Source organism: Zootoca vivipara, chromosome 4 (assembly GCF_963506605.1).
Source record: "Zootoca vivipara chromosome 4, rZooViv1.1, whole genome shotgun sequence".
Classification (NCBI taxonomy): Eukaryota; Metazoa; Chordata; class Lepidosauria; order Squamata; family Lacertidae; genus Zootoca; species Zootoca vivipara.
The window spans coordinates 65,756,036-65,900,214 of NC_083279.1; the positions used below are offsets into that span (position 1 = coordinate 65,756,036).

Sequence of the window (144,179 nt, forward strand, 5' to 3'; positions counted from 1 at the left end):
AACTGGTCTAACTTGCCAGTTCTTGTTTTATATGCAGATCAGAATGCAGCTGCCATTAAGATTACGCCTGTCTCCAAATTCTGCAATGCACTTTTGGTTCAAAAAATGTATAGATATAGTTTTTTAAAAATGTGTACCAAAAATTGTTGTTTTAGAAGAAAACGCACTGGAAAATGTACAAAAATGTGGAAGTTAAGGGAACAATGTGTCCATAAGTGAGCAATTTAAGTACAGTGCACTGTGTGTGTGTGTGTGTGCGCGCACACACACACGCACACACACAACCTGCAAAAATGAGAAAATGGACCCATGATTCAGGACATGTATATCTTACATCTCTCAGAAATACCGGTAGAGAGATCCATACATTCATTCATACATTGGCCTTGTGGGCATCAGAAACACACACAAAAATGAAGAACTAAATGTTTAGAACCAGGAAGTGCAGTAACTAGACTGCTAGATTTTGGAAATTCATGTTCAAAACCTTGTTGAGGTATGAAATTTTCTGTGAAGTCTTGGGCGAAGTCTTGGATGTCTCAGCCTAACCTGCTTTTCCTTCCTAGCGAGAGAGTTTAGGCTTGCAGCTTAAACCATTTCTCTGTCACTAAAGCAGAATAGTCCTATTTCTTTCTCTCTTCTGTTCCTGGTTCTGTGTTCCTGAAGACAAATCCTCACATATAAATTAGTAAGCATCATACGGACTTACTTATTGAATCCAGCTGGCTAGGAAAGCCAGGCAAAAGAAGAACACGGGGTGTCTGGTTTCGCATCGTATGGAAGCCACCTTCACAGGCTCATGGTTTCATTTCTCCAGGACAGAGATGACTTGGACATGACAAACACATTCCTCTTTGCATCTTCATTCTCAGATTTCATCTAGACTATCAGTGCAACCTATGTGTGTTTATTCAGAAGCATATCCCATGCTGCTGCTGCTGCTGCTACGAACTTATTCCCTAAGAAATCTGTTTAGCGGAAGGTTGCCTCAAAACTCTTATCCAGGATAAGCTCCATTGGACAGGGTCAATACAGAGTGATCATAAAGCAGTGGGGGAAATCCATAGTGAAGAAACCTAAGCACTTCTGACTTGTGGAAGGTGGGAGGAAGCAACTTTTCCTTGCCATTGTCTGGTTTTAAAATCTCTCTCCCCCCCCCCATTGCCTGCATTGCTCCAGGGCTGGTGTGGTTTTATGGCCAGTTTGGGTGTGTATGTTGGGCAAATGAGGCGGCCCATGACACGCTGCCAGAGAACTATGTTTCTGGCCTTCAATACAGGTGGTGTTGCAGGACATTGAGAGAGCTTGCCACCACACCAAGGCATCTCCAGGATGCATGATAAATCTCCTCCACAAACAAATCTCCCTCTCTGCCCCTGGAGAGGGAGATCCACAGGCCCCAACAACCACTCAACCCTCTCTCTGAGTTCCCTTCAATTCTTTATTGTCACAGTGGTCGGATGGGACTACTTCAGAGTAACGACTCTCCACCGCTCTGCATTTTATCTTTTTATTGGTGCTGCGTATTTACAGTGCTAAAGGTAGAGCTATTTACAGAGACACATCTTTTCAGCTTTCATCAGAACCTCCGAATGGCTTTTGGCGCGTCTTGCGCCAGCATAACAACTTGGGGAGCCCCATCCTCTTCCCCCGACGCTTTCTGCGAAGTTCCGGAGTTGGGGGGATGGGTCTGCCCCCCCTCTTTCCTCCTTCCTGTCCCACCTGGGATGCTGGCTCTTCTACCTTGCCAGAGCCCTGGATCCCACTTCCTGTTTCCCCACTGGAGCTGGAGCTCTCCCTGCTCTCAGTCGTGCTCTGGGCTGGGCTGGAACTCAGGAGGGGAGGGGCTTCTCGATACCCCTTGCCCCTCACATTTATCATGTGCTGATACTCCCGATTCCTCATTTTGCTTAACAGATTGTCTTTTTGGCATTGCTGAAAACACCTCCTCTTGCCTTCCACAATTATTTACAATCTGTCGGTTGAGGTTTTGTTTACTTCAGCTCGTATTTGCATAATTGTGCATTCTGAGATAAAATAATGCAATAGAGTAAAAAAGAAAAACCTGGCAAAAGTTCATATCAGAAGTGTAACTTTCTGGGCTTTTTTGTTTTATTTTAGCTGCAACCATTTTAAGGAGAGATTGAAAAAGCAGCTTGACAAATCTCATCTCCAATCTACGTAATTCTTGCTGGTATAAAACAGTGATCTTGCTTACCCAGTTGCACGCAGTATTAATGTTGTTGCCACATGTCTTAGGATATGCTGGAGAAATTTTCTCAGCTCTGCCAGTGGACTGATTCATTTGTTATTAATGCAAGCCATATTTAGCAATGTATCTACAGCATAAGAAGAATCCCCTTTCATCCCGGAGAGACTCCACCTCCATTGAGCTGAATCCCCAAAGCCCTCTGGATTCTATTTTGCATGACCAAATGAGGTAAAACAAAAAAATAAATAAATTGTAAACCTGTGCTAAAATCCCCCCCAGAGCCTCTGAGTAGCTATTTTTAGCTTCGAAAGGGCTTTTGTTATATGTCTGAGGTTGCTGCCTGATTGTATCCTTGTGTCTGCTTTCCCAGTTTTAAACAAACACGAGGTTACTAGTAGGCAGAAGAATGGTGATAAATAATGCTAATAAAATCCTCATAGAACCATCTAATGGAGTTTCAAAACAGATGCCTGCTGTTCATTCTAACTATGTCAGGAATGTTCAGATGTTCAAGGATCATTCAAGAGTGGTACATGCTCTAGTTAGGGGAGTTTTTTAAATGTTTGATATTTTATTACGTTTTTTTATCTGTTGGAAGCCACCCAGAGTGGCTGGGGAAAGCCAGTCAGATAGGAAGCATATAAATTAATTGCTGTTGTCGTTGTTGGGTTTAAGAGAACCAAACTTTAAATACTTCATGCATCATTGTATAACCATCAGACAGTATGGAAACCATGTTTACATGGTGTTCCAACTGTGAGCTTATATCAACACCAGAAAAAAAAGTCTTGTGTGAAACAGTCCTAACAAGAGAACCTTGGGTATTAGGTAGGATCCAGGAAAGACTTTGCTCAAGTTTGGGCCAGAATTCTTCTTGCAGTTTGAAATTCATGTAAGCCTGAACACCATACAAAGCACATCCCAAATGTTAATGCCCTTCCTTCTAGAGGCACAATATTCTAGATGCTATTTTTAAATTGGAACAGTTTGGGTGCAGTAAATCATGCCTGTAAGGCACCACAATTCAATAAACAACCTGTTTCCTTGTTAATCCAGTCCAGAATTCAGAGAACCTGTTTAGTGATGACATAAGCCTACATTTAGATGAAAAGATAAAAGCTTAGAGCCATTGTGTATATTGTCTGTGTGCCATATGGTTTTCTGTTGCATCAAGACTTTAACATATATTATGAATGTATCAAGAAATAGGAGTGGGTGAAAAGTTTTCCGCTGCTGGGCAACCTCCAATTCCTTCTCAACTTTAGAAACAAACTGGCACAGGTAGGGCTCAACTCTTCCCCATCCACTTCAAGTTGATTTGTGTTTCCAAGTGCCTTGCAATAACACGGGGGTGTTACAAGGTCCTGGATTGTGGTGGGGTTTCCAGGCACAATTCAAAGTGTTGGTGCTGACCTTTAAAGCCCTAAAGCCTGGTATAACTGAAGAAGCGTCTCCACCCACATCGTTCTGCCCAGATACTGAGGTCCAGCACCAAGGGCCTTCTGTTGGTTCCCTCACTGTGAGAAGTGAGGTTACAGGGAAACAGGCATAGGGCCTTCTTGGTAGTGGCACCTGCCTTGTGGAACACCCTCCCATCAGATGTCAAGGAAATAAACAACTATCTGACTTTTAGAAGACATCTGAAGGCAGCCCTGTTTAGGGACGTTTTTAATGTGTGATGTTTTATCGTGTTTTTAATATTCTGTTGGGAGCTGTCCAGAGTGGCTGGGGAAACCCAGCCAGATGGGCGGGGTATTATTATTATTATTATTATTATTATTATTATTATTATTATTATTAAGGCCCATTTAACCAGGGACTGGTGTGACAGCGCATTGACAATATCAGAGCTGTGCTTCCTGGTGGAAACAAGGGAAATCAATGGAAAGAGAAGAGAAAAAGGCATCAACTGTGGTCATGCCCAGAGCATTGTAGAGCTGCTGTTCATTAATTATCCTGCAGCAATGCTTTATCAAATTCAGTTTCTTAAGGGTGGTCAAGAAAGGGCACAGAAGGTCCCATGTTCGATCCCTTTTCCAGAGTCCTGCATAGAACCCAGAAAAACTGCTGCCAATCAGTGTAGACAGCACTAAGCAATATCAGCCAATATTCTGGTGTACTCTTAGGGCAGCCCCTTCTGTATGTTTAGAATGCTTTGTTATGGCAATATATTCTTTGTTGTAAGTCGTTTAACAGGCCTTTCCCACCTTACATCTCCTGGAGGCGAATAATTGTGAAGAACAACAAAAGAAGGAAAAATACAGATATTATTTGGAGTTGTATAAAATAGCATGCTATATTTTAAAACTTTTGGTTTATGGGCCAACTCATGTTTGAGCCACCAAGCACATGGCACCTTGTGAGAGGCCATGTTGAACTATCTGCAACAGACATGTAAGCCGCACTGGGAGAATTTGATTCCCATTGCGCTTATGGTTCAGTGATTAGACCATAGACCGCTAAAGGCAGAAGTGGTTGAGATGGACTTGAGTACCCAGTTCCAGTGCTGTTACACCTGACCTCTGTAGCAGCCATGACTAATCAAGTGCTGGGAGCAAGATGGACCAAAACGAACAATTGAGCTGATGCTGTGAGACTTGTAATTTGGAGCATATATTTCCCCCCTCCTTCCTGTCAAAACAAGCAAGAAATCTTTTCCCTCTTAGCTTTGGATCTGTGGAGAGTCCAGCAATACATAATTCTCCAAGCGGATGTTCACCCTCTTTTTGAAAATCTCCCACATGGCCCCAGCCACTTTAGCTTACTGTATCACATGTGCCTTAATCAGCAAACACACCAGCCTGAGCTAAAATGTTGCTTTGTTGTAATCTTTTAGACAAAGGCACAGTTGTTTTAAGAAGGGAGCTTTCCACATTTTGAACCACATTTTTATATTTAAAAAATTGTAACCGAGAATCTAGTTTTCCCAGAAGAGGCAAGCTAATAAGGAAAAGAATGCTGTGGTGACCATCTGACCTCAAAATATTAAGAATGGGATACCTTTTTTGAAAATAAGGAATGCGATGATATCAGACTTTGCAATAATAATGCCTTGAGAAAGTGTCAGACTACAAAACCAAGGTCTAGCCACTCTTTATTTAGTTGGAAATTGTAATATGGGGGGAGGGCATTTAAAATTCCTGTTTCTGTCAGTGGATGTTAACTTCTACTGTATTTAAATGTATACACTTGAGGGCTCACCTGGATGTGATATTAAATCTGTGTCTAACTTGTAGCTTTATAAAACCGCAAATCACACAAGCTGTGGGTGCGCACATCGTTATTGGGATCACAGCAGCTGTGGAGTGGGGATTTAACTCTTTCCTGGCACCAATGGATTGAATCTAGCCCAAGGGGTGCCAATGAAATCGGTGTGAAAAGTGAATCGTGACTTTAAGACCCAGTGATTTCAGTGGGAGCTAATTGCTGCTGGGATCCAAACCAGTCAGGAATTTCCTAGCAATGCAAATTTGAGCTTTATGGGAGGGATTTTCCCAAGGAAGGGTTCAATTGCTCCTGCTGTGATCTTAATAATTATCAGTTTCTCCAGCTGGTGCTATTTGCATCAAAACACCACCATAAAAACCACACTTGTTAAATGTAAAGACACATTTTTAACATGACATGCAGAATCAGAGCCTTAGGGCATTTCAGGTACCAAGGAGGCAATAACCCTCCTGTTCCTGGATCCTAGCAATCATGCTCAAGATCTCCTGATAGCACATGACTCATTTCAGGCCTGGCACCAGACAACTTCTTTGTATACCAACCCTGCCCACTTCCTGTCTCATTCTAGCAAAGGTGCGCCCTGAATGAGATAGCATTGGTGTGTGGCCAAGGTTAGTGTCTGACGTGAGACTTTGTCATCTACATGCTTTTATCTTGGGATTTTACCTTCTGATTCAGGGTTGAACCAGACAGTAATGTACCCTTAGGGCTTGCTCGCCAGCTCTCTGCTTTTTAAATGACTAATTTCCATTATGTAGCATCCTTACCTATAACTGAACAATACTATTTCACAATATTTCTTTCTAAAAGAAAGACAGTATGAACCAAAAGCAAGTATCTGATCTGCGCATGAAGCCTCCTTCTTCTTGGCAAGGTGCATTGGAAGGAAAGGCAGCTGGGTTAAGACTGTGTCTGTGGTGCATTGTAATTGGCTTGCAGAGGAGATGATCCTATGAGGACTGTGCCCCAACATGCTTGGAAGCAAGTTTATAAGGCCACTGTATCCAAAAGGAGCTTTTAAAGAAACACACACATATATATGTGCAATTTTATACACTAAAATGCAATGCTAAACTTTGGAATTTTAAGTAATAAAGGTAAAGGTAAAGGGACCCCTGACCATTAGGTCCAGTCGTGACCGACTCTGGGGTTGCGGCGCTCATCTCGCTTTACTGGCCAAGGGAGCCGGCGTATAGCTTCCAGGTCATGTGGCCAGCATGACAAAGCCGCTTCTGGCAAACCAGAGCAGCACATGGAAACGCCGTTTACCTTCCCGCTGTAGCGGTTCCTATTTATCTACTTGCATTTTGACGTGCTTTCGAACTGCTAGGTGGGCAGGAGCTGGGACCGAGCAACGGGAGCTCACCCCGTCACAGGGATTCGAACCGCCGACCTTCTGATCAGCAAGCCCTAGGCTCAGTGGTTTAACCACAGCGCCACCCAATTCTCATTGTAATATTTGAACATGCTAATTTTTTGGGGGGTAAAAGAGATATTTTATATAATACCCCACCTTTGAAGCAGATTACCAGTGCAGCATACAATAAAAGCCATATAGGTCTCACCTGGGCAGCCAGTAGAGCACAAGACTCTTAATCTCATGGTTGTGGGTTCAAGCATTGGGCAAAAGATTCCTGCATTGCAGGCGGTTGACTAGATGAGCCTTCGAACTCTACAATTCTACGATTCTACGAATGTGGCTTATTTCACATAGCTTCCTGTGGCTCCTTCCTATGTGGCATGCAGCAAAACAAGGGGTGCATAGGTACCCCCTAACCAGTCAAGGTGTTTGCAAATTCTGATTTAGACATTCCAATTGCTGGCTTAAGAAATACTGAACATTCTCCTAAACTGTTCCAAATAGTGCAGCCAAATATTGCTATTGCTAAGGATTAGGTAAAACCTCCTCTTATGAAACTAAAATAGCAAATAGTAGTAATAATATGGCTACTCTAGTTCAGGTATTTTAATCCACTTGTTTGCTTTACTTTTTTGAACAGTACTTTGGACTTCATCTAGTGGATTAATCTGAAACGTTGGTTTGAGAGGATGAACACCCTTTTTTCCAGCTCCAACAAAGGCAAGTACACTTCAGATTGTTGTCCCCCCCCCCAATTCCAGTTAACAGAGACCTCCTGCCTTGAGTGAATGATTGACCTTGTTTCCAACTGAATGTGGCTGGAATGCTAAATTAGTAACCAACATTTACTTAACTCTACAGGTTTCATATGCGCTGCTTACCTTAAGAATAAAGTATGTGCAACAAGACCTGCTGGCAAACACTCCACGGCCCCAGCTGGCTTTCCTTCAAAAGGCATTAAGAGAGCATTTTCCATCCCCAGCCAAGGGCTCTGTGATGAGTATTTCATAAGAGGCAAATTCTCTGCCATGTGCCACTCAGGAATGTGGCTGTCTTGAAGCAGCAACCATGAGGCTTATCACATTGCCAAAAAGCCTTTCCACAAGGTAAATTAATGAGCTGTTGCACAAACCAAAGTACTTTGGGCTGCTCTGTAATGAAGCTTAACTCTTTTTCTTAAATGCCTTTCTCTAGACAAAAATAACTGGATAACCTTTAATAATAATAATAATAATAATAATAATAATAATATGCTAGAGATATAATGCTGTGGTGGCCTCACAATTTTCCATCCCCATACTGGTCCCCTCACAATTTTTATTTTAAAAATGAGTGGGTTTCTGCTGTTGCTAGCAGGGGCGTAGCCAGGATGAAAATTAGGGGGGCAAGGGGTGGGGCCAAGGGGCGGGGGAGGGGCCACAGTGGGGCAAGGAAAGCTCCCTTCTCCCTTGCCAGCTTTCCCTCCACCCGCCCCGGCGATCGTGGAGGGGGAGGAGGGGGCGCCAGGATCATCCCGAAATCGGGCTGCTCCGACTCCCTCCTCCCCCTCCGCAATCGGCAGGGGCGAGGGGGCGCCAGGATCAGCCCGAAATCAGGCTGCTCCAATCCTCTCCTCCCCCTCTGCGATCGCCGGGGCGGGTGGAGGGAAAGCCCCAGAGCCGTGCAAAGCGGTTGCCTGGCTTTCCCTCCGCCTGCCCCACAGCCAGCCGGCTAGAAGGGATGTCTCCCTTCTCCCTTGCTGGCTGTGGGGCGGGCGGAGGGAAAGCCAGCCAAACGCTTTGCGTGGCTCTGGGGCTTTCCCTCCACCCGCCCCACAGCCAGCCAGGGAGAAGGGAGACGGCACCGGGCGGGCAGCAGGGCAGGCTGGCCAGCGGCCCTGCTTCTAGGGGGGGGGGTAACTGCCCCCTCCTGCCCCCCTGCCTACGCCCATGGTTGCTATGAGGGTTGGCCTGCTTTTTTCCCTTTGTTTTATTTATTGTGGGGTGTTTAGTCTTTTGTTGGGGGAGGGGTAATCTTTACCAGATTTTCCCATAACGGTTTCTTAGCTTCCCAAAGGTAACTGCCTATAAATGTAGGCCTATTTAGACAAAGACATGCTTCTGGGACAAAATCCAAATGAAGACTCCTTTGACCACATGACCAGAAATATTGGTCAGCAAGTCTGGAAACTGGTAAAGGAACCACCAAGCTGAAAATGCAGCCACTCTTAATTTTGCATAGGGATCTGCATAAAGTCATAAGCAGTGTGACTTTTGCACTACTTTTGACCTTTGCGAGTTTCCTACACGATCAGAGAGATAGGGCAGGGCTCTGCACATTTAATAGCTCTGCAGAAGGGTAAATTTTCAGCAGGTGTTCCTCTACAGAACTGTTGAAGGTGCTGAACCCTATGTCTCAGTGCGTTCATGCAGAATACCCGGAAAGGTCAAAAGCGGTGCAAAAGTCATGCTTTCCTTTTCACCTGGTGGCTCTCTTCAAAGGCAGGATGTGTCCATGGAGGACTGGTCCTTGTTACACTCTCTGATTATGTACTTTGCCCCTTAGCAGTTCTGCTCCGTCAAACAAACAAAACTGGAAGCAGCTTTGTTTGATTACGGCAAAGCTAACTTCAGCATTTTCCAACAGCTAACGGCAAGTCATCATGCGAGCGTGGCAGTTTTGGTTTCCACCAGACAATCTGGGGGAGAATTCAATACATAAGCACTCTGATTCTGGGCTCCTTATTGCATTATGCTACACTGGAGGGACGCAGGTGGCGCTGTGGGTTAAACCACAGAGCCTAGGGCTTGCTGATCAGAAGGTCGGCGGTTCGAATCCCTGCGACGGAGTGAGCTCCCATTGCTCGGTCCCAGCTCCTGCCAACCTAGCAGTTCGAAAGCACGTCAAAGTGCAAGTAGATAAATAGGGACCGCTACAGCGGGAAGGTAAACGGCGTTTCCGTGTGCTGCTCTGGTTCGCCAGAAGCGGCTTTGTCATGCTGGCCACATGACCTGGAAGCTGTACGCTGGCTCCCTCGGCCAATAATGCGAGATGAGCACGCAACCCCAGACTTGGTCACGACTGGACCTAATGGTCAGGGGTCCCTTTACCTTTACCTTTACACTGGAGTACTCTATGGTGGGAATTATTTGAGATGGTTGTTCTTCCATCTCAGACAATTCCCACTATAGAGTACTCCAGTGTAGCATAATGCAACAAGGAGCCCAGAATCAGAGTGCTTGCCTATTCTATTCTCCCCCAAACACCTCCATCCCTTGCTCAAAAAGCCTGACCAGTATGCTCTCTAACTTGGATGTACCTGCTTTTATTAAGGAATCTTACAAAGGATTCTTTACAGCAGGGTTTCCAAAACATGGGTCTCCAGCTGTTTTTGGACTACAATTCCCATCATCCCTGACCACTGATCCTGCTACCTAGGGATGATAGGAGTTGTAGTCCAAAAACAGCTGGAGAGCCAAGTTTCTGAAACACTGCCTTACCAAAATGAAGTTCTACTTAGAATCAAAGGTAGAGTAATTTCCCAGGCTGAAAGACAAGAAGGTGAAGTAGCACCTTTTAGATGAAAGCAACAGTAATAAACCTTGGCAATGAACTACGACATCAGGGATCACTGCTGTGGGCCACAGGCAGGCTTGTGCTCACAGAAGCCACCCCTGGATCCCACAGGGTCCTGTCCCACTGGCACCACTGCCCCCCTTCTCCCTCTGCTGAAATCACACTTGAAAGAAGCCTTCCTTAGACAACAGAAGGCATTCCCTACCAAGTCTAATAGTCGCATGAAGTGCAAGGGGTGGGGGGTGGGGAGGTTAACACTTGGGATGGAGAGTGTTATGGAATGGGTGTGGTGCCCATGACGTTTCCTCTGGCCTGCAAATGCACCCACCAGGTCAAAAAGGTCAGCTACTCCTGAATTAGATAGCACACAACTTTGCAATCTATACAACAAACTTCTTTCTAATGTGAATTCATCTGTTTATTGTTATCTGCATTTATAAGATGTTGGAAGAAAAGTTGTACATTTCCTGTAATTGCTTTGCACAACAGAAAGAAATAATCAAAATAATTTTATTACAATTGAACAATTAACAGAATAATTCCATTGTATTCAGTCATGGTGCACATACACATATAAAGTTAGAAATTTCACAATTAGAAACAAAACACCGAGTAAATTGTAGGAACAGATGTAGCCCCAAATTTTACGTACGGAAATAAAGTGAGGTATACTGGCTTTACAATACCCAGGAGTTTTGAAATAGAAAACGCAAGGTACAATGAACCAAGTCGACTTGGAACAGTCAACATTCTGGAGAGGGGAAAAAATGAAATCTATACTTTTTCAGGAAAAGAATCAAAGGCAATTAAAGAAAGACATCAGACAAAAAAAGTGTGTAGCTCACAGAAAGTCAGATATCAGGTACTTATAGGAAATAAATAGTCATAATAAATACTTGACATCCTAATAGACCTTTTCAGATATTCTTCTATTACTTTTCTTTGTAGCAAAAAGTATTAGCTGCAGATTGCTTATGGACCATAAGGATATATTTCATGGGCTACACTGTGAAAATCAAACAAAAATCTCTCATATTTTCTGTTAAATTTTAACCTGATAGAACACAAATTCTTACAGAGTCTTTCTCATATCAGCATTGCATAGTAGAAGCAAATAGACTCCAAAACCAGACAGCACATTTGCTAACCATGCATTGGGTTCTTAAAGTAGTGTTTCTCAACCTTTTTTGGGCCACAGCACACTTGTTCCGTGAAAAAAATCACGAGGCACACCACCATTAAAAAAGTTAAAAAATTTAACTCTGTGCCGCCCTATATTGACTATAATTATGACTGTAAGAAACACTTGCCAATTGCTGTGTTGGTTGCAATCTCCTGTAATAAGGCTTCACAAGCCGTCCGGTGGGTGAGTGTAGTGCATTGGCGGCCGCCAGGCACGTGACAATGCAAATCGCCCTTCTCGTTGCCGTACGTCGCGGCACACCAGCCAGCGTCTCGCGGCACACTAGTGTACCGCGGAACAGTGGTTGAGAAACGCTGTCTTAAAGAGAGAGATTCTGCACACAAATATGCTTTCCCTTTAGCTGGCTCATAGCTTTTTCCCACCTGATCTGCCTGTCTGCTTCAAAATCAAAATGTTTCTAGCTGTTTCTCTGTTCCACCCCTGCAACTTGGATGGTTGTCACATTTCCAAGACTGCAAAGGAGTTCCAGGACATTAAAGACCATTTGAGCACTTTTGTTAAGTGTCCGATCACCCATTGCTTTGGTCAGCCAAAACCATAGTGATAAGCATATTCATGCTAATTGAGACAACCAAACTCTCACCACCACCCTTGTATATTTCTGGCTGCAGGAATGCATCAAGTTGCCCCAAGTACTAGGGCTTACTGTGCTAGGCACTGGACAAAGTATAATATTTATTCTGATTCATTAAAACAACATTTTATGCAGTCCATAACAATTCACAACATAATATGGCCCATAACAATTCCAAATGCAATAATTTACAGAAGCCTACACAATAAATTAACAGAAGAATAAATAACCATTAAAAAAATCCAATCCCTTTATATCACAAGGTCTCATCTGCACAACCACTAAATTGCACAATAAAATCCCAGCCTAAAGTTGGTAAGAATTGAAATAAGATTGACATACTTGGCCTTATTTTTGTGCCTTTGATACCTTTGCTCTTAAATGTATTCTGCATGACTCTAATGGCAAATGATAAATACTACAAACCACATGAGTGGTCCTAGTTCTGCAAACTTCCTCTGAAAAGCTGTTGGCGACCCACAGTAAGATTCAGGTGGGTTTTAATCATATACCCTCCCCATCTCCACAAGAGAGCCAATTCACAAAGCTGTGTTGTGGAAATCTGCACTTGTGCCAGATTTCAGCCTTAAATGTTCTTTCTGAAAAGGAGTGGAGGACAGACTATGCTCAAGGGACACTTATTAAGCCAGAGGAATCAAATAGATTAGGTCCTTCATAAACCAGAAAACAGCCTCCTGTTTTATGTCTAGTTGCTATGCTTCTGATCACCAAGAGGACTTGTTTTATTATACACCAAGCTCAAATGAAAAGGACAGCAAATGAAATTCACAGTAACTGTTCGAGTTATATAACCCCCTTTCTCAAGAAAACAGACACAGACCAAGTACAGATTTCCATGTAGCAACTCATCTTCATGCAATGAGGCATGATATTTAGCATGCCAGGTCTAACTTTAATCCAATTAAAGCCAACTTGCTCAGGGACTGCATTTGCCCACAACATCAAACCATAGTTTAAAGTAAATGGTAGCTTTAAATGTATGCAAGGACTTTGTTCCTTCCCTGCTGCTGTCTGGGAGAGGAAACAAGGCAGAGTCTGGCTTGTTTTCCCAGGTTCACACTGACACCAGATTCTGCTTTGCTTCCTCTGCTGTGCAACACAGAAGTGGAGGAGGATCAGATTGCTCATGTATATTAAAATCAACACTGCATGTGAACCAGGACAGAGCGTACCACCTCTCACCAAACACTGAGGAAGCAACCAAATGAAATATTGATCGTGCAAAACAAGACATCACAAAAATCACCATGTGGTGACTTTATCATGTGAAAAAGTTTAATGAGGCCCCACACTGAGAGTCTTCTAGCATTAACATATGGTGTTCTGACAGAGTTCAACTGGTCATATCAAAGATATCAAAATATACCTTTCTTATATTTTCATTTGCTCTGAATTATACTTTTGCTCTGAAACTTCCATGGTAGGACTGAAAACAAACTCAAATAAATACCAAGTAAATAGAACAAACTCACCATCTTAATACAGGCAGCTATCAAACCCAACTGCATACATGTCTGTTTCAACTCCACATCAAAGTATCCACATACCTGATCAAGAACCAGAGGTCATTATCAAATCTTTTCTCAGCAACTACCTCTGTCTACACAAATAGGAAATTCCAGGCAGTTTCAGTCACACCACTGTGATTCCTTCACAGGTCACTTCATTTTTACTGAAAGGTGAGATCATATAGTTACATGTTCCAAACAAATCAGTGTTTGACTCTTCCAACCACTGATTCACTTCTTGAATGGTATAAACAAGTTCAGGTGTGGAGTTGTCTATTCAAAGGGAACCTGTGTGAACTTGTCTCTCACCCTGAGACTTGCAACAAGTATGTCCCCTCCATATGGTAATGGGATCTCATTAGGAATAGACCTCAAAATCTTAAGCACTTGTCCCTGACCATCAATTATTTTCTCTTTACTGGTGACAAAACCATCAAATACCTTCAAAGTCCTGCTGTGCAAATGCTTCAGTTTCAAAAGGAAATCCCTCATGCCAGTTTTCGTTGCTACACTGTTTGCTCAACAACCACATTTTGTTATATCAAACTATTATGTACAAATAAATATAAGCTGAGATGAAGAAAGAAAGAAAACACAACCACATGTCCACCTTAAATCACTACTATTAAGCCCAGTGATTCCAAGTAGGTTCATAAAATGAACAGAAACTCGGGCTCTGTATATACCTGTGAAAGCCCTTTAGAAAGGCAGGAAAATAATGCCTTCATTTCCTGTTCAAACTAATTCACACGGGTTGAAATGGTTCCTAGCATGAGGAATGGACATAAAAGAAAACTCAAGCCACCAGATTTGAAACCTGGATTTTTGGGGGGCATCATTTGCAATCATTGCAAGCCTGAGATCTGAAGCTGAAATTCCTTTCAGCAAATCTGCTTTTCCCTGAAGGTCCATTAAAATTATATAATAACAGCGGATAGATCTAACCCTAAAGGGAAGAACTTCCAAACAGGAAGTTATCAAAGTCAACACAAATGTTTTTACCCATCAAGTACAAAATTCAAAAAGAGACACTAATCACATATTCATATGTGAAACTTAAAATAAATTAAGCTGCTACATGTTAGATATTGGGTTACGAAAGCAGCAGATGTAGCAGCACCAGCAAACTTTTGAGTCAAATATTGGAGGGGCAACATTGACCCACCTAAGGCTCATAGAAACCCTATATATATTGCATACTGTCTTGGAGACAAACAAGAAAATAAGCAAACTTCTGCCAACATAAAAGTAGTTTTGATCTTAGTCATCCGCCACCAAACTGCACACACATTATATAGGAATGCAAAACTCATATGGATTCTGTAGGAAATGTCCATGAGTGCTCACATGTCCCGCCCCCCAACTTCTGATGACCAAACTTCACTTTAAAAATTTTAACACCAAAAGAGGGTTACTTTCAGAGAGTGTAAGAGCAAAGATTACCCATCTTCACCTTCTGATCTGGGTTCATCTTCTGACTGGAAGGAGGCCAGGGCAATGAAGCAATTCATGCAAAGATGTAACAAACTCCCCTAATGGTAGAAAAATTGCTCCAACTCTGCATAGGGGAGTATTTGAAATATTCTGCTACAGCTGGTGCAAAACTCACAGCAGAATTAACTTCCCTCAGAAGGTGGCTAATTGGGGAAGGCAAGGTCAGACTTGCTGAGAGATGCACAATTATATCTTCTTTCATCACCCACCAGATTGTGGTACACAATCTGGGAAACATTTCCTACAAAATCCACAAACTTATTACATTCCTGTTGTACTTCATACCACCATAGATATTCCAATTGCTACAAAATAAATATCATTGTATTTTAAAATACCCATCTTTCTGTTCTAATAGTTTTAATTTACCAAATTTTCTTAATATATTAAATTAAGAGTTCAAGTAAAAGAAAGAAAGAGGTTTAAAAACTTCATTTATACCTTACAATAAACTCTTAAAAACTCATACACGGTACTATATTTACATAAAGATCACTCTTAGCAATTGAGACGCTGTTTGTGCTTTGTATTTTAGTGACTGAGGTAGTTTAATATACAGTACAGCTGAAAGGAAGAAAGCAGAGCACATGCCTGACTGTTGTCGCCAAGAACAAAATCTTTTGGCTAGTCTGGTAAATGTGTACTTAAGAGTTCAATAATTATCTTTAGAGTTGGGCTCCTGGGTTTCATAACATGCAGGATGCACAAACTCAGCAAGTCTAGAGAGAGGCTCCTGCTAATGATTTACAGATGTTGGAGTGTCCAGCCGGCATCACATTCTGTAATTCAGCAGATGTAGGCAGAGCAGCCATACATGCAGCACAGGGACGAAGGAAGCCATGCTGTTGAGGACTGTGCAGTCCAATCAACACGTAGCCTTGTGCCTTGGCATTGTGTGAAACAGCAAAACTGATAGGTGGAGAGAGAGCTTGAAAGAAAGTTCTTGATATGACTGGACACCGTTCCCACATTAAAACTTCTCCTGTTGTCAGGAATCGTGGTCTTCTAGGAGAAGGTCATTCAATGCAATTACGGTAGCTGCAAAGTCAACTAGCTCCACAAAATCTGATGTAATTATGTTAACGCCCATGACGCCTGGTTTCTGCAGCTTCACCCAGTCCAGAATCGAAGGGAGATTCCTAAAGGGAAAAGAAAGGAAAATGTAACATGATCCTTCGTCATGTGCATGAGGCACATTGCATCCTGTATATAATCAACATGCTGGCACTGCGTGCTGGATTTTACAAATACAGCGTTCTCCCAAACTGCATTGTCTTGAACCCAGAGTTCTGTGAGTGGAGCTCAACTCACAGGGTGCACTCAGGACTCACCCCCCTTCCTCCTGCAGCTCACTATGCCCCCATCTGCTATGGAGTTTGGGGATGGGGGCTCCCCAGACCAGGGGTGTGAAAGGGGTTTTGGCAAAAAATGTCCTTTCTGTACTTCTATTAATGTCATAGCTGCCAAGTTTTCCCTTTTCTCGTGAGGAAGCCTATTCAGCATAAGGGAAAATCCCTTTAAAAAAGGGATAACTTGGCAGCTATGATTAATGTAAGCCTCCTTTGGATCTAAGCCCTGTTTCATGAATGGAGGAACTTTTCATGAGTGGAAGGCTTTGGATTCAAACCATTATGCCAATAAGGAACTGTCTCTTTGAGAAACAGGGGTGGCAGCAACTCACCCAACATGAGATGCAGCAGAAGCTCATAGGTGAAGTTATCAGTGGAGCAAGCCACATCTGATAATCTCTCACCTATTAAAAGCAAAATTCTGATTGGCTCAGGAACAACACAACAAGGTGTGTGAGAAGGAAATAAACAAGCAAATGTTTTGCAGCTTGTTGGAGCTATCCTTGTATCTGGTTTAGAGGCTGCAGCTAGTGCAGAATGAAACTGGCAGCGTACTTAGTTGCATGTATTATACCAGCATTGATCTGTACTGCTGCCTATTTATTACCAAGCTAAATGTCAATTACTTGAACTTAAGGCTCTAAACAACTTGGAACCAGGTACCTAGCACACCATCTACTCTTGTACGGACCAAGCCAATCTTTAAGATCTTTTGAAGAGCCCTGGGGGTCATCCATGATTAGCAGGATGTCACTTGGTGACAATACAGAAACAGATGAAATCATCTGGCATCTAAAATGCCCCCCACCTTGGGTAATTTGTGAGGCAAAGCGAGTACAGTATTGACCTTTAAGCACTTCTTAAAACCTTATGTTTACCCAACCTATCCTAGACTCTGACTATTCATTTTTATTTTGTTGTTTTGTACCCTGCTTGGCTTTGTTTGTGATGTACAATTAGGTTGTGTTTCCTTGTGTTTAAGAAATGTTACTGAAAGTTGCTGTATTTTTGTTTTTTGTTTTTATCTAAACTGCTTAGAGGTTATCTATCTATCTAATCTATATATGCAAAAGAGAGGAACAACGTTGTGCAACATTTTTAGATTCTACCTAAGATACTAGGGTGAATGTATCAGTGTCGGAGCTCAGGATTCCTTTTCAAGGTCTAAAGGAAACCTCTGTAAATCACAGTGGCCTTGTTCTGGCACTCAAAATATATGCAATGAATATTGCATGGAGGTGGCAGGCATATGTTCACACATTCTTAGGGAGCCCCCATGTGTATGCTAAGCAGTTTTTAACCCAAGCTTCCCTTAAAAATTAATATTGCTGTATGTTATGCTTTCAAAACTCTATCTGAATGAAACAAAAAACTACATTTTGGCAGTAGACAGCATGCCATGACAAATTTCTCAGGAAAGCTGCAAGTTTAAAAGTTGAGATCATCTGATACAGTTAGTAAGTCTTTATAAATGTAATGTGGAAGTTAATTTTTTTGTTTGAATTGTTTATAACATATGATGTATTGGTTTTAATAGTGGAAGGTATTGTACTGAGAGGAAATTCCCTATTAAAACTGTGTTAATAAAATCTTTATGTATTACCAGGTTTTGCAGTAATTTCATTCCCGCTCTTTTCACTAGAAGCCTCCTTCCATGCTAACAAAAGACTACCTGGGCCATAAAGTACACATTTGGCTTGCATTTATAGTCACTTTTAAAACCAGAAATTTTCAGCAATGGCTTAGTTCCATTGCTGGATTAAACCCTGTGGAGGCCCCTAGGCAGTAGAAATCTTGGCTCTCCCCCATCACATGTGCTCTAGTGGGCTAGCATTTAACTAATAAAGCTTGATTGTACTTTTCCTTCAAGATCAAATCAATATTATTTTGGTCCGTTGTCGCAGGACCCCAAAAGGGCACGGGGCCCATAGGCCTACCCTGCCTATCCGGTAATCTAGCACTGCTTAGCTGGGTGGCAATGAGGAATTACAGAAGGAAAAGCTAAGCAAAAAGTGTTAGTCACTGTGTTAGACAGGACAATGTGTTAGTCCTGTCAATGGAATGAAGCTACTTGATTTCAATGACCCATAATATTTGCTTGAACAAATACCATGCAATTTATACTGGGTATTTGTATCATTTCTGAATTGGCATGGTGGTGGTAATCCAGTCTTTTTACATTTTTGCTATTAAACATTTGAGTAAGGGGACTAAATGCACAAAAGTTCTTAATCAAATACATTTGTTCCTGAGAAGGGGGGGAAAGCACTTTAGCACCATCTAGTGTCTTATTATTGCAGAGACAACTACTTTGGGGAAGTGGCATTGACAAGTTGCAGATACTGTATGAGCTTCTACTTGTTGAGAATTCATTCTGATTTGCTTGTATGTAGCTCATGTGGAGGTTAGACTATATTCAGTCTTTATTAACCATTCATCCTGATTTGTTTGTGGGGTATTCAAACATCTTCCTGTTCATCATTCATCCCACACTTTTCAATGCTTTCTCACACTTTTCTCATCACCCTATCAACTGCAAAAGCCCACCCCCTTTTAAAGTGGATTATACTAGGGTGATAGAATGATTTAAATCATTTTAACTGCACAAACCTAAATCTCCTGTAAGTGCTTGGGTCCCTCTCACAAAATAGTGACAGTCTGAAGGCAATGTATAAGAACTGTGTCAGAGATGAAGATACATCAGTGACATCCTAACCCCATGTGTGATTTTACTGTTAAAATTATGAATTTTCCACTTGCAGCCAGTACAGTATTGCTAGTTGCTACACTAGCACACCATGCCACTGTAGCTTTAATAGATTGATAGCTGTGTTGAATTAAAAGTTCATTTCATTTCAATGAATGCAGTGCTTTCTCGTTTCATTCAGAGAGCATTCTGAAAGTAATTAAAGCATTACATGGCTATTTTAAATTTGATTGGTTAACCAAGAAATGAAATGAAAGCCATCACTACTTATTAATGTTAAATGCATGGATATGAGGATGTGATATGATAGGATATGGATATGAGGAGAAATGGGCTCAATTACTTACTGTGGTCTGTAGGTGGCAGAGTTTGCAACAGTATCGGCTACCGTTTCTAATCACATCAACAGAAATAAGTAAGCCTACTAATTTCAGTAAAATGGAATAAAGTTTTGAGCACAGAATTGGAACTCACGGCATCATCTCTCTCTCTCTCTCTCTCTCTCTCTCTCTCTCTCTCTCTCTCTCTCTCTCTCTTTGTGTGTGTGTGCATGCGTGCAATGGATTTTTGCCTTCTTAGTGAAAACATTTGATCTGATTCAAACTCCGAGCAAAATGGCTGCAGTTTAATTAAAGTTTGCCATCCTTTGAAATTTGCACTGCTCTGAATTTTGCAAAAGCATGTAACATGTGCCTGTCTGAGGAGAAATTCCACTAAAATGCTGATGAACTGTCATAAAGACTTTTTAAAAATTGCAAGCTGATGTGGAAATGCAGAAAACTGAATTTAAAACTGGGGGGGGGGAGGGATGAAAAACAGAAAAAAATGAAATTTACAGATTCACCCAAACCTTCTTCCAGGTAAGTGTGAACAGGATTGCACCCTGAGTAAATTAATAAGTGGAGTCAATTTATTCTTTCTATCATCTATCTTCTGTTGGCTGGAGGTTTGGGAGAGGACTCTTGATTATTTTTATATGCATTTCAAGTAAGAAGGACAAGGCTACCATGTCTACTCAGAAGTAAGTCTTCTTGAATTCAGTGAGGCTTACTCCTAGGTACCTGGGTTTAGGACTGCAAGCACAGGTCAACAAGTTTTCCAAAGGAAGCTAAAACAGGCACTTACTTGTGAACAAGTGTGTTTTTCAGGCCACGGATGAGATTCCGTGCAATGGTTTTGACCCTTGGCGTAAGAATAGCTTGAGAAACATGGAAAGTTCCGTGTTTTGCCCGTTCCCCACGAGTAGTGTCCAAGAACTGCAGCAGTTTATGTACATTGGTCGTATTTGCCCATGGTGCTGGGATTTTATTCCCTGGCCACAGAAAGGGATATTGTTCATAGAGACAATGATGGTAGAAAATGAGAACCTGGGAAATTGAGAAAGAACATATCAGAAGCCTTTTTCCCCACACAAGCTTTTCTTTCACTTACATTCAGCGCTAAAAAATAATTTCACACAAAATGTTGCTTTTTATACACTGGGCAAGCAGGATAACACCATTATTGGTGTCAATATTTGCCACAAATAGGGCTTACACAGAGGTTAAAAGCAGGAGCTGGGGAGTTCAAGACTCACTTCAGCCGGTAGTTCACAAGGTGACCATAAGAATGCAACTATTGCTCAGTCTGCTTTTTGGATTTCATCTTTGGGCTGTGAGGAGGTGAGGATACTTCCCTTGGGTGATTGTGGATGGTCTTACTCCTAGGTGAGAGACTGGTGTGTGTGTGTGTGTGTGTGTGTGTGTGTGTGTGTGTGTGTGTGTCTCACCTTGGCTTCTAAGTGAGAGATGAAATGCTGGCTGCATCTGTGTTAAGTGCATGAATGCAGCTAACCAATGTATATCCAGTGTGACTGCTGATTTTTCATAGTGTTTTGATTGGTATGCTATATTTACTGTAGTCTTCTTTTGTATTACTATTCCGTTCACTACTTTGGGCCAAAAAGCAGCTAATATGTATACTGTAACATAACATGCAGAAAGAAGAGGATTTGCAATGACTTCTTCTTGTTGTTGTTGCCATAATTATATGTGGCACAACACTAAGTACATTTGCTTAGAAACAAGTCCCTACAAATTCCATGCGACATACTTTATCAGGTGTGTTTTAGGACTTCACCTTTAGTGGCACTACATCCCCTGCTATACTCATAGAAGCCACCAGGAGGAGCTCCTTTAGCACTGACTGCTGTGCTGTCAGCCTGATCGGTTACCAAGAAAAAAGGGAACTGAAAATCAAGTGGAAGAGAGCAAGACAGTTTCAGGGGGTTGGTGCGCTGACCTTCTGGAAGGGGTGGTGGTAGGTACAGGTGACCATGTCTGCAGCAATCCACAGGACCAACAGAACATGATAAGTTGAGAAGGGCAAGCAGAAGCAGGGCTGTCACCACAACTAATAAATGAAAAGCCACAGTAGCTCAGGAGAAGAGAAAGCATGGAGTAACTGCACCAGGCACTTGTCCATAGGAAAGGCAGTGACCAAGGAAAGCACAAGAGCCCTGCTGTACTAGAACACATGTCCATCTAGCCCTCCCCTTCTCACAATGGTCAACCAGATGCCTATGGGAAGCCCTAACAGCATTTTCGCCACCTGTGATTTCTAGCAACTGGAATACAGGTGTGTAATGCCTGTGATAGTGGAGTATAATATAGCCATATCCAGCCTTTATGAGATGTGGATTTCAGACTGGAATCACACAGCCCACAGGAGCAGAGCAGGGTGGGGACTGGTCACTAGGATAGTGGGGTACTCAGATCATGATGGGCAGGGGGTCTGGAAGGTGATGAGATACCAGGTGCTTCAGAGCAGGAATGGGGAGTCTGTGGCCCTCCAGGTGGACACTGTGGACTCCAAATCCCAAAATTCCTGCCTAATAACTATGCTGGCTGTGGCTGAAGGGAGCTGAAGTCCAACCACCGGCTTCCAAGCCCTACTTTAAAGAACAGCATTTCAGTTGCCATACCATGAGATAGGTTTCAGTTTCATCCAGGCCCCACAGCAGTCTTTTAAAGGGGTGAGGGCCCAATAAGGAACAGAAGCTATGAAAGATCGCAGCCCAGAAGTAATCCTAACAGTACTGAACACACACAGTTAATGAGTGTTATAGAAAGGAATCAAACTGGGGCTTGCCTTACTGGCCAAGCAGAGTTCTGTTCACGAAGGGACCAGGTATTATGCTATTCTTCTGAAATGCAGGGTGAACTCAGGGGGAAATCTCTTGCTTCTCTCTCCAGCTCAGAGCAAGAAAGGTCCACTGACTTGCCCAGCACGCCATGCTTGCCTCCCCATTCCAGATTCAATTCTAAGAGTTCTTTGAATTATAGAAATTTGTTGCCAAATGAGAAACACTTTCCTACCTGCTGCTGCTTTTCCCAGAGGTTTTGTAATGTGACGTTTTCCACACACTCCTTGGGGCAGAGTCTCGATCCAAAAACCTCTTGGATCCTACTGATCAGGTATGCATGGTGGTTGTTACCCATAGCGTAGAAATGGTTGAAATCCAGGAAGATCACTTCCTTAGGGTGGTGTTCTAGGAAGGTGTTGATCTCCATCAGCCCATCCCATACTTTGATTCCAAACAAGCCATGTATGAAGTAGATTTCTTGTCCTGCTTCACCTGGTTTGGAAGATACACGGAGGTCAAAGTAGCGGATTCCACCTTCAAGCTGCTCCTTGAATGTTAGGTTTTGTGTCACTGACCATTTCTTCATTACCTTCCTCACCAAAGAGATTTTAGCCAACCGCTTGATCGCTGTGGCTTGATCTGGTCCCACAGGAGATTTCTCATCAACCCAGTAGCTGAAGGAATCATGTGACCCTACAGAGAAGAAAGACAATATAATTTTAGTCCTACAACCTGGGGGTTTGCCAAGTGCCCTTTGCTAGAGCAGATTCTGAAAAACTGGATTCCAATCTTGTGTTGCTCATTTTTAACACTGGGAAAATCACTTAGGGCCATTTGTTAACACTTCTAAATCACTATACACAGCTGTAAATGGGGTTATAAGACCAGACGGAGCTGCAGCTAGGATGAGTTTGGTTCAACAGAAATGGAATACCATGAGCCAGGCTCACCTCCGATTAGGGCTGTTGGGGGGAAACGCAGTTGCAGTCACTGACATGGCATCTCTCTCTCCACATGTTATTCAATTCAAAAGATTTATACTCTGCCTTTTTATACCAAAATGCTTAAGGCAGTTAATTAAAATCAAAACAGTAACAGCCACTAATATGCAGCATTACAAAAACATAGAAATGTTACTAACAATTCATTAAAAAAAACAAAACACCATCATAAAGGACAGCTACATGTATCCTCAGTGGAGGAATTTTACAGCCTGAATTGGCCCTTAGTTGTGGTGTTTGTTTTTGTAGTTGCATTCTGGAAGCTGGGATTTGGAGAAACAGAAGCTCCAATGTTAGATGTTTTCCACCTCTGTCTCCCCACCCAATATTTGGTGATGAGAAAATGTCATCCATGGGTCATCAAAAGAAAGCCTTTGTCAATCTGCTGTCCTCTAGTTGCTTGGGACTACAACTCTCATCAGCCTCAGCCAGGACAGCTAAGGGCACCAGGTTGGTGAAGGCTGTCTAAGGAGATAAGCAGGTGACCAGACTCCTGTGTAGAGTCTTGGAAGAACCATGCACACAAAGGAGAAAAACAGATATTTCCAGCTTCAATGTCAGGATTCACACACACCTTTACCACCAATTCAGCATTTACCAACTCAGAATTTAACAAAACCTCGAACTTCATGTTTCACTACCAAGACACTTTTCTGTAAAAGTTACTGATATCCCCAGCTGGGACCTTGTCTAATGAGAAATGGTCATACAGAAATGTTAGAAGCTGACAAGCAATAACCCCATTGTTCAAATGTCATTTTTTGTAACTACAAAAGTGTGTTCAGGAATGCAGTTAATGGGTTAATTCTCCACGAGTCAGCAGAGACTACTTATTCCCCACAATGCAACTGCAGGCATCTTGCTACTCTCTTATCTGTGTTACTTGGTAAGTAACTTTGTATATTAAGGAGCTCAGGTTACAGCATACTGTGTGGGTCCTGGTGGGAGATTGCAGGAATTGTTGATGGCTCTCTGCTGGAACTGTGGATTCGAGTGAAGACTTTTTCAAGAGACTGAGGAAGGATTTTGAAAACTGCCAGACTTTAGAAATCGAGAGAATTCCATCAGTTGCAGGACTTTGAAAGCAACTGAACTAAAGACTTGGCTGTGGACTTTAACACAGCAAGCACTTTGAAGCAGAGAGCCCTCCCTAGCAGAGAGAAGACTACTTATAACATGAGTGCCGCAACCCCATAGTCGCCTTTGACTGGACTTAACCATCTAGGGGTCCTTTACCTTTACCTTAGTGTGTGTATGTATAGTAGAAGTATAGTGGTGTATAGTATAGTGGTGTATAGTATAGTGGTGTATAGGACCCAGGTGGCGCTGTGGGTTAAACCACAGAGTGTAGGGCTTGCTGATCAGGAGGTCGGCGGTTCGAATCCCTGCAACGGGGTGAGCTCCCGTTGCTCGGTCCCAGCTCCTGCCCACCTAGCAGTTCGAAAGTACATCAAAGTGCAAGTAGATAAATAGGGACCGCTCCGGCGGGAAGGTAAACGGCATTTCTATGCGCTGCTCTGGTTCGCCAGAAGCAGCTTTGTCATGCTGGCCACATGACCCGGAAGCTGTCTGTGGACAAACGCCAGCTCCCTTGGCCTATAGAGCGAGATGAGCGCCGCAACCTGAGTCGGACACGACTGGACCTGATGGTCAGGGGCCCCTTTACCTTTGTGGTGTATCTGAAGAAGTGTGCATGCACACGAAAGTTCATACCAATAACAAACTTAGTTGGTCTCTAAGGTGCTACTGGAAGGAATTTTTTTATTTTGTTTCAACTATGGCAGACCAACATGGCTACCTACCTGTAACTAGATGTATGTATAATAGTTTGTGTTCGTGTTGACCTAGTAAAGACAACTCTGCTAAGCAGCTGTTTTCTGGGGTGAGCTTAATTGCTTGACTGAACTTCCACAGTGTATACACCCAACACACCCAATAAGGTGCTCCAGATAAAGCCATTCATTCCTATGATGATTTATCCACTGACACTGTAGCCTACCCTAGCCTAGGAAGGCGACAGCCTATGTCTGCTATGCAATTGTGTTAGGTGAGAGAAATGCTTCCTAGATGTTTTCAGATCAAAGGCTTTAACTGCACATTCCATGTGCTAATATTGGACTAGTCTTACACTGGACAGTCTTCCAGCAACAGGCACCTGCAAACAAGTCAGAGATAGGGAGTGGCAAGCAGTCAGTTTACCATTAGCTTTTCACTCTGGATTACCTAGGCTACTTCATTGAATACTGATCTTCTCCTCCTCTTCTTATTTGGCGATCACTTGTAGCCGAATAAGATTGTCTTCCATAAAAACGATTTTAAGAATGGGTCCATAAGTGACTGTGGAGGCCAATTCTGGATCCACGCGTCCTTCCACAGTGGGGACATTGGTTTCCAGGCAGGAGTTGATCACGGTGTGGATTTGCCAAGCGTGCCTTCCTCTTAGCACATTTCTCCTTTGCGTCCTGAGTTTCTTCAAAGCCCATGACACCTTTGGTAAAGGCTGTTCTCCAACTGGAGCGCTCACAGGCCAGTGTTTCCCACTGGTCAGTGTTTATACTACATTTTTAAACATTTGCCTTGAGACTTTAAACCTCTTTTGTTGACCACAGCATTACGCTTTCCATTTTTAAGTTCGGAATATAGTAGTTGCTTTGGAAGATGATCATCAGGCATCCGCACAACATGACCAGTCCAACGAAGTTGATGTTGAAGAATCATTGCTTCAACACTGGTAATCTTTGCTTCTTCCAATACACTGATATTAGTTTGCCTGTCTTCCCAAGTGATGTGCAAAATTTTTTGGAGACACCGTTGATGGAATCTTTCGAGGAATTGGGAGATGGTGTTTATAAGTGGTCCATGTTTCACAAGCATATAGTAAGGTTGGTAGTACAATAGCTTTGTAAACAAGCACTTTGGTTTCCCTGCGAATATCCTGGTCCTCAAACACTCTGCACTTCAATCGGGAGAAAGCCGCACTCGCAGAGCTCAGGCGATGCTGGAACACTGATACATAATGTATCACCACTGTCTTGTTATCTTAATAAATATCTTCTTCTTAAAGGTAGATCATATGCTAAACACTAAAGAGCACATGCTGGTATGATGACACTTCTACGCTGCTTCAGCATGTCATGGAAAGGCATAAATCATAGCTTACTGTGCATGTGCAAAACTGTACTCACTTTGCTCCTCCTGGCTCACAGAAGGATGAAAGGAAACATTATCTGTAGCCAGAGTTTGTTCTTGGAACATATTCATTGTAACTAACATATTTTATTTTTAATTTCACCAGTTGTTTCCTTTAAAAAACAAAACAAAACACCAAACAGTAAAGTTTACAAAAAGGATCCTTATTTGCAAGGAGTTATCAGACACATGCCATTTGCTGAGGGAGGAGGGGGTTGGAATCCACCTAATGTGTGCTTGCAAGCAGACTCTTCAAAAACATGTCTCCTGCCATGCCCAGTTTGAGCTGCAAATGAGATGAAGGTCTTAAATGGATTACCTTGTTAGTGGCATTGAATCCACCTGGATGCCCATACTGTGTACAAATCAAAACATCAATGTGCCACATTCTGAGAATGCCAGCAACAATCAGCATCATGAAGGATTTACGCTCCTTACTTCTTTGTTTAGGACGTTTTTAGTTTTACTTTACAAATTTGTTAAAAATTGGTTCTTTTGCTTTACACATGGCATTCTTGTTCAAAGCACTTCGCATATTTGATCTTCAGAGACCGAACAACAGAAGAAAAATAAATGTTGAAGAGGTAAGAGCTTCTTTCGCCTGAAGCCAGAGCAGATAAACAAAGAAGAATTTCTTCCTCTGTGACTGAATATAAATGACAGTGAGCTTGCACAAAAGCATGTAAAAGGAAAGATGCCAGCTAATGAGAGTTACTCATACTCTGATCATCCAGGAGGAACTAAACTACATCTCAAAAGCAGAACAAATCCAGCTCCCACACAATTCAAGGAAGTGCTCAAGAGCTTTTCAACATGCACTTATCTGGGAGCAAGTCCCATTACATAAGACCATAAGAAGAACCTGCTAGATCAGGCCAGTGGCCCACCTCGACCAGCACCCTGTTGTTACAGTGGCCAATCAGATGCCTGTGTGAAGCCTCCAAGCAGGAGCAACAGTACTTTGCCCATCTTCAAGTCCCCGTAACTGCAATTCAGAAATATTGCCTCTGACAGTGGAATATAACTATCATGGCTAGTATCCAGCCAAATACTCAGATGTGAATAAACATGCACTGGATTGCACTGGAAAGTCTAGAAAGCCGGGTGTAAGGGGGTGGGCTTACAGGGAACAGCCACCCCTCATCAAATCCAGCTCTTCAAATGGCTCTGACAACAGCAGAGGGACAGGTGACAGGAAGGAGTAAGTGAGCGGAGCGGGGCCGGGCTTAGGCAGCATCCCAGAGCACTACCTGCAGCCTGTGATACCAGCAAAGAAGGCGGGGCCAGCAGAGAGTTTTAGCGGGGAAACAACAGAGGGGCGTCCTTGCAAATTCACCCCGGAACTAAGGCGATCAGCGGTTCGTAAACGCAGGGGGCGGAGATTTGGGGTTCCCAAACTACTCTGCTGGGGGAGGAGCCAAAAAGCGTCATTGGGAGAATCTGATAGTACTGAGTAGACATGTTTTCATGAAGCTCTTACACAGTAAATAACTTTCACAATAAAAGTATTAAAGACAAGATGGTTTGGAGTGTCGTTGCTCAAGGGTAGCCAGCAACCCTCCCTGATACCACCAGTGCACATATGCCCTTGGAATGCAACATAGCAGGGGCAAACAACTTTTCCACAACCTATTTGCATGTTTCAAGCCACAAAATTAGCATATGGGCATATCATACCCATATTAAGCTTTCCTCCAGCCCTCTTATTTTTTTAATCATAGAAGGTAACTGCAGGTGCATAATTTCCTTTTTAATCTTCTTGTTTAGTAAGTACCACAACAACCATTCTAACAGTGTGGTGGTAAAAGTCCTTGTGAAAGGGTTCAATGTAAATTTAGCTTCATAGCCACCCCATGCTCTTCAAGGCTATGAATGCACACAGATATTCCCCACCCATCCACACATAGAGCTTGATAGCAATATACATGTGTTCAGATTCTTCTCAATATACAGTCATACCTTGGTTTAAGTACGCTTCGGTTTAAGTACTTCCAGGTTAAGTACTCCGTGGACCCATCTGGAATGGATTAATCCACTTTCCATTACTTTCAATGGGAAAGTTCGTTTCAGGTTAAGTACACTTCAGGTTAAGTACAGACTTCTGGAACCAATTCTGTACTTAAACCGAGGTGCCACTGTATACTGGTCTCCATGGAAAAGTTATTATTCCAATGAAAACCAATAAATGTTACTCAAAAAGAAAGAAAATTAATGTTGCCATTTCTCCCTTGCAAGAATTTCAGAATGATAATGGAATGAAGCTGTATTAGCTAGCAAACAGAGAACAGAATTAAGTACAAAGATTTGCGGGTCTGTCATGACTATAAGTACCTCCAGTGTGAAGTGAGGCTAATCCCTTATATGTATATTGGTTTTTCCATCTGTAATCTACCTAATTCGTTGCACTGGAAGAAGCTAATATTCACAATCCACAAAAGCATTTTAGAGCCAGCTGATTCCAGCAAATCATGCACACCATCAGTCAAATGGTTGTATTAAAAAATCTAAGAAAGATTTGCAAAATGCCCTCTCCCAGTTTTCTTTTTAAAAAGGACTACTGCCGTGAAGGTACAGAATGTTGAAGTCCTGTCATTTGAAAAAGTACGTATCAGAAGGGAAAATGTATGTTAAAACACACATATTGAAACTAATATTTCTCAACTTTAAAAAGAAAACTGATTTTTCTGCCATATTTTTGAGAAGAAAGTGAAAAGGTTGGGCTAGTTGGGCCAGTTGAGTCAGAGAGAGGGAGAGAGGAACAGGGGAGAGTGATTGACTTTGCTTAATTTAACCTGTCATGCCCTTTGGATAATCCCTTTAGCCTTCCTAACATTCTTGCAATTAGCCCAGCCAATTCCAAACCCATCACTTGCCCATTCTAGCACCCCTTGCTATGTGGCCACAATGTTGAATAACACCAGCAAATATATACAGAATATTTGTAAATTATTTCTACCATTATTTCTAAAGGAGTTACAGCAGCCTCATTTGAAGTTGCTGTAGAGTGTATGGGTTATTCTAAACACATCTGTCCTGGAAGCGGAAAAGGAACTACACATCAAGGAGCAGACAAGTCTATCTGTGTGGGCCCTATGTTTGGGATGGAAAACTGGTATGCCTCCATATGTTGTTGGATTCCACATACCTTCAGTCCTGGCAAGCATGGTCTATGATCAGGAGATCCATCAACATCTAGAAGGCCACAGTTCTCCATTCTTGTCCTATGCAGGAAAACAATGATTCCCAATCTTGGGTCTCCAGCTGGTTTTGGACTACAATTCCCATCATCCCTGACCACTGGTCCTGCTAGCTAGGGATTATGGGAGTTGTAGTCCAAAAACAGCTGGAGGCCAAAGTTTGGGAAACCCTGCAGTAAAAGGATAAATATTATTTTGGTCCCAGAAATCTGTGGTTACTACCCTTTGTAGTATTTCCAAACAACATCATATATTTTCAGAATAGCATGTGCTTTAAAAAAAGAGAAAAAAAAGACTACAGTATATGAAAATATGTTGCATTTTGTTCTCAAACAGTAGATAAAGGTAAAGATACACCACCATTATTCTTCATAAAATGCCCCCTCAGGTCAATTGTGGAAAAGTGCTGTTTTTTGTTTTATTTCCTGACTGCCAGTTTGGCACTGCACTAGCATGGAAGCAAAGCTGACCTAGTTGGAAATGCACCCAGTAAAACCTCACGAGGCTTGAGAATTCAGATCATTAACAAGCCGATTAGTATCTTAAAACCAGCCTTTAAAATACAAGCTAACTGAACTGCTCATTTCGCTTTGGTTGTTAGAAGGCTTAGGGCTGGAGGAAACATTGTGTTGACAAATTAAGCTAAATGACCTGTCTTGACAAGCACACCAATTCATAGAGTTCTCTTCAGTTCTGTAGCAAAGAGGCCATCAAGAGCTTACTTCTTAGGGCCAACTTAAATGTTCTGCACAGTTGGGTTGGGCTTCTTTTTTACAGCAGACTCAGTGGCTGCATTTCAGACTGGGAGAATGATGGGGCAGAGGCTGCTTAACCATTTCCCTTCTTCTTGCTATTTTTTCCACTTTAAAAATGCAGTTTCTAGGGAGATTTTTCTCTCACACTTCAAAGCATTCGAATGCTTAGGGGGTTCTGCTGAGTATTTTTAGACCATGTTCTCATAGCCACATAGGGGCATAGTAGCCGTGGGATACACACTCAGCTTCACTCCTAGCCCCTACCCAGGGCATGCTGAGTCAATAACATGCACTCACTGCCATTTCCTGAATCCTGTTTGCAGCACGCCCATCACTAACTACATTAAGAAACGTTTGCAGACATAGTTCAGCAGCAGAGATCAGCATGATGTGACAATGCACAGAAGATAGCAACATGGGATTCTGCTGAGCATTCACACATGCTCTCTTTCTAAGAGGCAATTTTTACACTGAATTGGATCTTTTGAGATAGATGCTCAGTGGTTTCAAAACACTTATTCAAATTCAGCCCAGGGTCATTTGCTGTTTGAAATCAGCAGGTCTAATGCATGCAACCATTTTTTTAAAAAAAAATTAAAACATCACCATTATCTTTCTGGGATAAAAGTGAAAATGCCATACACAGCAAAAGTAGCAAATACACAATACTAGGAAACTAACAATATTCTGGATATTGAATTTTGTTGCTTTTCCAGGGGGATAGCATCTTAAAAAGCAGAGACATCACCTTGCCGACAAAGGTCCGTATAGTTAAAGCTATGGTTTTCCCAGTAGTGATGTATGGAAGTGAGAGCTGGACCATAAAGAAGGCTGATCGCCGAAGAATTGATGCTTTTGAATTATGGTGCTGGAGGAGACTCTTGAGAGTCCCATGGACTGCTAGAAGATCAAACCTATCCATTCTTAAGGAAATCAGCCCTGAGTGCTCCCTGGAAGGACAGATCGTGAAGCTGAGGCTCCAATACTTTGGCCACCTCATGAGAAGAGAAGAATCCTTGGAAAAGACCCTGATGTTGGGAAAGATTGAGGGCACTAGGAGAAGGGGACGACAGAGGACAAGATGGTTGGACAGTGTTCTCGAAGCTACGAACATGAGTTTGACCAAACTACGGGAGGCAGTGGAAGACAGGAGTGCCTGGCGTGCTATGGTCCATGGGGTCACGAAGAGTCGGACACGACTAAACGACTAAACAACAAATTATTTCAAGATGATGATGATAATGATGATGATGATTTTTACAGTGGTTCATCCACCTCCATCTCCTTCCTCAGAGATATGTTCTCGTATCTGCTTTTAGAGGTGTGATGTAATGTTGACTTTTGTGCACTTACTTCTTTCCCATATAGAAATCGAAGCAGAAGTTGTAGGCTATTGATAAATGTTATCATACGTATGAATTTGGCATACTAGAGCTGAAGGCTAATCTGACAGCAAAGTCAGTATCCGCTCCTTTAGGGATAAATCTAGAATTCCCTGCAGCAGGCAATTATAGACTGACTTGCCCACTGCATCACACTCTTTGGAAGCCCAATTAACCAGCATCGAGCTTTTAAGTATAATGTTTGTTCTATTCAAACTGTCTTAATCATGCTGCTGTAAATTGGAGATTAAATAAAGCAGATTTTTTGTGTGTAGTGGTGTTGCCTTCTCTAGATTTGCATCCCTGCATTTTCATGCTGACATGACCTCCAAGAAAACAGATGGTTAAGCTTAGCTGCTTTGCCCTTCAATGAATCTCTTCATCAGCCTATTCCAGACTGGTCCCCATGCCATAGGAGTAGAAAGCTGTTCCCCTCTTAGCCAAGCTTTTAAAGGGAAGGATTTGTCTTTATGCTTCCTACATTTTTCCTGGGCTGTGTGTATTTTCATACTACAGAAAATGATTTTGCTGTGGGTCAGGGTCCAAGATTCAAAGTTAAACCATGAAGTATTTTACAGTCATTATCTGTTACGAACATGAGTTTGTCCAAACTGCGGGAGGCAGTGGAAGACAGGAGTGCCTGGCGTGCTCTGGTCCATGGGGTCACGAAGAGTCGGACACGACTAAACGACTAAACAACAACAACAATCTGTAATCTTCTGTGAGTTCAGTTCCACATTGTGCAAGCACATTGCAAGGTTATTACTTTCCATGAGTATATATTACTCGAGTAAATGAAATGACAATTGCAACAGCATTCTAAGCCCTGCCCCAAAAGTGACGTAGGGTGGCATGGAATCTTCAAATGATCTCACTGTATTGCAGGAACTTTATTTTGTTGAATCAAGGGAGGAAAAATGTGGAATAGAAAATGCTGATGGCAGAATTGCAGCATATGTCAGAGAAGTCAGAGGTCGCCTCTTGTGCAATGTTAAATAATGTTTCCATTTAACCAAGTTTTGTTCGAATTTAAATGCTTAACATGGAATGCCTTCTGTCTTTTACTTGATGATCATCAAGGTGCAAAGGTAGTTTCAACTATGTACATGTTAACTTGGGGAAGTGGGGAATTAGCAGTGAGCACCCACTTTAAATATTTCGTCCTTGTCTCATCAATGCACACTTGCCCATCAACACCTGTTCTCTTCAAATTTATGCTCACCACATTCTCTCTCTCAAATTGAAATCCTGGAATTGCAAACACCAGAAATATATGACAAGCAAGTCGGTAATGGAACTTCCTCATTACCACTGTCATAGGGTTTAGCCCTCTCAGGATAACAGCTTCAGCTTTTGGGTGATTTCAATAGCTATTGAAAACTGTTATCTCAGGTGACACATGCATAATCTCACTGAAGGAGATCCACATAGTAATAAGCCTACCACAGACAAGATTTTTTGATGCCAGTACTTTTCATAACAAAATGAAACCATAACATGGTTAGGGTGTGTGAAGGTTTGTAAGTGGTATGTGTGTTTGTGTGTGTATGGTGTGTGAATACATGTGCATAAGAGTGTGGACCTTACCGCATTTTGGCTATAACCACTCTGCTATGCAGCCCCCAGACATGTTGCAACTGAGTAAAGTAGCCCCTCAAGCTGAAAAGGGATAGCTATCCTTGGTTTACTGTGAAGCCTTAACACATCCCGAGTAAGACTAATATAAGCGTGGACAGCTCAGTTGGTTAGAGTGTGGCGCTGATAACGCCAAGGTTGCAGGTTCATTCCCACATGCGACAGGTGCATATCCCTGCAATGCAGTGGGTTGGACTAGATGATCCTCAGGGCCCCTTCCAACTCTACAATTTTATGATTCTATGATTGTGTGCAACAGTAATTTGTAAGAATAACCATTTACACCAAGAGCAGATCAGTGTGTATTAAACATTAAACTGGTTTTGAAATTGTCTTTGTTGGGCCGTATTGCAGCTGTTAAGATGAATGTATTGCCAAAGATGTTATTTTTGTTTCAATCATTGCCAATAATTGATAAGATGGATTGTTTTAAAGAGTAGCAAAAGGTGCTCTTGAAATTTATATGGCAGGGGAAAAAACCCAGGATTAAATACAAGATTTTAACTGATAGTAAAGATAGAGGGGTTTTTTCCCTGCCGGACCTAAAGATATATTACGAAGCAGCTACATTTTGCTGGATGAAAGAATGGTTTATGTTGGAAAATACTGATGTATTAGATTTGGAAGGCTATGACAATGCATTTGGTTGGCATGCATATCTGTGGTATGACAAGGGAAGTAATAGTGGTATGGCTAGGGAAGTAATAGTACCACTGTATTCTGCTCTGGTCAGACCTCACCTGGAGTACTGTGTCCAGTTCTGGGCACCACAATTCAAGAAGGATACTGACAAGCTGGAACGTGTCCAGAAGAGGGCAACCAAAATGGTCAAAGGCCTGGAAACGATGCCTTATGAGGAACGACTTAGGGAGCTGGGTATGTTTAGCCTGGAGAAGAGAAGGTTAAGGGGTGATATGATAGCCATGTTCAAATATATGAAAGGATGTCATATGGAGGAGGGAGAAAGATTGTTTTCTGCTGCTCCAGAGAAGCGGACACGGAGCAATGGATTCAAACTTCAAGAAAGAAGATTCCACCTAAACATTAGGAAGAACTTCCTTACAGTAAGAGCTGTTCGGCAATGGAATTCCCTGCCAAGGAGTGTGGTGGAGTCTCCTTCTTTGGAGGTCTTTAAGCAGAGGCTTGACAGGCATATGTCAAGAATGCTTTGATGGTGTTTCCTGCTTGGCAGGGGGTTGGACTGGATGGCTCTGGTGGTCTCTTCCAACTGTATGATTCTATGATTCTATGACAAGGTGAAGGTTCACAAAGGCTTTAAGAACTATATAATCAGAAAATCATTGTATAATGTTTGGATTAGATATAAAGATCTGTTAGAAAGAAAAACACCTAAATGGATTTCACCTTTGGAGGCTAAAGCACATAAAAGATTGAATATGGAAACCAGTTGGTTAAAATATAGGGACATTTCGATAGAAGAAGGAGACCAATTTAAGTTAAAAACATATGAACAGTTGAAGATAAGCTTGATGATTGGCTCCAATATTATCAGATCAATGAAGTATTTAAATTGGATAGGAAAATTGGCTTTCAATCAGAGAAGTCAAAGTTGGAAACAGAATTGTTAGAACCAAAAACAAAAATACTTTCCAGAATGTTATTGCTTGAGTGGCATACGAAAGAAGAACAAACAAAGAATGTTATGATATTGTGGGCAAAGGATGTGGGACATAATATTTTGATGGAAGATTGGGAAAAATTATGGAAACAGAATTTGAAATTTACTGTGTGTAATCTTTTAAGAGAAAATATAATGAAAATGATGTATAGATGGTATCTTACACCAGTAAAATTAGCTAAGATCTATCATAATCATGATAATAAATGTTGGAAATGTAAGAAAGAGGAAGGATCTTTTTATCATATGTGGTGGACTTGCCCACTAGTAAGGGATTTCTGGGAGAAGATTTATAATGAACTAAAGGGAGTGTTGAAAAACACATTTATTAAGAAACCAGAATCCTTTCTATTGGGTATAGTTGGAAAAGAGATTCCCAAGAAAACGTTAATTTTTTATGTATGCTACAACGGCGGCAAGAGTATTATTAGCCAAGAACTGGAAGACCCAAGAATTACCAACAGTGGACAATTGGCAAATGAAAATGATGGAGTACATGGAACTGGCTGAGATGACCGGGAGAATACGCGACCGGGGAGAAGAAGCGACAGAAGAAGAGTGGCAAGACTTTAAAGTTTATTTTAAAAAATATGGTAAAATTGTATATTGAGATTAGATTTAGAAGTTTATAGAAACTGAGGGTTTGAGAATTATGTTTAGTAAATTGATGTATGAAAGATTTGAAATTGCAAGGAGTCTTAAACAATGAATTGGAAATTGATGAATGAGAAATGAACCGCAAATAGAGGGAACTTGAGGAAGTTCCCTCTTACAATGTTAAAGGAAAATGATTATGGTATTTTGATTTTTGTGTTTTTATTGTTATTTGTGTAATGTTATTTTTTCTTGTTATTTTTGTTTGTATCGGTTGTGTTTAAAGTGTTGTGTTTCTCTGTAAAACTAATAAAAATTATTTTTTAAAAAAAACACACACGTTAAATTGGTTTTTAAACTAAAAGAAAACAACCACCCAGAAATGGTTAAAAGCATTTGACAGACTTTTAGCTTTTTATGCAGCAAATTATTCAAAGTAGGGAAATAAACACTTGCAGTCATTATATTCTTTCCCCAAGACATAGCACCACAGGCTGTAAGAAACATGATTTTGCTAAGTGCTGAGGGAGGGACAAGAGCGGAAGGGTGTAGTGCAGGCTGTGAAGAGAAACAGCTGAGCCTATCCTCATGGAAAGAATTATGTCAAAACCCAGTGAAACTATTATCCAGCATGCACACAGAGAGATGAAAGGAAGGGAGGAGGGGGCTGGAACAGAGAAGGGACAGTTCAACAGATGCAACAGAGATTAAAGGCAGCAGCTAGCAGATCATCATTTTTCCTGGAGTTAGTTCTAATACTGGGAAAACAGTGCAGAAAACATAATTCTTGAAACTTGGACCATAAGCCACTCTTTCTTATGTTTTATCCTGCATTACACATTTTAAATTTTTGATGAGTTATTTTAATATTTTGAAAAAGCAATGGTAACATATAATTAACCATTGTCATTTATTGTTTTCTAGTTGAGCAGGCAATCAAATAATTAAGCAACCAACACAAACTTCAAAAGAACCTGTTGCTATTTGTTAAACTTCAGACAAAAGTGGTACAGATGGAAAGGAATGCAATGCAACTTATTTTTTTATTATTGGAACTAATTCATGCTGGTTCAAAACTATTTTGAGGAAATTGTAAAGAACACCTTATTTATTGCCCTCATACAAGCACACACAATCCTCTTACACCATGTCCCCAAAGTAATTTACCATGCTTTACCAGGCATTAGGTGTTGGTTGCAGGTGTGAGGTTGTTGGCGGTGAGCCTTTTGGCTCGAGTGGCGGTTAGGCATTGGGTAAGCCTTGTTTATGGGAGGGGAGGTTGTTGCCTCCACCTGCCCCTCCTTATTAAGGGTATCCCATTAAAGGGATCTGGGTGTGTGGTTCCTGTCCAAAGCCTGGGTGTGGGCTAGGGCCATGCCACAACCCCATTGGTGACCCTGGGGGTGCTCTCAATTGATACATATCATAGGGCTCTCCCTATCAGTGGTTGACCTTTGAGAGACTTCCTGCAGATGGGCAGGAGAGTCAGGATATACAGTAGTCTGGCTTCACCCAAATGCCTAAGCCAAACAGCTAACATCTGTAACCAATGAAGTTGTGACCTAATTTATCCCATTAACCCAACATACTCGTGTCTGTGTGTTTATTTCTGAGGGGAACTTCGGGGCCTCATTCTGAATGAGTTAAACTAGCCAACTTGCCAAAATGAGTTTACTTGTTTACAATGGTAAGTTAAAGGACACCAAATGGCCTGTCATCTAACTGGCTAGAAATTTGGCCCAGCAAACAGACATACTGGTGCCCATGAATTTGATTGTTAAGAGCCAGTGACATAAAATGCCATGTGGCTGTAAGGAAGTAAAGCATTTGTTCCTGATGTATACTGGTTAAGAAAAAGTTAAAAAGGCAAGTCAATAGCTTGTCAGTATTTCCCTGCATCTTCCTAAACTTGCTGCTAAAGAATATGAACCTTGTATGTGCCATCACCCAATTCCATGTGTCTTGTTTAATCATATGCCAAGCTTGGATGAGCATCTATTAAACTTGATGATTTAACAAGCACCTACGTACTCAGCACACTGCTATCAACTCTTCTTCATCACAGGGATTACACTTGCACAGGGTTCATCCACGCTTCTGTTGGTGTGACAATTTCTAGTCACAGGTTCATGATTTGTAGGTACGGGTCTGAGCAGTGGGATGGGGGTTGTCCCACTGTTTACTGTTAAATCATAACATGTGAGATAACCAGCCTCATATAACCAACATGCTTAAATCTAATGTATGAATGGGTTGATACCATAGAGTAAGCTGTCCTGGCAGGCTTAGCAAGGTCACTTCCCCTTACCTTGGGAGAAAATGCATAATCAATCCTACTATTCAACCTCTAGTCTACCTGAGAAGCTCAACATATGAAGACTGCAATTGGTCTTACAGGAAAAAGCAAGGAGTGAGATGGCTAAATATAGCTTTATCCTATATAATAAAGTCCCTGTGTCTCTGCGTCCAGTCCCTGTGTCCCTGGGTTTGCGCTACTGCGCATGTGCCCCACGACAGCCGTTGGGACTTGGAACGCAGAGCGTGCTCTCTCTCTCCCGCTCTCTCGTCCCCCCCACGCTCTCCAGACTTAGGGGAAACGTCGTAAGGAGGAGGAGGAGGAGAAGCGGCGGCGGCGGCAGCAGCCTGGCTGCACCAGGCAGCTCATGGAAAGGCTTTTCCGCTTTCTACCCACTCCTGCCCCTCCCCCAGCCCTGGAGAATGAGAGAGAGAGAGAGAGAGAGAGAGAGAGAGAGAGAGAGAGACGGGGGTGGAGCTCTAGGCGCGCACTGCTTTTTGCCTCGCAGGCTCCCCTAGAGAGCTTTCCCGCGCGCGCCGGCTTCCCTTCGCAGAAACAAGCTCCTCCAGAAAAGCCTAAATTTCCACAAGCCCCTACCACCTTGCGCAGGAAGGGGTGCTTTCCTCTCCCTCTCTCGCCTTGCCTGCTTTGCCTCAACACCCCCCTCCCCACCGCACTATAGGTAGGCATTGCTTGAGGCGCAAATACGGTGCCCGAGGTGGCTCTCCCAGCAAGGGGCGGGAGGGTGAATGCAAGAGCCCTTGCAAGGGGGGGTGGCGGAATGGTGTTGAGGGTGGGGTTTGCAAGGGGGCCGGCAGTCCATCAAAGTGGACTGTCTAGCTGTAGCAGCTTCTGCTCTGTCCCAACAGGACCCTGGAATTCCTGCTGCGGCACCTGGCCCGCATGGCTATCCACAGTCAAAACACCAGCATGCATATCCACAACTTAGCCATCGTTTGGGCACCCAACCTGCTGCGGTGAGACGCCCAGATCAATGGCCCTGCACTGGCACTCCCCACCCCACCCCGTGCCTTCCATGTGTTGCCACGATGCTCCTCCGCCTTGCACCCTCTCCAGCTCTTGCCTGCAGCACTCTTTGAATCCTCTCTCCATGCTACCCACGGCATTTCCCCTGCACTAACACCAGCCCTTACCCATAACTCTCTGGGGCATGAACTCGACCCTTCCTGCACTCAGCCCCAAGGGATAAGAATCCACAGCTCTTAAGCACCCCTCTATTTCCCCCCCCCCATTTCATCCTCAGCATATTCTGGCACTCTGGCTCAGGCTTTAGACTGTGTGAGATTGGTGTGTGTGTGTGTGTGTGTGTGTGTGTGTGAGAGAGAGAGAGAGAGAGAGAGAGAGAGAGAGAGAGAGAGAGAATCAGAATAAAAGAGCTGGAAGGGACCTGGAGAGCCCTGTAGTCCCCTTCCCTGCAGTGTAGGAATCTTTTGTCCAACGTGGGTATCGAACCCACAACCCTGAGAGGAAGAGTCTCATGTTCTACCTATGGAGTTCAGGGCTAAGAGAGGTGTGTGTGTGTGTGTGTGTGTGTGTGTGTGTGTGTGTGTGTGTGTAATAAGGGGGTATGGTTTGGCCCTGCCCACCACCTGAACGAGCTCCCCAAAGCTTTCCCCCCAGAGAATGCCTTTGTCAGGTTCCCCACCCCTAGCTTCAAGGGATTGTTGTGGGTCCCTAACCCCAGGCATTCCTGTTTAGGGCCTCTAGCTCAAAGATGGCTAGCGGGCAGGCTGCATCAGCCCCCCCCCCATGACTCTCCTCCCTTGCAAAAAAAAAGTTGTCATCCTTTTCACTGCTCCTGTGTTTCCCTGCTGTGAAGCCATCATGCCAAAAGGGCTTTTTTGTGGTGCCTCAAGGCTACCCACTTCCCCAGTTCAGTCACACCAACCTACATATGTTTCACCACATATGTTCTAGCACCCGTTAATTGAAAGGGCTTCATGATACTAGTCATGTATAATGAGATAAGAATCCAATGTCTGTATTCAGACATATTCAGATATTCAAGATACAAGTGCTTTTTTATTGTCACATATAGGATACATAACTACTACTGAGGAATATAATTTAGGTTTGATGCATCCCTTCCACTGTGCCATGACTCATTACTAATATTCAGCAGAAGACAGCATGCAATTTCAGCATGGTCAGTTATGTAAGGTACATCAAGTACTATAACATATTCATATTATACCATAGGAAAAATAAGATCCAAGGAACTGAGGCTGAAATCCTCTTCCCAATTAAATGAGAGTAAGCTCCATTGATCTCAATGGGACTAACTTCTGAGTAGATATGCATAGGATTGCATGGTTAAATAGATACACAGACGGCTTAAGTTGCTTAGTGTAAATGCTGCAAAGTATCTGGCTCATGATGTAATAGGAAATTATTCTAGTACTCAATGTGACTTACCAATGTACAGCACCACACAGAGTGAACTGATATGCTATGCTTACTGGGGGGGGGATGGATAGTATTAACTTCCAGGAGGGAGACTAAAGCGAGTGAAAGAAATTGGTTATAATTCAGCTGTGAAAACTAGAGATATGGGGAGTTAGTCAATGTTCATCATACTTGAATAAGAAGAGATACAACAGAGGTACAGTGGAACCTCTACTTACGAATTTAATGCATTCCGAACGCACATTTGTAAGTCGAAAAAATTTGTAAGTCGAATCCCACAGGAATGCATTGGGAGAAAAATTTGTAAGTAGAAGCAACCCTATCTAAAAATCCGTAAGTAGAAAAAATCCTATCTAAACCACATCCAAGATGGCGGACGGAGCTCCATTCGTAAGTAGAAACATTCGTAAGTAGAGTTATTTGTAAGTAGAGGTACCACTGTATATAGAATGATGTGGAGAAAGTGGAGAAAGAAAAGTCCCCCCTCTCCTATAATACTAGAACTCAAGAAGAGCCAATGAAGCTGAATGTTGGGAGATTCAGGACTGGAAAAAGACAGTACTCATTCACACGGCTCACAATTTATCATGTTATCTTTACGTTGAGGCACATCAATGGAATGACTAGAATAAACAGTAGAAATCATTTGAGGATTACTCATTATCAGCATTATGGCATGTGCCTATTTATGATGTAAGCATTAATAACTAAAAGCAAGCCATACCTAAAAGTTCTCATTGCTGGCTAAGTTTCATTCTATATATGCTTTGACTGAACACGAAGTCCTAAAAGACTGAAGTCTCAAGCAGCCTCTGGGGCTAGAAGTGCATTTGCCTAGCCAAAGCTAGTCTCTTAGCTATGGCTTCTCCTGAACCCAGATAAGAGAAGCACCATAGCTCAGTGGTTAGATCATCTGCTTTGCATGCAGCCCCTAGTTCAATCCCTGGAGTCTTCAGGTAGGGCTTGGCAAGAATCCTGCCTGAAATTCTGGAATGCTCCAGCCAGGGAGCTGTTCTTTTCTCTCCTCATTCTATTCCATCAGCAGCATACACAAGGCGTCTCACAACTAGCTAGAGGAACTAGATTGGTGTAACCAATGTGGCCCTCTACGTTATTGAACTCCACTTACCATCAGCCCAACCAATCTAGCCATTGAACAGGGATGATGGGGGTTGCGGTTGAACAATATATGTTGGCTATCCCTGAACTCTTGGGAGAAAAGCAATGACAAACCTAGACAGCATCTTAAAAAGCAGAGACATCACCTTGCCTACAAAGGTCTGTATAGTTAAAGCTATGGTTTTCCCAGTAGTGATGTATGGAAGTGAGAGCTGGACCATAAAGAAGGCTGATCGCCGAAGAATTGATGCTTTTGAATTATGGTGCTGGAGGAGACTCTTGAGAGTCCCATGGACTGCAAGAAGATCAAACCTATCCATTCTTAAGGAAATCAGCCCTGAGTGCTCACTGGAAGGACAGATTGTGAAGCTGAGGCTCCAATACTTTGGCCACCTCATGAGAAGAGAAGAATCCTTGGAAAAGACCCTGATGTTGGGAAAGATTGAGGGCACTAGGAGAAGGGGACGACAGAGGACGAGATGGTTGGACAGTGTTCTCGAAGCTACAAACATGAGTTTGACCAAACTGCGGGAGGCAGTGGAAGACAGGAGTGCCTGCCGTGCTATGGTCCATGGGGTCACGAAGAGTCGGACACGACTAAACGACTAAACAAACAAACAAACATCCCTGAACTATAGAAGATCTGCAATTTTTGATAAAGAGAGCCTCTTTTTTGCAACATTATAATTATAAGTTTTCTGCTCAATTTTAGATGTTGAGCCATTTTGGAAAATGCAGGAGCAGGATCTGGGTTTGGAGAAAGTTCTTTCAATAAGCCAACCGACCTCTAAATTCAAAGCATGTTTTCATATCTCTTCAGACTCACTAGACATTAAAACGAGATTAGTTTTAATAGGGATACACTCCCCATCCCTTATCAAGAAACATATGGGGGATTATGAGCAGACATTTACTGGAGCAGTTGTACTAGCCACTGTTATGCCCCAACAGGGCCTTTCATAGATTTATTAATATCTTGAAGAGCAGGGCTGAAGCTGTGGTTCTACTGAACTGCGACATTCCTTGTTTGACAAGTGTCCTGCAAATGCAAAACATGACAAACCAAATGCCAGGTCGTGCCTAGCTGTCCTTTGCCAGTTCTGGGAGATGAACAGACATGGTCATTACTACAGCAGAACAATGATTCATCTAGTCTGGTATCCTGTCTCTAGCAGAAACCAACTATGAATATTTCTAAGAAAAGGTCACCCTTCCTAAATAATAAGCCTATAATTGCAATAATACACAGTCTACACAGGCTGTGTTGGGGAATGTTGTTTGACCTCAGCTAGTTATCCGATTACATCCTAAAGCCGGAGACAGTACTGAACATTTTATCCTGGTTAACCAGGCTCATTTACAGTAATGTTCAACCACCATTCTCTTTATCTGAAAAAGGGGGAAATATTATTCTATCACACCTTTATGGGCACTGGGCAGAGAAGCTTATCATGCAGAATCCATATGCACATGAGTATGTATGTAAGTGTTTCCTCTCCCACTCCCCAGGAACAAACCAAGTATATATAGTCAAATTGTTGCCTGCATCTGTGACATTTGGATTCAGTTCAATAACAAAACATTAGGTCACAGGAAACCCCTTTAGAGAACAGCTTCACCTTTTTGATAAGACTTTGGCATTGGTACCAAGAATGAGTATTCTCTGCAATCAAATGTCAAGTTTTGTGCACATCTTCTCATTAAATCCTTCACATAAATAACTCCAACTTTCACTGGGGCAGTGACATGAAAGCTATTTAGGGAGCAGAAGCTCAGGGGGAATTATGGGGTGTATCCATCCAAGTCCTCTTTGAAAGTGGACTTCCGCTTGTGCAGTGGAACTTTCTCATCCCTTCCTCTCCCCTCCCCACATCAAAATCTAGTCCAGACTGCCATGAAACCTTGCAGAGCAAGGGGTAATAAGCAAATCTCTGCTTTCCAGTGCTTAGCTGAGTTGTCCCCATCTCTCTCTCTCTCTCTCACACACACACACATACACACAACAATGACAGATACAGGTGGGAATTCTGCCTCCACTGATGGTTCTACAGCAGCGGCTAGTAGTCCCCATTGGAAAGCTTCTTCACTACAGCACTAGTATAAGCGTTTGAACAGGCCTTTACTTATTCAGAGGCTGTTTGAGGGGGATACAGGTTTGGGAACCTGAGCAACAAGCCATTTAGGTAGGCTCTTTTTAAACAAAAAACAAAAAAACAACCAGTCTGTATCTGTACTGGACTTGATTTTTTTTGTTTTTTCAAGAAAGCTTTTATTGTTGATGGGTTTTTTTTAAATTGCTAACTACTTTTGAGATAAAATAAAAAAATTCCTTCAGTAGCACCTTAAAGACCAACTAAGTTTATATTTTGGTATGAGCTTTCGTGTGCATGCACACTTCTTCAGATACACTAGAAACAGAATGCACACGAAAGCTCATACCAAAATATAAACTTAGTTGGTCTTTAAGGTGCTACTGAAGGAATTTTTTTATTTTGCTTCGACTCAGACCAACACGGCTACCTACCTGTAACTACTACTTTTGAGATGTTTCACCAGAATATATTCATAAATGAAAATGAACAAATGGTAAATAACCATACTGTAACCAGGTACAAAAGTTACTGGTAAGGTGGTCCATTTTAGGTGGAAGATTATAGGATGCCCTTAAAGGGCAAGACACTGACAAATAGTTACCACAGATTTAACCACAAAGAGTGGATCGTTTCTTGAATGACACCAGATGGCTTTGAGCCACATTTGACTAGTGCTCAGGTATTTAACGAATGAATATGTGATTGGGAGGATGGAATACCTCTGCACCAAAGAGGGTGAAACATAGGAGGAAAACACATCCAGAGCACTAAGCTCTTCCCAAGATATACTGTATATTCCTGCGTATAAGACTACTTTTTAACCCAGGAAAATCTTCTCAAAAATCGGGGGTCGTCTTATATGCCAGGTCATATTTCTTATACAGCAAGTATATCCCAAACTCTATATTTAACTGGGAAAGTTGGGGGTCATCTTATATGCCCAGTCGTCTTATATGCCGGAATATACGGTATATTTCAGAGTCAACACTTTCTAGTCGGAAATGCATCTACTTCTTGGATCAAGCACTAAGCAACTAGTCTAGAGGGTTTATGCTGCAGCCCTTTGTTGTTGTTGTTTAGTCGTTTAGTCGTGTCCGACTCTTCGTGACCCCATGGACCATAGCACGCCAGGCACTCCTGTCCTCCACCGCCTCCCGCAGTTTGGTCAAACTCATGTTTGTAGCTTCGAGAACACTGTCCAACCATCTCGTCCTCTGTCGTCCCCTTCTCCTAGTGCCCTCAATCTTTCCCAACATCAAGGTCTTTTCCAAGGATTCTTCTCTTCTCATGAGGTGGCCAAAGTATTGGAGCCTCAGCTTCACGATCTGTCCTTCCAGTGAGCACTCAGGGCTGATTTCCTTAAGAATGGATAGGTTTGATCTTCTTGCAGTCCATGGGACTCTCAAGAGTCTCCTCCAGCACCATAATTCAAAAGCATCAATTCTTCGGCGATCAGCCTTCTTTATGGTCCAGCTCTCACTTCCATACATCACTATGGAAGCCCTAGAAGCACCTTGTTTCCTTCTTTTTTGAGGTTTTAAAAACTTTGGTAATTACCCCCATTTCCAAAAACTCAAAAATTATGCTGCAGATTGGTATTCTGAAATAATCACTCACTCTCTCTCTCTCACACACACACACACACAAATATTCATTGAGGAAAAATTGATTGAAAAGAGCAGCTTCTGCTCCCAAACCTTCCTTTTGGGTACCCTTTCATTATTTGTTGTTCTGCCTTGCCATAAGATTGGAGAAAATACATTAGGGAAACAATAGTATTCCAAAATGTTTTAGTTACCTATGGAGTATCTACCTGTTTCCACTGAATATCCCTGATTTAGCTGACAGCATAGAATAAATCAACAGTAAAACCTGAAACCCCATAAACAGGAAAGGAAAGACATCTTAACCCACCCTCATAAATAAAACTGCAATCAGAAGAACTACAGTATATGTTTGTGTGTTAGTCACCCCACCAAAACAGTACAATTTAAGATCTGGTTTTCCCCATTGTGATAGTATGGTTTAAGATTTATGATTTACCCCATGAGTGCCTAACAACAGCAAAACTGTACTAATACTTCACATTTTGTACAGCACATTAAAATGTTTCACAAACATTATGCAACATAGCTTAGTTGGAGGAGCATGAGACTTTATCTGGGGGTCGTGGGTTTGAGCCCCATGTGTAGCAAAAGATTCCCGCATCGCAGGGGGTTGGACTAGATGAGCCCTATGGTCCCTTCCAACTCTATGATCTATTATCACATACATCCAGTGCTTTTTTTTCGGGGGGGGGACGCATACCCCTAAACATTTGTGAATCTTTGTACTTTTGTCCATTTACTGTATATATTTCCCCCGATTTGAATTATAAAATGGGGATTTTCTCGAGTCAAAATGAGAGTACCCCTAAAGGGAAAAAAAACACTGCATACATCTGCAATCCTACAAGCGAAATCAGCGTTATCCCACAGGAGCGGTGCTGGTGGTGCTGAAATAGAGAGTGGCTCCCCTGGGATTTCCTAACTCGTTCGGCTAAGTCTCTTAACCACTAGGCTACACCGGAAATAGCTTTTAAAAAAAAACCCTCCCTAGTAATTCGGCTGGATACCCCTACACAAGCAAGCCAGGAAGGAGCAGGTGCCGCCGGGAAACCCTGGAGGAGCCCCAAAGCAGAGCAGGGTCTTACCTGGGATGGCCAGATTGGCCAGAGGAAGGGCGCTGAGGGCGGACGGCAAGGAGCCCATCCAGTGCGCGCTGCTGCTTTCCAGCGCCATCCTCTCCGCGGTGCTCCGTCGCCCGTCGCTGCTCTGGCTCGCCGCTTCACCCAAGTCTTCGTCAGCAGCGGCGGCGCCTCCTCGGAGGTCTCGTCCACCTGCCGCGCTCTGGGTCAGCCAGCGCCCGCGGCTCCCTTTCTGCCATGCTCCGAGCGGCTGCCTCGCCGCCTCCTCTGCCTCAGACAAGCGGCTTAATCCCGCCTTCGCTCCAAAGGGGCTCTCTCAGCACGCCTGACCTCGCGCTCCCTCCGCCAGGGGCTCGAGCGGCGGCCACGCCCTCCCCGCTTACATCACAGCGCGCGGATCCCCGCGGCGCACCTGGCAGGCGAAGGCAAAGGAGTCCCGCCTTTGCGCCAAAAACAAGCCTGAGGGCATCTCCCACGGGAGGGAGGCGGGGCGTGCGCGCCAGCGAGCGGTCAAAACAAATTATCGCTCTTCGGCCAAGCCTCGGCGCGCTGATTGGCTGGCGACGAGCTGATGGCACAGCCCTCCCTTCGTCGCGTGTCAGGAACGCTGGCGCAGCCGGTTGGTACAGTAGGGCAGTTCCCAGCCAGCCGCCCATTGGTTGAAGGCTGGCTCAGCGCTAATTGGGCTAATTTTCTCCCCGACGCGCCCAACCTGCTCACGCTTCTGGGAGTTTGCGGGTTCTTTGAGGGCACGTGGCACAAAGGTGGGAGAATCATCGAATTGTGGGTCATCCAGTCCAACCATAGCTGTCAAGTTCTCCCCCTTTTTTTTAAAGGGAAATTTCCTTATGCTGAATAGGCGTCCTCGCGAGAAAAGGGAAAACTTGACAGCTATGAGTCCAACCCCCTGCACTGCATGAATCTCAACTGAAACGTTCCTGGCAGATGGCCATCCAACTTCTCCTTAAAAACCTCAAAGGAAGGAGAGTCGGCAACCTCCAGATGGAGATCATTTTGTTGTCAAACAGCTCTTGCTTCCAGAAAGCATCATCTGGAGGGGCCACAGGCTTCTTATCCCTGATTTGAAAGAAACATTTAAAATGAAACTCCAGGATGCAGCTATGGACAAACATCTGATGAAGTTGGTTCTCTCCTCAGCAAAAGCTTCTGCTGCAATAAACATGTTAGCTGCAAGGTGATACAGGCACTTATTTTTTTTTGTGTGTGTGTGTATGTGTGTAACTGCTAGTGTCTCTGTAGTAGCAGTGTAGTAGCCAAAATGATATTCTGAATTTCCTTTGTGGCCTTTCTTTTAAAGTGGAGGAGGAATGAGGATCATCATCTGACTGTAATTTGCGAGAGAACACCAAAATTTTACCCACTTTTCCAGAAGTTCCCTTTATCTGTTTTGTCAAGATCCTTACTTATTAAAGGGGTGGGAAAGCATTGGAAAAAAATCATTTTTGAGATAATTTTTTAAATTTTTTTATCATGGTGTGTAACTATAAAAACAAAACAGGACCAACACAATGAGGTTGGAACCCTTTATCTAAAATAAATAAATAAAAAGAAGCCTTTCCTCTGTAATCTCATTTCAGCTGCCCTACTTATTTTCAAAGCCTCGACAACACGCTTCTACCATTTCTTTTCTGAAGAGTAGTTCAAACTGGAGCAGCAGGATAAATAAAGCCACATTCTAATGTTTGTTGAAATGTGAGTGGCTGTAGTTGCAAGTCTGCTTTGAAACAAATACTGAAGCATGCTCACTCTGTTGCTTCTTCTTTTCGATGCTGGTGCATGTAATAAAGCTAAAGGCAAAACTGTTCTGAATAGTTATAATCTGTTACAAGGATGGGGAACTGGAGTTCCTCCAAATGTTGTTGAACTATAACTCCCATCATCCCTGACTTCTTGCTGTGCTTGCTGGGGCTGATGCAGTATAGAAGCAAACAACATCTGGAGAGACAAAGGCTGCCCACCCCCCTTCAGCACGAAAACAGGAGATTGGGCTACTGCAGCAGTAGCAGTACAGCTGAAAAAACAGTGTTTCCACAAAGATTTTTGAGGCTAGGTATGTATGCTACTATTCCTTCTGATTAGCCAAAGCAAAATCATCATTATCATCATCATGCAAAATAAGAGGACTCAAGCAAATATGCATTATTTATCCAGGTTGCAGAATTCTGCTTTTTTGTGGGATTTGGATTAGCCTGGCACAACAGTTTGATTATGTTTTGTTTAGCATAGAGAATGCACAGCTCTGTTGGCCACTCTGAGAGCAAAATGATGAACTGGATTGGTCTTTGGTCTGATCCTGCAGGGATCGCTTGATGTTCTTAATGTTCCCCTCTATTTTCATGATCAAATCATCTGTCCACGATGAGAAAAGCCCCCCCCCCTAGTCGGACGGAAGGAGTCCTGGACGCGTTCGGAGGATTTATGAGCTGTGACGCACTTTGAATTGGAGCAGCGACCTGAAGCTAAGTTCAGCTATAGGGCAAGGAGATCCATTAATTTACCAAGAGTTTATGGTTTGATGTTTGGGTCTTCTGCCTGGAAAAGCTGTAAATTTTATAAAGATCGTTAATCTTCATGGCTATGAGAGAAAACGAAAGTGATTTGAGCTTTTTAAGATGGCGCTGCTTCGACGCAACAGGGAGCTCCAGACTAAGAAGATTTATGGGGAGGCTGGACTGATTAACCCACACAGGAGAAAGAACATTTGTGAAACCTTGTTTGATATTTATCTCAGCAGCTGGGAAACAATCGGTTGAAAGTGGAAAACATCTATGTGACTGTAAGGGGAAGATCTGGATTATTATGAACTTGGAGGATGATTTGAACTTTAGAAAAAAGACGGCAGTGGACGGTTGCGAGGAATCCCCAATTTCTTGAAGCATGGGAACCCAAATAAAAAATTCTCTAGACGATTTGGCATAACATTCGGTTTGATTGATATATATATGTGTATAATTTGAAATAATGAATGTGATATAATTGGTTTTAATTGGAAAATTAATAAAAATATTTTTTTTAAAAAAAAAAAGATCAAATCATCTGTCCAAACTGTTATGTTCCTCAGTGGTTAAAAATCAAAATAAAGACACTGGTCTTTATCATGCCTGTATTCTCTCTCTGAGATAGCAACATGCCGATCTTGTTCAGAAAAATAGTGCAAGAGAAAGGGTTATGTATCCCCTGTGGTCTTCATCACAACAGCCAATATAGTTGCATTTAGGATATATCTTGCAAATGTCATCGCAGAAAGTTTGACCTCTTTCTTGTAATTCCACCCTTCCATCTTACTTTCAAAGATAAACATATGCACTTTGCTACCAGTAGGCCAAAATACGCAAGACCCTGCATAACAAACATTCAGCTGAAGTTAACTCCGATTGACAGTGCAATCCTATTTATGTCTAATTGGAAGTAGATATGCCTCTACAGTTTAGTTCAATGGCGCTTATTCCCCGTAAGTAATCCGAACTCCCATACCCTACCCTGTGCGACTTTATGGTGTGATAGGACTACTGCCACATGTGCATTCTTGCTTTGCAGAGGGCAGCAGTACTGGGGGTGGGGGAGGGACAGCTCCATCCAATTCAACTTCCTCCCCCAGCCTGGCATCCCAGCCAGCAATACAACTTCAGTTTGTTGCAACCAATTGGTTCTCTGAGGTTCAGTGGAATTCAGTCACAAGAACTAAATTTCAATGGGCCAGAGCCCATCTTTTTATTCCTGCCATCCAAATCTATTAATAATAAAGCAGAGCTCAGGTTTCCGAAATACTGCACAGAAGTGAATTTTCTCTCTCTTTCATCTGTTACCTCTTGAGCTTAGAAAATAATAGGCACAAGTGATCCCTATCTTAACTAAAGCCCTAGGTCTCTGAGACACATAATGACTAATGTGTTGCTCATTCACCTTAATATAGGAGTGTTGGATTTGGGGGAAAAAATGTCAGTGTTGAAGCTGAGCACATGAATTTTTGGTGTGACCTCTTGGGTGTTGCAATGAAGTCATTGCTTTATTAAACTTATGGAAGCAATTGGAAAATGCAAAACCTTTATACAGAACCAGGATTGCATTCTGAGGTGCCTGGAAAATTCTCCAGTGGCTTTACCTTATGTCCATAACCTTTTAGAGATTACAGTTTTTCATCATCAAATATATTACATGGTTTCGTTGTCACTTCCAGAAAATACTTCTGATCCCAGAGACTCATTTTAAATATGTGTTAGATGCGACACTTTGGAAAAGAGCCCAGTCTCTGCAGACTGAACGCCACGTGTACTTTGCCAAAACATTTCAGGGTGTTATTTTCACTGAGGCATGCATGACTGCTATGTTCACTATACTGACAAGGATTCAGAGCTGGATCCTGCTGCAATGATATCTGTCACATTGCGAGGTGGAGAATGAATTCACAGGATGAATTTCATCCCAGACTGTGGGATCAACTTAAAACTGAATTACAGTGGAGCTCTTTGTTTGACACACTTGTATGCAGTACTGTTTTTTTGACTCCCTACCCTTCATGATGGCAAGAGGGCACATGCGGGGGGCGGGGGGGGGGCGGTGAACTCCCAAATTAACTCTAAAGACTGTTTCACAACATTACAGATTTGATGCCAACAACACATGCCCACGAGCACCTACCTGCCACTCTCACAGCATGTGTTAAAACACAGAAAAGATGTAAGTGATATACAGGTGGTGACTATTTTGCATGGGGGTTCCATTCCTGGCCCCCGCGTGCATTAGGTGGTGTGTGCCCTGCTCTGTTCCTCCCCACCCACGCTCTTCCTTCTTCCATGTCCAAAAGGACCTGTGCATCGGCAGCTGTACGTCAATTGAAAGTGCCAAATATGGTCACCTCCTGTGATATAACATTACAGGGGCCAGTCTTCCCTACAGATAAGAAATTTGATGTGTAATTTTAAGGTAGTGACGGGAAACCTGAGGGCCACATTCTCTTGTGAGTACATGCCAATGGGGCAATGGATATGATACCTTTATACAGTAAAAGTAGAAGGTAAAGGACCCCTGGACAGTTAAGTCTTGTCAAAGGTGACTACAGTATGAAGTGCAGCACTCATTTCACTTTTCAAGCCAAGGGAGCTGGCATTTGTCCACAGACAGCTTTCTGCGTCATGTGGCCAGCATGGCTAAATCGCTACTGATGCAAGGAGGACTGTGACCCTTATACAGTAGGCTGCATTCCAGGCATGCAAATATCAGAGTTGTTGTTGTTGTTACATACAATCCTCCACCCAGGAAAGCAAGAACCATGGAGTCTGGCCTCACCATCAGCCTGACAAAGACCAACAACCTGGGTTGGTAACCATGTGCTTGAGGTGGTCGGCAATTTTGTCTACCTGGGCTCATTTGCCTCGGCTGCAACAAAACATGCCTCTCCTGCATTGGTCTCTACAGCCACAGCAGGTGCTGCAACCTTCCAATAGTTTGACTTACAATCATAGAATCATAGAGTTGGAAGAGATCACAAGGGCCATCCAGTTCTTGTAGTTTGAATCCATTGCTCCGTGTCCACTTCTCTGGAGCAGCAGAAAACAACCTTTCTCCCTCTTCTATATGACATCCTTTTATATATTTGAACATGGCTATCATATCACCCCTTAACCTTCTCTTCTCCAGGCTAAACATACCCAGCTCCCTAAGCCGTTCCTCATAAGGCATCGTTTCCAGGCCTTTGACCATTTTGGTTGCCCTTTTCTGGACACATTCCAACTTGTCAGTATCCTTCTTGAACTGTGGTGCCCAGAACGGGACACAGTATTCCAGGTGAGGTCTGACCAGAGCAGAATACAGTGGTACTATTACTTCCCTTGATCTAGATGCTATACTCCTATTGATGCAGCCCAGAATTGCATTGGCTTTTTTAGCTGCTGCATCACACTGTAGACTCATGTCAAGTTTGTGGTCTACCAAGACTCCTAGATCCTTTTCACATGTACTTCATGCCCAAAGGCACACTTTTCCATTGTCTCCTGAGACAGACATGCTCTAATATGTACAACAATAATGTTGTTTTCAGGATCTTTTTAATGGTAAATATGACATGTCAGCATTGGCTGCACAGCTGTGATGGACTGAGACACGAAAGGCTTGTTTTATCTGTTATTCTCAGTGCTGTGAATGCAAGTCAATAGCCAAAGTATAAAGGAGAGGAAGGGCTTTGATGTGGAATGAGTTAGTTTCAAATGAAAACATGCACTCAATTAGATAAGGCATCTTGGAAGGAATTGGATCCACTTTCTATGAGAATACAAAAGCTGGAATGTGCACTCTCTCTCTCTCTCTGTGGTGGAGACAAAGTTAAGAATGCAGTAAGATATCAGCTGTTGTCCGGATGAAATCTCACCCTCTCCTCCAGGCATCAAAAAAGAATCCCTGGCTTCTGGTGGCCTGCTCTTTATGTTCTCCTGAGTCAGCCTGCTTATGTTTCCCACAATTCCATGCAACTTCCTCCTCCTGCAGCAGCTGTCCACACAGCAGTGGAATAAAGTGATTGCCTTTCATTCTTAATGCATCCATCCTCAACCATGCTGGTTTCTATATACCGCCGTAAAATGTAAAACGAGAAAGAGTCAGAGATAAGGATTAAATAGGATAGCACATGTCATTTATACAATAGGCTATATTACATTGTCGTTAAAAGGGTTGACAAAGTATTATCTTCCAAATCCTTTAACTGAAACCTGCTGTATGGCAAAGTCAAGAAAGCAGCAATTATGACTACAAAAAATGTTGTACTGCAATATTACTGTGTAACGAAATCTATGGACAGCAATCATGGGGATTTACTATACGTATTTTCATTTAACATGTAGTTTGGGTCTTGCTTCCCTTGACACCAAAAGGGAGTGTATAGTCTGAAGGTGAATGAGGCCAATACCTTGCTGAAATTAAGCAAGTCTGGGACTGGTCACATTGGAAGAAATGCAGGAGATATACAGTCATACCTCGGTTTAAGTACACCTCGGTTTGAGTATTTTCACTTTAAGTACTCCGCGGACCTGTCTGGAACGGATTAATCCATTTTCCATAACTTTCAATGGGAAAGTTGGCTTCAGGTTGAGTATGCTTCAGGTTTTATATGCCTGTTGTCTTTGTCCATGGAGAACCTTTTAATGAGGGTGAAAGAGGAGAGCGCAAAATATGGTCTGAAGCTCAACATCAAAAAAACCAAGATCATGGCCACTGGTCCCATCACCTCCTGGCAAATAGAAGGGGAAGAAATGGAGGCAGTGAGAGATTTTACTTTCTCGGGCTCCTTGATCACTGCAGATGGTGACAGCAGTCACGAAATTAAAAGACGCCTGCTTCTTGGGAGAAAAGCAATGACAAACCTAGACAGCATCTTAAAAAGCAGAGACATCACCTTGCCGACAAAGGTCCGTATAGTTAAAGCTATGGTTTTCCCAGTAGTGATGTATGGAAGTGAGAGCTGGACCATAAAGAAGGCTGATCGCCGAAGAATTGATGCTTTTGAATTATGGTGCTGGAGGAGACTCTTGAGAGTCCCATGGACTGCAAGAAGATCAAACCTATCCATTCTTAAGGAAATCAGCCCTGAGTGCTCCCTGGAAGGACAGATCGTGAAGCTCAGGCTCCAATACTTTGGCCACCTCATGAGAAGAGAAGAATCCTTGGAAAAGACCCTGATGTTGGGAAAGATTGAGGGCACTAGGAGAAGGGGACGACAGAGGACAAGATGGTTGGACAGTGTTCTCGAAGCTACGAACATGACCAATTTGACCAAATTGCGGGAGGCAGTGCAAGACAGGAGTGCCTGGCGTGCTATGGTCCATGGGGTCACGAAGAGTCGGACACGACTAAACGACTAAACAACAACATGCTTCAGGTTAAGTATGGGCTTCTGGAACCAATTACACCCATACCTCAGGTTAAGTACGCTTCAGGTTGAGTACTCCGCAGACCCGTCTGGAACAGATTATTCCACTTTCCATTACTTTCAATGAGAAAGTTCGCTTCAGGTTAAGTATGCTTCAGGTTAAGTACAGACTTCCGGAACCAATTGTGTTTGTAAACCGAGGTACCACTGTATTGTATTGGGGGAGGGAGTTGTCTGACTATATATAATGTGTAATAACATACAATATATGTATACTCCATCTGGTACACATGCTGAGACCCTACCTGCCCGCAGACTGTCTCTCCAGAGTGCTGCATACTCTAGTTATCTCTCACTTAGACTACTGTGATGCGCTCTATGTGGGGCTACCTTTGAAGGTGACCTGGAAACTACAACTAATCCAGAATGTGGCAGCTAGACTGGTGACTGGGAGCGGCCACCGAGACCACATAACACCAGTCTTGAAAGACCTACATTGGCTCCCAGTACATTTCCGAGCACAATTCAAAGTGTTGGTGCTGACCTTTAAAGTCCTTAATGGCCTCGGTCCTGTATACCTGAAGGAGCGTCTTCACCCCCTCGTTCTGCCCGGACACTGAGGTCCATTGCCGAGGGCCTTCTGGCGGTTCCCTCGCTGCGAGAAGCCAAGTTACAGGGAACCAGGCAGAGGGCCTTCTCAGTAGTGGCTCCCACCCTGTGGAATGCCCTCCTACCAGATGTCAAAGAGGACAACAACCACCAGACTTTTAGAGGACATCTGAAGGCAACCCTGTTTAGGGAAGCGTTTAATGTTTAATATATTATTGTATTTTAATACTTCTGTTGGAAGCCGCCCAGAGTGGCTGAGGAAACCCAGCCAGATGGGCGGGGGCTATAAATAAATTATTATTATTATTATTATTATTATTATTATTATTATTATTATACAATATAAATGTGTATTTAGGTATATAATATGTAAGAAAAAATGTTGTCACATTGCCAATAGGCATCCAGGTGAACTGCAGTGTGATGACAGAGGAGGAGGCAAATAAGTGAGCACACGAGTGCCCCAGACAAGCAGTAGAGGAACAGTCAGGGCAGGGCAGCTCCTCAACAGCCTCACACTGACAATGTCATTTGGTACTCATCAACACTGGAGTCCAAGGAGGAAGGAAATAGAAGCAAAGCAGACAGTTGCATGGGAGCTGCTCAGCCTTGTCCTCCTGCTTCCTCTGCAACTCACCTGGACTTTAGTTTGTAGGGCAAATTATGCTGGTAGGTGGCAAGGAAGGGCAAGCTAGGCTGCTGGGATCAGGAATGGGACCATCGTGTAAGTGTGCTTAGTATTGCAGCCTTAGGACAAGCATGAGTAGGGAGAGGGCTAAATGCCTCTTTTGCCTGGCACATAGTCATTTATTTAAAAGCATTTATAAACCACTGAATATTTTACAAAATCCCTAAATTTCTGATGGCCTCTGCAAGCTTTGGCAGATGGTCATTGCATGTGTGTGATTTGGGCTTTAGGCTGCAATCCTGACCCCACTCACCCCATTGAACTCTGTACTGACTAGGAGTGTTGAGTATTGCCCTGTTGAACCTTTGGTTTTACAAATAGTAGAAAACATTCTCCCAGCATTATAATACCCTATGCAGGAGCAGATGTACTTTTTATGCTTCAAACACACACACACACACCGGGGGGGGGAGAGAACTCTATATACTCCATAGCACAAAATACAATGAATGCTCACAGACTGCTTCTGTCATTAGAATCTATGGACCCAGCATAGTTCATGTCAATCCCATTTATAGGCAATGTTGCATTTTGCTTTTAAAGCAACTGAGGTCAATCAGAGGACAGCTCAGGTGCCTGGAGCAGGAATGAGTGCAAGGCCCCATTAACCCAAAGCAAATCCATAACTCTGCAGCTCTGAAAATCAGAATTTTTCAGGAACAGAAAGGCTGCTTTAGAAGAAATGTAGTCCAGGAAACAAAAGCATCTGGTGAGATGTATCATCCATAATAAAAGTGAAACAAATTGTTTCCACCTCCCAAGTGTTCCTTTGTTTTTCAAGTAGGTACTACTATCGCTTACACGTACAATGCCGCCAAACTGCAAGAAGAGAAGCTGCACTTTGTATGAACATGGGAGCCTGCTGTTTACTGACTCAGTTTGTTGATCCATTTAGCTCAGTATGGTCTGCACTGACAGCTAGGAGTTTTCTAGGGTCTCTCCCAGACCTATCCCAAGATGTCAGGTATGGTGCCTGGAACCCTTTGAAGGTAAAACATGCCCTTTACCATATATAAACAGTCACTCTTCTTTCATCTTCCAGACTGATCTAACTATCCCTAAGCATATCTCATTCACTAATTGATTATTATTATTTTACCAAGTCTGTCCATCCCTAACTCTTCTTAAGCATGCTGGAGAGACCCCCTTGAAATCAAGTAGGTAGCCATGTTGGTCTAGCGTAGTGGAAACAAAAAATATGCCCCCCCCTTTCCAGTAGCACCTTAGAGACCAGCTAAGTTTGTCATTGGTATGAGCTTTCGTGTGCATGCACACTTCTTTGTATCTGAAGAAGTGTGCATGCACACGAAAGCTCATACCAATGACAAACTTAGTTGGTCTCTAAGGTGCTGCTGGAAGATTATTATTTTTTTGTTTCCCCTTGAAATCTTAAGTCTTGATTTCAAGGAATCTGCTCTACAACTTTGTATGGCTATCACCCAAAGATAATTAAAACAATAATTCATCGCCGAATTGGAGTGTGATTGTACTCTTCTAACTTACGGTAAACGACAAAGCAAGGAAACAAAGTAAACAGAACAGAAAAGAAGGTTTTAGTTCAATGTAACTATTGCAACAGTCTTATTCCATTTCTTTTGGGATCACCTCATATAGAACTAAAGTGCAACACTGTGTTTCTGCTTTACTTTGAATGTATTTTTACATGATTAGTAGAGCTTATTAGCAAACCTTTTGACTTCCTGCCAATAAAGCTCTTGGGAGCCATGCAAGGAGAAGAGTAATCAGTTCATATTCACCAGGGATCATATCTCAGATGAAGATCAATGTGATATTTTAATTTCACGCTCATTCTTCAGGGAGTTTCTATTATGGATGGATTGCACATGTTTGGCTGTGGGGAATATATATATATATTTCCAAAGCAGTCAAACCAGTCAAGAAATCTTGTTTGTCCTGTTTTTTTATTGTTTTAACCTCACAGACACATTTGGAAGTGATGGTAAATTTTAAAAAGAATATAATATTTTTGGAGGGGGCATAAACTCTTCTTCCGAACAATCACCATGCTTGGCTTCTTACACTGGAGGAGCATTTGAAAATGGTAGACTGTCTTTACAAACAGGACACTGCTAAGAAAAGACAGACAGAAAGAAGGGGAATTTCAACCGATGGCTTCACTAACTCACTGTCATCTAAAATACAGATTTGAGCATCTTCTAATTAAGACATTTTCTAAAGCGTAAGAAGACTTGTAGGGGAAAACAGCCTAGTATTTCCCAATCTCAGCAGTCAGTCAATCTTACTTTGGTTTCGAAACCACAAAGTAGCACTGAGTCAAACAAGGTAAAATCAGCAGACAACCTTTTGACGTAAACGAGTCTTTCCTATTAGCCATCTCTTGTTTAAATAGTGGAGTTACGAGACCTGGAAACCAAAGTTATAGTGAGAAAAGGGTAGTAAGAAAAGGGTAGGTTTAAAACCTCAGCCCCCGATGCTTTTGAAAGAGCAGTTTCTCAACACTTGTCCTAGCTAACTTGGGGCACACATCCCAACTAACCAAACTAGATGCGGCATTAATTGCATTCAGGAAAGCGTGTGTGTGTGTGTGTGTGTGTGTGTGTGTGTGTGTGTGTGTGTGGTGTTATGCAAACAGCCTTTGTGGGAAGCAGCTGAGCAGCCGTGGGATTCAAGGTGGGAAGGGAGACTTTAATCCTTTCTATCCCTGACAAGGTCCTGTAAAAAGGGGGGAGGCTCTCTGAAGCCATTTGCATTTCAAGGTAAGCCTCCACTGATGCCAGTGAAACAGCTGTTTGGACATCAGTTGCATTCATGCAATTAACATCAAATATGATTAATATCAAATCTAAGCCCTCAGCTGCTTCTTGAAATCTTCCTTTACCCACCCAGTTCACACAGCTCTGCCAACTACCCACACCCTAAACCTTCAAAACTGACCTATTATCTATGTCACCTGTCTGTTTTTAAAACATAGTGTGCTTTATTAATGAATCTGGAAGGGGAAACGGCTTGCCTTGAGCCTTGGAGATCACATGCTGTTCCAACGTTCTGTTGCATTTACAGGATGTGACGATCATCATTTGCTGGGCATGGGAAGATCACATCACGATCCACATGAACGGCTCTGCTAGACTGCTTTACTGATGCACTGCTAAGGTTGCCACGTGCTCCATGCTAGCATTCCATAAGTACCTATGCATACCATTGAGAGGTTCATTAGACAGCTTCATGACTGAACAAAACACCTGATGTGAGTTACAAGCTGCCTGCAAAGGAGAACTCTGGAAAGGTATTCCACCGATGCAAGCTTCTCTTCAGCAGTGTGCAGTTATTTAACAAAATTTTGATAAACTTGATTGTGTGAGTGGGGTGGGTGGGTGTTTTGGATCAGGTTAGCCATATTGATTTGTATGCTGTTGGTGGGTTTTTGTCATTGTCTTGTTGGGCTATGTATGTGATAAAAGGGAGCCATACTGGGGTGAAGCCGTCTTCTTCTACTTGTCCCTGTGTCAGTTTCAGCTTATTGGTTAATTTTTCTAGTAAGGCTGTTTCCCATACTATTTGGTACCATTGGTCCATGCTTACTCGTGGCCAACCCCAACATCTCTCACCACCAAAGGAACACAAGCGAACAGCAGAGAACCTGCACAAGTGACGCTGACAAAAACCAACCACATATATTAAGTAAAATAGAAACATTGTCACCCCCCATCTCTCCCCCATCTACCTCTTTCCCCCTTTCTTCCCAATGCCTCAACAAATGAAACTGATTTGTAAAAATGTTACCAGAGACATTGCATATATCTTTGTAAATCAAGAAAATCTTTAATTAAAAAAAGCCTCCAGGTAGCTTACAGAAATATGAAGTGTTTTAATTAAAAAACCCCAGTTAAGATTGATATTTTTAAAATATTCAAAAGATTAAAATCAACAATAGCTAACTAGAAGTAAAACATATGCAACTTCTGCATGTCTGGATAGGCTTGGCTAAACACAAACATACTGTATTTAAGCAGGTACTGAAAAAAGTACAGCCAAGGCACCTAGCTAATGTCAGGAGGCTGGGAGTTCCAAAGATCAATTTCTTACAACAGACCCTCCAAGTGTCCCTATTTTCCAGGGACATACCTAATTTAGAGAAGCCATCACAGTTTCTGATTTGATCCCAGAATGTCCCACTTTTCCTTTGCTTGTTTTGTTTAGGCGTTTAGTCGTGTCTGACTCTTCATGACCCCATGGACCAGAGCACGCCAGGCACCCCTGTCTTCCACTGCCTCCCGCAGCCTGGTCAAACCCATGTTCGCAGCTTCGAGAACACTGTCCAACCATCTCATCCTCTGTCATCCCCTTTTCCTTGTGCCCTCAATCTTTCCCAGCATCAGGGTCTTTTCCAGAGAGTCTTCTCATGAGGTGGCCAAAGTATTGGAGCCTCAGCTTCATGATCTGTCCTTAGCATGTCCCTATTTTCATTGAAGAAATGTTGGAGGCTTTGGTGTTATCTGACCCCCAAGCCATCCTGCATAGGGAGGGTTTTTTCAATGTTTAATCTTCTATTATGTTTTTATATATGTTGGAAGCTGCCCAAAGTGGTTGGGGCAACTCGGTAAGATGTCTGGGGTATAAATAGTAAAATGATCATTATGGAATGGGACGTCCCTATTTTCATCAGATAAATGTTGGAAATGTTACAAGTGCAGAGTCGGTATTATGTGGCATCTGTAACAGTACCAGTTCCACAGAATGAAGCTGTCAAGTGGGCATATGTGAGGTGAGGAGATCCTGCAAGAACAGGACACAGTCTATCAGGATGGTTACATCTGTGGCAAGACAGCTTAGTTCTCCTAGTGGTTAAAAGACGAAAGGCAATGGCCCTTAATGATATCGTCTTGGCTCCCTACTCCAATTTTAGCCAAATTATGACCCCCACCTCTGGTAACTTTATAAAAAACAGTAATTAATCATGGGGTCTCACAGAATATGAGGGGCCGGCCTCCCTCTGACCCTCTGGAATTTGAACACCAGTAACCCTGGAAGGCTTAGTATTCTGTGTCATTTGAAAATATGAGCGATCTGATTGAATGTCTTTATGCAAACACTTATAGAGTCATGGAATTGTAGGGTTGGAAGGAGTAATCTTGTCCAACCCCCTGCAATGCAAGAATCTTTCCCCCACCCAACGTGCGGCTCAAGCCCAGGGATTATCCAGACTCAAAATATGATCAAAATTAAACTGGCAGCTGCTTTCAAATTTCCTTAAAGATAAATCACTAAACCATTTCAGGGTGACTTTATCTCAAGCCTCCTAAATAAAATCAGGTAATCTATTCATCTGCAATACTTCCTAACAGCATAAGCCTAATTGTGTCAGTTGTAAGTCCTACTGAATTCAATGAGCCTTACTCCAAGGTAGGTGAGATGAGGATCGCCAACTCAGTTTCAATTTCAGCCTTATAGAAAATGTACATGAACAGTGGTTAGGGGGGAAAGGATAAATCCATTAATATTTAGCACTCATTTAATTTCATTTTAAATAGTATTTTTAAATTATGATAATAAACTTGGAAATCATTTGGCAAATATTTTATTTGCATCCTAGTATCAGAGCTTTTCAGATATGAAGTTCACAAAAGTCTTGCTACTGTTGACAGAAACAATCAGAGGCAAATTCTGGTATGGATATTGTTCATCTTTGGTTTAAATTTGTACATTAAAAAAAAAGAAAAAGAAAAAAATCACCTACTCAGCCTACTTATCTCTGTTTATATCCATAAATCACTTATTTTGAAACATATTGGATATTAGCAGATTTAGCAGCTGTTTATATTCTGGGTTATCCCCATTCTATGGGAAACATTTTATATGCAAAATTTAAGCCTACAGAGCCACCTTCTGGTTCTATGTGGTTACTACAACATTATTATTTTTAGCCGTCCCCCCCCCCCCTAGAGTGCCTTTAAAAATATACACAAGACAGTGTATGAACAATTAAAATACAAGGGTAATTTAAAATTGCACAAAAACTACATTAAAAACCTGATTCTCAAATGCCTTACAGATTGCATAATTATGGCATTTTCCAAATCATGGGACAAACAAGAAGGAAGAATAAATATGTATCTGCCAAACCTTCATTTGTTTCCCTCCCACCTTTCTTAGTGGCACCCCAAAATCACAATTCAAGCTTAGAGATAAGGAGACCTGGAAATCACCTGGCAATGATTTCATTCAAATTCTGATGCTACGCTTTTCAGAGACGCTGCCTTTACAATGCACTGAATCCAAACAAAGTAGAATGGATATGATATAGAATCTAGATGGTATACTTAGCTCTGATTTATACTTTACTTCCTGCAATGCAACCAGTTCATGGTTCCTCCACAAGCTGCTCAACATTTATATTATTTTCTGACCATGTAGTTAGGCTATATTGCAGCTTTCGCCAACCACTGCCCTAGCCATGCCAGCTGGGGCTGATGGGAAATGTAGTCCGGGGGACGGGACGGGACGGGACAGGATCAGCACCCCTGATGAAAGCAATAGGTAAATGTACATCTTTGTATGTAATGCCGTGTTAGAGGGCAGGGGCGTTGCTACATATTTAAGGAGTGCAGATATGGTTGGATGATATGCTTAGCGCTTATTGACACTACTCCCTGCAACAGAGCCATGACACAATGTGTATATGCTCACTTATATGTACTGTTGCCTCTGGGAAACTAAGATGGTGAATGGCTAGGGTCCACTTCACTTTGCTTGCAGGGTGTCCAGCTTCTTTATAAACTGGATAAGTATACTCTTCTCATCCATGTGCTCTTCGCATCCATGCAGGTTTAAGCAGTCTAAATTCCCATGTGGCTCACTGCCACTGTATGCCTGTGAGGTTCATACGATAAAGACTCGCATTATCCCGGAAGCTTCAGGCCCATTTTCCTGTTCATTGCACGATGAGTACGTTCCCTCTATTTCTTGCATAGAGGTGTATTTAACTGGAGGGGGAGGTGGCTTGAAAGACGGCGGTCTGTTCAGACTAAAATGAAAAAAAAAACAACACCACCAGTGTTGCGTAAAAAAATAATATGCAGCAAAACACAACAGCAACACACAATAAAATGGTAGGGAAGGTAAACAAAACTAAGAATTCATCGTTCTGGGGAGAAAACGGCCTCATACATAAAGTTTCTGGGCAATATACAAGGGCAGCCCCACACAGAGCAGATTACAGCAATCCAGTTTTGAGGTTGCCAGTGAATGGACTGCATTAGCCAGACTACTCCAGTCCAGAGATGGCCATAGACAGTGCCGATAATCCTAACCACAAAGGTCACCTAGGTCTCTGATGGCAAAGGTGCTTTGAAGGCTACCCCCAAGCTATGCATGTGCTCCTTCAGAGAGAATGCAAGCCCATCAAGAACAAGCAATATGAAAATCTGTTAAATCTCAAGTGTCAGGCCAGGGCAAAGAGGTGCACCTTCAGCATATGACAGAAACTACTCAGGCACACCTCTGTGGGGAAGGAACTGTTTAGGGACTGTCACAGAGAAACCCCTCTCTGGACACCTTCTGAGGGCAGTGGAACCCCTCCTTCCCAAACTTCTGAGGGCAGTAAAACTATCAATCTTAACATCTGACAGGGCTGTCTTAAGGTCATCGGGTGCCCTGGTGCAGGGATCCCTTGGGCGCCCCCCCCACTCTTTTTTTTTAAAAAAGGAAAGCTCTTACCTGGCGTGCCAGGTGGCGGGTGTGGGGGGAGCCTCATGGCGGCCCCCGCGCCTCACAGTGGGGCCGCGCTGTACCGGAGGCCGCCCGCCTGTCCAATGCCGGACTGAGTGGGGGAGGGGGGCCGCTGCTCCGCGCGGCCTTCCTCCCTTCTCCCAGTGGGCTGTCTCCCGAAACTCTGTTTCCTTCCCGCCAACAGGGCGCTGCGTTTCATTGGTAGAGGTGGCGGATGACCCTGGCGCTGCAGAGCGGAACAGGGTCCTAGTGCCCCTGTTCCACTTTCTTACCTCCCTGCTCTCCCGGCACAGCTGGTGGAGGGAAAAGGGAGGTCAACGCGTAGCTCCCCCACTTGCTGGGGCACTCCTCAGCGCCCCCTGATCGCCCAGGCGCCCTGGCGCAATGCACCACTAGAGTCAATGGGCAAGCTGGGCCTGACATCTGAGAAGGTCTGTAGCTTGAATTGGGTCTGGAAATGAGCTGATAACCCATGCAGCTGTCTTAAAAAACAGGGTCTATGTCAGTTCCAAATGGAACCAGCAATCTGACTGCTGCATTTTAGACCAGTTGAAGTTTCTAAATCATCTTCTAGAGCAGCCCCATGTAGAGCATATTGTAGTAGCCTGGTTTATAATTATGACTTGCCCCAGTCCTGCCCTTGTCATGCACAATAACGGAGGTCATGGACACAACCAGCCATTTCAAATAGTACGGCTGTCTCTTTTATGCAAAACATTAAACTTCATTACCATAGCTGCCAAGTTATCCCTTTTTTAAAGGGATTTCCCCTCATGCTGAATAGGCTTCCTCGTGAGAAAAGGGAAAACTTGGCAGCTATGTTCATTACAGTTGACAGGAGTTGGAATTGCTTGCATGATGCCTCACACTTCTGTGCATATGTGAGTACATACTGTAAAACACTGAAGATTTCAATAGGGATGCCAGCAGGAAAAGTTGTTTTGTCTCTTATTTGCCATGTTCAATAAGTATCTGTGATTCTGACAGTGTCTGAAGAAATTAGCCAAGATTTTACACAGCACCACTCTTACTGCATTCCAGTTCTTTATTGTGATGTGGCACCTAACTGGGGCAAGTCAATGTGATGCCTTGAGATGTTGCTGGATTCCAACTCCCATCAGCCTCAGCCTGAATGGCCAATGTTGGGGGTTGATGGGAGTTGTAGTCCAGCAATGTTGAAGAAGGGCACCATCTTGGCTACCCTGCATTGTGCAAACTGGTGCAGATGCACTGGAACATGCTCAAGTCCCACTGTGGTCAATGGGGCATAGCAACTGCAATTTCAAGAATGCTAAATTATACACCATCCTAATCAGATTGCAAATCACAGGCATGCATGAAGCTGCTTTATATTGAGTCAGACCATTGGCCCATTCAGCTTCATGTCCACAGTGACAGCCACCATTACCCCAGGTTTTTTGAGACAGGGGTCTTTCTCAGCCCTTCCTGGAGAGGCTGGGGATTGAACCTGGGAGCTTCTACATGCAAAACAGTTGTTTGGCCACTGAGTTATGGCCCTTTCCGAGTGCTTTCATTGGGGATTTATTTCACAACAGCACATTTTGTATTAGCATGCAAAATCCCGGGAGGGCATGTACTACTTACATTTCTTTTTGATACTGGCACCATTTTCTGACTCCCAAAACGAATAAGCATGTGCATAAGAGAAGCAGAACGGCTACAACTGCTGGCCAGGGGAAGGAAGTCTTTCCTGGACTAGTTGCAGTACCTGAAAAAATAACCCCAGCTATCACAGGCAAAAACAATACAACTTCAAACAGCTGCTTTCTCCTCCCCCATTTCTAAACCAATTGCAAACAGCAATTTCTAAACCAAGGGCTGATTCAGACAGCACATTTTTCTTGTCAACATGCGAGTTGTACCTGGTAGTCACAATGAGAAACACATTGTGTGAAATTGCTGTTTGCAAGTAAAGCATCAGCGCTTGTTCACAACAGCTGGTAACCGAGTGGCTATGATTCTGAGGCTCCTCTAGTGGAGCTGTTAATTGAACATTCATCCTGATTTGATTGCACAATGCATGCATGATAGTTATGCAATGTCCACTATTTAATGAGGATTCCTTCTGATGTGTTTGTGCAGAGGCTATATGACTTCCCATCAACCAACCGCTATCTATTTCTAGTGCATTTCCCTGTCACTTTCCTTACAGCAAAATGTCTGGGTTTCTTTTTCTTTTTTAAAGCAGATTTGTTGTGATAGGGCATTTTAATCCCTTTTAATTTCACGAATCTGCATTTTTGATATGCAAATGAATCCCTCCCACGAAACAGTGACAGTCTGGAGGTGACCCTGGAAACTGCGACAGTCATATTGGGTTTTGACTGATTGACACATTAATACACATCTCAATCCTTGCAGCTTTGGAAAGGTAGAAGTGCCAGTCAGCTCTGTGAAACAGAAGCTAGAGACGCATGGTTGTCTGACGTACTGTCAAGATCAAGGAAGACTTATCCTGACTGAAGAAGAAGAAGAGTTTGGATTTGATATCCCGCTTTATCACTACCCTAAGGAGTCTCAAAGCGGCTAACATTCTCCTTCCCCCCCCAACAAACACTCTGTAAGGTGAGTGGGGCTGAGAGACTTCAGAGAAGTGTGACTAGCCCAAGGTCACCCAGCAGCTGCATGTGGAGGAGCGGAGACGCGCACCTGGTCCCCCAGATTACGAGTCTACCGCTCTTAACCACTACACCACACTGGCTGGTACAGGCTCGCCAAGATTTTAGACAGGGGTCTCTCCCAGCCCTATCTGGAGATGTAAGGGATTGAACTTGAAACCTTATGTGTGCAAAGCAGATGCTTTCCCTCTAAGCTTTGTCCTTTTTGTCCCATCACCTTTTGTGATAGGACAAAAGGTTCTGTTTCTAAGCAGGCAAACCATCCCAATGGTTTGCAGCTGCACAGTCAAAACCAGCATCTTGCAGCAAGCAATAAAAAGCAACTATGAGCTCTGAGCAACTAGTTCCCACTCAGGATGTGAGTAGCCACATCCTGCAGTTTCAGTCTTTCAGGGCAACTGCATGTATGTCACATCTATGTCAATAGAAGCATTTGCGAGAAGCTGTCCAAGCGCTCCTGTGCCTGTTGTTCTCTGAGTTCTGACAAGGGGGAAATAGAGGCTTTTGCTTATCTCTGCTCTTCTCTAACCTATATTTTTGGTGTTGCCCTTTCTGCCCACACAGAAATTCTCAGATTGGTCTTAGAGGAGGAAATGGTGCAAAGGGAAGAGCAAAGAACAGGAAGCTTAATTGAGTTTCATATGACTGCTCAGGTGGTTATAAATGGCATTGTGAGACACTGACATATGCAAACTAGTGGCTGTTACTTCTAGCAAAAGGAAATGAGGCAAATATAAGATGTTTCTCTGGAGCACGTACCATGGCATAGTGGTCACTGAGGATTTTTAATTTGAGTCAGAATAAGAAAATAAAAAACACGCTCATGTCTCAAATTGTCTGTCGGCTCACCAGATGTGTGGTTCAGTCTTATGAAATTGCTTTTGGTGGATATGCTTAGAGTTGCTCTGTGCCACTTTTAGGGCTTATTGGATTCACTGACTTTTGTTAGGCTGTTTTATTTGTTTTTGTTCCGAGTACATTGTTGTTTAACCATTCAGAAATATCATAAAAGTTGTGCATTGTACGCACACAGACATAATCGGTGTGCATTAAAAAGAAGGGACCAAGAGTAGCACGTGTTTCCTGATTAAGGAAGGGCAATTTATGCACTGATTTATATCTAGAAAGAGCAATTATTGCATGAGATTCTGTGCTATTCATTTTTCTGCATGTGCTCAGTGACACACAGATTAGGTCTCCCAGTAAAGAAACTCATAAGGAGCACCCACTGTTCCCGTACTACGTACACAGTCCCAAATGAATGGTTAGTACAATCGTACCTCTGCTTACGTACCCTCGGGACACGTAAACTTTGGGATGCAAACCCAGAAGTATTTTTCCAGGTTTCGCCGTGCGCACATGCACAAAAGCACTAAACTGCGCCATGCGCAGAAGCGGTTCTTTGGTTGCAAATTCCTTGGGATGTGGCCAGACCTCTGGAATGGATCCCATTCACAACCGGAGGTATCACTGTACTGGTGGTGTTCAAACAGCCCACTCCATGCAGACATCTAATATGTGGCTGCACCCTCAATACTGCACACTCTGCTGCCCCCCCCCTTCTGATGTCCATGTGTGGCATTTGAAGGAAAGCTGGCCAAAACACATACAACTGTCAAAGGCGACTATGGGATTGCAGCTCTCATCTCTTTTTCAGGCCGAGGGAGCCGACGTTTGTCCACAGACAGCTTTCAAGGTCATGTGGCCAGCAGGAACTGCTTTTGGTGCAACGGAACACTGTGACGAAAACCAGAGCACATGGAAACGCTGTTTACCTTCCCATCACAGTGGTACCTATTTCTCTACTTGCACTGGTGTGCTTTCAAGCTGCTAGGTTCGCAGGAGCTGGGACAGAGGAACAGGAGCTCACCCCGTTGGTGGGATTTGAACCACCGACCTTCTGATCAGCAAGCCCAAGAGGCTCAGTGGTTTAGACCACAACGCCACCCGCATTCCGGACGAAGAAGATAGAGATAGGGAACCCATGGTACTGGAGGTGGAGACACCAGGCTCAACCTGGTCCTCCCTCCACCCATTGGATGTATGCATAGAAAAGGCCATTTGAATGCTCTTACTGTTAGATTTAATGGTGTCATGCTGGAGAGCCAGTATGGTGTAATGGTTAGAGTGTTGGACTGGGACCTGGGAGACCAGAGTTCAAATCCCCACTCAGCAATGTAGCTCACTGGGTGACCTCAGGCCAGCCACCATCTCCTAGCTTGACCTACCTCACAGGGTTGCTGTGAGGATGCAATGGGGAGGAGAAGAACTATGTACACCACCTAGAGATCCTTGGAAGATATGGGTAATAGATAAATGATGATGATAGATGATAGATAGATAGATAGATAGATGATAAATAACAATCATTACCATGGAGGGTTGAAGGGTGGGATTTAAACATATAATTCATATAATTCTCTCACCTAACAGATACACGTTACCAGAACCAGCACTGGAAAACCTGCTAGATCTGGGCCCAAATGAAATAGGTCTAAAAAAAGAAACAGTAACTCACCTATGCTTTTAAACTGGCCCTTCATTGTGGATAAATTATCATGGCTAGTCTGTGGGGTTTCTTCAGTCACTCTTCTGGTGGATAGATCACCTTTAAAAACAAACCCAGTGATCTCCACATGATACGTTATAGAAACTTTAAATTCCTATTATGAAATGTTAACCATCTTAGGTGATATTTGATGTGTACAGCTGGATATGTTTGGAGTCCACAGGTGATATTTGATGGGGACTCCAAACATATCCAGCTGTACACACACCAGCTCTCCACCCAATACACAGCCCTGTTTGCGAACCATTCTCAATGGAGAGCCGATACGTACATATCTCCACTCTTGTGGGCTCCCACTTCAAACATGGTGCTGAGTATATAGACAGTGAGGGAAGGGTTGCTGTGACACGGGAGGGAGAGACACCAGGCACAACTGGTTCCTCTGACACACAGTTGCTGTATGTGCAGAGAAGGTCATTTGAACATCCCTACTGCCATAATCGATCATTACGATCATGGAGATTTGGGGAGGGGAAATTTAAGCATGAATCGCCTTCCTTTAATCCCACACCTCCACCCAAGAGATCAATGGGAAGATTTCTAGATCAGGATCCAAAAGAAATGTTTGCAGCAGGGTACATCTGAAAGAGAAACAGTAACTCACCTGTATTATTAAACCAGTCCTTCCCAGTGGATGAATGATCAAGTGCAGTCAGTGTGGTTGCTTCCGTCTCTCTGCTGGTGGATAGATTCCCTTTAAAAACAAATCCAAACCAACATACCCAATATGATATATCTTATACTGGCTTGATTTCCGTGTTCTGAAATTGTAACAATCCTGGCACCATTATTTATTTATATGATAAAAATGTAGCCAACTAGATATTTCGATTTTGAAAAAGGGCTCCTGTTGGCATCAACGTCAAGCAAAACAAAAGCATTGGCTAATGATGAACTAGTGAGTGTAAGATGTCACTCACTGTGTTGTATCTTAGGGCTGTCATATTTGAAAGAGTGAAAATATGGACACAAAAGTTGTTGAGTTTTGTTTTGCCAAAGTTGTTGAGCTTTTTGGGAAAAATCAAAAGAATAATATTTTTGAGATATTTTAAAGAAAGATCAGCAAAAAAACGACACTGCTGACATAGGTTGCCATACACCCGGATTTCCCCAGATATTTTTGCCAATTTCCAACCACACACTGCTTCCGACTGCAGTATTCCAGTAAGGCCAGGAAATTCCAGATGTATGACAACCCTATGAGCAGAAGTAATGCTCCATGGTGGCTTTAATTATACATGTTTACAATTAAATTTCATACACACAGAGATTTTTGAATATAGGTATAACAGAAAAGCAAATAATGTTCTAGCATTCCTCTGCACATGTCATAAATATATGTGGACATATCTTCACTTAGCCCCCTATGTGAAAATAACCTTTGTTGTCTGGGCAATTTCAGACATTGTGGAACAGGAAGAGGGAGGAAATCTGTGAGAACCGTCCATCCTTTCCCAAGATTTCCATTACAACATCCAAAGCTTCTCCCCCTGTGGTGAGGGCATTGAGTTCCCTCAGAATCTCCAGCTCTTGCACCTCTGCCTCGGGGAGATTTGAGCAAATTTAATTTCTTTTCCAGTGATCTATTGAAGCCTATGTATTGGGGGTGGGTGGGTGAAGGAGGAAAAGGGTATTCTTGTCAGACCCTTGCCCTCCACACTTCATCCAACACTTCTCACTTGCGTAGGAAACAGTTTGGGAGCGAGCGATCAATATTAGTTTGTTTGATCCTAATTGCGTGTTATGTATGTGAACTTTTAAGCAGAATGACTTGCCACAGGGAATAGCTCTTCGCAGCTTGTATGTCAAGCAAGCATCCGCAGCCTGAAAGAGGAACATCCTGCTAAGCGTGTTAGACATGAGAAATGATTGCATTAAGAGAATCGTAATTGTGAATTGCTACCAAGGAGTGTGGTAGAGTCTCCTTCTTTGGAGGTCTTTAAGCAGAGGCTTAACAGGCATATGTCAAGAATGCGTTGATGGTGTTTCCTGCTTGGCAGGGGGTTGGACTGGATGGCCCTTGTGGTCTCTTCCAACTCTATGATACTATGATTCTATGAATAGCAAGCACTAACCCTTAGGCCACTGGTTAGAGTCTTCCCGGATTAATGACTGGGAGCCTTTTTCCAGGCAGCAAGACAAGCAACATTTCAGTCGGAGCAATATGGTACAGCTGGGGGGGGGTCTATTCTCTATGGGAAGGGCAACAGAGGGCTCAGCATGTGGATGAGCCCAGAGCCAAAGGCAGAGGTGTAGTGGGACAGAGACAGGCATGGATGAGCTCCTGTCACTTAATCCACAGCAGGGAGGAGGATATAACCTTCTGCGTGCCAAATAAATGAGCTTTTCTCAAAGAGAAAGCCACCTGATAAGAAGAGTTTGGATTTGATATCCCGCTTTATCACTACCCGAAGGAGTCTCAAAGCGGCTAACAATCTCCTTTCCCCTCCTCCCCCACAACAGACACCCTGTGAGGTGAGTGGGGCTGAGAGACTTCAGAGAAGTGTGACTAGCCTAAGGTCACCCAGCAGCTGCATGTGGAGGAGCGGAGACACGAACCCAGTTCCCCAGATCACAAGTCTAGTGCTCTTAACCACTACACCACACTGGCTCTAAGATAAGATAAGCAGAAGAAGGGGTTGGTTGTATTTGCATGCCCAGCTAAGGGTTATATTGCCACATTTAATTAGATTTTTTAAAAAATCGAAAATTCCCTTTATTATGGACAACCAAAATGTTACAAAATAGTGAGCAAGCTCTATCATCTTTCTTTGATAGTACAGTTGTACCTTGGTTCTTGAACGCCTTGTGACTCGAACGTTTTGGCTCCCAAATGCCGCAAAAAGTGAGTGTTCTGGTTTGTGAACTTTTTTTGGAAGCTGAATGTCCGACGCGGCTTCTACGGCTTCCGATTGGGTGCAGGAAGCTCCTGCAGCCAATTGGAAGCCACTCCTTGGTTTTTGAACATTTTCAGAAGTCGAATGGACTTCCGAAATGGTTTTCGTTTGAGAACCAAGGTACATGCAAAGGGATAGTTTGCATTTCTCTTCACTTCTGGATCTTTCATTGAAGCTAACTCCCCCCCCCCCCCGCCAAACCAAAACAACTGGTCTCTGTTGGGCAATGGGTCAGCACATCTGGCTGTTAACATAAAAAGCTATTCTAGGCTACTTACTTTGTGGAACTGTGGAGTAACTGGAGATCTTCGTAATGGTGTTATCTTGCAGGTTTTTAGTCGAAAGCCCGGGCTCTGTGGAAAACAAAGTGTCTTTAAGGTCCTTGTTCAAAGTGTTGCACCAATGCTTTGTTGAAGATGGTTCTCCATGGGACAGGCCGCAACACTAGTGAGAAAGCTTCATTTTGTGAAATGATATATAATGAAATGAAAAAGATGTTAAGATATACATTTATTAGAAAAAAAGAAGCTTTTCTACTTGGTATTACAGGAGATGATATTAATAGACAAGATAAAAAATTGTTTTTGTACGCGACAACTGCAGCAAGAGTATTATTGGCACAGAAATGGAAACAAGAAGAATTACCGAAAATAGAAGAATGGCAGACGAAATTAATGTACTACGCAGAATTGGATAAGATGACAGGGAGAATTTGAAACCGACGGGACCAGAAGTCCTTGAAGGACTAAATTCAAGAAATATTTGAAAAACAACTGTAAACAACAAATCATGCTAGGCTTGCAGAAAGTTTTGTAAGGAGAACTATATGAAATATTACAGGGAAAAAAAAACATATTACACACGAGAGAGAGAGAGAGAGAGAGAGAGAGAGAGAGAGAGAGAGAGAGAGAGAGATTCATTTTGTGAGGATACAAATGCCCTGTTCATTCATTTAAACAACAGGCATGGACATGAAGTGTGGCTCAAGTGGGGGGGGGGCTGTGCAGAGCAACCCCACCCCTAATGCCATGTTCCTGCCCCCTCCATCTCTGAAGAGGTATTCTTCCTGCATTTGGAAAATGGATAGAATCTTCTACATAAATAGCGGAACATACTTAAAATCATCCTGAGCTTCCCTGAGCTTCCCTTTAGCCTCCTTGCTTCGCTCCCCCACTTCTTCTGGCTTCTTCCCCATTTCTTCCTTCTTCCCCCTTCTACTGTAGGTTCCAGTGCTATTTTCCTTAAAAAATATTTAGGGCGACTCTCATTTTGACTCAAGAAAGCCACCATTTCATAGTTCAAATCAGGAAAAATAAATACAGTAAATGGACATTGGGGGTAGCAACGGAACTTATGATTCACTGTGCTAGAGAAGAAACTAAAGTTTTATTTATTTTTTTAGTTTCTGCTCCCGTTAGATTCACAAAATGTTTAGGCCTATGCGTACCCCTGTGTACCCCCAGGAAAAAAAATGCACTGGTAGGTTCCCTCCCTTTCCCCTGGCCACAGCGTTCTCAATACTTCTTGCCCAAATTTTACGGAGTCCGCGTTTTGAAGGATGACACATTTCAAGGTCTTTTTTCAGATATTTCTATGGCAAGAGGTCAGTCATCCTTGACATCTATCAGAGTTTGGGAAGAAAAGAAACTAGCTCTTTGACACTGGCTGCAAGCTTGAGAAGGAGAGACGTACTGTACAGTGATTAACACTCCGTGTCAAAGTGTCTCTTAGTGCCTGGCGCACAAAGGATGTTCCTATGGAAGCTAAGTGCCGAACAGCTGTCATTCGGATTATCTCACTGAGCAAAGTTGAGTGGGAAACTTTTACAGTGAAAAGAAGAAGGCAAAGGGAAGTTACAGCTTTATTAAGGCAAGCAGGGGATTTGTCAGACAGCAAGAGCAACAAAAGCACTTTGCAACCAACATGACATTTATGAACCATGACATGGGATGTCTAAGGAAGTCGAGTGCCCTGTTCAATTCGGCAGTGGAGATATTCCACGCACGCAGTACAGATAGTCATGTTGAGCAGTGCCACTCAATGAAGTGAATAAAGAAGGACTTCTGCAAGTGTTTTCTCATATAACATTGCTGCATACAAAAGAGGAGGCTGTATCAGGGCACCACACATCAACTAGATAAGAGAGCATACTTGAAAGCAATTGAGTTTGTATTCAGGTTCATGTTTTTAAAAAGCAAGTACATGTTGGCATTTCAAAGGAGCATAGGAATCTGTTTTATACTGGATAAGGATCCCTCCTTGTTGTCCTTCTACTGCCAGATGAAGACTTTCTTGTTCCAACAGACTTTTGGGAACTGGCTGCTTTTAATGAAAAAGCTGGTGCCATGCTGTTTTTATTGGAATTATTGGTATGTTTTTTAGCATTTTTACACACACACACACACACACACACACACACACACACACACACACACATTTTAATTATTGCTTTTTCTATATTTTTAGTGCTTCTTATTTTTATTGCAATCCATTCCGAGTCCCACCAAGGAAAAAAGGTGGAGTATAAATATATAAATGCATTGGGCTATCTCATGAGCTGGAGGAGGAGGAGGAGGAGGAGGAGGAGGAGGAGGAGGAGAAGAAGAAGAAGAAGAAGAAGAAGAAGAAGAAGAAGAAGAAGAAGAAGAAGATTTGGATTTGATATCCCACTTTATCACTACCCGAAGGAGTCTCAAAGCGGCTAACAATCTCCTTTCCCTTCCTCCCCCACAACAAACACTCTGTGAGGTGAGTGGGGCTGAGAGACCTCAAAGAAGTGTGACTAGCCCAAGGTCACCCAGCAGCTGCATGTGGAGGAGCGGAGATGCGAACCCGGTTCCCCAGATTACGAGTCTACTGCTCTTAACCACTACACCACACTGGCTCGCTTGGAGCCAAGCGATCAAAGCACAACATGGTGTCAGTGAAATCAATTCCTTATTCAAGGAACCGAAAGAGCGCAGGGCTAGCGAACCCAGCAACAAGGCAGTTTCGAAGACCCACCTTCCCATCACTTCTTAAGGCTCCTCCTCTCTGGGGTCTTTCCCAAGCAGTCATAAACTGTTCCTGCACACAACCCCCCTCCGTTCTGCCTTCTTCATTTCTTTGTGTTCTAGGAAACTGGGGTGTGCATGAGAGACAGAGCTGGTCGCAACAGGAGGGGAAAACTGACTGGCTTCTTCAGCAGCCTGCCTCTCTGTCTCCTGGCCCCACTCTCCTCCAGCCTCTGCTTCTGCCTCAGCGTCTGAACTGCTCACCAAATATTGTTACCGCTTCTGCTTCTGACACCTCCTCCTCCCCACCGTCTGCTCCTTCTTCTCCCTCTGACCACTCATGGTCATTCCACCACCACTGAGCCTTCATCCCCTGGGGGTGCCCTCGGGGGTTCACCAGCTAGTGCCTCCCACCACTCTTCAGCATCCAGCCAGCCCATGACAATCCATCTAGCTCAGTATTGTCTACACTCAAAGACGGCAATATATTCCTGGGTTTCAGACAAGGTATCTTCCCCATCCTATCTTGAGATGCCAGGTATCGACCTTTTCTATGCAAAGCAGATGCTTTACCACTGAGCTACATCCCAAACCGTGGCACCGACGATCACTTTCTCACAGACATTCATGAAAGAACTTAAGAAATATTTTAGAAAAGGTTAGCTTGGTGACAAATGCGGCCGCAAGGAAACAAGCTCAAGAGTAGGTGAACCTGAACTAAAAAAAGAAAAGGAGAAACAGCCGATTGCTGCCCTTTGTCAGATGTAGGAAATTCCATCATGATGCTCTGCTGTGCCTGTCCTACAAGGAAATCTGAGCCAGCTCAAGACAAATGTTCAGCAAACAGCTGACTTGGTGCTCCATCTGGAGCTCGGCAGCTCCTAATGTAATTTCACATGTGCACAATGGCTCCCAGGAGAGGTGGATTCAGAGAATATTTTAAGAATCTTTCAGATTGCATTCCCTTTTGGGCGCATCACTTGGCTATGATGAAGTCACTTCACTGCCGGTGCTTTGTCTGCTCATTTTACGATGTGGACTTAAATATGTACATTAGAGATTCGGCAAATAAAAATAAAAATGCTGCAGATGAACAGAAGAAGCGGGTTAGTCTTTTGCCAAGTCTGTGACTTGGCCAGGGAAGGCAAAATGAAGAGAGAAACAAAGGAGAGGACACAAAACCACCCTATAAGAACTTGGAGAAACACACATATAGATTATATGCTGCTTCATGTTTCCCTCTTTCCTTCTCTACCTTGAAAGGTCACACTCTTATATGTAGGGTAATGGGGAGCAGATGGGGGGGATATAAGGAGAAGGTGGTTGAGAAGATTTGGCAGTGGTGGTGGATTAGCACAGGGATGGGGAAACTCAGGCCTGAGGGCAGAATGCAGCTTTCCAGGCTTCTCTATATCCCAGAATCCTCCCCAAACCATACCCCCTTCTGCCCAGACCAAACTCCTCATTGCCTGGCTAGATTGCATCTTTGAACTTTGCTCATGCTCCCTGTTTGCCTGGATGGGGGATGGAGAGAGGTATGCGAGTGAATCAATATTTTGCATCTGGCCCCTGCCCACCACTGACCTGTGGCTGCCTGTTGGGAGGTTGGCTAGAAAGGAACTGCAGCCGATTGGCTGGAAAGAGGTCCTTAACCCGATATCAGAACATTCTCCCTTCCTTACATGAGCAAAATGTGAGAGTAGCTTGAGAACATATTGGTATGCTTGATATCTCTTTGGTCTATCGAGGTGTGAATCAGACATTCCTGAATCTCTTCACAACATCGGACTGCAGGAAGCTGCTCTAGACTGAATCAGAGCAGTGGTTCGTCTTACTCAGTAGTATCCGCTGGGTGGCAATGGTTCTTCAGGTTTCTGGTTTTCATTGTTTCCAAGCTTTACCTGGAGATGCTGGGAATTGCAGCCTAAGATTTCCTGCAGGCAAAGCACACACTCTACCACTGAGCTACCACCCTTTCCCCATCCATAGGCTTTGAGGGGAAAACTTGATGCCACTTAGCCTAGGGGCATTGCCTGGAGCATGTGGGTTCAATTTGCCATATTGAACTTTCCACATAAACAACAAATGTAGTGAGATGTTCTCCAGCTGGACCACCCTAACAATAGGTGGGATGGAATACATGCTGAAATAGCAACATCGGAGCTTGGTAAGTATTTTGATCATTTATTGCTGGATGAATTTCTCAGAAAAGCACAGAAAGTGTTTCATACAAATAAACATAACTTACTTTTTGTGAGGGAATCCAAAACTGGATTAACCCGACTACTGGATTTTGAAGCTTCCATCGTCGTAGTCTGAAGCCCTGTTGAAAATAACAATAGCCTCAAATGTAGTGGATGAACTGTCTAATAATAGCTTAAGAACAACTTAGTACTAACCGCGAGATTTGATTCTTCGTAGGTGAAAACAACAGTAGGGTTTGTATGGTGGGGTAAGTCAAACCATGGTTTAGCAAGAATTCAAGAGAGCAAGAGTGCAGGTTTCTCACTGGTCATTTTGCCACTGCACATGTGCTGTGCCATGGTTTGGCTTAGGATATTGACTGAACCTGGTCTTGTGGTTTAGCTCTTCCAGCTTAGTGTAACATGCCAGGCCAATGTCACAAAACATGATCTAACATTAGTATTAATAATGATATAGTCGTTTGTGTATGTGTATTTTAATAAACACACTTGCAGATTTCCCAATGAAGATGTCCAAAATACATTGAGATAAAAGAATTCCATTAGTTTTGCACCTGAATATCTTTCTTGTTAAATTCATTCTTCTTACAACAGAGTTACTTCAGCATGGAACTTTAGTAACCTCCCAGAAACTTTATGGTTCTGTATTTAGGTGGGGAAACACCATGGCAGCTAAGAAAATGCTGTACCATTGCCACATTTACTCTCAGTATTTATGTGATTTTTGTGTGTGCAGGTTTTAAGAATAGCACAAAAATATAGACTTCACTTACTTTGTGTGGGGGAATCCGAGACTGGAGTAACTTGAGTAACAGATTCTGAGAGTGGCAAAGATGTAGTCTGAAACCCTGGTGAAAATAACCATTGCAACAGAGAGTGAACAATCCAATATTAGGTTACGGACAACATCACAATAACTGAGAGTTTGATTGGATTCTTGATGTACCAACACAATATCACAAAACATGACTTTTCATCAATATTGCAGTGACCTTAAAATGACAACACAGGCTAATCCCTTAAAGCCAATGTTTTAAGATGAGAATACAAATGTCTAAGTCACGGGTGTCAGACCCAAGGCCCGCGGGCCAAATGCGGCCCGCGAGACCTCGCCATGCGGCCCGCGAGACCTCGTCATGTGGCCTAGAGCGCCAGAATGCAGGGGGCGCTGAGCAGCCCGCCCGCCGCCCGCTGCCGCCACTGCCACCGCCGCCGCCGCACTGTGCTGCCTGGGGCCGACTCCCGCGTCTGCAGGGGGGCGTAGTTGGCCCCCTGCACCAGCCCCTCCCCGCCGCCGCATCATACCCTCTGCCAGCCAATAGGGCTCAGGGGGGCGGAGTCCAGCTGCAGCGGGAGAATTTCTCTTTGCTGGGCTTCCGGCGAGGCATCACGGCGCGCGCCACGGAGCTCCTGAGGGCAGCCAGCGTGTTCGCGCTGCCCAAAGGGCTCCTAAGCCACTGAGACCGCCGCCGCGTGAGTGCCGGGGGTTCCTGTTGGCCCCCCCCCCAGCTGAACAGAGAGAGAGAGAGAGAGAGATCGACCCTACTGCGCAAGTGCCATTCATTTCCATGGGAGTTCGCCCTGCAAAGCCCCCTGAAATGAATGGCGGCGGCAAGAGTGGGCCGTTTCCTGAGCCATTGAGCAAGGTTAGTGGCCGCTGGAGACGCAGGGAGGGAGGGAGGGAGGCTCTCAGAAGCAGCCGGAGCCCACCCGGGCAGATTAACCCTTGGGCTGCTGGGTACCATCAGCTCATTCACCCGCTGCCTTTCTTCCGCTGCTTTCGAGAGAAGTCCGGTTAGGCGGCAAGGCTGGAGTTGCAGGCTGATGCAAAGGAAGGGGCTTGAGGAGCTGGGGACGGGGAAAGAGATCTCTGCTGGCACCAGAGAGGGATGGCTGGTCTGGCAGTTTCAGCTCACGGAGGATTGTTTTCTGTTTGAGAAGTGGGGAGGCTATTGACAGGGAAGCGATCGCTCACTTTCCCTCTGGAGAGCTCAACAGCTGCTATCGGGCTGGCAGCGCCTTGAAATCAATTTTAAAGAGAGGGAAAGGGGAGGAGAACAAGCGGGGATGGATGGAAAGAAGGCGGGAGGGAGGGAGGGAGAGAGAGGAGGGAGGGAGAGAAGGAGGGAGGGAGGGAGGGAGGGGAGGAGGACAAGCCGGGAGCCTCTGAGGGGGAGAGCGAGAGAGCTAGGAGACAACGGGGAGCAGCCGCTTTGCAGCCGGCCTCAAGATCTCACATCTATACACTCTCCGATCGATGGCAAGGAGGGATAATATTTGTCAGCTGCAGTCCTCCCCCACCTTTTCCATTCTAACCCAAGAAGGGAGGGAGCTAATGTCTAAGAGGCATTTCCTCTCGGTTCCAAAAACAAAACAAGAATTAGCCCATTATAAAAGAGGAGAGAAGAACCCCGCAAGCGAGTAAAATCTAGTCAGAAAAGTTTAAAAAAAAGTTAATGCCTTGTGTTTGCCATATGTGTAATAAACAGTGTTTGGCAATATTTGTATGTTTTTTTAAAAAATTACTCTGTTACCAAAAATCATTTTTCAATAAATTGTACAATAATTGTACATTTGAATACCTACTTGCCATTATTCTGACTATGTTTTTGCTTTCAGAGCTAGTTATTACTTACATTATTACAAAAAACAGTAATAATTGAATGCAGTGACAATAATTTATAATAATAAAGAGTGGACACATAGTCCTACAGATACAACCGGCCCTTTGAGGGTGAGCAAACTGCTGATGCGGCCCCCCGATGAATTTGAGTTTGACACCCCTGGTCTAAGTACTCTGTGGTGCTGGGCAACATAGTAAGGAGTGAAGTATCATGTCTATTCTAAATAATTTCTAGATTATGAAAATTTTGTAGAGAAAGTGGATAGAATTTTGAGGCCACAAAAACCCAGCAGCATCTGAGTGTGAATTCCTCCTTGTACGCAATTTTGTATGCAATTTTGCCTGCCATATCCATTTTTTGCAAAACAATGCTTGCACTGACATTACTGTACAAAGTTTTCTCCAACAAACAAAGACATTTTTATTTGCCCAGGCATTTTAAATTTGTTTTACTGCCTGAGCCTGCTTCATAGCATTACTGCCTTTCAGGGGTTCCCCCCCTATAAAATATATGTGGCATTGATGTGACGTATGATCATTTTTACTGTTGTTGTACACCACTGAGGATTCTGTCATAATGAAGGGTGGTTTAGAAATTTTATAAATAATACAAAAAAGGAGAATATATTGCCTGCTGAATATGCATTAGCACTGAATATATAACCAGCATTTTCAGCTGTTTTCTTAGCATGACTGAATTTATACCTTGAAAACATGTGTGCAGTGATTTATGGAAGGAAGTGTTTTTCTTTTGTTTCTGCAAACTTCACATTGTCAAAGAGGCTTCAGTTAGATTGAGCTCATGCACATCATATGCTCTTTGGATTTCAGGTGGCTCATAACTTGACTTACCACAAGGGAAAACTATTTCTTCAGATGAAATGTCATTTCCAGGGAAAGGATACACAGACATGCATTTGAAAGCCTGATAAATGGATGGCCAAGTTGTACTTCGTATTGTCAACAGTGATCTCCTCTCATAAAAACCTCCCTCAAACGTTGCATCTTCTTTTTGTATGGATAGTCCTTTGAAAAATAAGTAGAAATGAGATCGGTCTTTTTTTATTCCTTTTTTTTTTAACCTTTAAAACTCAAATTCAAACCTTGAAAACTCAAAGAAAACTCAAACCAGCTAACAAGAAGGATAAAACCATAGCTCAGAGGTTTAGCACTGGGCAAAGTGACAGAGGACCCATTTTGCATGCAAAGGATCCCGGGTTAAATCTTGGTGCTTCTAGGAAGGGCTGGCAAAAACTTCTGTCAGAAACCCTGGAAAGTCAATACTGAGCTAGCTGGAACAATGGTCTGACTTAGTTTAATGTGAACACCATTTCAGTGTCAGGTTAAATTGCACCTCTTCTCTCTGCTTTTGTGGAATTATGATAATGGAATCCTTACCGTTGTGTGTATTTGGGGAGGTGGAGTATTAGTTTATCATTAAATGAGGGTTGTGTTCAGCATAAAAGCTTTTCCTCTCACATAGATTATGAATGTTTATGTTCTTCTGCTCACAGAAAGAGTACTGTGCTCTCTGGTTAGAGCCGGATTTTTTTTTTTAAAGTGAATTTTTGAAATGCCATTTCAGACAATGTTTGCATTACCTCCGGATTTGTCCTTCAGTATCTCTCCATCCATGTACCACTGAAGGTCGGGCTTAGGAAATGCCTTCCTTACCACACAAGTAATATTAGCCTATTAGAAATTCAAAGGAAAGCAAGTCAATAATGGCTTGGCTATAATGCTGCACTCTGAAGCATACTTACAATGAACATTACATTTCAGAGTAATGTTGGATCTTTGTGTGGGATAATCAGCCTCACATAGCCTGTCCTTTTGTACTTATTTATTTACAGCACTTATGTGCTTATCTGCCAAGGTACCCAAGGTGGTTTACAGTTTTAAAATACCCAAACAAATACATGTTATTAAATGTAAAGTTGCCCTGTGGGTGGCGAAGAGACTGTCCAACTGATTACTGGAACAGGGACAGACCTTTTCTTTTGCCTTCCCCCCTTGATTTCTCCTTCTTCCCCCACAGGGAAGATGGTCTAAATCACCATAGTAAAGGTGCTATATCCATCAATAAATCAATAAGATGTTTGAATACTTCAGGGCAAGCTTTACAGAAACATTCAGTCTTTGATCCTCTGTCCCCATAATCACCCTTAACATTTTCATTTGCAGGTGTAATGAAACCACTAAAATATTACCACTAAAATAGTTCAAAACTTGAAGGAAAGGATGATCATAGCTGTGGCTCCATCTGGCATGTGGTTTGTCGAAAAGCAGAGAGGATGTGGTTTGGTACCCAGTTGACAGCGCTAAATATGAGGACAGCATGAGCAGGTCACAAGAGCCTTATTCTTGATGTATATAATACAAAATACTAAGCTACCTAGAGAAAGATGAGCTGTTAAAAAAACCCGCTTTTACCTTCATAGATCTGCTCGTACCTGTGGAGTGTTTTGTTAACTGAAGTTTTAAACTGAATGTGATCTGAGGTGCAAAATATAGACAGGGACTTGACATTTCCAGCCGTTTTGGAAAGCTCAGAGCTGTGGGTGGTTGCTATATTTTTTACTGCCCCCCTGTCGACCATATAAATAATTTATTTCACTTTTCTCTGCAGGTAGAAAACTGAGAACAAGAAAAGTGATAGGAAGATGGACAGATATAGGAACAACAACACATGAGATTCAAATGACTCCTTAGGCTATCGAAGAAGGGATTATGTTAAAAGATGGACCTGGGTTTTCAAGCATATCAAACTTAGGAAAAATGTTATGATCTGAAATGAGCCAAAGAAAACATTTTATTTTAAAATTAAAATAATTTTGTTTTAATACAGAAATAATAATAATAATAATAATAATCTGGGATGCGTAGATTTTAAAATCTGAATTAGACAGGATAACTACTGGAGCCTTCTTTGGGAGTTCTTCTTGCATGTAAATATATACAGTTACCAGTGTACAAAGCTTGCCTGACAATGCATAGAAGGGATTGGTAATGGGAGTGGCCTGCTCCTGAGATGATCCCATTCATAAGAAGGGAACGACATGGAGGAGAACGACATGGGCCTTATACTGAATCAGAGTATTGGTCCATCTGGCTTTTCATTGTGTACATCAACAGGCCTCAACTCTCCAGGATTTCAGAGAGGGGGCGTTATGAGCCCTGGAGATGCTAGGAATTGAACATAGTGCCTTCTGTGTGCTTCCAGCTCTATGATTCCATGATTCTATTCAAGGCAGATGCTCCGTCACTGAGGTACAGTCCTTTCCCTGCGGTCAGGTAAATCCTGAAACAGGTTGCTTGTAACAAAGGACAAGGATGAGATAATGTGTTGTTCTTTTCTATTCTTTTATGCTGCCTGCAGATGTCAAAGAATGAGTACCGGTACTTCAAACTAATGAGCATTCTGAATTCTTTCCTTCAAAGGTTCAATACCATCCGAGGGCCACATAATTACTGGTACTAGGAGGGAATTCTGACTGGATGATTCCAAATTTGAGGGGAAAATATTCCCAAATCAGTTGCCTTAGCGGGTTTTCTTGTGGCCGAATTCTCAATTTTGTCCCATTTGATTGGATGACTGGAGCAATAAAGCTATGCACTAACTCATGCATTTGTACCTCTAAATGTACTCACCTCTCCTGTGAAACTTGCTTGGAGGCCAATAGAGATTTCTGGTTTCACTTGAGCACAGAAAGAAAATACACGTTTACATTAATTAGACAGCAGCCAAATAAGCACTGCAAATTCTTGCACAATAATCATTACTTTGCATTTATGAAATAGATTCAAATAGAAGCACACGTGGTAATAGTAAGAGGAGATGATGTTCAAGAACAGTACTACAGATACTAGGATCCACTCAACAGCCTAGCAATAGCTCTGTTATGGCTTTGGTTTCAACTCCCCACTGAGTACAGTTGCTTGGGGGAATGAGACTAGGCTTTCCTTATATCTACTTTGCCAAAATCTGAAGGGCACTTCACAGAGGCTTGGCTACTAAAACAACTTAAGACATTTTCTGTCCACTTCTTCCCATGCTGCCACCTGCATCCTTTCTCAATCTTGGGTCCCCAGATGTTGTTGGACTACAACTCCCATCTTCTCTAGCTAGCAGGCTAGGGATGATGAGAGTTGTATTCTGACAACATCTGGGGACCCAAGGTTTGTTGCAGATATTAATATTGCACAGCATGAAGAAATTGGATGCATAAAAATGGAATAATTTTGAAATATAAATGGTCTAGATCCATAAGTATTATTCAAAGTTCTTCGAAAAACAGATACAAAACAATGATACATCCAGAAATTTGTATAAAGCACATGCATATTCAAGCATAGGTTCTTCTTAAATATGTAACATAATTGTTATCAAAGCTCTGTTTCTTTCATATCCTGCATTAGTCTGCATCCAGCCTAAGGTTATGCAACTCCTGGAGAGGTATCTTATCATATCCTTCTCTCACTGTGCCAAAAGGCAAAGGCAACTACCTTTCAAAAGTGAACTAAGGTTAAACACTCATGTGAAGGCCAGCAGAGAACATTAACAATTAATTTTCAACCCAGCTAGAAGCTAAGAGAGCTCTTTCTAGCTTAGAATATTCCAATGAAATTTTCCAATGTTAAACCCTTAGCAACACACATACAGGCATTCTCCATTTCAGTGTGCAATTAAACAATTAATAAAGTTGAGCAAGGTTGCTCTAGAGCAGGCATGTCAAACCTGCGGCCCTCCAGATGTTTTGGACTACAATTCCCATCTTCCCCAACCACTGGTCCTGCTAGCTAGGGATCATGGGAGTTGTAGGCCAAAACATCTGGAGGGCCGCAGTTTGGAGATGCCTGCTCTAGAGGGTCAGGGAGGCTTTCTGAACAAGGTGAGGTGGGGCACAGATGACTGCTGAGAAAGAATTTGCCACAAATTGGGCTTGGATCCTAAACCAAGATAATTTAAGGAAGTCCCCAGAAGGAAACTTTGCTGTCTTTTATTTCCTTCCCTGAGCAGCCCCCTGAGCCATGTCCCACATTTTTTCAGGAGCAACTCCCCCTCTAGGGAAGGCTATGGATTGGTGGCAGAATATCTGCTTGGTCAAAGGGTTCACTCCCCAGTATCTCCTGGTTGTTGTTTGGTCGTTTAGTCGTGTCCGACTCTTCATGACCCCATGGACCAGAGCATGCCAGGCACTCCTGTCTCCTGGTAGATCTGGGTAAATATCCCATGTCTGAGGACCTGCTGCAAGTGACTGCAGACAGTACTAAACTAGATGGAGCAATGATTGACTCAGTACAGTGGTACCTCAGTTTAAGTACACAATTAGTTCCGAAAGTCTGTACTTAACCTGAAGCGTACTTAACCTGAAGCGAACTTTCCCATTGAAAGTAATGGAAAGTGGATTAATCCGTTCCAGATGGGTCCACGGAGTACTTAAACTGAAAGTACTCAAACTGAAGCATACTTAAACTGAGGTATGACTGTATAAGACAACTACCGTATCTATGTTCCTCCATAGATACTTTCATTCTGTGAACTCCCTTCAATTCACTTAGATTGGAGTCCAAGGCAATTTTCCATCAATGGCAATGCTCTATGGGCAAACTCAGATTGCACGAGTTGATGAAGCTGTCCTCAGAGCACCCCATCTCAAGCCCAGGTGCCAAGCACTGGGCATTCCAGCACACTCCAGATATCATAAGCCACTGGTACACCAGATCATCAGAGGATTTGGGATAATATCAAACATGCTCTGGATTGCAATGCTGTAGAGCAGAGCCAACAAAGGGACGCATTTCCCGAGACTTTAAAAGGCAGGCATTACTCTCCCTCACATCGCTGGCATGCCTTTCTTCACTCAAACTCCCCAGCAGAAAATCTATTTATACACTTAGGATGCAATGGGTAGCAATGCAGTCATTCTGTTATAGCAAGAACATTGGTAAAGGGAATCCTGTGGCAAAGAGAACGGCCTGCTTGTAATTAATTTTTGGCTCCTCTGTGAATGTAGACTTTGCACTGAAGAGCACCGGACAGAATGTAACACAGGAGGGGGAAGAACTTGTGGCCCTCCAGATGTTAGAATCATAGAACCACAGAATTGTCAAGTTGGAAGGGACCCTGACTCTACAATTGTTGGATTCCAGCTCCCATCAGACCTAGGAAGCACGGCCACTGGTCAGAAACAATGGATGTTGCAGTCCAACATGTGCATGGCCACAGTTTCCCCATCCCTGCAGTACAGCATTGCCGCACAGTGGCCTTGTTTAAACCATACTGTGGGGTTGGACTAGATGACCCTTAGGTGCTTTCCAACTCTAGAATTCTATGATTCTATTCAGGTGAGTTTGGATGAGCCTCAGATTTGCATCACCCCACCCCCACCACCCTGCTTCATATCCTCTCTTCCTCTAGCATGGCTGCAAGGAGGCGAAGAAAAGCATTTGCTTCCTGTTTCAATGGACCGTGGTTTGGTTTTATGTCTGTTGCTCACCCAGCCTTGTTCCTGCAGTGCTGAATTGTGGTGTTTAGCATCATAGCCGAGGACAGTGTTTGCTAGAGAAAGAGCTGGCCAATTATCTAGTAAACCAGTAAACACCCCAAGCAGATGAATGCAAAAAATGCAGACCAGGTGGTTTAAATTAAGGTCAGGAAGAGGTTGGTTAAGTAGCTGAATACTTTGCAGCTCTCGGAGCTGCTCTCTGCATTCTCACAATGCTGCGTCAACAGTCTTATTGTGTCATCCTTCCTTTGATCCAGTTCTGCAGCAACACTCATTGCCTCCACTTTGGTCCTCCACGTCTGCCAGTTATCCTTCCCCAGTGACTTGGGTTGGGTTTTGTTCCCTCCAGATGGGTTTGTTTTACTTTGAAGCGAAGTTATGTTTTCTTAATGACTAACATCCTTCATCCTCCAACTCTGTTTCTGAGCATCTTCTAACCCAGTTGGGTGAAAAGACAAATTTTGCAGGATGTTGGGATTTGTTTGGTTTGGTGAGGGTTTTTTTTTTGCTAGCTATTATTTTGTACTCCCAACCAGGGAATGCAGCAGACAGTAAGGGCTAGTGCTGTTATATGGAAGAGAGGAAGAATAAAATAAACAGACTGTCTGACTTTTGTCCAGTAGTTAGTGATAATCCTGGGGTGGGTAGTCACACTTCTGTAAGAAGTGAAGAGCAAAGCTTGAAAGGGCAACATCAGGAGCAAACAAAAATCTATCTCAAACAATCCATCCATTCCACTAGATGCTCTGTCCATTTGACCAGATCATCTTTATGGTCTTGGATTTTTTCTTATCCATCAAGTTGTCAATGGCAGATGAAAACCCTGAACTATGTGTGATCAGTGTGCCTATCACACTCAAAACAGCATTTATAAGTCCAGCCAGTCCTGCCTCCAATACTTCAGGTTCCCTTCCAAGTCTACAATTCTATGATTCTGTGATTATCAGAACAAACTAGTCCTGTCCCTTGTTTTCCATGCATGCATGCAGCAGGAAAATCTGCAAGAAGGGATCTTGTACAGTAAATCCTTGCTTGCTATGATCCTGCCTCCAACCTTTGGCAAGCATCCTTATTCAAATGCTCGTAACCTCCCCAGACTCATATAGACAGGAAGTTCACTTCCACAGAAAAATAATAATCTTCCACATACTAAATTACATATCAAGGAGAGGTGTCAACTCTGTCCTAGTCCCTGACATATTAGTTTTCTATATGCAGGAATGTCACTCCTCTCCTCAATGGAGAGCATTTTGTTATAGAAACCATCACCAGGCATAGACTTATCTGATCAATGAGAACTGGGACTAAGGGCTCATGCAGACTGCCACTTTCCCCACCACTTTCCCCTGGGGAAACCCAATCTTTACCACTGAATCAGAGCAAACGTCAATTGGGTTTTCTGCAGATTGATATTTGCTCTGATTCGGAGCTAAAGAGCAGGTTTTCCGGGGGAAGTGGTGCTTTCTAGACATGGCACAAGCGGATGTGTGGGCAACCCAATATTTCCGGAGGATGGTAAATTCACATTATGGCAACCTTTCCAGCATTTGAAATATTCCATATTCCTTTCACTCCCACACCTCAGCTTTCATGGTGTATGATTCCCTAACACGGATGCTCAATCGAATTCTGATTGCCATATGAGCTCCTGTTCCAGATCTCACAGCCATGTGAAGAAAGCCAGGGGTCAACTTGGATTAGGGCTGTTGCTGCTGGGCTGCCCACCCAAGCATGGCGTGACAGATAACTTCTTTGTGGGCACCAGGCAGAGATGTGGCTTTTTAGTAAAACATTTTGCTGATGAAATAACTTTTGGGCTGGCTCAGCTTGCATTTATGTTGATGACTGCTGGATTTGTCAATTTGAGTTTTATTGCATTGGTAAAACAAACATTATTTGTTTTACACAGTGCAATTATTTAATCTGTTGGCCGCTTTGATTTTCCTTGGAGAATAAGGCGGAGTAGAATTTTAAAAACTTGCCGTTTTACTGTTTCTGCCCTGCATTTCTGCATTTGAAGTTCTTCTAAAAGGTAAACTGAAGCACATTACTTGCAACAGGAACGTGGTCAGTCGAGCAGGAATGCAAATGCATTAGCTGGAGTCACCGCAAAAGAGATACCATTTAAAAGATTATAATGCCCCTCATTAAAAACAAATCTTAATGTGTCAATTACTGCTTACCACTGTTCTTAACAACAAGATTGATTTCAGAGCGGATTGTTCCAGTTGGAAATGTAGCAAAGTTGCACTCATACAAGCCAGACATTTCCAGACTCACGTTCTTCAGCTGCAGAATCCATTGACTGCATTCTATGTTGCTGGCTGTAATATCACTGTGGCCGCCCAGGCAATTGTGGGCATCCTTCCTGAAACTCACAGAGTAGCTGTAAGCCGTTTCATGGTGTTTTGGTCCATAGGTGGGGTGGTATATAGCTATCTTTCTCGGCAGACCATCCTGAATCTTTGTCCACTGTGTTTGTGTTACATACGTATCCTTTTCCTTTGGGATGCTACATGATAGAGTCACATTGCTGCCAGGCAAACCATAGACAGTTTTCCCATCCTGAAGGATGATGTTAGACTGGGCTGCAAGAGAACACAAATGCACACAGTGTCATTTTCACATGCTTTATATACTCATGTTTATAATTCCTAGGCTCCCACTGCACACCTGGCAGTAGAATATGGAGAAATTGGCATGAGTGATGTGATGCAGATAATGGCGCAAAAACAGTGGTTCTCAAAGGGTGTGGCCTGGTGTGGCAGGAGAAGCTGGCAAATAAGGCACAAGATTCAAGGGCAATCAATATTACAGTTGGGAATGATTCATGTTATCACATAGCTGCATTATTTTATACCTTCTGGATGTCCCACAAACATATTATAAATTAGCTGTGTTCTATGTTATAAATCTAGCACTGCTAGGAGTTGTTCCTTTTTGTTTTCCATTGTATTTGTTATCAATAAAAAAATTGGAATGGCACAAGCAAATTTTTATTCTGAAAGTATGGCCTAGAGAAAAAAGGCTAAAAGAATGGCCCCCACAGCCCTTTTCTACCTTTTCTTCCAGCTTCAATGCTGGAAGAGTCCTTTTGCCCGCTATCACACCTCAGAATGCCAAGAGATCTGGAGACCCAAGGCTGCCAGTGGCTACTTGCCATGACGGATATACGCCACCTCCACTGCTGGAGGCAGCATAAAATCATAGAATAGCAGAGTTGGAAGAGCATGTCTCTGAATACTAGTTACCTGAAATCACGAGTGGGATGGAGCTCTGTTGCACTCATGTCCTGTTCACAGGCTTTCTATAAGAATCTAGTTGGCCACTGCATACCCCACAACTGCCCCATTTTAACAAGGACATCCCAGATCACAGAAACCAGGATTGGGGTGCCTTGACTTTGGCCTTGCAGCGGCAGTGAGCCACCAAAGCTAAGGCAGGGGGGCAGGCTTGGGTGGGTGGGTGGGGCAGCAGCAGGCCAAGGTGTCCTGGGCATGCTTGCAAATGGTGGAAGGCCAAGGTAGCTTGAGCTGGTGAGGGACAGGGGCAGCATGAAGAGGGGGTGTCTCCAATTTGGGACAGAAAATGCTGGGAGCATATGCCCGTGTGAGAAGAGAATGCTAGATTATATGGGTTTTTATGAGATGGTACAGGTAGGTATCTTGGACCTACATTCATGGTATCTGGGCCTTTAAACGCTGTGTGAGTACGCCTTAAGAGACATTTTAGACTAAAGAGTAAGAGTATATATTTCTCTAACGAGGAACAAAGAACAGTATAAACAGCCCAGGGATCTCAATTCAGCATCTTGCATTCAGGAAGCTGCTTCACTTTTGACAGAATTCTACACAGGAAATTCTTCCTGGGAATTATGCTTAAGAGCATGCATGAAGATCAAAGTGCAACATCAACAGGGAATTAGGAATAAATATTTTAATACTTAACTTTTATTAATAGTCCTTTTATCTCAGAACGTGCGGCAATTCTTGAGTATCTGTCTCTTTCAAGTTGTCATGAGGGGTCTATTATCAGGCCAAAGTTGTTAAGTATGGGCTGACTCAAGTTTGACTGTCTGGTCTGCATTTAGGCTTATAATCCTATGCAGAGCGATTCAATAGCTGCTTGCCCTATCTGATAGGATCAACTCCATCCATGAGACTTGCTGAACCAGCACAGGAGCACTTAGGGAGAACCAGTAGATAGAATTATAGTAGCACCACAGTCATTTTGCTTATATTGGTTTCTGGCACACATCCTACCATAGCGGTAGGGATAGGGGAGAGACTTGATTCCATTCGCTTTTAAAGGCAAACCTGCACAATTACACAAAGCAAAGCAACCATCTTTCTAAATTCACATTTCTCTAAATTCATCACTGTGGTTCTTCAGCCAAGCAATGTGTAGCATACACTAGGCTGAAGTCCACATAAAATGCATTACTGGGGGAAAAACCCATACAAAATGCATTATATTAGGGAGGAAAAATGTTTTTTAAAAATGCATATTGTAGACAAAACTGCATACAGCTTCTCCCGTCTGCAAACGTGCCCATATGCTCCAAAAAGGTTGGCGACCCCTGTCCTATGAGGATATTCCAGCAGCAGACTTAGGGCGCCAAGCTGAAGAGATGCATAATAATAATAATAATTAATAAATAAAAATATCTATATTTATTCAGATACCTACTGAGAAGATCCATAAAAAAAACAACTGTACAAAAAGGAATTGTTTTGAAAATAAGAAATCTTTGGGAGGGCGCACCAAATTTTATTCTCACTCAGGGCACCATATTACCAAAGTCCGCCCATGAATATTCTCTTAAGCCCCACGTGAAGGAAAGGCTGCATAAGATCACTACAATTTGTGATCAAGGCTGTACAACTAACACCCTTACTTCTGAAATGTTGCAACAGGGTGCGGAACCTGCGGCCCTCTAATTGTTCTTGGGCTTAAAACTCTTATATAACTGACCAGCAGCCGTGATGGTTGTGGCTGATGGGAGCTGGAATCCAATTACATCTGCAAGATGCTTCCCGTTTCCCCATTTCCTGTGTTACATTCTGTCCTCTTCAGTGCAAAGTCAGTCCACATTGATAGAGGTTCCAAAAACCAGAAAAAAAACAGAGAGAACCCAGCACTTTCCTTCAGAAATGAAATTATAGCTTATTCTTGAATTCTTATTAATAAATGGTAAGAATATTTTAACCACATTGTTATTAGCAAACTCCCCTTGAAAATACAGTTAGATAACCAAAATAATTGCTCCGCAATGTCAGCCTAATGCAGGACTTCATATCCAAAAGTGGCTTTTCGGAAGCCCCCAAGAAATACAACCATGGATATAAAACTTGAAGGAGACACATCACCACATTGCCTTGGGTCCTAACCCTCAGCTCAGGCATACAACAGATTTATCAACCTAACAGGAAGAGGTTCCTTGGAAGAAAATGAACTTACCATTGATCAAGTGTGTGAGGATGAACAAATAATGCACCTGAAATTGCCATCTCCTCTCCATCTTTAGCTCACGTTGCTAAGAAAAATTATTTCTAAAGAAAGAGTAACAACACATTCAGATGTCTCTCAAAGAAGATAAAATGTTCTGTCTGTGGTTAGGACTTCTCTCCTATTTGCATGATGGGTTCTGCTTTTCATGCTTTCTTTTTCACGTCTCTGAGAGGAAATAGATGCTTACAAGAAACCACTGTGTGTAGGGTTGTTTAAAAAAAACACACAAAAAACGTATGTTGCCAGGAAGAAGGAGGAGGAGGAGGAGGAGTAGTAGAAGAAAATGAAACAGTACATGATAAGAAAACTTGCCCCTATTTCCAAAATATATTTGGTCACATTTAGCGTGAGTTTTCAGCTCTAAATAAAACAGTTTGACCTGACAATGGACAACACTATCATTATTATTGCCTTAATTTGTATACTGCCCTTCACCTGAAGATCTCAGGGTGGTTCACAGCATAAAAAATGCAAGATAAAAAACACAAATTACACATTAAAAACAAGAACAAACCAAACCAATAACACCTTACGGTTCCCAGGGAAGAACATGAGGCCATTAGTGATATATGTGTATTTCATGTGGTGTTAGAGCAAATGCTTGTTCTTTCCCCTTTTATATTATAGCAGGAGTTGCCATCATCGTACCTGTGGGCACTATTGTGACTGCCAAAGGTCTAAATAAATAGCCGCTCAAAAATCCACAATGCACAAATGTCCATTTGCACTTCCTATTCAGCCCATGTTTGCAGCAATTCAGCCTTTCCTACACTGAATACTCACCCTTAAGCACACCCATATTTTACTGGATGCCAGGATCGCACACCCACTGCCCAATCTGTAAGTGGGACCAGAACCACTGTAACACAGTGCCCCCAGTTCCCATCCCACGGGAGGGTACCATGGTCAGCGACACCAAAAGCCATAAAGAGATCAAGAAGCAGGACCAGGAAGTCACATTCCCCTTGCCCCTCTCTTTGTAAATGTCATCCATCAGGGTGACCAAGGGTGATTCGCTCCCAGGGCCAAGCCTGAACCTGGTGCCATTGATGAGAGATGCTCGCCTAAAGCTCACATCCTTTGCTGGCGGGAAAAAGGTGTGTGCGTGTCTGTGACTGCTGATGACATCACTGTAGTATTGATGGGATTTGAAAAACAAGAGGGTTGTGGCAAAGATGATTAGCAAATGGCCTTTTCATAATTTGAAAGGAACCAAGGACGGGCCTCTGCACCATTATACGTTTTGCTTCAGCCAACCAACTCTGAAATGTGAATTCAACTGCAGAAGTAGATGGGTGGAAGCTCAGAAGGAAGACTGGGATGTTACTAATCTACTGTAAATTGGTGTGAGTGTTGGTGGGATCCACTGGCAGATCTCTGGATGGTTTGAAGTACGTAAACCAGTGAGGATTGCTTAGCAATGGCTACCATAAATGAATTCCCACCCTACCCCAAATTACCGTATTTGGCAGAAATGCCGGAGGTGGGAGGTTCTTTGGACTGATACCTATGTAAGCTCAGTTAAGTTCTGGTACTCAAAACAAATTCTTGTGCTGAGAATTCTTCACCCTTAAATTACAACACCTTATATGTACTGTGCTTGGCAGATCTTAGGGACCTAGGAGACAACAACACAGTAGACCCCACAAGCCTAAAGTCTACTTTCACATGATTTAAATAACTGCTTCAACTCTTACCCTTTTTTTTTTTTGGAGGCACACTGCTCCATTTTCTGCTTTGTTGCCTTCTCCCTCTCTCTCCCCACACCTACTTCTCCTTTAACAGGAGGAGGAGAAAAAAGAGCAAGAGGTCAGCATATACAGCTATCTGTGTGACACAGTAGAAAAATTGCACAGTAGCAGTTTTATTGATCCCATAACTATTCATCACAATTGGAGACGACAGCACAAGCACAGTATGATATATGCCATGTGCACAAGAGGGTCGCTCTGAACTCCACGGTAGTTCCTAGGTCATTAGGTCCTGTCTTCAGAGAGGTATGCTAGCAACCATTATTCATCTGCACTGGCTTTCCTTGGACCCTGTTTGCTGGCCCTTGTCATAACACAGGGAATGGGCACGTCAGTGAAGATGAGACAAGAGGTTCCAGCTTGGTGGTGAGATTTAATTTATCCTGTTCAAGCTGATGTGGACAGGACCACTAGTTATTTACACTTGAGATAAAATATAGCAGTGGAAAAGAATGTGAGATCATGAGTTATGACTCTGATTCAAAACGTGCCTTGGCTTGCCAGTGGTATCCTTATGCCCCAAGTGCTCCTTTGCAATATTCATGAATGTGCACCATAAGATAAACACATAGCTTGCTTTTACACACACACACACACACACACACACACACACACACACACACACAACCTAACACTGCAGTCCCTTCAGGTCCTGCAGTCTGGGCAATAATACCTCAAAGAGCAATCTTGCAGAACTGATTGCTCAGCAGAAGACATTGTTTCTTTCAATGTGATATATGAAATGATTCTGAAAAAGCTCTCTCTGCTCGACTCTTGCAGACGCCAACTTTAACAGAATGGAGTTCTTCCTTTTGCCAATGGGTCATAATGAGGCAACATAAACCAAGAAGCAAGGTTTGTCTAATACAAGGTATCCCCTCCTTTAAGTTGCCAATTTGATCGACTATGTATGCAGCAGATTGGGCCTGACATTGCTCCGTGGGGAGAAGAGGGCCATTAGAGAGAAAAAGAAACAAACCCACTGGACAGATATGAATATCTCGCCTATAGAAAAGTCAGGGCAGGGAGAGGTTGTTGTAGCACAAAGCTGCTTCAACTCTTCAATATCATGTAGGGAAACATTAGGAAGAACTTTCTGACATTAGGAAGAGCTGTTCAAGTGGAACGTTGTGGAGCCTCTTTCCTTGGAGGTTTTAAAGCGGAGGTTGGATGGTTATCTGTCATGGATGCTTTAGTTGAGATTCCTGCATTGCAGGGGGTTGGACTAGACTGGCCTGAGGGTTCCTTCCAACTCTACAATTCTGATTGTAAGAGCTCCATTCTGTCTCTTGAATCTGTACTAGGCACACAGGTATTTCTGACATCACAGGTTTATTAAAAAGGGTTATAAACAGATCCATGGCAGGGAATTTTACAGAGGACCTGAAGCACAGGGCTGCTAATCCAAGAGGAAATAGGAAGAAGGCTGAAAGCGAGGCCACAGTGCGCAGCTAATTCTCTGTGTCTCAGATAGGGATGGAATTTGCAGATAAACAAAAAAAAATGCAAATCCTGACAAAAATTCATTAGACTTTTAGTGCACATTTCTCCTGATATACATATTTTTCTTACATTATTTCCACTAGTATTACAATTCACAGTTTCCCCTCAGATACATACTTTCCTTTGGTGAACCACACTGCAGAAGTGCAAGTTTTGAGGGAATTATGGGTTTCAGTTCACGCGTTGTTCCAGGAAGCATGGGTTAGGTTGGCATTAAAATGCAAACCAAACTAAACTTCTTCCCCATCCTTAGACCGAATATAGCACAGCCAGTGCCATGTGAGAATCCTTGATGGAAGACAATGTGCAAGATTCTCCGCTTTGATATGCAGACCTCCCTGGGAAATGTGCAGAGCTTGCAGCTCCAGAAGACACAATAGTTAGAAGGGAGAGTCATGAAAGAGCTTGGTGGAACTGTGGCCACAACTTCACAAAGCTGGAATGCTAAAGTGAAACGAGATAAATTCTGTGTTCTGTGTAGACAGAGTGTAGTGTTCTGCTTCAAAGTCATATAAAGCCATCAGTTTAGGAGGCACTTTGATGCTCTGCTTTAGAAAAGACAGAAGTCATTAGTCGTATCCCAAGGACATACACTTTCATGTGAACATGATTCAATATCTACCTTTCAAATAGCCAGCTATCCATGCTGGAACACTTTAGTTGCTGGTAAAACTGAATTACTGTGTCGCGAAATGATGCAAAACCGAATTACTGTGTCGCCAAATGATGCATGTCTAAAAATTGTGCCACCAACATGAAAAGTTTGGAAAGCTCTGTTTTAAGTTCTTTGCAGTTCACCCGGATCCCACTTTCGGAAGTCATGGCTTTTTGCTACCGCTCCCCAGAGAAGCAGTATTGAAGAACCGTCGGTAGGTGGCGCCGCAATCTCATTTGCGAGCCTCGACGTGCAGCGAAGGGAAATCAAATCCCCGGGCGCGCATTAACTTTGCCCACATTTGGAGGATGGCGACGGGGCTTCCCCAATTATCTCCTCTTGGTGCTTTCACTTCCAGAGAAGGCAATCCTGAAGGATAAAAAAAATTGGGGTGGGGGTGGGGGGTGGGGAGAGAATTCGCTTTCGCAACCCAAGACCCATCAGCCCCTTCCATTATCCCTCCCGCTCAGAAAAACAACATCAATTGCCTGGCAATACTTCGACGGTTATAGCAGAGCCGCCTCCGAGAGAGCAGCGCAGGCACACACACCCCTCCCCTTTCCAAGCAAAAGGAATCCTGAACTCTGGGGACACTTTCAATTATTCACAAAGCGAGCCTTTTTTTCAGAGGACTTGGCGCGAGAGCTGTTCGTGCTAGAGGCGAGAAATGATTCCCTTGCAGCCCGGTGTCCTCTAAACATCGCTTAAGGAAACGCAGCTCCCCACCGGCCGGGGGGTGGGGGGAGGACACTTTGAAGCAGGAATGTCATTAAATGATAAACTAACTTTGCAAAAAAATAAAATAAAAGACTTGTGTTCAAATACTTTGGCCTATTTTCTGTTTCGCAACTTTAGACAGTTGTGTTAGTTGGGGAGAGATAACTTTCAATCTTCTTCTTTTTTAAGGATATATCACCTCCTCCCATTTATTACATTTAAAACCCAGATTTTTCTCCAAGGCAGTATCCATGGCTCTCTGCCCTCTGTTACATGTTCATAACAACCCTGTGAGTTAGGATACCGTAGTGGTTCCTAATTCCCCCCCCCCCCAAGTTAACGCTCCTATAAAAAGCACTATTCAGAACAGAGGTTTGCACAACTGACTGAGGAAGACAACACAACGGAATTCAAAACAGTCACAATTAATTGCACATTTATTCGAAATCCATGCACTCCCCAATCTGTTCTGGAGGGTTGGGGGACCCCAGAACAATTTAAGGGGTACTGCAAGAGGAAACGGAGAAAGTTCTATTGTGCAAAGCATGAATCCTTCTGCTGACAGGACGTTGGATGCACTTCATTGGATGCAAACCTTAGATTGCTCGAAGGCTAGGCTGCAGTTGAATCTCTCTTCAACACTATCGACAGGACAGAATCCTCCGCTGTACTGGCAGACAGAGGCTAGCCTAGAAGGGGCAGAGCAAGCCACATGACACACCCACAGCCCTGTCCTCAAACAACTCACCGTCACTCCCTGTCCCTTAGGATCTGCTGCCTGAGACAGCTGCCTCACTCAGCCCAATGGTAGGGCTGACCTGATTGCCCCTTATTTCGAGGCACCTTCTGAGGAGTGGCACGCTTGATGGATTGCACCAGATGTCAGCTCAAAAATAAAATATGAGCACAATCCTGCTTCCTGCACAGAATCTCCCACTAAATATTTCTTAGGTTTGTCTATCACACAGGTTACAAAAAGAGTGTTATCGAGAGAGTTCAGCTGTATAATTTTATTGTGGGCCTCAGACCTGGTTCAGCCTTGAATACAACTGGTGGAGTTTCTCTGTCGGTATTTCTCAGCCTCATCTGTTCACCCGTCATATGGGAATAGTAACAGTTTGCCTCAGAGAGTGAAGACAAACAAGAATAAGAGGGTGCCTCACCCTCATATTAAATAGCCTTTAAGCATGCCTCACCCTATTTGTGAATGCAAACAGTCCAGAAGTATCTGGATGTTGCTTACCCCTGCAGAATAAATATTTCATGGAGGAGCTGTTCAGAAGTCAATAATGTCTTAATTTCTTTTCGTGTGGAAACTGCATTTCATGCTGCATCTTAAAAAGCCAACAGTGAGGATTAAGAGCCGATTCTCCAAATCCCCAGAAATTAGAAACATAAGAGACTTTGAATCAAAGCAGAGACAAAAATAAATACATAAAACAAACATCCTTCCTTCCTCCCCAATCAGGGCTTATCACTGTCGTTTTTTCATCCGAGCTGCCACAAAGCAGAGAAGAACAATTGGCAGAATCTGTCTTTCCTGCAGGAAGGAAACAAACCCCCACTTCACTTGCTAAGATTAGGTTTTTTCTTTATAAATAAAAAAACTCCCAAAAGTTACATGACTCATAGACATAAGCAGTTTGAACTAAATAAAGATTAAAACGAAAACCAACCAACACATGTATTTATAAAGTCCGAAGATGCATGGAGGGTATTCTGAATATTATGAACTACTGTGCAGACAAAGCAATGCATAGTAAAGGACCCCTGGACGGTGAAGTCCACTCAAAGGCGACTATGGGGTGTGGCGCTCATCTCGCTTTTCAGGCCGAGGGAGCAGGCATTTGTTCACAGACAGTTTTCTGGGCCATATGGCCAGCATGACTAAACTGCTTCTGGTGCAACAGTACACCGTGACAAGTGCCAGGGCGCATGGAAATGCCATTTATACTTGCACTGGTATTTATCTACTTGCACTGGTACCACTCAGTGGTATTTATCTACTTATCAGCTCAGTATTTATCCACTTGCACTGGTGTGCTTTCAAACTGTCAAGTTGGCAGAAGTTGGGACAGAGCAACGGGAGCTCACCCCACCATGCGGATTTGAACCACCGACCTTCTGATCGGCAAGCCTAAGAGGCTCAGTGGTTTAGACCACAGCACCACTCACGTCCCGTTACCTTTACCAATGCATAGTATCTAGATAATGACTGCAGTAGGAAATCACAATCACCTTGGTTTGTCATGCGGGGAACAAGCCTCGCTCCCCCTGTTTCCACCAGTTGTAAGGAGGTGTTCAGAACGTTTTACTTCCCTTCTTGATCAACTACAGCTTGCAATAAACTGTGATTAATCTGATCTATGGCTTGCTTGAAAAAAGCCAACATCATTTTGCAGTTGATGAAGCTGGCTTGTTTTTCAATAAACCATCATTAAGATTAACTACAGTTTCCTGTTCAGGTTGAATGCTAAATTGTGGCTAATTCCAATCAGAAGCGAAAGTATCAAAGCCATTACTTGTGGCTATACCAGAAGAGGAGAGGGGGGAGTTTGGAAGCCCAGGGTAAGGCTGGGATGATTACCATGAGGATAAAGCATAATTTATCATGACATTCACATGTAGCAAGGCAAGGGACTTAACTTTTCAAAAGCAGGAAGCGACTCATCACCTTGTATGGAGGCTCAAAAACATAAAGTCATTGGTCCTGATCCAGAAGCAGACTTCCTGACTGTGATGCTGAATAGGCAAAGAGCTTTGAGACGTGGATGGGCAGAAAGCAGTCAAGGTGTTGCCTGGCATAGTTGCCAAGGGGAATTAGTTACACACAGATGATCTGAATTGTGGCGCTTATTTCTCATTCTGTGTCTCAGTGGTCAAACAGACCCAGACACGCAAATGATTGACATTGTGCTTAGCACAGTTTTTTGAATACCCCAACACCGCTAGTCTCCTCCTCCTTGTGGACTAAATTGCTCAGTAAACTTTCCCTTCTAACATCTTGCATTTCAACCTTTTTGTAGTTTTTATGGCTGTTCCCTGAACACTCTCCAGTTCATTAATCACCATAAGTTGTCAGGCCCAGGCAACCCCTTGACTAATAGCAGAAGACTAGGAAGGAGGTTCTTTTTTTCTAGTACATTATTTCCAACAGGTTTCCCACTCCTCTTCAGCTGGGGGCATATGCTGCATCCGAAGACCCCAAAGTAATGATGACTAATTTTGGTCTTTTTGTATTTGGGAAGGGTTTTATTGAACATGTAGTATCCAGCAGTATACAGCAGGCTTAGGTCAATAGTATCAATGGTTTCTGCTCCATTGTTTACATCTTGATACCACCTGCTGGGGGAAATGAATGGGAGGGGTGCTGTGGCCCTCAGCTCTTCCTTGTGGAATTCCTATAGGCATCTGGTTGGCCACTGTGAGACTGGAATGCTGAACTAGCTGGTGATCCAGGAAGGCTCTTCTTACCTGCAATTCAACTAACACATTTAGGCTGAAATCCTATGCACATTTACTTGGGAGAAAACCACTTTGAACTCAAGTGAAGACATGCAAGGTCATGTTAGTCTGGCAGAGGGTGAATTACTGACCTGCTCGTTAACATTAAATCCGCAAAAAAGTGGTCATCTAGTTAGATCATGATGTGCCTAGTTTGGCCATTGAGATCAGGAAAGGAGGCATTTTGCAGGTGAACTACCATTTCAGTTGAGAATGGTCATGTTGATAATACAGTCGTACCTTGGATCCTGAACACCTGGCAAGTTGAACGTTTTGGCTCCTGAATGCCAGAAGTGAGTGTTCCAGTTTGCAAACATTGTTTGGAACCTAAACGTCCCACGGGGCTTCCGCTGCACTTTGGTTTCCAAACATTTTGGAAATAAAACAGACTTCCAGCACGGATTCCGTTCGACTTCTAAGGTACAACTGTATGGCCTTTTTGATGCAAATTCCTTGACTGTGGATTTCCCTGCCTCCTTTTTAGAAAAGCCATGAAAACCATCCTTTACCAGTCCTATGAACATGCTTATGGGTGCTGAAATTTGCTGTTTCGAATCTTGCTTCCTACCTTATCTTGATTTTTTAAACTGATTTTTTTTCATGTTTTTCAGTTACTGGGCTGGATCCTAAGGTAAGTTAACTTAAGTCCAAAGAAAGAAGTTTTCTATCTCCTGCTCCCCCTGCAACTGCCTGTCACCCTCCCACAATACTTTCTGAAAATTTGAAGGTCTTCCTGAACAATGTGGTCTGAGGTAAGGCGGGGAATTGCCCCGAATTAGGCTCAGATGCTAACACATGTTAATTGAAGGAAAGTGTCTTCCCTACTTGAGCATTTTCAGGTGCCCCCCCCCTCTGAAGAGGCTTGTCAAAGGAAACAGGGGTCAGGAAACTTTGCTTCTGCAAAGTTCTTTGGCAGAGACAAAATGGCTTGGCTTCTAAGATATGCCATAAGTCATGTAGGGGAGGTGAGCAGGTTATATAAATCAGTAAACTGTCCTCAACTAGAAGTGGCAGTTTTGCCAGGTCTGTGCTGTGAAACGCTCTTTCAGCAGAGATTTGTCAGGCATTCTCACTTTGAATTTCAGGTGTCTCTTGGACTGGAATTCAGTGAAAGAAGTACAAGATCCAATGGATGTGGGTGTGACCCAACAATCGGCCACTGGTAGCTAGATGGTGCTTGACACCTGCTACTGCTGCCATGCAACTGGTTATTTTTTTTTTTAAAAAAAAAACATTTCCTAACACTGCCTAATAGGTCAGGGCGACGGCAGTTAGGAGAGCAGACTGACCAGGACATTGAGGAATGGGGAGAAAACAGGGTAGCAAAAGGGACCAGGGTGTTGTTGTGTGGGTTGCCCATCCTCCTCTAAAACCTAGTCGTGTTCCTCCACATGCATTAGTTCAGTATTTATTACAGAACACTAGACTCCCCAAAACATCCCTGGAAATGGTTGGAGGTAAGTATGGTGAGCTATTAGCTGGTTTGGTTATTAACTAATCACACATGACCGATTTACTGTGGACCCAGTAAGCAACACACACAGGATGTGGATACTTACATTTGACACCTATATGGCACTGCTAGCACAGTAATACTATGTCTATGATTTGGGTGGCACTGTGGTCTAAACCACTGAGCCTCTTGCCAAGTGGAAGGTCAGCGGTTCGAATTCCCATGAGGAGTGAGCTCCCCTTGCTCTGTCCCAGCTCCTGCCAACCTAGCAGTTCGATAGCACACCAGTGCAAGTAGATAAACAGGTGGTGGGAAGATAAACAGCGTTTCCGTGCACTCTGGTTTTAGTCACGGTTTTCCATTGCGCCAGAAGCAGTTTAGTCATGCTGGTTACATGACCCAGAAAGCTGTCTTCGGACAAATGCCGTCTCCCTCGGCCTGAAGGCGAGATGAGCACCGCAACTCTATAGTAGCCTTTGACTGGACTTAACCGTCCAGGGGTCCTTTATCTTTTAACTTACTATGACTCTGTGTGTGTGTGTGTGTGTGTGTGTGTACATACATATACATTCACACACAAATATATATATGAGACAAGCCATCCTTCATTTGCAGCAAATTCATGGTACCATTTCTACTGCATGGATCGTGCAAGTCCAATTGTAGCCTTTATAAACATTTTACATCAACACCTGCTATTCTTCATTCCTTTGGGGTGTGGGGGATAATCAACTGAAGCCAGTAGAGGCTTGCCCAATGTCAGTTAGTAGATTAGTAATTGATTTTCAGATTTTTCATTTACCTATTACTCTCGATATTATTGTTGTTTAGGCAACTCTGAAGTTTATAATTATTTAATTGTTCCGAATTGTTGCAGCCAACTCCTGCCCCCTTGAAAAATCAATGATACAGTAAATTAATTTCAGTCTGCTTCCATAATTGGATTTTGAAGAGAGCAACTTGCAATATCTTTTTAAAATTAAAAAAAAGGCGGGAGAAATGCAATGTTAAGTGTTTTGAAAACATAAACAGTTTTCCTTTTTTATAAACTTTTTTCCATTGTAATTGCAAATAAAGGGATAAGTTTAATTGCCAAACGGAAAGCAAATGCCTTATGGGCAACTACTTTTTACATATAAGCCAGAGAGAATGGCTGTGTGTGTGTGTATGGCATGTGTATATCATTACACAAGAATGAACAACAGAAGCAGCTATTGAATTATATTATATATCATGGAAGAGGAAGAGGAGGAGGAGAGAAGGAGATTTACAATGGTAACTTAGAGCATAATATCCCAATAGAGTTTAGCAAAAGGGCACTTAACTCGATTCATTTTAATACCAGCTTTACTGTTAAGTGAGAATGCTACAGATAAGTTAGCTTAGTTGCTCAGTTTTGCATGTGAAGACCCCCAAATCCACCCCCAAATGAAGACACAATAGACACAGATTTTAGTTTAAGGTTTTTGGCATTAAATTTAGGCCACAACTTGATTGATTATGGCATGTGAGTGGTTGCTTAGGCATTGGTTCCAGACTACCTGAACCTGCACGGTGGCAGGAACAGGACTGACACTGGGCACCACCATATGTCAGTAAGGGAAAGCATCCTGGGGGAGCGAGAACTTCTTTGATCTCACAGCTCACCCCAGATGCTCCCAGGGGCTCTGGTGTGGCCCTAGTCCCTTGACAGGGTTCGGACAAAAGCAAGGCGAGCCCCTGGATTCCTTTAACAGAATTCCTTAGCAGCAGCAATGGAGGGGCAGGCACAGCCAACCACGTCCCCTCCCCAAAACATTGTACCAAATTCCTAACCACCAACCTTACAAAGTTGTGATTATTTGCTGCACGGTAGGCAAAAACCAAGTGGCACCAGCCAATCAGCCAAATGGCAAAATTCCTACCGGGCCCCTGCTCCAAATCAGACGACCCCTAGACAGGCATAGCAAGGCCATAAGAACAACCCTAAATATAGGGAGAGGAGGGCGGGTGATCCACTGCACGTCGCAAGAAAGTGAAACTCTCCAGCGACGTGCAGCAGCTTAAGTAGCTCCTCAGCAGCCAATAGCTAACCCAACTGACTAAATTTCTGCCCCAGCAACAGAGGGGCAACCAATGGGGTGTTGTGGCCATCCAAACGGTCCCACCCCCACAACAGGGAGGCAGTTTCTGGTGATCTCACCGCAACATGTGCCCTCCATGATGGAGGACCCGGCTTGCAGATCTTTTTCAAGATGTTGACTGTAGTTCAGTTAAAGACTAATGGGCCAGTCAGTCACTCAGCAAACAACAATAATATTAGCAGTCAAATGTTTTACTCTTCCAGTAAACCTTATGACAAAACCAGAAAACGAAATGCTAGCAATAAGAATCAAGGCAATAATGTATGCCTATGGAATTTGAGCCATACTATCACATCCCGTTCTGATGTTGGTGCATTTCAGGCAGGTTCCTGTACTGCTTTCCTAGTGACTTCCTGGGGAGTAAATGAACAATCAGAGCTAATAGTGATTCTTTGGCCCCTGGAGAAACTCGAGATTTTACTATTGTCTCTCCCGAAAAAGCAACTCGTGAAAAGTAGATTGAAATGGCGTAAGAAAAGCATGTTCCATCTACATAACCAGCAGGAAAGGATATAACAGAGATGGGAACAAGTGAGCACAATTACACTGACTGTTATACTTCTGCTTCTCCAATATATTTCTTCAGTTCCAGTTTAAAAGCAGCTTTGGGACTTGGAGTGAACACTGTTTAATGGTAAAGTGTTGCAGGCTTTGCATGGTATTTCATCCCATTGAAGAACTCACGTGTGAGCAGTGGTTTGGAGTTCCCAATTTTGCTTTTGCTGAGTCCTGATCATATGCATGCAGGTCAGACTGTCTAGACCTTCCCCTGAATGCATAGAGGTTGGGGCAGGCACTGGGGGTGCGATCCTCCTCCTCTTCCACACATGCATGGTATCGGCTTCATGTTTTCTCTCCAGGTGCCTTCAATGGCTGGCTATGTTCCAACCAGGGCTATTATTCCAGAGAAAGAGGTGCTGGAACCAAAGTTGTTGAGTTTTCTTTATGCCTCTGAATACCAGTTGCTGGGAATCTCACATGGGGGAAATGCTGTTGCATTCAGGCTTCTGGTTGGCCACTGTCAGGACAGGATGCTGGGTAAGAAGGGGCAGCTCAGCTGATAGAGCACGAGACTCTTAATTTCAGGGTCATGGGTTTGAGTCCCACCTTGGGAGGTCAGACTAGATGACGCTTGTGGTCCCTTCCAACTCTAATCTAGCAGGGCTCTTCATGCATTCTTATTTTGCTACTGACTGAATAGGCTGCTGTTGTCACAGTCTGGTTGGCGGGAGGTAGCAGTCCCGACTCAGGATGTCAGGACCAGAGGCAAGATGGTGGTGTGGAAGCAGGAACCGGCTCTGGATGGTGCAGGGCTGAGGGTCCAGCAGCAGGCAGTCGCAGGGTCAAGGAACCAAAGGTTGGGAAGCAGGGCGTCATGGAGGCAAGGGCCCAAGGGTCAAGGAGCAAGGCGGAGGCGAAGGTCTGGGAGTCGAGGAGCAAAGCGTCGGCAAGGCGAAGGAACAGGAGGCAAGATGCAACGAGGCAGGGATCGCGTTGCTGTGGCAAAGAGCTGAAGGGAAATGCTGAGCTTTTATCCCTCCCAGCTCTTGCCACCAGGTGCAGTGAGTTATCAAGTGGCCTCACCTGAGTGGCCACTCCTAGCTTCTCCAGCACAAGCTGAGGCAGGTCCCAGTCCTGCAGAGCACTACAGGCCCCAGAGCCCATGACAGCTGTCATACAAAACATTTCTCTCTCTAAATATGGCCCTGGCTGCCTATTCCACCTCTGTCCTTGTCAAGCACTGAGTGAAGGGAGATCTGTTTTAGAACCCTACCAATTAGCGTAAATTCAGCCATTTGTCACAACTTCAACGGTCCTTTGAGCCAGGCCCAAGGGATGGCTGTTTATTTGCTTGACTTTAGCTAGCAAGCTCAAGTTGGCATTGCATATCCAGACACAAGGAAGGTGCTTTGTCTGGCTTCTGCAGCCAGACCCCCCAGTGTGATGTTCTTTGAGAAGCAGCCAAGTGCAGTCTCAGGGGATTGTTGTCTCACTTCCAGAGAGCAAAATCCATCCATCCATCCTTGCTTGCTTAGTGGTTCTGGAATGGAAGATTAGGACTCTCAAGGCAGCTTGTGAACTCAAACCTCTCAATTAATTTCCCCAGGATCAGCTAGATGTTCATTAAGTCAATTATCAATGCAGTTGGTCAATGTGCATATTTTGTATGACATCGCTTAGCATTGTTATTATCAAAGCAGTAAAATTGGGGAGGGAAAAAACTTTTTTTTAAAAAGAGATTTTGTTGCTTCTCCAACCAATGGAAAAGACACACTGCCCTCTCCTTTTCTCTTTTGGAGGGCTTGACAGAGAAAGATGCCAAAACAAGAAGGGGCTGAATTCAACTTTGCATTCTTTACATTTCCCACAATGCAACAGGGGCTGAAGTTGGACCCTACATTATTCTTCCTTGCAGTGTGAAAGGTGAAGAGCACTGTAACAATACCAGCATGACAAAAGTCCCCCACTCCTGCAGTTTCATGTCCCGTGGGTGGCTGTAGACCTCATTGTTGCCCATATTTAATCCCCACTTGTAGCCAAATACTGAGAAAGTCCTAAACTTGCAAGATCTGAGTCAGATGAAAAGAGAACTGAGTGCCATCAACATATTAATGGTTTTGGCACCTTCATCTAGTCTGGTATCCTATTTTAACTGCCAGTAGCTTTCCAAGACTTCAGGCAAACAAAGTGTGTGTGTGTGTGTGTGTGTGTGTGTGTGTGTGTGTGTGTGTGTGTGTTAAATTGGGACAATCTAAATGCAAAGAATGTGCTACTTCACTGAGCTATGTCTGCTCTGCAGCATCTGATTACTGGAAACACCTGGTATAAAGGCAGCTACCCGTAATAGCAAAAAAGGTGTGTGTTGTAGGTAATCAAGCAAAGTCCTTTTTTATTTCCTAGAATTTCCAAACCTTGTTTGCATTTTTGTACACTGCAACACCTAGTGCTCCCATTAAGTGAGTGCTTATCTTACCCAGCAGAGTGATAGGAATCTTCCACAATGCTGGAAATGAGCCCTAAAACAATGGGATCCATTTCACATGCAGCACGTAGTGTGCCTTCGAGGTCTATGTATCTTCGGAGTGACTTATGGAGCAGCTTTTCTGTCTCTGACAAATGATGGTGTGGGAAGCCTTGCCAAAGGTGGTGGCAGTGGGCACAAAACTATTACGCTGCATGCAGATTAAACCGCCCTGTGGAATTGTTCAGCAGGAAATCAGTATAAATGCTGTCATACTCTTTTTTTCTATTAAAAAATGTTAAGTCTCACTAATATATCCTCTGCCCAGCTTCCACTAGGAAAGTAACACGGTACCAGGCCACTGCTTACCCACTTGTAAGGGTCACTTACGAGGGATAGTTAATCATGTCAAACATAAAAGGCTGGATGATGCCAGTAGTCTCTCAATCTGGTCTCTTGGTATAGGTTAACTTCCTGCCTTGAGTTGTAGGGAAATAAACAAATGACATTGCCTGATAAATGGATGGGAAAATCACAAAGGGCAAAAGGAAAAAAGCAGATAATCAGGAAAATAATCGTGAATCCTTAGCTAAATAAAGTGATGCATCATGGGAGAGCTACAGAATGAGATATGGAACTCCCTTAGTGATAACAGCTTCAGGACAAGCTCACTTCTAACTCTATCCATCTCCCAAAGATTTGTATTACAATAATAATAATAATAATAATAATAATAATAATAATAATAATAATCTACCTCACCAATTAAAAATGAGCATGGAATTTAATTTAATTTTTAAGTCAACAGTGATGCTTTGTCTCACAATCTCATTTCAGATATCCCTTTTTGGTTGCCCAAAAGCAATATGGTCTAGCTTGTACATAGATCAGGAATCATAGAACATAGAGTTGGAAGAGACCACAAGGGCCATCCAGTCCAATCCCCTGCCAAGCAGGAAACACCATCAAAGCATTCTTGACATATGGCTGTCAAGCCTCTGCTTAAAGACCTCCAAAGAAGGAGACTCCACCACACTTCTTGGCAGCAAATTCCACTGTCGAACAGCTCTTACTGTCAGGAAGTTCTTCCTAATGTTTAGGTGGAATCTTCTTTCTTGTAGTTTGAATCCATTGCTCCGTGTCCGCTTCTCTGGAGCAGCAGAAAACAACCTTTCACCCTCCTGTATATGACATCCTTTAAATATCTGAACATGTGCAGGAAACCTGCACAACACCACGTAAAACTCAAACAATGGACGAAGTCACATCAAGATTGCCATTTTTGTGGTGTTTTATTAATGCACATCGGAAACAGTGATGCAACTGATCCAGAATGCTGAACCACAGTGTCAGTGTAATGTAATCTGCATGGAGCCAGTTTCCTACTTCCCTTCATGTGCGGCTGTGAGAAAGATATCAGAAACATTCACTTCTGGTTTAAACTGTGTTTGTCGCCTTGTCTGAACTGTGGTTAGCTGTAAAGGTAAAGGTAAAAGGACCCCTGACTGTCAGGTCCAGTCGTGAACGTAACAACGGTTTGAAGAAACAAGCCAGAATCGGTTTGATCTTGGCTTGTTCAGACAAACCATAGTTTAAACAAGCTGACAAACTGTGGGTGGTTCAAAAAGAAAGACTCCTCACAGCCATGCCAGAGGAGGACAAGTGTGGAGCACACAAGGCTGAAATATGATTTAGCATTACATTTGAAACAAAGATGCAAATGAACTAAACACTGCAGCAGATTGCAGAGGTTCCAATTCCAGAAATAGGTTTTTTGAAATAGAAATTCTCCTAGTTAAACTAGAATTTAGAAGTGGAATGACGGGGCAGAGCAATTCTATGTAACAATAAAGGAACTGAACTGTGTGCTTATCTTTAAACTGAACCCAGTGGGATGTACTCCCGAGTAAGCATGCTTAGGATCGGCTTTGAAGTGCCTCATCTCACCATTCTCCCCCACCACCACTGACATTTTCTCTGCAATGATCTTTGGGAACTCATTCCCTGCCTTGCTGTGGAGGCATTAGGGCAGCGAAAATCATGTGCAAGTGATGAAAAGTGTGATGAGGCCCCATGTTGTCTGCATACTGATGGCTCCGATACCCAAAGGAGTTGCCTGCTCCTCATAATTCCCAGGGGCTTCATTTACATGCAGTGCTGCAGATGCCCTGAAATAGAGCACTCTTGCGAGATAGCTCGTGATGAAGGCACAATTTACATCTAAAAGAATTCGCACAGAATGGGAGAGAAATGATGTCTTTACGGTCAAACACTTTAGAAACTCTGATGAATGCCATCCTCAGATGGCAGGCGCCACTGGGCAGGCATGCATGTTAAAATATAACATACGTAGGAATGCAATTAGTAATATTATATTAGCAGGATCAGCATGAACAAAAAAGGTCTGCAACAATATGTAGCATTACAAGTGCATCTTAAGAACCAAAGTATTCAATGTATTAGTTAGTTAGTTAGTTAGATGTTTTATTGTATTTTTAATATTTTGTTGGAAGCTGCCCAGAGTGGCTGGGGAAACCCAGCCAGATTATTATTATTATCATTATTATTATTATTATTATTACCAGTAGAACAAAAGATAAAATCATACGAAGAGCCTGCTGGATCAAGCCAATGCATAGCTGCCAAGTTATCCCTTTTTTTAAAGGGATTTTCCCTTATGCTGAATAGGCTTCCTCGCAAGAAAAGGGAAAACTTGGCAGCTATGAGCCAATGGCCCATGTACTGCAGCATCATTTCTCAGCATGGCCAAACACATGCTTGTGGGAAGCCTGTAAGCAGGTCCCAAGCACAAGACTGCTCTCCTTTCTCCTTGGAGCAGCTGTTACCAACTTAGGTTGGCGCATCAACTGCAGTTCTTTCTGGACCAGAACAGCCTTGCTTTGGTAGTCTATATACATTAGTAACCTCACAATTAGACTGCTGTAATGTGCTGTTTGTGGATCAATCCTTGCACCTGCTTCAGAAGATGAGGCTAGGGCCAACTGCAGCTGCAAGGGTGCTTCATGGGGCACCTGGCTTTACTCATCTCACACCAGTGTTAACAGATCTACACTGACTGCCTAGCAGCTATAAGGCCAAACTATAAGGTTTCGTTGTTGCTATTAAAAGCCATGAATAACTTGAGGCCGGGATATCTAGTAGATTGCCTTCCCCAGTAGGGAGATCTGGGAGATCTTCCTCATTGTTCCACAACCAGCGGAGAGCAAAGGCCCAGAATATGCACCAAAGGACCGACTGAGGAGGTTTTGCTGACCAGCATTGTTACCTACAGTGAATGCTCAAGCATTCTTATCCATCTTCTTACAGCACCTGGACTTCTGCTTGTGAAAACTCATGGCAATAAGGCACAGAGCTTCTATTCTCAAACTAAAGGATGATTAAAAGTTCACTCGAGTCCATGCTTAACCTACTTGCAAACGCCAGCCTCTGAAGCAAACTTCTGTCTCATCCGTAACCTTTTGCCAGTACAGCTGAGCCCCCTGGCACTGAGGGATAATACATTAGGTTTAGAATCTTGCCATATAAATCTCCAGTATTAGGACTTAACAAGGAAAAATAGATTTCCAACAAGCACTGGTGTTCTGTTCTCTTCTTTTATCCGTTCAGCACTTTGAACTGAAGGGCGCAATGTGTTTACATTCTATTACTATAAATTCAATTGTTTGCAAAAATTCTCTCTCAATTTTCTGCCCTCTGGCTATAAAAGCTACATTCAGAGTGGCTTGTCTTTAGCAATTGCTTCCTTTCCTTTTATTGATGGGTTCCCTGGACTTTTCACTGCGTGTTTTATTCTATTATCCTTTTTAATGGCTCCTCATTTCCTTAGCATAGCCAGGCAGGCACAGATGTATCCAAGGGAGCATATCTCAGTAACAGGTGGAAGCGCTGTTGCTCACTATCCATGGGGGACGGGGGACGGGAACAGCATGCAGAAAATGTGTGTTTTATGCAGTAATTCAAGAAGTGATTTCATAATTCACTTACTAAACTGAATTTAGCTTTTGCATACTGTTCAAACTCTAAGTGGTATAGATTATACCTCGTGATTTCTTTCATTTTTAATGCACTCCTTAGGTGTAAAGCTTCTGAGATGCATGTACTCTCCTCTAGAGTAAAGCAGTGCCAACCAGAACTCAGATGTGACAGGTGATCTAAGACAGGTTATCTCATTTGGCATTTCTGTGCCATGTACAAATTTGCTCTTCAGAAATGTCATCATAGCGCTAGCAAAATACGTGAACTCAGGAATAATTTCTTGTTATTTCTGAGCATGCACACTATTCAATAGTCCATCGGCCTGCATATTCATTGATAATGGAACACCATGGGAAGGTAGATTAGTCCACCATCTTCAAAACGCCAATAAAAAGCAATGTAATAAATGTTAATTCCTGACTGGAAATTTACATTATTCGGTACAGTCCGCCCTCTGTTTATGCACATTCAGTACAGTATGTGTGTGACTGTGTAAACGTGCATCATGCCAAACCTGGAAGTGACCTGGAAACAACATGAAGATGTCACTGAAACATCACTAACAGGGCAGAATGAGGGTGGAAAAGAGTCAGGGTGGGGACAGAATGGGGTGTTTGCAGGCTTTCCCCAATGGGTTTCAATTATATGTGATTTCACCGATGCCTCAGAATGTAACCCCCATGTAAACAGGGGGCTGCCTGCATTTTAGAGGCTATAGATCAGGCATCCTCAAACTTCGGCCCTCCAGATGTTTTGGACTACCATTCCCATCTTCCTTGACCACGGGTCCTTTTTGCTAGGGATCATGGGAGTTGTAGGCCAAAACATCTGGAGGGCCACAGTTTGGGGATGCCTGCTATAGATGCACAAAGGTTGTGATTGGCCTCACATTGAAACTGGCAAAAGATAAATGGCAAATGACTTAAATGATTAAAAAAGTTTAAGGTTCCTCCTTTTGCCTTCCTTGTTCACCTCGTGCAAAGCTTATTTATTTATATTGCCAAAGTTCAGCATGCAATACAAATACAATCCTATGCGGAAAGGGAATGCAGTGGGTTCAAGGTGGTAGGTCCCAAAGATATCTAGCATTCATTCACTAGAGAGAAAATGAATGAAATGTCATTGCTTAAAGTCATAGTTCACCACAATATACATTATAGCAATCCATTTAACATATTCAGCAAATAGATATACAACCCCTCCAATGCCAAAAAAGCCCACCACCCAAATACTCCCTGCATAATATAAACCACACATTGTCCCTACACAGTTATACATGTGTTAAAAATACAATAGAACAAAAGCACATTTTACCCATTCACCCATCCTAAGGTTTTTGGAACCTGGCTTGTATGTTCTTAGCTGCCAGAGCAAATTTTGCTACCTTGATCTTAGTGAATACATGTTTGCCTGCAAGTAATGTAGATATCTTGCCCAGGAGGGATTTGTTTGACAAGGATTAAAATACACAAGTAATAAATTTGTGCCTAGGGTAACTTAGTAAATAATGGGAGACATCCTTGACCTCACCTGACTCACAAAGTCTTTTGTGGATTGGAAAGGTTTTTAACCACCCAGCCAAGAAATCAGAGGGCAATAAGGCTGTGAATGATTTTCTTAAAGGGTTACAAAGTAATTCTCCAGACCAAGTATTGTTTTGTATAATGGGTCCTAATGTAAATAAGACCTTTGTGTGTTTGAACATAACCCCCACCACTTAAAATAGAGATGGATGCTCTCTTTTAACATCTGCTTGGATCTATTTGAACAAAAAAAGTAGGTAATACCTCATTATTAATCCCACAAGCATGCAAAGTAGTGCTGAGAGAATTTAAGGGATCAAATTTGCAGTTGTTCTTGAAAGCATTTTGGGGGTGACAGTTATTCATGAAAACTAGCTTCAACCAAGGCAAGTGCAACATGAATACAGGTTTCAACAGAGAAATCATAAGCCTAGTCAGGACTAGGAATGCTCAGTAGTCAGGGACTGTTGTGAATTGAAAGAGGAAAACATTAAAGGAAAGTTGGTGGGAGCTTCAATCCCTGACAATATGCAATATCCTGCAGGAGGGTATGGCTGGCAGTAATTTTTACCCCTAGCTCTCCTGGTAGTGCTGACGATGTCAAAACAAACATCATAGCCGCTCTCCAGTGTTTTCCTCCGCTAACACTGTCCTTGGACTTTTTAACACCTGGAAATGTGCAGAGCACTTAACAGTAACTTTTCGGGGGTCCATATAATTAAGCTTCATAATGAAGCAAACTTTCTGAACATCTTCAAAAGCAAATGATTGTTTTATTTTAGAAGGGCAATGAAAAAGGAAGAGAAAATAATCTGGAGTCAACTCATCATTATACAATTATTGGCTTAACATTGCTGTAATTTGCATTATTAACATAAAAGAGGTCAAGCCATAGAGGTTTTCAGTGCACCTTTCAAAAAGAGTCAAGAGGAGAGGTGTTTGGGAATCATATTAATAGATGTGGGTGGAAAACATTAGTAGAAAATATTTCCACCCTTCATTTTGGGTAATGTTGCTTCTTGGAACTTTTAACCTGTGCTTCCAAAATATAATTGCTTTGCTTCTGATGAAAGCCCCAGAGTGAGCGGAAGAGACTCTTTTCTATCTGACTTTTAAATAACTTTGGTAGATCCACAGACTTTTATAGCCCACTGAAATTTCCTCCGTCCACTTTAGGGCATTTTATGAGCTCCTCTGAGTTTCCATAGGGATCACAGGATGTAGGAGCCAACTCCTAGGGGCTGAGGGGGCTTTGCCCCCGTCCAATAAAATATTTGAGGGGGCTGGGGAGCCCCAAAGTTGATTGGTATTGTCATTCAAATGGTGCACGTGCACTGTGTCATGTGATAGATTAGGTGGGGTGGGGCTTACCTGCCCCCCTCAATATTTTCTTCAAGTTGGCACCACTGTTCCAGGAAGTGTTGACTGCATCACTGTGAAGATTGTGGAATATGGCATATGTTCACCAAATCCTATTGCTATGAACTGCACTAGAAATCAGAATCACTCTCAGAATCATTTCCTGTCTTGCTATTTCTGCCCCCATTTTATTTGTCCAGAAAAAATGTATCTGTGTCACCTTCTATCCCATCTTCTGCAGATCTTTCCACTATAAATTGTAGCCTCCCCATCAGCTTCCTTATCCTATCTTGACTGTGTGTGACTGTTCTTTCGAAGCCAACCTCAGATCCAGGGCCGGCTCTAGGTATAGTCCCGGTGGCGCAAGGTGCCAGGGCGCCGGGCCAGCAGGCGGGGCGCTGCAGAGCCTCGCGGAAGCCATGCTGCGCGCTGTGAGGGCAGGGGCGCCGGAGCAATCTCCGCGCCTCAGCGCCAGGGCGCCCGACCTGCTCGAGACTGCCCTGCTCAGATCCCTTCCTTACTCAGCTTCCCATTCAGTTTCATGGCAGCTGCACATGACTGAGGCCTAGTGAGTCAGAGTGAAAGAAGAGATAAGTGTATAATTTCAAGCAGTGCTGAGGACTCTCTTCTGCAACCCCGTGTTGCCTCATAATTCAGTTTACACACTCTTTCACTCCTCCATTTCTATAGACTCACCCTTCACCCACCTCCTCTAATGCCTCATGCTCCTCATTGAGTGTGTGCTGTATATCTGTTAGTTTAGTTGTGGCAAGAATTATCCAGCTATTTTTTTTTTCAAACCACACACACACACACATAGGGGGAATAATTGATATTCCTAAACTAATCCCCATTGCCATAATAAATGTGCCTGTTCGCGAGCTATTCCCCACTGCTGTAATAAATGTACATATTTTGATTCCATGTATGTATTCAATAAATATTATCCCCATTTTAAGACCTGTATGAATGTAAGTTACTGGATAAATCTGCCAGATGCACTATTGCACTGCCTAAAAGCTCTAATACATGACTCTTAGAACATCTGTAAGTGTCTATCAAAGAGGCTTCCTGACACACCATAAGATTATCTGTCCTTTAGTCAGAATTAATTGCAAATGCTTCTGCCCCTCTCCTTCCAATTGCAAATTCCCTGAGAAGGGTATTATTATTATTATTATTATTATTATTATTATTATTATTATTATTATTATTTTGTATTATAGAGCATGATAGTTATCAGTGCATGAGTGAGCTTGTGAGACTGTGGAAGATAAACTCTCTTACACATAGATGTATAGACATCATATAGGATAAATGTACGCCTAGATTCATAGCTTATGTTAAACTATGCTTGGACTGAATAATTTTATGCAATGGAACAAACCTATTTTCCTCTTTCAAAGCTCTCTTTCCTTTTAGTTGTCATGGAAAGACATTTGGAAACGATTCTATAGAAACATGAATCAAATTGTTCCCATTTTTTTCCATCTTCAGAATGATGCATCCTATCATATTATATAATCCTAATCTATCTTCACCAACGACATTCGAGTGTGTGTGCAGATACGGAGAAATTAAATTCAAGCATGTTTGTGTGAATTTATATCATCACGTTGGTTTTACCACTATAAAGCCTAGGCAGGCATTATGCTTGAAGATGTACCTTCAAGGGGAAAGAGCCCTCCTGGATGCATTTTTCCAATAAGTTCTTAATTTGCCTTGCTCTATAAGGTTTCATATTGCCATTTAATATCGCAATAAAAACCAGTGAAGCAGCTAAAGTCCTCACTTTTATCCTTAGTCTTGATTTATCGAATAGCAGCCAGGATATCATTGGTCTGTATAATTGAAAGTCATCCAGTTTCTACAATTAACTTCCACAAGGCAGCTTTGAAGTATCTGTTCTGTTTATGAGCAAACAATATTGAATCTGGATAACAACGGAAAGGTAGAGATGCTCCCATGATATGGAAATCCCCAGAGAATAATACTGTCAGTAGCAAATCATACAGTGTTTATTGTTTATTTCTAATGTGCACATCATATAATACTCACCAACTGGGAGAACCTATACCTGTCATAGAGGACCAGGCCGATGTCCATTGGACTAGGCCAAATCCTGAACCAAATGGGACCCATCTGCGCATTGGTTAAGTCAAATCAAGACAGCCCAAAATCGGATTAGGCTGCCCAGGGTGATCCAGAGCTTTCAGGAGGTGGGGCATCAGGCAGGAAGGCGGAAGGCTGTTCCTTGGCCAGGATGTACCCCACAGTGAATGCAGTGGGGACCACATTAGGATTGAATCTTTTGCTCACCAGCTGCTGAGCAGACAATTCAAGCCTGTGGGCTGCTCCTTTGCCATGCCATTTGTTGATGATGAGCTAGGATGAAGTTACATGCACAATTTTCCCTTACCTATTCCATAGGGTCAGATCTACCATTAGGCAAAGTAAGGCAACTGCCATTTGATTGTTACTATTTGTAAAACCCTAATGACCGATCACATTGTTGGACTCGATTTCTGTACTGGATAAATGATTTGGTGAGCATGGCCTCTCTGATAGCTGTATCATCCAGGGGATAATTATTGCAATGTGTTTCAGCTTTGACAGTTCAGTCTCTGTTGCTTCCACTTATTTTCTCCAATGTTGCATTATGCATGGTGATGGCTTCTGGGATATAAACGCAGTATACAACTTGGATAATTAATGTATAAATGTTCATTAATACTACTATACAGAATTTAGCCCACAGAGAACGTTCTTCCGCAGAAACAATAAACAAAACCACACAAAGAGAGCAGGGTGGGAGTCCAATCCTAGCATCCAACGAAATAGGAACATGGAGGCACCTTCAATAGGGTTGCCGTAAGTGAAAATCCAAACACAAAAGTTGTTGAGCTATTTTTAGTGGAATTCATGAAAATCTACACTCAGCGGCGTAGCAAGCTGCCGCGACACCCGGGGCAACAAATTGCCGTGCACCCAGGGGAGGGTGTCGTCGCTACATAATGACGCATGCGTGCTACATAGAGGGGGATCGCGCCCCCGCGACTTCTAAACAGAGCCTAAACGGAGCGTCCAGGCTCCAGGTAGATAGCCCACTGGCGCAGCACACCGCGCCGCACTGAGTGGGCTTTTTACCGGGAGGCTGGAGGGGCTCACCTTGGTAGTCGCTGGGTGGGGCGCCAACTGTCACCTCCCCCATAGTGGAACCTGGGGCGGCCCGCCCCCTACGCCCCTAGCTCCACCCCTGTCTACACTACCGGACATTTCAGTGATTTGCACCTGGACGCTGTTTACGAGGGCTGAATACTGACTATGTCCAGGAAAGTCCAGGACGTTTGGCAACCTTAATGTAGGAGGTGTTGAGCCAGTTGAAACAGGAAGCATGAAGAACAAACAGTCTCAAATGCACAGAAACTTTGCGAAAGGACATACTGAGACCCGTTGCTGATGCCATAGGAGGTCCTGGCAGGCACACTGTGGGAGCTACATTTCCTGGTCCCTGACCAATATGCACTTAGAAATTGTGCCCATTGCTATGCTGTTTTTCTCCAGACAGAAAACCCGGGGAATTGTGAAGTGAATACGGATAGTGCAATCCTCATAAATTTGCTCAGAATGTTTAGTCTCTCTTTCATGTGAGGTTCTACTCCTTGCACTTCCAATTCAGCATGAAATTTTGTATTAGCACAGCTGAAAAGCTGCCCTCTATATGGATGCAGTTTCTGATTCCCCGTCTTTGTAGACAGGTGCAGAACTGTAGGCCCTGACTATGGCTAAAAGACCATCTCCAGTGGACAGATCGTGTAACTTCACTGTGAAACAAAGGCAATGATTTTGCACAGCAAGCATCCTGAAGCTATAAATAACTTTAGCTGGGGCCCAGGAAACAGTAGATTTGTCACTGCAGCAGCATCAGAGAGCCAAATTAGCTGGCTCTGGCTCTCCCATATTTGCAAACCATGTCCGATTTTCCCTTTGGATTGTCTACATGGAAGTAAGCCAGATTTCTCCAGCCTCAGCCTAAAGTTCATCAGTTAGTCATACATGAGATAGCCTATGGCAGGGCTTCCCACACTTGGGTCTCCAGCTGTTTTCGGACTACGATTCCCATCATCACTGACAACTGGTGCTGCTAGCTAGGGATGATGGGATTTGTAGTCCAAAAACAGCTGGAGACCCAAGTTTGGGAACCCTGGTAAGGAAGCTTTCTCCAACCTGGTGGCCTCTAGATGTTTTTGGGCCACAGGTCCCACCATCCCTGACCATTGACTGTGCTGGGTGTAAGCAATGGGCATTGTAGTCCAGAACATATGGAGGGCATCCAAAAGGGCAAGGCTGGCCTAGGGCCACGTCTCCTTTCTCTTTTCATACTACTGCCACTCAGATATCATCATGTGCAACATACCCAAACTTGGGAGTCATTGCCAATGGACAATAAGACTACTGTAGATTCCTTCATTCATTTCAACAAATGTTGAAAAGAAGATGGCCAGAATCCAACAAAAGTTAGTTTCATTTGCATCCCATCAAATCCAATGGGACAAGTCAGTCACATCGAAAGTCTCATTCATTTCAATGAGATTTTAGCATTCCCACTGAGCATGAAGGTATTTAGAATGCATAAATATTATTTGCATTCTTTTATACTAGTGTGTTGTTGTTGTTGTTGTTGTTGTTGTTGTTTTGTTGTTTTGTTGTTGTTGCTGCTGCTGCTGTTATACCCCCCCTTTTCCCCTGACAGGACTCAAGGTGGCTTATAGATAAAGACTAAACTTCTAAAAACACAGAAGGCAAAGAACTCTAAGCTTAGCATAGAAGCTGCAGAATGTTAGAAGGATGCCTGCCTTTTTCAGTGTTCTCTGCAATAAATCAAGATAAACCTAAAGCATTCAAATGATAATGTAGAATATTTGTCCTAATTAGATTGACTAATAACATGAATCAGAAAGCAGACAGAGTGACATCATGACATGCTTGGTTCCAACTGAAATCATACGGCCTCATCTAGTCAAGGGAAATAAACTCTGAAGAATTTGAACAAGGAACAAGGAACGCAGGCTTAATGGACAGCAGTCAAGACGGTGAGATATTTAATCTTGAAACGACAGCCTTCAAAGTTAAAGTCCATGATGTGCAAGATGGTTTTTACTTCTTCCTGTTATTATTTTTTAATATTATATCCAGAGATGCCTCAAATGAAATGTAAACTTTCAGTCCCTGCTATTTTTACTTTAAAAGCTTTATTGTGCTTTTCCCCATCACTTAACAATCAAACCACTCATAGCCAGTCATGCAAATGAATTAGAGAAGGCTGTGGACAAAAAAATTATTTTCTTAGTTACAATGAGCTCAGCGAAGCGTAACACCACAGAATATTGGGCAGCCAGTTCAGGTTACTTAATAACAGGCATCAGATCTACAATTCCTGAGTGGTTAAGCAAACAGGGATCTTCTACATACAAGTAGTTGTATGGTTGAATAAAAAAGGGTTAGCTAAGATAGCTCAGTGGTGGAGATGTGGCAAGGACAATGCCTCTATGAAACACATGTTTGTACAGTGTTCTTAACAAGTTTTGGGAGAATGTGCTGGACTGTTTAACTACGACTGTGCAGGAAAAAAAGTTAAATCTTTCAGCGGAGAATATTTTATTGAGCTAAATACCTCCAATACAGAAATGATCAACGGGACAACGGAAATGGATTTTCCGTGCCCTAAATGGTGGCCAAGAAATTGATATTGAGGAATTGGGGGGGGGGGTAAAGATATGATAGCCTTCAATCAATGGACTGACGATATGACATCATATATATGACATCATAATGTATAAATTGACTGCTTACAGTCACAGACTCTGTATGGATAGATATGATAACATTTATACAAAATGTAGTAGGCTATTAGCATTTGCATAAACACTAGGACAATAAAACTACCAATTTATACAAGGATGTATGGGAATATCATATATTGCTTCTTCCTTTCTGCATATTTTTGCTTTTATATGTATCTTTGTTGTTGTTTTTCTCCCTCTCACTTTTCCTTCTTTTTCCCGTATCACTTTGTTTATTTTAACTGAAATCACCTTAATAAAATATTAATATTACTACATACAAGTGAAGAGGCTCAATCAAGGCCAGATATAGAATGTGGGTTCCTCAAAGGATGACTGATGTGTCTCCAGCTGAACTTTCATCCCCTTAAACCTACATATGTGGGTGCCTTCACCCTCTGTTGGATCAGGAGATACTTCTCAGTTTTACCTTCCTGGTTTTTAGCTAAGGCTGTTGGCATCCGTCTGTCTACTCTTGAGGTAGATGGGGTGAAATCAAACTGCTGCATTACCAGCACCAAAGTGACCTCTCTGGGGTGCAAGCCTGGTTGGTGTATCTGGAGATCTTGGGCTGCTCAGATGACAAGACCCTCCCCCTCTCGGCCTCACTGATGTGGTCCAAAGGAAAGCAGAATACATTTAGCACCAGCTTGGCTGCAGGAGTTGCCGGAAGGAGGAGTTCAAGGTGCCATCCAACCGTCTTAGGGACTCCACTCTCTTGAGGATGAGGCCAGGAAGATTTGGAATCTTCACAAATAATGTAAAGGAATATCTGAAATCTGCAATAGGACCCAGGAAATTGGCATTAGGCATATGGAGGAGATGGCAACCTATATGGTTTAAAAGGATCTCTCTGTGGGCACCCTTAGAAAGCATATATGAGGCAATAGACGACCCCAAATGGTGGAAAATTCTGAATGCTAAGGGATACCACATAGTCCAAGATATGTATAGAGGAGAGTCCTTAAAGTCATTGCAGGAAGAACCAGAGAATATAGGTAACCAATACTGGTTAAAAATTGGAGGGTTATATATATATATAAAAATCTTAAAGCCCAAGAGATAGGAAATATGAGATTAGAAGAGCCAATAGAGGAACTATATAAACAAATGGAAAAAACTAAACAAGGAATGATAGGTAAAATCTATACGAGGATGATTACAAATAAAGAACTGACAACCCAACTTATTCAAAAGATGGGGAGTAAGGAAGAACAAATTAGCAAATCAAAGGTCGAAAGGATAATGAAAAGGAATAGACGAGATTAAAGTAAGCAAATTTAGGGAACTCAAACTAAAATTCTTTCTAAAATGGTATAGAACTCCGGCCCAGCTAGCTAATATGATAACAGGATTGAACCCTAACTGCTGCCACTGTGAACAAGCCAAGGGATGGTTCTCCCACATGTATTGGGAATGCCCAGAGGTAAGGGGATTTTGGAATAAAATCATTAAGGTTATTAATGAAGTTTTTAAAGTGAAGTTACCTATAGACTTCAATCTCATGACAATGGGTATGCTAGGAAACATGGCCATAGAGAAAGGTGACCAGCACACCTTCAAAGCAATGATTCTAGCGGGAAAGGCAACAATAGCTTTAGGCTGGAAAGATAGAGAAAAATGGACAGTAGAGGTCTGGACTAATTATTTGTTTGAATTTATTCAGTCAGACATATGGCAGTAACGTCACAGGAAATAACATGGAGGGCCAAGTCTACTATTATAAGGACCAGATGGAACCCCTATCTTCAATGGATAACAACTACTGGATCAGAAGACATTCACTGGAAAGTAAAGACATTGTGCCCGTGGCTGAGGACAACTGTTTGAACCCTTCCAATGGATTATGGGGGGGGGGGAAGGGGTGGGAAGGGAGAAGGGAGAAGGGTACGGGAAATTAAAAATTGGAAGGAGAGAATATAATGTATGTAAAAATTCTCGTACTTTAATAAAAATATTTTTTTTAAAAAAAGGGACTCCACTCTCGATTTGTGTATTGGTTTACGTACTCCTTAGCCTCTCCTTCTCCTGAAATGTATGTGTGTGTGATGTTTCAAAATCAAGTTGTGAAGCCCGAGCTGCATTTAGAAAGAAACATTAGCCTGTAACAACTAAACCTATTCACAGCTGTCCATGGTCAAAGCTCTCTCTATGTAACAAATTAATCAGAACTGTTAAAAAGCCCAACACAGAACAAAGCTACCTGGGGGGCGGGCGGGGGTAGCCAGGAACAATTCTGGTAATAGAGAAGTAGAATATCTCAAAAGAAAAGATTAATTGAAGCATTGGGGGCAGGGAACTGTTTGGGTGAACAAGAGATGGAGCTCTTTGCCCCCAAATGCCTTTTCTCATCATAGACTGATTCTTTTTCTCCTCCCTCCTTTCATTTATATCAGGCATTTGTTTCTGTGTTGGCAAATGACATATCAGGGGGCAGAAACTTGCAAAAAATAGTTTCCCATTGTTTTAGGGGTCATGTTCCCAAGCCTTATCAGGGAACATGTTAAGCCCATGAAGGTCACTCAGAGCTGCAAGCTGTAAGAAGTAACGCATCCTGTATCTTCTTCACAGTGGCACCTTGCCATAAAACCGAGGTATTTCTGCTTCCCACATTTCAGAGTCTAGGCAGAGAGAGACATTTCTGCCCTCAGGACAGACATACAGGCAGGCAGACATCCATTCATGCCAGCTTTCTTGAGCCCGAGTTTCTTGACCAAAGATTGCTTCCCATCCACCCCATAGCTTGCCATCTACACCTAGCCGGAAAAAGGACATGAGTAACAAGCCCCTGCTTTCTGAAAGGCACTGGGTAAATGAACACTAAATGGACAATGTAAATTCAATATAGGTAAGCAAGTATAATATAATTCATATGGCAAGATGGGGAATCCTAATTTCACATATATGTACTTCTATGGTAGTCTGTTGCCCACAGCAACTGTGAAAGGTGAAATCCATGTTAGGGATCATTTGGAAAACGACTGAAAATAAATATATCCCTGTCGTAATGTCATATGAGCAGGTCACACCTGGAATACTGTTTTTAGTTCTGGTTGCCTCACCTCAAAAATTATATTGCAAAGCTGGAAAATGTTCAGAAAGGGGCAACAAAAATGATTAAGAGATTGGAGTAACTCCCCTATGAGGAAAGGTTACAAGATTCGGGCCTTTTTAGTTTATATTTTTTTAAAAAAATGAGGGAGCATGACAGAGGTGCATAAGATAATGTATGGTGTGGGAAAAGTGGATAGAGGGAGGCTTTCCCCTCATAATATTAGATTTTGGGGCCATCCAATGAAGCTGAATGCTGGAAGATTTAGGACAGACAAAAGAAAGTACTTCTTCATGCAGTGCATATTGTGGAGTTTCCTTCCACAAAATATGATGACGGCTACTAGCTTGGTTGAATTTAAAAGAGGCAAATTAGGCAAATTAATGGAGGATAAGGCTATCAGTGGTTATTAGCCATGGTGTTCTACTTTCGTAGTCAGAGAGAACGTGCTCTGCATACCACCTGCTTTGAGTTACAAGGGTTGTAGCACTGAGGCCCTGCTTGTGGGCTTCCCATAGGCACCTGGTCAGCCTGTGTGAGAACAGGATGCTAGAATAGATGTGCCTTTGACCTGACCCAGCAGAGCACTTGCGTTCTTGTGCTAAAGGAAGTGAGTCAACAGCTTGTATGAGCCTCATGTTCTGCCGCTTCTTTTTATTTCCTTTTTGTTTCTCCTCCTTGCCCTGTCCTGCTTATCCAGCCCTTTTCCTGAGCCTGTTCTGCTTAGAAGTGCTCCCTTTTAGCCTGCTCCCTTTCTGCCTTCCATGAGGACTGTTGATGTTGCAGCTGAATTGTATCTCCCCGGGCCCTTTCTAGCAATTCCCATCCCTCACAGTCCAATACTTCCAGCCCGTCCACTCTGCAGGAAATCAATCCATATCACTGGAGCAATGCTAAACATGGCTTCCATTCAAAAGTTGCATTTTGTTAACTATCCTCTACAGATGTGGCAGGGTGGTTACTGTAAGAAAATGGGGAAAAACGTAGGAGGATTAAATAAGGATTTTTGGTACAGACAAATCTGTACTGCAGCTGTGGATGAAAAATTAACTCTAAAATTAAGGTATGCTAGAGGGCAAACAAAAAAAATTCATTTTCAACTTTGTGACAAAATTTCATTTTATATAAGAATGATAACAATGTTCAAATGCATTCTATGAAATAGGCTACTATTTGGAATTCTTCATAACTTTCTGGCTTCAAGTGAAAATATGGTAAGACCTCAAGGACAATATCCTGATATTATAAATAAAGCAAATATTTTAAAAATATGTTACCACCTTCCTACAGGAATAATATTTATTATTATTCCCAGGGAGTGTGAATGAAGCAGCCCAGTTTTGGGTTTTGTGTGTGTGTGTGTGTGTGTGTGTGTGTACACCATAGCTGCCAAGTTTTCCCTTTTCTCACGAGGAAGCCTATTCAGCATAAGGGAATTTCCCTTAAAAAAAGGGATAACTTGGCAGCTATGGTGTATACACATGTTAAATTTTCATTTTCATTCTGTTGTATTGGTTGCAAATATATATATTGTGTTGAGAGAGAGGGGCTCATACCCAATTTCTGTGGTCTCCTTATGCAGACTGTTCATACATGAAACCCAGGTAGGTAAGAAAAAGTGAACATGATCTCACTTCCTCTCCATGTAGTCATTGCACATGGTTGGAAGAAATGGCTGATAAATATAGCTGATAAAATATCATTAGCTGCTTCATTAATAGTCAGTCATGTTTGTTTGCTTAGACTCAATGCTTCAGACAATCACTGGGTATTTGTCAAGATGTTAGTAAATCCCCAGCATGATGTATTTTAAACTATGCTCTGAGTAATTGTGGAAGCATTTTGCTGTCATCTAGTCAAGAATCAACTGTGATGCTATGACAAGTGTAATCCATTTGCACAACGTAACTTAATGCAGTGAATGGGAAACAGCTGAAGCAGAGGGCTTAAGCAAATACTGAAGTCGCTCAGCTGTTTAACCAAGCAGTAAATACACATTTACATTCAAGCACCCAACTTGATGATGTCACATCCCATGGTGAGTTGTGCGAGTTGTGTAAAGGGAAGAAGAGAAGAGCTAGATATCACCTTGGGTGGTAGATATGACGTTGTCACTTACAGCAGCAGGATGGTGTCTGCTGAGCATCTGTTTCCAGAGGGCACCCAGAGGGCATCAGGAAACAAGTAGATATGGATCACTTAGACTCTTGGCAATAGAAGCAGTCAAGCCAATGTCACATGGCCCACATAATACTCCACCATGACCCAGCCTTCTGCCAAAATAGGACAATAGCAAAAAACAAAAAACCCAGTATTTGAAATACTGTAAACTTCCACACATTCACCATCATTTTTGTGGGGTGGGGGTTTGAAAATCATTTTCCTGAAAATTAAGCAGTCAATTTACATTTTTAAAATGTTTTTTTAAAACTGAGAAATCCTGATATTTCATGACTGGAACAGTCAAGGCTGTGCTAGTATATGCAGGCCAAACTTCCCACCTTCCGCTTGACCAATAACAGCTGAGGAAATTGATATCGCAACCCACACATGCAGTACAAATGCCACCCACAGATTGCAGAGTGATCTGGGCAGGCTGATAACATCATGCATCCTACTTCTTATTAGATATGGTTCATCCACTTGTGGGCTAGTGGACGTAGCATAGATCATTGAACCCGATTTAGAGCAGCGTGATCGATTCCCCCACACTGCATGCCAAGCATAGGAGGCTCTGCAAGGTGCCACAACTATCACATAGTGAATTGAGCAGAATGGAAGGCAAGAGGTGGGGGGTGTCAATTTTTTGCCTTGCACAGGTTGCTGCTGAAATTTTAAACACCGAAGTCTGCCACTCATTGAAGCAACACTGCATGAGCATTGGGTGGAAGGGCACACCTTAGCAACACTAAAGAGCTTTGGTACTGAAGAGACCTACTGTCCTTTGAAACATCGTTCTCCTTGTTCTTCCTGCTTCGACTCAACTTAAGCATCCCAACTCCAAATGTTGACACGGTTCCTGTTTGTCATTCAGATCATATTATTCCTTTGCACCATTCTCTTCCTTGGATTTCCATTTACTCTTTAAGCTTCTTATACTTACTTTCAGACATCTCAATGGCCTATCTAATGTTCTTTTTCTGTATGCTCTTATGCAAACCCTTCACTCTACAGCTCCCAGTCTTTTAGTTGAGTCTAAGATTACCCTCTCTCTTTCCCTTTCAGCTTCCTGTCACTGGAATGGCTTTCCACTCGAAAAGTGACTCTCCTCTTCTGATTTTTGCATTCAAGCATCTCCTAACATCACAACTGATGCCTCACTCTGGCTTTTTCTAACTGGCTCTACATTTGTTTTTGTTTCATACTTCCCTTCCCTTTTTATATATTGTGCCTTGGTTTTTGCCTTTAGATTCTGAGCCTGCAAAAAGGACCTATTTCATTTCTCTTGTTCGCACAGTGCTGTCTTGCTTGGGGTAGCCTAGGTATTAATCCACAAGCTAGGCAGGAGTGTATCTTCCCCACAGAGTCCACTGCAGGCTTAGGTCAAACTGCAAAATTACCCAGCTGTATCAAGAGGACTGCATAAAGTAAGGTCAAATTGAAGTTAGGCACAAGAGATTGGATCTGAGACAAAACATAATCTAGGGGTAGTGATAATAAACAGGAGTTAAGGGGGTCAGCAGCTGGGGAGATTTGGAAGAAAGCAAGACAAAAATCAAGTTTTAGGAGAGGGAAGTTGAAAGGCTGATATGGCCTGACCTCCTGGGCAATGCCCAAGGTTCTTATAGAGCCTTTTCACTCAAGGGACTGCAAGTGTCCTCAAGCACCCTTTAATCTAGAGCCCATGGCATCTCTGGTGTGTGCCCTGTTGACCAGCTGCCTGGGCTTGGATCTTCCAGCATCGAAACTCTCAGAGTGTGGTTTGACCTCCTCTTTTGTCACAGCCAAGGGGTTTGCTGCTGGAGCTGAGCCGGTAACCTACCCCCAAAGTGCTTCCTGGACATTCCCTGGATACAGGCTGGGAGAATGTCATCCCTTCTTCAACAGCTCACTGTGTTTGACTCCACCAGCAGCCCACTTAGTTTCTGCACTGTGTGGGAAGGAAGCAAAGCACCCTCCTTCGTGCCTAGCAGTGGGCTGCCAGAAGAAGAGCTGAGTGCTCCATCCCTCTCCTGGCATCCCATGCCCTCTCCAGGGTGAAATTTCTTGTCATCGATGGTGACCAGGTGTGTATGTGGTGACAAGCCTAATATGATACTATACAAATGTAAGAGACAATCAAGCCAATAAGGGACACCACTGGCTCCATCACATGAATCCTGAACTTTCTTGACACCCTAGTGGAGATGGGCCACAAGTTTCTCTCAAATGATTTTGGGTGGCATGTGGTAGGAAAGACCTTTGCCTAATATTCAGAAAGCTATTCTCAGACAAAGTACACAAGCCAGCTTCATACGTTTCAGAGATGCATTACACGCAGCCTTGCAGATGTTGAGCTCCAATTCCCACCAGCCCCAACCAGCACAGTAGGAATGAAGAAAGTCCAGCGGTCCATAAACATCTGGACCACAGGTTCCTCATCCTGATATATTGATGTGCAGATACAGGCAAGCAATTCAAGGGTGCCTGCTGCAATAGAAATAGTGGGCAAATCCAGGGACTTCCGGTCTGTCGCGGCGGAGAGAAGGACGCAGGGACTTCGCGTGCCGAAGTCCCTGGCTTCGCGGAGGGGGGGGGGGAAGTCCGCAGAGCGAGCGGACTCCCCGTAAAAGCACCGGGTAGAGAGTCCCGGTGACTCACGCACCCAGCGGCTGCTCCGTTTTGTGGATCCCCCGCTGCCTGAGAGCTCAGTAGAGCGATCGAGAGCCGGCGGGGTGGAACCGCGGGAGCCATTTTGGGCTTAATCTTACCTCCGAGAAGTGAAGCTCCGAGTCCTGACCCGGCAAGCGGCAGATTCTTCTGAACAAAGTTAAAGGTTTCCATAAAGTAAGTGGAATTTTGATTACGGACTCTAAATTTAACAATTGGAAAAATAGGAGAGACTTCAAAGTAACGGAAGTCGGTCTCTTCCTAATGGAAAACTGGGAGGCGCATTAAAAAAAATCTTAAGCCGAACGACGAAAAGCATTTGGAATTGTGGACCCGAGAGAAAGAAAGACTTTTTCGAACCCTCTCAACTCCCGAGTCCGGCACCCCCTTGAGGTACAGCATTAAAAAGGGGAGAGTGTTTTGACAGCTGTCAAAGCTGTCAAACTGTCAAAAGACCGGGTGGATTTATTGCACTGTTGTGATTAGTAAAAATTGACTGAAAATGTGGTAGAACTATTTAACATTGGAACTAAGAATGGATTTGTGAATGAATCAAAAGACAAAGGAAAAGTACAGCCAAAATGGAGTCGATCGTCTAAGAAAGGAATTTTCCAGCACCCTTTGTTCTCCACCTCCTGTTTGTCTGCGGTTAGGAAAAGTATGAAAACAAAGTACTCTCAAGCCTTCCAGGAGGCTGTGCAAAACTATCTACAAATATGGGAGGACATTTACAAGGAACGGCAACATCCCAATTTACCAGCAGCTGAGGTTGAAGTCCAAGTCCAGGACTTAGAGGAAAATCTGAATTTGGAGACTGTGGAGATTGAGACTGGTTGCCAGGAGAAACAACTTGATGAAAATTTTAAAGAGGACTTGGACTATAAAAAAACATGTTTGGGATGAAGCAAAGCATGGACTTCAAATGGAAGAAAAACAAACAGAGCAAGAAAATGAGAAGCAAAGGAACTTGGGGTTTAATGGACTTGAAGATCCTGGAGGGGTTGGAATGTGGGGTGATGTCAGTGAGGAATGGGAAAGACAGGGGCAGAGGGGGACAAGGGCCTGGAGACGGACATGGGAAAGAATGGGTGTGGGATGAAAATTTTAGTTAAAAGTTTTATTTTTAGTTTTTGAAAGACGGTTTTCGAAATTTTGGCCTGTTAACGGAAATGCTGATCCAATTGGGGGAAAAGACTTAGGGAGAGGAGATGGAGTGTAAAAATGAAAGAAAATAAGCTGGGCTTTCTGGAGGGAGGCATAAGAACGGCTTAGGAAAGTATTTAAGATAATGTAAATTTTTGTAAGTTAAGTTAGGTTTTAGGCAGGAAGCTGCCTACTCTCCTCTCCTTACTCTGAGCTACTCAGTGGCAGGGAGTGCTCGGAGGGGTGAGGAGGGGATATAATGGAACCTTGGAAATGCTGTACCCTACAGGTTCCTCTTGTGGCAGGAGGGGGCCTGTGGGAGGGCAGCACGGAAAAGGAGGAGGATTGAGTTAATATTACAAGAAAAGGATTTTAAACTGAAATAGAAAATCCGCCATAAGCTTTTAGATTTTGTTTAGGGAAAACCAGGAGGAAGACTATCGAGGAAGTCACAATTATAAGGTTAAGATAATAAGAATTGGGGAGTTAAATTTTTCCCCTACTATTGTTATGTGTATATCTGTTTAAGTATGTTTATGAAAGAGCTGGGGGAAACCAATCCTCAGAGCCCCTCCATTCCTGTCCCTTCAGTGGCAGGGGGGGGAAGAGGGGGGAGGAGGGAGGGGGGAGGTCAAACCCAGCTTACAATGGACCCCCTTTGATTCTCAAAGCGCACGGGTCTCACTGGTGGCAGAGGTGGACCAGTGGGTGGAGGGAAAACGAAGGGACTGTGCTGTATTGTATGTTTGTGTAGTTGTGTAGTCTGTTTAGTTTTGTTTGAAAATTAATAAAAATTATTATTATTATTTCCCAGTAGTGATGTATGGAAGTGAGAGCTGGACCATAAAGAAGGCTGATCGCCAAAGAATTGATGCTTTTGAATTGTGGTGCTGGAGGAGACTCTTGAGAGTCCCATGGACTGCAAGAAGATCAAACCTATCCATTCTGAAGGAAATCAGCCCTGAGTGCTCACTGGAAGGACAGATCGTGAAGCTGAGGCTCCAATACTTTGGCCACCTCATGAGAAGAGAAGAATCCTTGGAAAAGACCCTGATGTTGGGAAAGATGGAGGGCACTAGGAGAAGGGGACGACAGAGGACGAGATGGTTGGACAGTGTTCTCGAAGCTACGAACATGAATTTGACCAAACTGCGGGAGGCAGTGGAAGACAGGAGTGTCTGGCGTGCTATGGTCCATGGGGTCACGAAGAGTCGGACACGACTAAACGACTAAACAACAACAATAACAACACTGCATTGCCAGTGCTGGGTTTTTAATCCATGTTCATGGGACACGATCCAAAATGTATCAGTATCTTGCATTTTGTTATAAGATGCTACTGTCTGATGATGTGTTGTTTCTCAAATCGGCTTCATGCTGATTGGCATCCTTAAGCCTTAGCATAGGTTAAAGACATTCCTGCCCCCATCAACGCCACCTGGTGTGTACGCAAACAGAAATTAATTGAAGCCATGCTGATGTGAACAGCTGGAGCAGGTATGGGGAGAGTTGTGAAGCACTAGGAGAAAACAACAACTTCACTATTCCCTAACACAGTAATGTGAACAGTACCTAGGTCTCCTGAATGGCCAATCTGCAAGTGAGGAGTATCTCCTAGGATCCTCCCTGCTGTCGCAGGGGAGCTTGGCTGCCCTCCCAAGTTGCATGGATGGCCGCCCTCTTCCTACAGACCAACTTCCCTGCCCTTGAGCTGGGCTTGGAAAATTCACACAGTTATATAAAGGTCATCAGCTGAGTCAGCCGAAATCTATTCTGAAGTCCATCTAGCAATCCATTATCAGTCCATCTGTAAAGAGGGCTCTCAGATGTCCTATTTCAAGACACCACAGGATCAAAACTGCTTGCCCCTTCCAGGGATCTCTGAAGTGGGTCACTCCAGGCAAACAGTTAAGTGCTGAGAGCTAGAAGTGAAACACAAGAGGGGTTTGGAGAAGAATTACTAATGTTAAATACAGACTAATTTGTTATTCATATTAGTACATTTTCATCTGTATTCTTCAGATGACATCCTCCTGTAGCAGATTTAATCTCACTCACAGTATATAACTCTCTGGAGGATAAAGTAGACACAGTTTTTCCTATCTCTAAGAACTTATTTTAATGTATATTAAAGTCAAAGGAAATTGTCTATGCTAAGCACCAAAGTTGTGTGTGGTGGGGTTGTTTTTTTTGCAGTCTCTAAATCACAATGCATACAAAATTAATAAGGAAACTAGCACCCTATCCTCCTAATGAGTATAAAACTAGGCCAGCAATAAAAAACTAGAAGTTGGAACCAATGAGGACTTGGGAGATGAGGTGGGGTAAGGAGACTGGGCAAAATGATTTTTCTCTCTCTCTTTCTGACTCCCCCCCCCCAAAAAAAACCCCCCACCCCAATTCCTTACCCAGCTAATGAGGCATCCCTGGAGAGGGCAATATTACATACCTAAATCTCTGAAATCAGTCCTCCTTAGAGTCTTCTTTTCAGTGGCCTCCGTGATGAGTTTGGGTCTCAGAGGTGGGAAGGGAGTTTGTCCCTAGTGCTATGGGGAGCTTGTCTTGGGCTTAGGAAAAGAACACAGTAAACTACATTAATCCCCAATATATTCTATACCTGTCGAGGTCTGAAGTGTCTTGGGCAAGAGCAAGGGGACTTTCATGGAGCAGGCTACTTGCTTCCCCATACCCGCCTGAATTTACGGTTCCTCACAGTAGAAGGCAGTATTTGGGAAGTTGCCTTTTCTGAGTAATAATAATAATTTATTATTTGTACCCCACCCATGAGGTTGTATCCTAACAAGACAGAAGTACTGTTTGTGGTAGACAGGAGGCGGGCAGGTGTGGGGGACTCCCTGGTCCTGAATGGGGTAACTGTGCCCCTGAAGGACCAGGTGCGCAGCCTGGGAGTCATTTTGGACTCACAGCTGTCCATGGAGGCGCAGGTCAATTCTGTATCTGGGGCAGCTGTTTATCAGCTCCATCTGGTACGCAGGCTGAAACCCTACCTGCCCGCGGACTGTCTCGCCAGAGTGGTACATGCTCTAGTTATCTCTCGCTTGGACTACTGCAATGCACTCTATGTGGGGCTACCTTTGAAGGTGACCCGGAAACTACAATTAATCCAGAATGCGGTAGCTAGACTGGTGACTGGGAGCAGCCGCCGAGACCACATAACACCGGTCTTGAAAGACCTGCATTGGCTCCCAGTACGTTTCCGAGCACAATTCAAAGTGTTGGTGCTGACCTTTAAAGCCCTAAACGGCCTCGGTCCAGTATACCTGAAGGAGCGTCTTCACCTCCATCGCTCTGCCCAGACACTGAGGTCCAGTGCCGAGGGCCTTCTGGCGGTTCCCTCGCTGCAAGAAGCCAAGTTACAGGGAACCAGGCAGAGGGCCTTCTCGGTAGTGGCACCCGCCCTGTGGAATACCCTCCCACCAGATGTCAAAAAGAAAACCAACTACCAGACTTTTAGAGGACATCTGAAGGCAGCCCTGTATAGGGAAGCTTTTAATCTTTAAGAAATTAGTGTATTTTAATATTTCTGTTGGAAGCCGCCCAGAGTGGCTGGGGAAACTCTGCCAGATGGGCGGGGTATAAATAAGATATTATTATTATTATTATTATTATTATTATTATTATTATTATTTGGCTGGGTTTCCCCAGCCACTCTGGGTGGCTTCCAACAAAAAATTAAAATACATTAAAATGTCACACATTAAAATCTTCCCTGACTCAATATTGCCTGCACTGACTCCAGCAGCTCTCCCGGGTTTCAAACAGGAGATGTTCCCAGCCATACCTGGAGATGCAAGGGACTAGACTTTCTACATGCAAAGCAGATGTTCCACCACTGAGCTACAGTCCTTCCCCATGGGCAACCTTTGTCAAGGAGAAGGAGGAGGTGTTGTGGAGAAATATAACATTAATCTGACTCCCACTATTTTGTTTTGCAAAACTGCACCTGGGATAAAACGCAGGTGGCTTAGTTAAAGAACAAGACAATCTATAATCAAATAACAGGAACATGTCCTAAGGCCTCTTTAGGATCACATAATTGATGCGGCAGTGGCTACGTTTCCAAAACATCTGGAGGGCTCCAGGTTGGCAATGGCTGCCAAAAGGCAAAGGGGAGGTGGGATTTCAGAACCTCTCAGCAACAGTTTCTTCTTCATACTGTTCATCCCAGTATAGAGATATGCACACGATTCCACAGCATCTTCAGATCTCGGTATCATAGAATCGTAGAGTTGGAAGAGACCACAAGGGCCATCCAGTCCAACCCCCTGCCAAGCAGGTATCTTTGTCTTTGGCAGCCATGGTCTTTGTGCAGTAGTACAGTAAGCCCACAACTTACTCAGGGTTATGCTCTGGGGATAGTGCCTAAAGCCAAAGTAGTGTATAGTCAAAACACATCGACTTTAATGATGAGTGGGATTGCGAAAGTCTTTCTCTCTGTATGCCCACCCTCTTTTTATTTATTTGCCAGGCTTGTAAAGCTGAATGTGCAGAAGTTAAATGTGTGAAAGTTGCGGACTTGCAGTACTAATAATCTGGATAAATCTGGTAGCAACTGCAGTGGGTCTGCCTGGAGTGTGGATAATAAGGGTCAAATGGGGTTGCGTTGCTTCCTCTGCTGGCTCAACTTTGCCACAGCAGCTGAAGCGCTCTACATTCTTGTGTCAATACGTTGGCATGGCTCTGGGTAGTAGTGTTTTTCTGTTATCTCTGCAGCTGATTTTTCCCTAGCAGCTGAGAATGGGACAAGAAAGGGACTGTCACAGTAATGCAAAGAACAAAGAAGGAAAAGAACCAGGTAGCAGGTTTTTTTCTTTTATTCTCACTAGGTGAGTATGAAGAGGTCAGAATGTTGTGGTTTTGTTAAAGCAGGGCTGGGAAATCTGTAGCCTTCCAGATGTTGCTGCATTATCACTACCATCCAAGTACGTTTCCAAGCACATTAGCTCCCAGGAGGTTTCTGAGCACAATTCAAAGTGTTGGTGCTGACCTTTAAAGCCCCAAATGGCCTTTGTCCAGTATACCTGAAGGAGTGTCTCCACCCCCATTGTTCTGCCCGGACACTGAGGTCCAGCGCCGAGGGCCTTCTGGTGATTCCCTTGCTGCAAGAAGCCAAGTTACAGGGAACCAGGCAGAAGGCCTTCTCGGTGGTGGCACCCACTCTGTGGAATGCCCTCTCACCAGATGTCAAAGAGAAAAACATCTACCAGACTTTTAGAAGACATCTGAAGGCAGCCCTGTTTAGGGAAGCTTTTGATGTTTAATAGATTATTGTATTTTAATATTTTGTTGGAAGCTGCCCAGAGTGGATGGGGTATAAATTATTATTAATCATCATCCCTGGCCATTAGCCAGACTGGCAAGGGCTGATGGGAGTTGGAGTCCATCCCTCCAGATGCTCTTCATCCCTGCTTGGAAACTTACCTTTTCTATGTGGTATCTAAATCCAATGAAAAAGAGAGAGTGCCTCCAATAACCTTCAAATCAAGCATTTAGGACCACATTCATAATCTAAATACATCAAAGCTGTGTCTAAATTTTCACTTCTTTGCTAATGAATCATGTGTGTGCCAGATTACGTTGAGGGGAGTGTTTTGAATCACAGTGTGATTAGCCTATGAAATACAAAGCCTGGACAAGCCAAGCTCTTTGAAAAGCAAGATTAAAAACTGAAGAAGTATCTTCAGAAGTATCGTATCTGAAGAAGTGTGCATGCACACGAAAGCTCATACCAATGACAAACTTAGTTGGTCTCTAAGGTGCTACTGGAAGAATTTTTTTAATTATTTTTTTGAACTGGGATCGTTAGGCCCAACTTCCCTTTATCAGCTCCTACCCATCAGGTTTTTCTTTCTTTCTTTTAAATAGTATGGATATTTGAAAGCAGAGAAAAAAATTATCACTGTATGGTCCCCCATTATAAAGTGATGAGCAACACATTAGTCAAGCACACTGTGCAGAAAAAAATCATGATCTCAATCAGTTCATTGTGTTTTGCCAGAATCATCATTAGCCAGTTCCAGAAAGTCCAACTGTGCTTTTATTTCTCTAGGCAGGACTTCAGTAACACTCATCTGTTCACCTGTCACAGATAAAGTGATCTGTAATCTTTTGTCAGCATCTCAGAATCTGGCTGCCAAGAGGGCTGTGCAAAATAGCCTAGGTTAAAAACTGATTGCATTGACTGTATGAAGTACAAGTGTTTGGCTTCAAGAGGATTTAGGAGACTAAATAGGCATGTTTCTGATATTTTCATCCTTGTTTCAAAATTACTGGGTTATACAACTACTTCTCCACTATGCCTATACTGCGTATACACACACACACACACACACACACACACACACACACACACACACACTGCTTTAAACCACAACATTCAGTAACATCGGGCAGAGCTAGGATTTATCAACCATGAAACAATCCCTCTTAGTCATCCCTGTGCTGGTGTAGCTAAGAGAGGAGGAGGAGGAGGAGGAGGAGGAGGAGGAGGAGGAGGAGGAGGAGGAGGAGGAGGAGGAGGAGGAAGAAGAAGAAGAAGAAGAAGAAGAGTAGTTTGGATTTGATACCCTGCCTTATCACTACCCGAAGGAGTCTCAAAGCCGCTAGCATTCTCCTTTTCCCTTCCTCCACCACAACTTTGTGAGGTGAGTGGGGTTGAAAGACTTCAGAGAAGTGTGACTAGCCCAAGGTCACCCAGCAGCTGCATGTGGAGGAGCAGAGATGTGAACCTGGTTCCACAGATTGTGAGTCTACCACTCTTAACCACTACACCACACTGGAGATCAGGATCTTCATGAGATCTGGAACATCCCAGGAAATGCCCGTTTTACCAGGCTGAAGAAAAGTAAAGAGTTCACATCCCTAGCAGCATACACAGTTTAACTAAGCATATTTCCTTTTTAAAAAATCAATTTCACTGCAGGTGTTTACATCAATAATGTGTGCAATGTCATGTCTCTCACATAGGGCATCAGGCTGGCCTCCTGGTGAGGCAATAGCCTGGGTGGTGAGCCATTGAGGTGGTCGGTGCAAGATGGCATATGGATGGAGCCCCCTGCTCAATAATGTCAGAGTTTAGAGTAGAGCAGGCATCCCCAAACTTCGGCCCTCCAGATGTTTTGGACTACAGTTCCCATCTTTCTTGACCTCTGGTCCTGTTAGCTAGAGATCATGGGAGTTGTAGGCCAAAACATCTGGAGGGCCGCAGTTTGGAGATGCCTGGAGTAGAGTGTTTTGGTGACAGTGATGTGACCCAGGAGTCAAGCAGCAAGCTGAAGTCAAGAGCAACATTTGAGTTTGAATCCAAGGCTTATCACAAGACTGTGGGAGAAACAATAACCTCTGGGGGTGTTAATGCTGCAAACCCCTCCATTGTAGGCTCAGGTTGTGTTGTTGTTTAGTCGTTTAGTCGTGTCCGACTCTTCGTGACCCCATGGACCATAGCACGCCAGGCACTCCTGTCTTCCACTGCCTCCCGCAGTTTGGTCAAACTCATGTTCGTAGCTTCGAGAACACTGTCCAACCATCTTGTCCTCTGTCGTCCCCTTCTCCTAGTGCCCTCCATCTTTCCCAACATCAAGGTCTTTCCCAAGGATTCTTCTCTTCTCATGAGGTGGCCAAAGTATTGGAGCCTCAGCTTCACATCTGTCCTTCCAGTGAGCACTCAGGGCTGATTTCCTTCAGAATGGATAGGTTTGATCTTCTTGCAGTCCATGGGACTCTCAAGAGTCTCCTCCAGCACCATAATTCAAAAGCATCAATTCTTCGGCAGGCTCAGGTTGTAGATATGAGTGAATAAACCATATATCATAAAGATACCACAGTCTCCACTGTGTCTCATTCCCAAAAGGAAACACAACCTCTGAAACATCTGAAACCCCTGGAATCTAGCACCACTTGGAGATTGGAGTGGTCTGCAACAATATGGATAACAGCTCTTAGCCACGGTAAGAATCGGTTGGCATGTGAAACGAGACACCAATAAAGTCTGAAACAAAGTTCCTCCTCATCTTCTAATTGGACCTTTTGTCCTGAAACTAAAAATGTCCTCTTTTCTAAGGAGTACATCTAAGAAGAAAAGATATTTGCTCCTTCCTGGCAGACATGCTTTTATATCCAAAATGAATAGGCACAGGTCATCAGTTAATCACTGCTCACAGCACTTCTAATGATGACGATGTTTGGGGGGGGGGGTAAGAAAATCCTAATTAATCATAATTCACATATTGAACTGTCAGGCAAACACTTGTTAGAGAGGTAATAATTGCTGTAAAAATAAGTAGGCAGATGATGAGGCCAGCACTTCTCTAAGTAGAAGTATCTGATTCTCTGAAATGCTGTCTTCCAGTGTGTTAATCTCTTAAAGTATATTTATTAAATAAATAAAAGCACATTTCTTAAAAAGCTTTGTTGGCGGCCCAGCTGCTTCCTTTAAACCCTAAACATAGCAACCCAAATACCTAAAGGAGAACCTCTTTTCATATTAATATGCTGTTGTGCAGAAGATCTTCAGGTGCCTCGTTTGCCATATCACATTAGAAAGAAGACAATCTTATGGCTGAACAGGTTGTATTTATTAAAATATAACAAACTAGAAGATCTGTAAATCAATTAAACCAAATAGACCAAATATGTCTAGGCATGTGAGTTGCAACAAATGGAGAGATTCTAACTTTTCTATCTCCCAGGTGAGTTGACAGCCAAGCACTGGGCCAATGCAACAAAGTTTGTCAAGATTTCTGCTTCCTTGGGTGTATAAACCTGACATGCACACTGTGTCCCCATTCACCAATGTTCATCTCAGCATGCATGCCAGGTAAAGGACACCTCATGTGCCCCTGCAGGCCTAGCTTGAGGAAGGCTTGAGGAACAGTGCCCACAACCCAAAACTGCCTCAGCTATTAGCACAAGCATTTATTAAATCCTCTCACCCACCCAGATTAAATGCCAAACATGCCAAATTAATTAACACCACTCCAGTCATAAAGACAATACCCACAGTGTTGTTGGCAACAATGGAGTGTGCCTCTGGGGTAAAGCCAAACTGCTGTGTTACCAACACAAAAGTGATCTCAAGCCTGGGCTGTGTGTATGTAGGTCCTGGCCTGACCAGATGGCAAGACACCCCCCCCTTGGCCTTGCTGATGTGGTCCAAAGGAAAGGAAAGCAATATGTTTGGCACCAGCTTGGCTGCGGGAGCTGCCAGAAGGAGGCATACAAGGTGCCATCTTGGGTACTCCAGTCTGGATTTTTCTGCTTCTAAAGAAGATGGCAGTGGAGATTTAGGATCAAAAATTATCACCACATTGCAATATGGTATTCTCTATCCAAGACTGGCTCCTAAAGCTCCAGATAAGGCGAAGAAAGACTCCAGGATGAAATGCTGGCCAGCCATGGCCAGCCATGAAAACATCAAAACCAATTATCAGGTTCAATAAAAGGCATCATCGTATGTTATGGTGTGTTATAGGATTCACAGTTCTTAATTACTGGTAATAAATCAGAGATTAGGTGCTTCATAGAATTATATGGCACTCTCTCTCTCTTTTAAAGGATCGTTTCTTTTCTTCTGGCTTTGAAAATGGTGTGAATTTGTCTTGCTCCTTTGTTCCAGTGCTGTATTTATTTCTATACGGCAGGATGTTGGATGAGAAGACCCTTAGGGTCCCTCCCAACTCCAGAATTCTATGATTCTTTGATCTAAACCTGAACAAAATCTCTCAGAAACAAAATAAATTGTGGTAGATGAGGTGGATATGTTGGCTGGGAAGAGCAATATCAGCATTTTTAAATAGGTTTTGCATGAAATCACTAGTCCGTCAAATACAATAATATTTTTTTATGATTGGCATCCCATAGCATTTAACTTAAGTATTTGACAGTTGATGACAAAAAACCCTTGCAATTAGTATGTAACAGTAGACAGCTTACGAGATTTTGTATATGAAGTCTGCTACAATGAAAACAAAACAACAGATGCCAAGAAATCTGAAAAATTCTAATTGAAATGTTAACAGTCAGAATCCAACATTTGAAGTTTCACTTTTGCAGATTCTCATTCAGGCATCAGAATGCCCAAAACAGAAAATTCACCAGCTTTTGAATATTTGTGAATGTTCATTTCAGCTCTGTTGTACACAGGTATAAAATGGGAACACGCAAATCTCCCTTTATTTTGCTTGCTGTCGGTTCTTCAGATGCTTCAAAGGCAGAACTTCAGCACAAGTCCCAAACAATGAGATCAGTATGGAATGTCTATGGAGGTTCACTGTGGATTTATTAAAAGGTAACATTACATTCAGGGAATGTGCTACATATCATCCAAGCGTAATGGCAGAGTTAAAAATATCACCAGCTGTTGATGAAGCCACTTAGAAATATTTTCCTATAGTCCTTTTATTCCTTTGGGAATATGGCCTTAGAGATTGAAAGCAAAGCTCTCTAAAACAAGGGTCAGCTGGCAGTCGCCTTCACTCAACTAAAATGTCCATGTACCAAGTATTACCGGTATTTGATCAATTATAACATGCAGTGCTTTTTTAAACCAAAAAAAATGTTTATGGGTACTCTCGTTTTCCTACTCATATTGAAATACTGCCCCCTCAATGAGGCCAAACTTAGATTCACAAAATGTTTAGGGGTATGCGTCCCCCCAGAAAAAAAGCCCTGAGGACATGTAAGAAGTCATAAACATCATTCCTCCCCCTGCCACAAACTCCCAAGTGCTCAAAGGTTTAAAACAGAGGGTCTCTATCTGACATGCTTGTTCCTTGCCTAACGGGGGTAAAAAATGCTATTCCAGATCAGACCAAAGGCATTCCTAGTCCAGCATCCCATTGTCACAGCAGCCAAGCAGACATGAGCATAATAGCCCTCTCTTGCTCAGGATCCCCAGCAGCTAGTATTGGGAGGCATACTGCCTTTGATACTGAAGGTAATATAGCCATCATGACTAGTAGCCACATATTCCCCATGAATTTGCCCTAACCCCCAAGTTGGTGGACGTCAATACATCTTGCGATAGCGAATTCTGCAGCTTCACTATGCAATGTGCAAAGTAATCCTTCCTTCGGCTAGTCCTGAATCTCCTATGGGAACGGTTTTAAAAGCTGGGGACTTTTTTGCATATAGTCAGGGAGGATTTGCAGAGAGAAAGAGAGGACCTTGTCAAGGATGCAGCCATCCACCTTTCCTTCTGAATCAAGCACAGTGGTGAATGTAGAAACCACGGTATTTTGAGGCCACTAATCTGCTCACTCACCACAGATGTTAAAACAGAAAAATAGACAGCTGTGCCCCATGGTACCTAAGAAGGCGGCTGATGAATGAGGGGTTTCCCCTCCACCTTCCCCATACAACTGTCTGGTCTCTCCCTGCTTATGGGACCCCCAGGAAAGGTCTTGAACTTGATGCGGTGAGCTCCAGTGGAAGAGGAGAATCAGGCAGACGCAACTTGTTCAAGCAACTTTCCCGTCTTCTTTGCTTATAAAATTCTGCCGTGTTCCTCGTTTGCATAATAGTAAGAGCAACATTTGTAATACTTCTGCACACAACGGGGAAGCACTGAAAAGCACTATTTATTTGTTCCTTTAAAATTATCCCCCACTGTTCTTGTAGAGAATGGCAGCCAACAACCAAATATTGGAACAACAATCATAAACAAATACTATAAAATACAACAAATGGCAGAAATGGAACCAACACAAAGCAGGTAGAATCGGGCACTAGGAAGGGGGGGGGAGCTCATTAGTGGCATAATACCAAGCAGCTAACATCAATAAAGCCCAAATGCCTCACAAAATACCTTCTGGCTTTAAGGTCTCTAAAGCCCGGGCCTGGCTTTCCAAGAGGCATGAGTGGAGGTGGGCTAATTGAGATTTTCCATTCCAATGTTACTCTGGATTGATGAAAAGCAGGCACACGAATTACTAGCAAATCCCCCCTTTTTGGCACTTTTTTTTTTTTGAGAAAAGCTGCCATCTGTTCTTTAGCACTGAACTACTAGCTGCAAACAAACAACTCAAAGGTATTTGCACCATTAAATGCACAAAAAAGAAAGCAGAAATCTGTGCATTGAGGCTTTGCTTCTTCTGACACCATCCGTACAACAATGGAAAAATAATACTTCATTTACTTATAAAACAATAAAATTGCATATACACAGTCAAGCTTCTCCAGTTTGTTCTTTGAATGGCTGCATCAGGAAAAAAAGGATGCCTCCCTTGGAATAAATGTCTTAATTTTAAGAAAATTTGCTTATAATCAGAAGCGGTGTGTGTGTGTTTTCAGGCTCCTTAATATTATTTCTTGGGCATGCATATCATTTGTTCTCCATGTTGCAGCAATACTGCACATTTATAAGTACACTCATTAATCACCATAAAAATCATCATTGGATTTACGCATTACTTGCTTGCACTGGTCATGCATGACTGACAATAATGCTTCATAATAGCTCCATGCATAGAATTACTGGGAGAACAAAAAGAGGTGCCACATAGGCTATACTTTTTGTTAGACATGGGTCAAAGTCTTGTTAGGCATCATTCATATAAATATGGGCTGTCCTAATAACACAAAGGGACCCAGGTGGCGCTGTGGGTTAAACCACTGAGCCTAGGGCTTGCTGATCAGAAGGTCGGTGGTTCGAATCCCTGTGACGGGGGGAGCTCCCATTGCTTGGTCCCAGCTCCTGCCAGCCTAGCAGTTCGAAAGCACGTCAATATGCAAGTAGATAAATAGGAACTGCTACAGCGGGAAGGTAAACAGCGTTTCAATGTGCTGCTCTGGTTTGCCAGAAGCGGCTTTGTCATGCTGGCCACATGACCTGGAAGCTATACGCTGGCTCCCTCGGCCAATAATGCGAGATGAGCGCGCAACCCCAGAGTCGGTCACGGCTGGACCTAATGGTCAGGGGTCCCTTTACCTTTACCTAATAACACAATGCTCTGTGAAGCCTGCTTTTGGCTCCAGTAGATGAACATCTTTTGTTTGTCATCCAGTTAACATTTCTGAGACGAGAGATTTTCCTATTGAACAGCATATTATTTATTAAAACTCCCAACCGAGTTATCTCAAAAGAATAATATATAGAAGAATAATTGGCACCTGTCTCATCTTATGGCATATTTCACTACCCACTATCTCCAGGAGTGACAGCTTTATTATAATGCAATTATGTATTTTTCCCCCCAGAATGGAGCTTCCTACATAATTCTATCTCCAGATGGGTTTGTGTTGCGTGGATTTAAATTCATTATGAATGGAGGCATCTGTACAGAGAAAAGGAAAGTGAACCTAAATTATTTTTTTTAAGTGATCATTACAAAGAGGGCCTGCCTTGGGGTAAAGGTATTACCGCATCTGATATTAGCCTCTTCAACAAAAGATGGCTCTTTTATAGCTGAACATGTAGACAAGCTGGAGAGCTGTTTAAGACATTTATATGGAAATTGCAGGATAAATGTTTCAATTGCAGCACTTGGTATAATGTAAATGCTAATACACTGAATAGCTTCACTGTCCAAGGGTTGCATAACTACGGGGAGAAGCCTAGGAGGAAATATATGGCAAAATTGTAGGAACGTTTGTATAATATAGCAGAGTTAAACAATTCATTGTTTGAGTTTACACAGCAGCAAGCGGATTGCTAACTCGTTTGAGTTCTTTTAATAATTATGCCTTCTACCTTCCTGCCTTCCTGGTTGATAATCCCTTTTGTCCCTCTTAAATAAAAATACACATGAATCTGAATGATAATAACATAAATTACTTTACTGTCAGATTCATTGAGTACATACTTAGGTTACAAAACATATAAACTATATATTAGATATTAGTGAGTCCTAAAATGACTCCATCAGAGCATTTACCGTACTACTTAACACTCCTATCAGCAGCAGACCAACCGACCAACTGACAAAACTGACCGTCACATAGAAGCAGTTTGTTGTTGTTTAGTCGTGTCCAACTCTTCGTGACCCCATGGACCAGAGCATGCCAGGCACTCCTGTCTTCCACTGCCTCCCGCAGTTTGGTCAAACTCATGTTCGTAGCTTCGAGAACACTGTCCAACCATCTCATCCTCTGTCATCCCCTTGTGCCCTCAATCTTTCCCAGCATCAGGGTCTTTTCCCGGGAGTCTTCTCTTCTCATGAGGTGGCCAAAGTATTGGAGCCTCAGCTTCACGATCTGTTCTTCCAGGGAGCACTCAGGGCTGATTTCCTTCAGAATGGAGTTAGTCCCCTCTTAGAATGTTGGATTTGACTGGCATATCCCACAAAATATCAGCCTGTGTCTGTTCTGATTGAGTAAACTTGTATCTACTTTGTTGGGGAAGGCTTAGGGAATAACTTTCACCCATAAATGTGCTAGATAAACGCCATTTGCAAAGATTTCACCTAAAGCATATGAAACAATATTCTCCTTCAATGTGTTCTAATTAAAACATGTTCTCTTCCATCAAATTTGTCTAAATCCATGACAGCTCAGGACATACCGTATCTTCTTCAGAGCATGGGTGTCACATGTGAAAAAGTAGCGTACAAAATACAGCTACTGGTATGGGAAACAGAACATCTATGACAGGGTTAACAAACATGGTGCCCCCCCCCCGATTTTCTTTTTACTGCAGCTCCCATATTCCTTGAACATTGGTCATACTGGCCAGCGTGGATGAGAGTTGTAGTTCAACAGCATAGGCTATCCCTGGTCCACGAGCAGAACTTCTTTTCACTCAAGAGAACCTGTCTGTTCGTAATACAAGTTTTCAAACACAGAGATAAAATGTAGATGGATACAAATGCCATTATCCTTATCGAGACCACCTTTGTTTAAGGAAAATTAACTGTGCGGGGTCATGTTAAGTTCAAATATACATAATGGTTCTAAATTCCCCTGGAAGCACGGTAATAATTAGATTAGATAAGCCTCACTGAGTGTGCCTTGATAAGGTACACAGGCTCTCCTGTGCTCATGAAGAGTTTTTGAACTCTATGCTTGTTCATGGTCAGATCTGCCATCATATCAGGAATTTTAACCAACCCCACAATGCCAATTGTAGTATTAAGGTGAATGCAGACTTAAGGATATTCGTGGCCGAAAGCTATTTAGTTTTGCTTGTCTTCGATTTATATCAAGACTAGGAATATTTAACCTTGATTTTGATGTTGTTGTGAGCAGATGTGCAGATCTGAAATTCCAGAGCCTGGACATAATTGTCACTCTAGATGGCAAAGAGCATTTCCTCACTTCCATTGACATGGGGTCAGCAAGCCTTGTTGCCTTTGGGGGACCCTCCCAGTGCCAGATTTACATGTAAGCTAAACAAGCTATAGCTTAGGGCCCCACTCTCTTGGGGGCCCCAAAAATTTTTAAAGAAAAAACAACAACTGGATGTACATTTCCAAAATATAAGATAAAAAACAAATAAAATAAAACCTACATCATTTTAAGTTAGAGCTTAATAATTCTTTCACTATTAATATACTTCTTCATAATTGTATTTCAGTTCAACAATTACTTTGATAAAATACATATTTTGTTATGTGCAGATGGTTTTAGATACCTATTAGGTCCATAAATTACCATATAGCATATATTCAACACAAAAAACCAGTGGCAATTTGTTGTTGACAAAGGACAGCTGGACATATAAAGGGCCCCATTACCTTCAGTAGCTTAAGGCCTCATCAAACCTAAATCCAGCCCTGGACCCACCTACCCATTTCAAGGAGCTCATGTTAGTGTTTCAAGCCCTATTGAGGCCCCCAAATATCCAAAAGATTACCTCCTTCTCTAGAGACTCAGGTGTTAATATGCAGAAGGTGCCCTATTGGTTGTTCTATCATCTTCAGAAACTCAGAGGATGGTGGCCTGGAAGAGGGCATTTTCTGTGGCAGCCCCTAAGTTGTGGAATGCCTGGCACTTTCATTATACAGTTTTTGGTAACTGCTGAAGAAGCACCTCATTATCCTGGCCTTTGACACCAGATATGTTTATTTTAGGACCCACCTTATTTCCGTGATTATAAGTTGTTTTAAATTATTTCCAGTGCTTTTTTTCTAAAAATAAATAAATAAATGTTTAGGGGTTCTTTCATTTTCCTACTCATATTGAAATTTGTTGTTTTTGTTGTTATTTTGTCATTTAGTCGTGTCAGACTCTTGGTGACCCCATGGACCAGAGCACGCCAGACACTCCTGTCTTGCACTGCCTCCCGCAGTTTGGTCAAACTCATGTTCGTAGCTTCGAGAACACTGTCCAACCATCTCGTCCTCTGTCGTCCCCTTCTCCTTGTGCCCTCCATCTTTCCCAACATCAGGGTCTTTAACAGGGAGTCTTCTCTTCTCATGAGTTGGCCAAAGTATTGGAGCCTCAGCTTCAGGATCTGTGAGGCCAAACTTAGATTCACAAAATGTTTAGGGGTATGTGTAGCCCTGTGTCAGCCCATAAAAAAACACTGACTATTTCCAATATAGTTGTTTATTTGTTGCAATCCATCCTAGGACCTTAGGGTGAAGGGCAGGTAAATCATCATTCTGCTAAGTGGGGTCTTTGACTTCTGCCTTGAAGCCCTTCCCTGATA

At 43.0% G+C, this 144,179-nt stretch overlaps 2 protein-coding genes across 2 annotated transcripts; both read right to left on the minus strand.

Annotated features, from left to right (window-relative positions):
* Positions 1-10,497: 10,497 nt before the first annotated feature.
* Positions 10,498-46,746, minus strand: PLCXD2 (phosphatidylinositol specific phospholipase C X domain containing 2). The gene is made up of 4 exons (XM_035116497.2): positions 46,356-46,746; positions 22,569-23,029; positions 20,338-20,579; positions 10,498-16,295 (listed from the first exon to the last, which is right to left on the minus strand). The coding sequence occupies exons 1-4, from the start codon at positions 46,441-46,443 to the stop codon at positions 16,145-16,147; spliced, it is 942 nt and encodes a 313-aa protein (XP_034972388.2). The 5' UTR covers positions 46,444-46,746; the 3' UTR covers positions 10,498-16,144.
* Positions 46,747-61,081: 14,335 nt separating this feature from the next.
* CD96 (CD96 molecule) lies at positions 61,082-91,327 on the minus strand. Its single transcript, XM_035116383.2, has 12 exons — positions 91,130-91,327; positions 87,853-88,257; positions 82,812-82,858; positions 80,762-80,852; positions 80,013-80,186; positions 77,311-77,385; positions 76,582-76,656; positions 71,619-71,693; positions 69,048-69,137; positions 68,393-68,482; positions 64,841-64,964; positions 61,082-62,531 (listed from the first exon to the last, which is right to left on the minus strand). The coding sequence occupies exons 1-12, from the start codon at positions 91,188-91,190 to the stop codon at positions 62,387-62,389; spliced, it is 1,452 nt and encodes a 483-aa protein (XP_034972274.2). The 5' UTR covers positions 91,191-91,327; the 3' UTR covers positions 61,082-62,386.
* Positions 91,328-144,179: the final 52,852 nt, after the last annotated feature.

Bases quoted from the DNA above. Each gene is read 5' to 3' on its own strand.
- PLCXD2 (XM_035116497.2), bottom strand. From the start codon at position 46,443: ATGGCGCTGGAAAGCAGCAGCGCGCACTGGATGGGCTCCTTGCCGTCC. The intron at 23,030-46,355 runs GTAAGACCCTGC...TCTTCTCTGTAG, and splicing joins GGCCAATCTGGCCATCCCAG to GGTCACATGATTCCTTCAGC. The intron at 20,580-22,568 runs GTAGGAAAGTGT...TCAATTTCCCAG, and splicing joins TCTGGGAAAAGCAGCAGCAG to GTTCTCATTTTCTACCATCA.
- CD96 (XM_035116383.2), bottom strand. From the start codon at position 91,190: ATGGAGAGGAGATGGCAATTTCAGGTGCATTATTTGTTCATCCTCACA. The intron at 69,138-71,618 runs GTAAGTAGCCTA...TTGTTTTTAAAG, and splicing joins TTACTCCACAGTTCCACAAA to GGAATCTATCCACCAGCAGA. The intron at 68,483-69,047 runs GTGAGTTACTGT...TTGTTTTTAAAG, and splicing joins GGACTGGTTTAATAATACAG to GTGATCTATCCACCAGAAGA.